Source organism: Diachasmimorpha longicaudata, chromosome 7, assembly GCF_034640455.1.
Source record: "Diachasmimorpha longicaudata isolate KC_UGA_2023 chromosome 7, iyDiaLong2, whole genome shotgun sequence".
NCBI classification, from domain to species: Eukaryota; Metazoa; Arthropoda; class Insecta; order Hymenoptera; family Braconidae; genus Diachasmimorpha; species Diachasmimorpha longicaudata.
Window position 1 is genome coordinate 22201 of NC_087231.1, and position 144179 is coordinate 166379.

Consider the following 144179-nt stretch of genomic DNA (forward strand, 5'->3'; position numbering starts at 1 on the left):
ACAAGATCATCGCAGCATGATCGACAGAGAGGGAACAGTAACTTTCCATGGGCTTTTACTGGTAAAACAGGGTGAAATAATTGACGAGGGGGTAAAACGCGACATTTCACGAGACCTTCTATCCGCGAAATATTATTATTAGGGCATATAAGCTGGCAATCACGCCCCACATGGACAGTGGGATGGCCAATCGGGAAAATCCCTGTCTTTAAAACGTATGGGTATAACGAACAAACATCAACATAGCGAATTTTCTCATTATCTTTTACGTCATAATGTGTTACGGTATTTCCTGTTCGTCCCCCGAAAAATGCATCGCGCGGATCCAGCGCTATAAACATTTGCTGATCAACGTTTTCTACAAAATTCGCCAACACATGATCTGTCTTTTTTTGACGAATAAAATCGCATTCCCACATTTCAACGACTTCATAACCCGAGTGTCGCAATTCCCGGGTAATCGCCCCTGTTCTCTCATATCGGCTCTCTAGTGTATCCTTGTGACTTAACTCTTTATCTCTATTGAATTTGAAACACCGTGGGCATCCGTGCCAATAACATCCGTGGAACTGATATGCATATTTCTTATTATTATTCGCGGTATCCTCCCAAAAACCATCTAGACGCAGGCCTGAAGTTGTTCTGTGTTCACGAGTTCGTCCGGCATGTATTATTCGATGATTCTCGCAATGTTCGCGCCACAAGAGCCATTCAATTGCGATTTTCGACTGCGTTTTCCCTAACCGATATCCTCCCTGAGGTATAATGCCTATCTGCTTGTCTTTTAAGAAATTTGTTTGAAAAATACGCATGCATGTAGAAGCAATCGTTACACATTCTGTAAAAGGACAGACATTTCCAGCATTCATAATCAGTTTTCGAAATTCAACACAGGCTCGTCTCAAAATTGTAACATCAAGTCTGCAATAATGAAGAATTTCTTTACGAAAATCAAATTCATAATCTTCTTCGACACGATCATTATACCAGGATAAGAATTTTTCACGATCTTGGACACCCATAGTGTCAGCACCATAATATTTTCTATCAGGTATAGGCCCTACGTAGTTTTGATTGTCTTTTGTATTGAAAAAATGTGGAAAATAGCCTTTCGCTATATTCCCCAATCCAAAAGCTTTCGGTAAACTTGCAAGAGCCATGTGAAAATAATTTAAACTGTCTATAAATTTATTATCCCCAAAATCCATCAAGATAATGTTTGTTCCGTTAATTATCGCTTTAATTTGACTGTTAATGCGTTTCATGACGTCTCCCAAAACGAATTGTGAATCATAGCCTTTCGCGTTATGTGCAATACAAACTACTTTTTTATACGTCTTACCCATCGACGTGATGTAATCAACAAATCCTCGCACAGGATCCTCACCATCGAAAACATTTTCCCGATGTTTACAAACGCCACATGGATTTCCGTGATTATCGTTGGCGTTCACAATGTCATCGTCGTTCATATCTGCACAGCGGTCACACACAGTTTGTGCAACGCAAAGATTAGGAATGTGTACGTTGACATCTGTAGTTCCTTGCAGAAGCTCATCCTGTCTGGTTTCAAAGTCGTAGAAAACAAACGCCACGCGTTTCAAAGTCAATTTTTTCTTGCTTTTTAAGGTGGGCATATAGCAGAGATGAGAAATATCTTCGTCCTTTTGACATACGTTGCAATAATATTTATGGCACACATGATTCTGAGCTTTGCGATGATCAATTTTCGTATTACATTGACCACACAATTTTATATAGTCACAGACGGTGGGGTTATTTCCGCTGAACGATCCTGGTTTCTTATGTTGATCGAAGCACAATTGCCCGTGAAACTCTCGATTACAATCGTCACACACTATTTTATCAACAATCGTAGAGTCACACGGAGGATTCTTCAAACACCTATCACAAGTCCTATCACAAACATGTCCTTGCGTAGTGTAAGGTTTGTTACAATGCTCGCAATAATACTTCACGCCAAAGAATGAAGGTAAATTTTGGATTGGCTCATAGTGGTTCTCTTCAGGATAATACACAATCGGTAAGGTATATCGGACGGTCATCTTTCTGCTAATCAATTCAGGTGTACCATCGTAGAGCACAGGGTGATCTTTTCCGTTTCTCATGAGGGAATAGACCTTGATAAGGCATCCTTCTTCAGCCAAGTATCGCTGATATTGAGCAACTTCCTGTAGACCACAGCCTTCGTCAGGAGCAATGACTCCTGCCCTTCGAGTTAGTCTTTCGGCCTCCTTACGTTGCATTTTTCCCTTGCATTGCCGGATTGCCTGCCATACCTCGTGGATCTTGCCCTTATCAGCTCTGGTTTTTAATTTTTCTGCATGTGCTTTGGCCACAACAAGTGATCGGGCTAGACACAAGCCATCTTCATTCGAAATCTGAAGGATACATTTTCTACTAAACCCTCTTTTCATGCCGTTTTCAAGGAAACCTTGACCTACCGGGGCTTCAGCCACGTGAAGTTTGATCCAAAACTTATCGGCACATCCGAAACCGTTTGCGCTCTGCGCGATAGAGCTAACAAGATTCCATAGATCTTGAAACTCATATCCTTTGATCGCACGTGGACTTATCCAGGCATTGTCTCTTTGCATATTTGCAAAATTGAATGTAAGGCACATTCGATTCATACCACGCCCTCCAGCCTCAATAATTTTATTATAGACATCACGAAAAGCTTCTTCAACCCAGTCGGCAGGGTCACGACTTTCAGGTAAAGGGTTGATTGCAAACTCCATCACATGTGTGTCGAGTTTGAAACGTGGAAGTCTCTGGCGTGATCGTCGTATTGTCCTTAAGGCCGGCAATCGATTTTCAATCTCTTCTTCGCGGCCATTTTGTTGATCTGAAATTGGGTTTAGTATTTTTCAATAAAAAAATATGCCTAAAATTTTTTCTCGGTATTATAAAAAGGTATGAAGCTAGATACTTACCATTCTGCTGATCTAGTAAATCTAGATTAAACTCTTCAACAGCTTCCAAAACCTTAGGGTCACTCACAACATTTTCACCACCACCACATTGAATATCAAAGAGCGCAGAATTAAAATTTTCGAATAAATCTCCATCAAAATTATTTTCAATGGCAAAATCACCGAATAACTCAAGATCAAAATTATTTATCCAATCAAAATCTCCCTGTGGAGGTATAGTATTTTCTTCGGACGGGTCACTGGGCCCCGCTAAATCGTTTGGGTCCGACATTGTGAATGTCCCTTGGACGACTGCAGTTAGTGCGAGAAAATTCGGGCTATATTGGGAAAAGTCAGGGGTTTTACTGTTGGCGCCACAGGGGGCTACTGCACTTCTTCGCCTTTTTTACCTGCCCCCCGCCTACGCGCATTGTCCTTGTCCTAGTCATAGGCAAGCCCACTTGACCCCAATACAGGTGCATTACGTCACGCCCCTCTCTCTAGCATTTTCAAATCCATATTTTCGGATATCGTAAAATTGTATAAAATGATGAGATTTTAGGCATGATTAATCAGAAGGCAATATGGACACGAGGTGGAAACATCCCTTTACTGCAATGATTTGTGGTCCCACGGGTTGTGGAAAAACATTTTTTGTTAAAAGGTTTTTGAAGGAAATTAAGCAAATGTGCGATACACAAATTGAAAAAGTGATCTTTTATTACGCTGAGTGGCAGAATGGATATTCGGATTATGATAATAATTTTGTCGAATTTCGTGAAGGCCTACCAAGATCTGGAGATTTTGATGATAATAAGCCAAAATTGGTTGTCGTGGACGATTTGATGCGGGAATCTTCGAATGGTGCAATAGTTGATTTATTTACAAAAGGAAGCCATCATAAAAATCTCAGTGTAATGTTTCTATCTCAAAATTTATTCCATCAAGGAAAAGGACAGAGAGACATTTCATTGAATACAAATTACATCGTCGTATTTAAAAATCCCAGAGATCGTGCACAAATTGCCCATTTGGCTCGTCAAATATATCCAGAAGATCCAAAATTTCTGCAAGAAGCCTATTTTGATGCAACGTCGGCAGCTCATGGCTATTTGTTGTTAGATTTGAAACAATCGACTCCTGAAAACTGTAGGTTTCGAACCAATGTATTCCCCAGTGATCCCCATCATTATGTTTATATTCCGCGCAAGGATCGCAATATAAAAGGAGGAGGGGCATCACGGAGTGTACCAGTCGTTCATGTGTGATGGCAACGAGAAGTCGTTCTGAAAGCGGCTCTGTTCGCAAGTCGCTTGGAGAAAAGAATACAGCCTTATTACACGCTCTCATCTACGCACCACCCAGGCTACGTCGGGTAATAATACAACACGCTAATAAAGATTTAATTCGCTGCATTTGCGAGTGTGCTTTAAATTTGTTACACGGAAATATTCCTTTGAAAAATTGTGAGAAATCAAAACTGTGCAAACATAAAAAACTATTGAGAAAACTTGCCGATAAAAAACAAAGTTTAAGCAGCAAGAAAAAAATCATTAATCAGAAAGGTGGTTCAATTTTGCCGATGCTACTGGGTCCTCTGATAAGCGCACTTATCTCAGCCATTGTATAAGGATGGAACATGCACGTAAAATGATTCTTGTACCAGAGGAGAGTGTGGAGCGTCTAAAAAAAAAAAATTCTTCACATGTTGATGCTCACCATGTTTTAACGGAATTGGCTAAAGAAATTCAGCCATCAGCGCAAACTCCAGGCACTGTTACAAGCAGATTAGATACCCAGCTATTGGAAATTTTAAATTCGAAAAGCCCTAGAGATGACCATGAAAAATGGAAGTTGTATAACGACGTTCTGAGGCGATATTTGTTTTATACAGAACAAACTAAAACGCCGGTGTTAGAAACGGAGGCCCACGTCGAAACTGAAACCGCTGAACGATACGACCCAAAAGCTATTGTTGCTACTGTACCTAAAGTATATCAGCGAAAAGCCGCTGGTATACTAGAATACATTGACGCCATTGATACTGCTAACAGACTCAAATGGAATTCAAAAGGACAAGTGACTTTGGATGGACAGACATTTCCTGGTGTCAATATTGTGGATCTCATACAAGATGTTGTCAGAGCACGGAAAACATATTCAGCTAAAGGATGGGAGCATTTTGCCGTTTATCTCCAAAGCCTGAACACCCCTCGGGAGTTTCTGGGTAATCCCAAGTTTCATCAGCCTCCACCAGCATTGCCAGACATTAGGAATCGAAGAGAACCTGAAATTTCAGAGGACGAGAGTTCCGCAGACGAAGATAGAAGAAGGAAAAGCTATAGATCACGCACTCCTCCTGTTCATCGCCCCCGTAAAAACTCGAAAAAACCCCGGCTTAGTTCTCCCTACACTGCGAAAACCGACAAAGTTACATCATGGCTTCCGTTTTGAACAATGAAAAACTCTCGAGGACATATTTTGACCTTCCAGAGCCTGAGGCATACACAGGGGCTCGAAATATTTTGTCAAAATATAAGAAAGAAATACCTGAAAGTGAAATAAAAAATTGGCTTAATGCTCAGAACACTTATACCCTTCATAGACCCATTAAGCGTAAATTTCCGCGTCTTCATTATACAGTAACCAACATTGATGATGTGTGGGAGGCTGACTTAGTTGAATTGAGATCATTAAAAACATATAATGATGGGGTTTCATATTTACTTGTAGTTATTGATGTCTTGAGTAAATTTGCCTGGGTAGAGCCATTGAAAGACAAATCAGCATCACAGGTTCTTGAAGCTTTCAAACGTATAATGGATACAAATGGAGGGCGCATTCCTGTTTCGATACAAACGGACAAGGGAAAAGAATTTATGGCCAACAGTGTCCAAAAATTTTTTTCTGATAAGAAAATAAAATTTCGTGTTGCACGTAATCCCGACATAAAAGCTGCAGTTGTGGAGCGCTTCAATCGGACATTGAAGGAACGTATGTGGCGTTACTTTACACATAGTCGAACATATAAGTATACAGATGTTTTGAAACAAATTGTCGAGTCTTATAACAACTCGCGACATTCTTCAATAAAGATGGCGCCTGCGGCTGTGACTATGGATAATGCACCATACGTATGGCGTAATATACAAAGTCGATTCAAGACGGAGAAACCACCTAAAGAATCCTTTAAATATAAAGTTGGTGACTATGTACGCATCAGTCGAACGAAAGGCATCTTTGAGAAAGGATATGAAACTAATTGGAGTAAAGAAATATTCAAAATAACGAAAGCCGTTTTCAAACAATCATTGCCGATATACGAGTTGATGGATTTTGCTGACGAACCAATTGAGGGATTTTTCTACGAACCAGAATTGGTGCTTGTCAATAAACCAACGGACAAGGACGAGTTCATAGTGGAACGTGTCATACGCTCCAAGGGAAAAGGAAAAAATAAGCAGGTTCTTGTTCATTGGGAAGGATATCCTGATAAGTTTGATTCTTGGATACCTGCTGCAGAACTGCATGCAATTGGGAAAAAATGAAGAGAAACGAATTTTATATGGTGCTCCCCAGCAACAGCAGCATGAGCTATCATCCTGATAATACAGCATCGAAATTCACGACCTTGCTTCCAAAACAAGTTGAACTGGAAGGAGAATGGGTAGTGGGTCTGAGTGAAATACAGTTTCCTTGCAATTTTTTACATATACGTAATGGAAAAGATTCTCCAATCAATTTCGTTAGTAATTCAACCGACAAAAAGACCAAGACAAACTCGGTACAAACATTTTTTCTACCTACTGCAGTTTTCAAAGATATAACAGATTTAGTGGGGTTCATGAATACTTTTCCGTCTTTGAGTACTCATATCCGATTTGAATATTTAGCGCAACAAGGTTTTGTGAAAATTGTAAAACACTGCAACTCCAGGAACTGCACTAGCACAGTTCATGCAATAGACTTTTCCGATAAAGTATCCGATATGTTGGGATTTGAGAGACGTATACACAGCCTCACACACGCCAGGCCGTATTGTCAAGGATCTTCACCAGCAAGTTTGGCCAGAGGTTTACCTGCGAATTTGTTCATCTACAGCGATCTTTGTGTACCCTCCGTAACAGGTGACGTGCAGTCATCTCTGTTACGAGTGGTACCATTCAGCGCTTCTACGTATACCTATGGGGCCATGCACTGTACTACGTTTTCCACTCCTCATTATATTCCGTTGATGAGGTATTCATTTCGCACAATTGAAATAGATATAAGATGCAATCAGGGTGATATGATTCCATTCGAGTATGGTCCTTTGAACGTGACACTTCATTTCAAGAGGATTGATTGACTAAAAAATGAGCCCGTACATTGCATATTACGCAAACCAAGCTGGTGGAGGAACAGTGGACCGATATAATGATTTTGGAAGGATATTCGTTGGAAGTCCTTATCAACGAGGTCATGGAATTGGTGCTTTCCTTGGAGGTCTGTTTCGACGCATTCTGCCCTATCTGGGAAGCGCAGCCCGAGCTGTCGGTAAAGAAGCTCTCAATGCGGGTATTAACGTTGTTGGGGATGTAGTGACAAATGGCAAGCCTTTAAAGGTGGCGCTGGAAGACCGATTAGCCGAGTCTGGATTGAAATTGAAAAGGAGGGCCCAGGACAAAATTGGGACCATGATGCGTGGTTCAGGATAGAAGAGGAAGCGTAAACGCCTCGCCTCTCATAAGCTCACTGGCCGCCGATCTGCCAAGACATCCAAAACTCGGAAGAATAAAAAGAAAAGACCCGTTGCAAACAAAAGAAGCAAGAAAGTGAAAAAAGTACCGAGACATAAATCAAAGCGGAAGACTCGTGATTTGTACGATATTTTCAACTAATCATCATGTCGTTTCTACATTCGCACTCTTCTGAGTGTGTGAAGTCGGAGCTGGACCTATTTACCATACCACCTACCCAAACAAGTATTGAAAATTCTCAATTTGTTTATTATAATCCTGTATCTACGCTGTCGGACGATGCCCCAATTGAATTCATCGTACCAGGCCATGGAGAAGAATATATTGATTTGGCACATACCATGATCAAAGTTCGCGCCAGAATCCTGATACCCGATGGCTCTGCTGGTATAGACGACTCTGTTGGGCCTGTGAATAACTTTTTACATTCAATGTTTAACCAAGTGGATGTATATTTCAACCAAAAAGTTGTTACGCCTCCAAATAACCTGTACGCTTATAGAGCATACATTGAAACATTACTAAACTATGGAACCGATGCAAAGTCCTCACATCTTGGAATGTCTCTTTGGGCTACGGATAGCTATGGTGCAATGGATTCTATTGCTGTAACGGCGGCTGATGCAAGAAACAACGATGGACTAGCCGTACGTCAGGCAATTACTAAAGGTGGAAAAGCATTTGATCTACTGGGACATTTACATTGTGACGTGTTCAATCAAGACAAGTTTTTGATGAATGGCGTAGAGCTACGCGTTCGTCTTATCCGTGCAAAGGACGACTTTTGCCTTATGGACTCCACTCCCCTGCATTATAAGATGCATATAGAAGAAGCCTCCTTGATAGTTCGCCGTGTGAAACTCAGCCCTGGAATTTTGATAGCTCACGCTAAAACGCTTGCAAAGACAACTGCGAAATATCCTTTGACACGGGTGGAGGTCAAATCTTTTGTTCTCCATCGGGGGATTATGGGGGAGACAATAGACAATGCCATTTTGGGTCAACTACCTAAAAGAATCATACTGGGATTTGTTGACAATGTCAGTTTCAACGGATCGAGAAAGAAGAACCCCTTCAACTTTCAAAATTTTGGGATAAACTTTTTATGCCTGAATGTCGATGGACGCCAAGTACCTACAAAACCTTTGCAGCCAAGTTTCACCTCTGGTGCCTGCCTAGATGTGGAGGCATTCAACACCCTATTTGCTGGTACTGGAACACATTTCAGCGACCATGGAAATAGCATCTCTCGTCCGGCCTATTCCGATGGATTTTGCTTGTTCGCGTTCGATCTGACTCCTGATTTATCTGCAAGTTCCGCTGGCCATTGGAATCTGGTGAAAAGTGGAAGTATTCGCATTGAAGTTCGCTTCAATAGAGCAACAGAGCAGAATGTAAATTGTCTATTGCACGCCGAATATGACAATTTGCTAGAAATTGATTCCACAAGGCAGGTTATTGTCGACTACAGTGGATGAAAATGGAGGGCTACTTAATGGGAGCGCAGCATAAGATTGCATTAGTTGCATTCAACCTGCTGAACGAGACCAACGCTCATTTCCCGGATTACCGACGTTCTATGAATACCCTTGAGCTCCTGGAGATATTACCGCATACAGATGCATGCATTGGAGGTGTCTACCCTGCCGACCGTGTCCCCTGGACATGGCCCCGGCCCTGTGCTATCATCATCAACACCGACAACCACAATCAGGCAGGAAGTCACTGGGTTGCCGTTTACCTCGGTTCAAATAGGCGAGGAATCTATTTCGACAGCTTCGGAATGCCACCCTTCGATACAAGAATCTCTCAGCGCCTTAAGCGAAATTGCAATGTTTATGAATGGAGCCAGAAGAGACTCCAAGATATATCGTCTGATGTTTGTGGGCAGTACTGCATTGTTGTGCTTCACTGGTTGTTCAATGATCGGTCTTTACAGTCCTTTCATAAACTATTTACTTCAGACACAAAACGTAACGATCGCATTGTTATGAAAATGTTCAACAAAATTATTCAAAAACGCAATTGTAATCGTAGAAATTTAAGTAAGCCTTTTCAGAACTTGTCTGGTAAAGGTAGTTTGCATTGTAACCAGCGGTCTTTAAAAAATATATCCCATTTGCATTAATTTAATAATAATAATAATAACAATAATTTTGATTACTACTATTTTTGAAAACCCTAATATTATGTACCACCCCTCATACAAGTATAATTTCTGAATAAATGATTTATATACTCAATAAATTATGTATTACATATTTATTTCATTTTCCCCATATATACCCACATTTCCCACGCCATCCACTTTCCCCCCACTCCCGCCCTTTTGAATCACGTGACCCTTACCACCCATTTCCCACCCACTCTCCCGTTTGGATCACGTGACCCTTACCACCCATTTTCCACCCACCCTCCCGTTTGGATCACGTGACCCTCGTGACCCCCCACCCACCACCCACTTCCTGTCGAACAAAGACATTCTTTTGGGGACCCTCACCCCAGGGGGCCCTAGAGCGGCGACGTCCTCCTCAAAGGACAATGGGGAAAACGTGTTCGGACACGTCTGGAAAAAGGGGGGGAAGGGGGGCGATTCCTGGAAGAAAATTCGCCAATCGTGCCCACTTACTACTACTGATGCATCATTATTCGCCATTGGAGCCACCCTTTCCCAAATTCAGAATGACGAAGAAAAAGTCATTGCTTATTTCAGTAAATGTTTAAACAAATCTGAGAGAAATTATTGCGTCACTCGTAGGGAACTATTAGCTGTAGTTGTATCTGTCGAGCATTTCAGTCATTATCTTCTCGGAAGAAAATTCTTAATTAGAACAGACCACGCAGCTTTGAAATGGCTTCTTTCTTTTAAAAATCCACAAGACCAAGTGGCTCGTTGGATCGAAATTCTATTCACTTACGATTTTGAAATTACTCACAGACCAGGCCATCTTCATGGAAATGCTGATGGTTTGTCGAGACGTCCTTGCTCTTGTAAAAAATGTGAAAGACTCAATACAAGAAACGAGGAAGAAGAGAAACACGTTTTTCGAACAACTTGCATCACTACTGATGACGGCAATTGGTCCACTCTGCAGGCTCAAGATCCAATCCTCCGTATGTTGATCGATTCAAAAAAACGGAATCAACGTCCTGATTGGCATGAAATCTCTCACCTTGGCGCAGATGTCAAGCTTTACCTCCTATATTGGGATTCTCTCGAATTGATAGGTGATACTCTCTACCGTCGATGGGAATCCAACGACAAATCCAAAATTACCCTTCAAATTATTGTTCCTAATTCTTCGAGAAAAGAAATACTCAAGACAGCACACTCTTCTCCCCTCGGTGGCCATTTCAAAGTCAACAAAACGCTAGATAATATTCGGAAACGTTTCTATTGGGCTTCTTGTAAAATTGATGTTGAGAATTGGTGCCGCAGATGTTCTGTTTGTTTCAGTCGAGATGGCCCAGCACAACGAGCCAGAGGGGAATTACAGCTTTATAATGTCGGCTTTCCTTTTGAGAGAATAGCAGTTGACATTTTAGGTCCTTTACCAAGAACTATTAGTAACAATCGGTTCGTCCTTGTAGTCACTGACTATTTTTCTCGTTGGCCTGAAGCAATCCCGCTTCCAAATCATCGGGCAGCTACTATCGCTGAAGCTTTGGTAGTCCATGTTGTTTCACGTTTTGGAATACCTCTAGAAATCCACTCCGATCAAGGAAGAGATTTTGAATCCGGAATTTTCACCTCACTTATGAAGCTATTAGGCATTCATAAAACGCGTACCACCCCATTGCATCCACAATCCAATGGTATGGTTGAGCGTTTAAACAGAACTATCCTTAACTACCTCGCTAAATTTATCAATGACAATCAGAATTCATGGGACAAGTGGCTTCCATTATTCCTTCTCGCATATCGTTCCTCCAAGCATCAAACCACCCAATTCACTCCAGCAAAGTTAATATTCGGTAGAGAATTGCGACTTCCTCTAGATTTGCTTCATGGTAACCCATCATTCAATAACTCTAACAATCTCGGAAATTTACCTGATTACATAGATCAGTTGCAAGAGCAATTGGTGAACACCCATAATCAAGTCAGAGAAAATTGGAAAATCAAAAGCGACAAAATGAAATCTAAATTCGATTTAAAAGCTCACATGATATACTTTACACCTGGTCAGAGAGTTTGGCTCTTTGCCCCCAAGAGAGTCAAAGGTCGATGTCCAAAAATTCAAAAAAGTTGGGAGAAAACATATGTGATCCGATCCAAACTAAATGATGTTGTGTATCAAATTCAGAAATTCCCTAAAGGAAAATTCAAAATAGTACATGTCAACCGTCTGTGGCCAGTAGAACATGATGATCTAGAATGATTATTATCCTTCAGTGCCCCATCACTTATGTCTGTTGTAGCAGACGGGCCCCATCACTTATGTCTGTTGTAGCAGACGGGCCCCATCACAGATTCATAATCTTCTTCGACACGATCATTATACCAGGATAAGAATTTGATTTTCGTAAAGAAATTCTTCATTATTGCAGACTTGATGTTACAATTTTGAGACGAGCCTGTGTTGAATTTCGAAAACTGATTATGAATGCTGGAAATGTCTGTCCTTTTACAGAATGTGTAACGATTGCTTCTACATGCATGCGTATTTTTCAAACAAATTTCTTAAAAGACAAGCAGATAGGCATTATACCTCAGGGAGGATATCGGTTAGGGAAAACGCAGTCGAAAATCGCAATTGAATGGCTCTTGTGGCGCGAACATTGCGAGAATCATCGAATAATACATGCCGGACGAACTCGTGAACACAGAACAACTTCAGGCCTGCGTCTAGATGGTTTTTGGGAGGATACTGCGAATAATAATAAGAAATATGCATATCAGTTCCACGGGTGTTATTGGCACGGATGCCCACGGTGTTTCAAATTCAATAGAGATAAAGAGTTGAGTCACAAGGATACACTAGAGAGTCGATATGAGAGAACAGGGGCGATTACACGGGAATTGCGACACTCGGGTTATGAAGTCGTTGAAATGTGGGAATGCGATTTTATTCGTCAAAAAAAGACAGATCATGTGTTGGCGAATTTTGTAGAAAACGTTGATCAGCAAATGTTTATAGCGCTGGATCCGCGCGATGCATTTTTCGGGGGACGAACAGGAAATACCGTAACACATTATGACGTAAAAGATAATGAGAAAATTCGCTATGTTGATGTTTGTTCGTTATACCCATACGTTTTAAAGACAGGGATTTTCCCGATTGGCCATCCCACTGTCCATGTGGGGCGTGATTGCCAGCTTATATGTCCTAATAATAATATTTCGCGGATAGAAGGTCTCGTGAAATGTCGCGTTTTACCCCCTCGTCAATTATTTCACCCTGTTTTACCAGTAAAAGCCCATGGAAAGTTACTGTTCCCTCTCTGTCGATCATGCTGCGATGATCTTGTACAAGACAATTGCCCTCATGATGATCCCGCTGATCGCGAATTTTTGGGAACTTGGGTCGCTCCAGAACTTCGTAAAGCCGTAGAAATGGGGTATAAAATATTAGAAATCAGTGAGCTTTGGGAGTATAAGAGTACTACGCGTTATAATCCTGTGACGCGAACAGGTGGATTATTTGCCGAATACATTAACACTTTTTTGAAAATAAAACAAGAGGCTTCGGATTGGCCTGCTGAGTGTGTAGATGATGAATCAAAGAATAGATATATTGCTGAATATGAGACGCGAGAAGGTATAAAACTTGACAAAGATAAAATTCAAAAGAATGCCGGATTAAGAGCCGTAGCAAAACTTTGTTTAAACTGTCTCTGGGGTAAATTTGGGGAGAGGGAGAACTTGACAAAAAAAGCTATTATTCGAACACATGAGGAATTTGCAAATATAATGTTTAATCCTGAAATTGAAGTAACAGGACTTGTTCCTGTCGATAACGACACTCTCTTCATGTCCTGGAAACATTTAAACGAAGCCGCGGAAATGTCCACCAAGGCTAATGTTGTTATTGCGGCTTATACAACCGCTCACGCGCGCCTAAAGTTATATTCTTATCTAGAAAAACAACAAGAACGTGTTTTATATTATGATACAGATTCGGTAATTTACGTCAGCGATGGATCAAATGAATTACCGCTAGGGAATTTTCTAGGGGATTTGACCGACGAAGTAGAGGGCTACGGAGAAGGAAGTTTCATTACTTCTTTTGTCTCTGGGGGGCCTAAATTTTACACTTATCGCGTAAAAAAACCGGACGGCAGTATCGCGGAAGTTAGTAAAATAAAAGGGGTTAGACTGAATTATGAATCGCGTAAACAAATTCATTACGACTCGATTCGCGCGCTCGTTGTCGATAAAGCAGATCCCTACCAGATCGACTATCATGGTATTCGGCGGACCGTGTATCATGACGTCATCACGAAGCCTGAGAGTAAGATCGTACGTGCGACAGGCCCAAAACGGCGGCTTGATGGTTTTGCGACTCTGCCCTATGGTTTCAAAAAACCGCGATTTAACCGCTGCTAGTTGGCGCGCACTGTTTTTTTTTAAATTAAGTATTTTATGCATTTAGATTAATTGTTGTAGTTTTGTATAATATTGTTATGCACGAAAAACGTTTGTAGGCCTGCATTATTTAATAATTAATTAAACAATTTAATGAGTAGGGGATATTCCTCCACTCGCTTAATATTTTATTGTAGCCTCGAATAGTTATTATTAATGGATAGGGAATCGTTTGTTGATAATTAATATCCAAATTACATATTTTTAAGTTTATTTGTTCATTAGATATTAATTTTTTAAAAAATGGGCCCTACAGTGTTTACATTTGAGCAGAGCCTCCTGGTGTCAGGAGGCGGCCCTACGGTTTTACCGACACTGTGGAATTCTGGGAATGTACGTTTCTAGGGTTCTGGGAGGGGTTACCGACTGTCAGGGGGGCGCCACCGTCAACTTTGACGGGGCGGGTTTTCAGCCGTTCGTATTTCGAATTGAAATACGAAGTTTCAAAAACCCGCGGCCCGCGAAAATGAAAATGAGCTGTTAGAAAAATGTATGTTATACAAAGAAATAAATAAATAAATAAATAAAAACTAGAAAAGATTCTTTCTAAATTTTTCCCCACCCGATTCCTATTTAATAATAATTAAAAAATAAAAGAAGTAAATATTTAAAAAGAAGGACACAAATATTTATTTTTTGAAAAAAAATTTTTTTTTTATTAAATAACTTAAAACTAAATACAATTTTTTAAAAATAATAATCTTAAATCTAAAATATTTTTTAATATTTAAACTTAGAACTACGGGAAGGGATAATGCAAAAAGAAGAAATAATACAAAAATTTATTTTAAACATTTTTTTTATTAAACAAACTTAAAGCTGAAATACATTTTTTTTCTTCTAATAATAATCATCTTAAATCTAAAATAATTTCCTAACTCAATATTGTAACTTAAACTAAGGGTAGTAAATAAAGGTTATAAACAAAAAAAAAATACAGAGAAATATTTATTTTCGAAATTTTTTTTTATTAAATCAACTTAAAACTAAAATACAGGTTTTTTTTTTTTATTTATTTTTTTTTATATTATAATTTATTTGTTTTTTTTCTTATAAAATGTGAAAACTAAGGGAAATAAATTGAGGGGGGAATGAATAAAAGTAGAAACAAGAAAATATTTATTGTAAAAATTTTATTTTAAAAAACCTTAATCGATATTACATTTTTTAAAATTTTTTTTTTTAATTTATTATTAGGGGGGGGGGGGCAGTGGCCTCAGTCCCACTGTTCAAGGGACCAGTCCTCCTGGGTCAGGTCGGGCTGGGCGGGCTCGTCCCCGAAGAGGACCCTGCGCGCACAGGCATCCTCCACGTCGTACAGGGTGAGCACCTGCTCACCCTCGGCCTCCAACTCCCGCGCCTCGCGCCTCAGAGCGCGGATCCAGTGGGCTCTTGGGGTGTCCGGTCCGACACCTCCCTCCCAGCGAGCTCCACACTGAAATAGAAAAAAACACATTAATATTAATAGGAAAAAATATTTATAGGAAAATGAGGAAGGAAGGGGGTATTTTAGGAGAGGAATAGACCGATGGGAATGAGAGGAATAGGATAGAGGGGATAAAGGGAATAGAGAGAGAGAGAGAGGGAGAGAGAGAGAGAGAGAGAGAGAGAGAGAGAGAGAGAGAGAGAGAGAGAGAGAGAGAGGGAGAGAGAGAGAGAGAGAGAGAGAGAGAGACAGAGAGAGAGAGACAGAGAGACCAAACTCACCAGGTAAGCCTCATCCTCCGAATCCGCCAACCATTTGGCGGCCCTGTCATGGAGATCCTGGATGGCGAAAATATTTTCCCCATCCAGGGTTTCGCCCTCCGTATCCTCCCAGCGCAGCCACTCGTTGGCTGCCCTGAGGTATCCCCTCTCCCTCCGTATGGCCTGCATCTGTAAAATAAAAAAAAACACGATTAATTAAAAAATTAGATCAACAAAAACACGAAAAAATCAAAAAAAACTAAAACAAACAAAAAAGAATTTAAAAACTGAAAACTAAAACAAGCGAAAAAATCAAAAACTAATACAAAAACGAACGAAAAAAATACGCGGATTTGAAAGAAAAAAAAACGCGAAACTTATACCCCGCACCAAGAAGATATTCAAAAATATTAAAAAACACACGAGAAAACATAGAAAATGAAGCACGGACGCGAAAAACTGAAAATTAAAAACGCGAAACACATATCAAAAACCGCGAGAAAAACGACATAAACCAAAAACCGCGAAACCCAACGAAAAACATGCAAAAAATAAATATTCAAAAACTTACCTCGCGGGCCAAGTGCTCCTGGCACGTTCCTTGACAGGTGACTTTCACCATTTTTTTTTTTTTTTTTATTAAAAAAACACAAAAAAACACAAAAACGGAACGAGACTCTAGTCCTCGGGGATGGTGATGGTGAAAGAGGGCGAGTAGTGGAACCTCACGGTTTATATAACTTCTGCCCCACTATTCGCCCTCAACCCTCTAAACCGTAAGTTAGAGGGAGATGGGGGTAAGGATTTATGTAGGAAAGACGAGGAAAAAGTCAAAATTGTTCTCTAAACCCTCTAAACAACGAGATGGAAAGAGACAATAAACGAAAGACTGCAGGACGCCGACGAAGAAGAAGCGAGAGAGAAATTTCTCCTAGCTTCTACGAGAAAAAAAAGGGCTGGGGACAGGAGAGGGAATATTGGGTCTTGCCTAGCAATAAAAAAAAGTCAAGACTCACAGGTAATGCAATAAAATGTATGACTTTTATTTCAGCTATCCAAAAAAAATACAAAAATGTTTAATAAATTTTTAAGCCGAACGGTTACTGGGTGATAACGGGGTGAAATCAAGACTCTGGATGACCAATCCTTCATCATCATCATCCCCGCTTTGATCCAATTGCATCGCAATTTGATCAAGCTCTTTTTGGCGCTGCGTTGGAGCCCATCGCCCTTCGTAATCGTCCTCGCGATTCCTTTGTTCTAGATTCGCGCCCAACGCGACTAGAACGGCCTCGATTTCCTCGATAGTTTTTCGCGGTTCTGAAACAAAAAAAAACAATACAAGATTAGCTTAAGTCAATCTAATCTAAAAATTCGTATGATTGATTGATTAAGTACTTACTTGTAGGGGTTGAGGCCGCGAAATTCAATGATCCATGCTGAGCATCTTCACCCTCGCGTTCCAGGATTAAATTAATTACCGATGGAGTGCTGGGAATGATCTCGATCGATGAATCCAATTCCATCATGGGCTCAGGGATGATATCCTTCGATGTGTTGTCCTTGGATCGATTGTTTTCTGATTCGCGAGCTCTAAATTGTCTTTGTTTTTCCTTAGCTAGTTCGCGACGTTTTTCGCGAGCGATAAAGTCAGCCTTCTTTTTTTCCGCGAGTTTTGAACGTTTTTCGCGAGCCTGTATTTTTTTCAGATCCTTTTTCTTTTCAATATAGTTCACTTGATTGAATAAATCAAGATCTTGTTCTAGCATATTAATCCACAACTTTTTTTCCTCTGGGCTCACTTGCACGATTTCACTTGTTTTTTTATTATTGACTTTCAGGATTTTAGAGCCACTTTGAGTGCTACCGGCTGATTTATGGCCCAATCGTCTGGTTGAGTTTTTTTTCTTCATCTTTTCAACCGTTTGGAGGTCAAAGTCAATATTTATGACAGGGGCTGTCTTGGAAATTTCACGTCGTTGGAGTTTCACTTTTTTCACTATTTTTTCAATTGATCTTTTCTCATCACTGTTATATTGCACTACACGATCACTAATTATCTTAATTCCGTTTTGATTGGCCTTGTTTCCACCATATTTAGATTTTTTAGGTTTAAAAGTTCCAGGCTGATAACCTGATTGATAACTGGATTTTGGAGATGAGTTCATTTGACTTGATGTCATTTTGACGTAAAAAACGTAAATGCAGTAAAATGATCTCACTGGGGTCCTTGATGCATCCCTAGTTTAGAGGAGGAGGGGCTAAGTTTTCCACACTTTTTTGAAGATTTGCCCTTGGTGGGGGGTCCTTTGCATACCTGATGGGGGCGGATGCTCGAGTTTTCCTTTTTTTTCGCCCCCCCCCCCACTTGTTTTGCATTTGTTGGCTATTGAAAGGAAAGGTCAATGATTGGCCCATTTCCTTTCTTGTAGACCAATGTCTCCTCCCCCGCAGGGAGATAATATTCTTCCTCACACGCCCTAAAAAAGTAGTACCAATAGAGTTTTTCCCCCACTCCTGCTTTGCATAATCTTGTGTGTTCTATGCAGTCGAAAAAACCATTTGACTTCGACATTTTATATAATAATACATCACTATTATGCACAATTGCTTTAGTAACCACAGCCAAAGTTTTTGCATTTTTCGCATATTTCTTTTCATTTAATAAATTCGCGATTGCAATGCTTCTCAGTGATGGAGGATTATATCTCATTTGAAAATTCGATTCGATTTCTTTATTAGATTCTGCAGGTTCTTCATTCTAACATACTTTAAAAGTCGTACACATGTCTATGCCCTCATCTTGAGAGTGTAATTTATCCCTGCGATATCTGATATGGATTTTATTCCATATTTCACCGAGAAATTTATATTTGCATACACAAGAAGGATCAACAAGGAAATCTTCCACTTCGCATTCCAATCCTGACCCTATCGCGATTTTCCGCGCTTTTGTTGGACTGCACATGTCATCACTATCTAGGTAATCATCATCGGTATATTTATCAACACATACGCGTACTCTTTTCTGGCGAAATTGAGGCTTTTGTCGCCCCTCATACGATTCGCGACCCGCGAGATATTTTTTAAGGGACTCTAAATCGTAACTTTCAAAGTTTTTAGACATTTTTACTATTGCAATGCCTTTTAACGAATGACAACAAACGCGTCACTCGATTTAACAAAAAAAATCGGTATAGGAAGGTTCCATGGTAAGAGTGGGGGTACCGCGCAACATACAAAAACCGCGAAAGTGGGGCGCATGTGTGACGTCGCCGCCGCAGAACTCCCTGCGGTGGGGGATAATGTGTGACGGTTATAGGTCTGTCATGCCTATAGTGGGCGATTCTGCCCCCTCCACTCTCATACGTAGCGCTATAAAACGCGGGTGCTCGCGGTGGATTTGATTCAGTCGTCCTGATTTCATCCATTCATTTTTTCAACATGGAGAGCAACAAACAAAAGGGATTCAGTGATGCTGAACAGCATGTGGTCTTGTCTCAAGTTATATCTTTGAATAGATCAGAGACAAAACAAATTCGTGTCGGCTTAAAAGTTACGTGTTTCGGTCAATTCGTCCCGGTTGTGCAATTTATGGGCGTACGCCCGAAACGCGCCATATTGTCAATGACACGAGAAGAATGGACCCTTTTTTTCAACGATTTGAATGCTGTAACCGATTACTTTGACCCTCAGAAGTTCCACCCAAAGATCAACCACAATCTACCTGCAAAGGAATTTGGGGCCATAAACGTGAAATTCCACCGCAGTTTTGAAAATCCCTGCGTGACCTTTGTTCGCAATGATGATGCAAATCAGACTCCCATAATGATGATGGGACAGAGCATCATTACATTGAAAAACAAGGCTGCATGGATTAATCAGTGGCTGGATTTCTTGGAGACATTGCCTCTCAAGGAATATAAGGAATCGCTTGTACAATCAATTAAAGGAATTGCTATGAATTATATGGATTATAATAGAATGCCTGCCACGGAGGATCTTCATCATCGCATACGCGTAAATTTCGAGGAAATTTATCTCTTGGCTCGCGATGATCTTCGACGTACAATACCCCACGAAAATCTTGGTTATTTGTATCAATTATTTGGAGAATTATTCCATAATTGTTACAATTATTTGGATAAATTCGCGGGAGGGGCTTACAGAATGCCCTCATATTGAAAAACCATACACATATGATTTTATGTACCTCATTTGTAAAATGGAACCTACGATTTTATGAAATATAAAAAAAGATAAAATTTAAACCCTATGTTTAATTATTTATTACAAAAACCCTCAACATCTTTTCAGGTATAAAAAAGACGGAAGGCAAAAAACATTTTTGATCTTTAAATAAAAAAAAAACCTTTTAAAAGGAAACAAGATGCACTAAAAGAGAGAGAAAAACATAGTCAAAAAAAAAAGGAGACATCGTTGAGAATTTTTCCAACGGTCTTCCATAGAAAGGGAAAATTTATTGCCCTAAAAACCTGTAAAAAAAATCATCCATTTACTGCGCCATTCATGCCAGGGCATTGCGCAATCCTCCATCTAAAAAAAAAAAAAATAATGGGCCCAGTTTCCCTTAACACGTGAACGACATTCCATTGCATAACAATGGAATGCTTTCAGGCGTTTTGGGACCTGCCCGCATTCCTTCGTCACCCACCCACCACCCACTTCCTGTCGAACAATGAGGGGGCCCTAGAGCGGCGACGTCCTCCTCAAAGGACAATGGGGAAAACGTGTTCGGACACGTCTGGAAAAAGGGGGAAGGGGGGCGATTCCTGGAAGAAAATTCGCCAATCGTGCCCACTTACTACTCACAATGCATTGAAACGTGGACTTGGCCATCTGTTTCAAAAATTATTTTTGATTTTGATGAGATCATTTCTACTTCGTATGACTTGGAATATTTGACGTTAATCAATATATTTGTGTTTTAGTTTTTACCATACGTAGGATAACTTGAGGCAGCAGTCGATCACCACTGGAAGATCGGTTTACCGTGCGCTGTGAATATCTTATTGTTGGTAACCTGCCGATAACTCGGGCAGTCGGTACCTGTCGATAACTCGCGCAGTAAGTAACCAGCTACTGATTTATTCATGACCCTCTGCTATGGTAACTCTTTTCCTTGAATTTTCCCACTGTTTTACTTAAAATAATAATTCTACAATATAAATTAGTAGATAATATTTATTTTAGCATCATCGCCAATGGGAATTCTTTAATTATTTAATATTTAGTACTTTATATGATTTGTGACCTTGGCCGGGGAATTAAATGTATTAATTCCCGGTGAAGACACGATGTTGAGGGGATAAATGGGTAATTTACGAATTCAATAATCTTATTCAAGAATTTACTGGGGGAGTGACCTCAAATGATAATGGGGGGGAGGTGAATAATTACTGGGGTCGGATATGATAGAGAAATACCGTATTGTAACGTGGTGGATTTTTACTCATATAATAATGGACCAGTTAACCCGCCCTTTTCCTTTGATCGTCCAAAAACGGAACAAATGCTCTGAAGGGCGCCAGTTGTTCGTTGTCTCAACGGGAACAACAAACCGAAAAACGTACTCGAAGCGGATAACTCACGGCAACGAACTAAAATTCCAACTAAAACGTAAACTCAATAACTTAAAGCTAAAAGATCAAAGGAAAGGTGGTATTTGCTCACGCTGCTCAGGATGTAGGTTGTGGAGAGAGGGGTGGTTCGGGGTGTGCTGGTCACTGGGCTATTAATCCTATAAATTCAAAACTCAACACATATCCCACATTTCTTTACAGAATTATATTCTTTAACTTTCGATAATAATAACTCAAAATACAAATTTCTACAATATTCCAAATACTAATAATGACACAGATATAAACCCAATAATTTTTGTGAGAGAGAGAGAGAGGTCTTATAAATTACTCAAGATTCCATTTATTTTAAGGAACGTAATCGTATCGTCGCAGAGAGAAATTCAACTATGTTGATCCATCTAATCCATTACAATAAATTTTATCAAAACCAAATAAAATAGAAGAAAATATACGATCCCAATATCGGGCTAAATATTATCAATTTACCCGAAAACCTAACAGTCCATAATTTCGAACTCATTACTAATACTCGATACATTCAATAAATCCGAATTATAATATTCAAGGCGTCATAAACGCAATTAATAACAAAAATTCCTAACGTAACATAATCTATAAAACAAACGGACTCCGAGAGCATAACACATAGCAGCTAAAACGACGGACGCGGGATATACATTATACGGAGGCGCGACCTTGGCAAGAGAAAACACGCGGGAGATTCTCGCGGAGGCGCGTAACGTAAACAAACGTAAACTCGTACTCGAAACGACGAATCGTTAGACACTTTTTATTAGCGAAGTGTAATCGCAATGGCCTAAGGCACAATAATAGAAAAGAGAACAAATCCCTAGGTGATAAACGCAAACACAACTTTCCAGAAAAATAGCTGTAAAGGCAATAATCTACAAATAATCCACACGACTATCACGTATCCAATTTCAGATTTTGGATTATAAAATAAACTAAAAGGGCCAAAGGCACAAAAATGGAATAAATCCATAGGCGATAAACGCAGACACAATATTTCATATAAGTATCGGTAAAAGGCAAAACTTGCAAATTCTTCCAAATTAATTTGGAATATATGGATAATCCATCACGAAGCGTAATTTTGGAATATATAAAATAAACCAAAAGGCACAAATGTGCAAAAGAACTCGAGATTTCGAGAAGGCAGTAACGTAAAATCAAATATTTTGGCGACTAGCGCAAAGTATTTCCTCAATACGAGAACATTCTCCCAAATTCCACAACAGGTGTGACCTCCTCAAGGTCATGAGTATTGCGTCATCCTGGCATGGCTTCCAATTGCTAGGCAATTGTTAAGCAATATAAAAGACGTTAAACGTAAAAGATGTAACTGCATGGTTTTGGCGTTATTTAGGCTCTACCGCACAGAGCAATAATCTCAATGAATTAACCAGAACAATGACTATTACCCTGAGATGAGAATCAGGATAAATTGATTTACTCTCTAATAAGCATTATTCGCAATAAATCAAAAACTCACGGTTGCGACGTGTACGCGCTGGGAGACAATGATCGACTATATCTCGGACAACGGGTCGATTCGACTTCAATGGTCCTCGAATAATTGTCCTGATGATTTGGTGTTCTCCTGGCGATGGTTCGAGCACAACTAACTAACTAATTATCACTAAATTCACTAGTCATTCGATTGATGCTAATACAACACGTGGTGATGCCGGCGACGTCTGCGTAGCAACTGTTGCTACGCGACAGGTTGGCGCACGGCGACCGACGGGAGCGTAGCGCTCCAGGCGTTATGGCAACGCAGGGTTGGCTTGACAGGTCTCGGCGCGAAAGTTCAAATGTTCGCGTAGCTCAAATTCTATCTCCGCGGTCGTATTCTCGGGATCTCCGGGGTTAGGAGAAACGTCACTAAATAACTAAAACAAAATAATATTTTCGCGACTTATTTTTATTTTCTATCGCTCTAAATTTTAACGTAAACGTAACCTAAATCGACCTTTTGGCAATCCACGCCATGGTAATGGTCGTGATTACTCGCGTGGCCTTCCACCCTAAAACTAAACTCAAAACCCATCCTACCCCGTAAATCCACTTATCTGAGCGGCAGCATTTCATCTGCACCTACACGTTTCCGAGAAAACAATAGAGAGGTTTCAATTCGAATAAATTACGTGGCTCGGTGATATCTTGGCCTAAAAGCGTAATAATTCTCCTTGAACCAATAACCAAAATTGCCAAACCGCGAGACGCGTCAATTATCCGCAAAACCCGTAAACTCTAATTCTCAAAACGTAACGAAAAGTTTCTATAGCAACTAATTCTGTTATCCCGAAATGTAGTTAACTAACACGCAAAAATATATATTTTAGATCTCTTAAAAATAATTAAATTAATCCCTCATTCTAAATTCTTACTGATTTATTTTCCCTCTCTCTCTTTTACTGACGAAATCCAGGTTGGTATAGACCTTCAAGGGATTCCTTTGGAATTCCTTACAGTATATTCTAATAAATGGTTGGACGTTTAAATGTAACAATTCTCACAGTATAATTCCAGGCCTTTTCTTAACAATTAATCAAGGGTGGGGGGTAAGGCCAGCCAGCTTGCGACACACCGGTAAATAATAATAATCAGGACAAGAATATAAAGAAAAAGAACAAAAGAAAGAGGGAAAGCTGAATAATTGAAAAGAGGGGAGAAGTTAGGGGAACGATTGCAAGATCACTGAAAAATAGGGGGGTTATTATTGTTAAATAAGTAAATTTAACTCAATGCGAGGGAATGAGATTAAGGCGCCATCGGTAGAATAATACCGGGCGAACTGACAAAAATACAAGTTAGTGTGGACAGAGTACGAGTAGGGAAGACATCTAACCGTAGTCAAGCCACAAAGTGTAATGTAAAGTGGATTACGAAATATACTCTTTTTCCTTTAAATACGAAACCCATAACATCTCATAAATAATTTCGACCCTGATGCTGAATCCACTTCCTTTTCCAACAATTATTGCACTAACAATATTCTATTATTGCACTCAAGACATTATCCTATTTCGTAGATTTTCTAGTTCCTCGGTGTTGTACATCCCTGCCGTACTCAGATGCTCGGGTGTTCGGTATTCTCAGGTTGGGATTGTTTCCGGCTTCAGCATTTGAGGTTAGGGAGCCAAGGTAGCTTTAGGATTTAGATGATACCAATTATTGTCGATTTTATAACCGACTGGAAGGAGGGGATTACAAAAGAATGAGGAGCTATATTTCATGAGGATTTTTTAATTCTTTCTTAGGTAATACGTGTGATTATTGTAGAGGACTGGGGCTTTCTTGTAATATTCCATGCCCGCTCTATTGACTAGGGCATTCTGGACTGGAGTGCGTTTTACCAAGTGGACCAGTTCCCCGACTACAGTTGCGTGGTAACCTGGGCCCATCATGATAACCTTGTAGGCAAACTCATCAGGTGCAACTCTAGCAAGACTCAAGGTATTTTGGAGGACTTTTCTGTCAAACTCACATCAATGGCGTAATGTATTCCTATATAACCCTTCCATTTGTAGTCGTAGGTGTTTCTCTATATACACAAATTTCGAATTAATATAAGTGAATAAATCCAATTCATCAGTCGATATTTTAGTTTCGACCGCTATCTCCATTCCTTTCTGGTATTACAGGATGTCTAATTTCGGGACTTTTGTTTGTTTAACAGTGTAACCACAGGTGTATCCCTCCCGGATGAAACTTAGAGTGAAGGTCACGTCTGTAGTGGATACGGAGTGTTACTCGTCTGAAAGAATTTCGTAGCTACCCCTGTGAAAATGGCGGTGTATTGATCAAACTCACAGGTGTCTGTGAGGAAGGACTTCCAGGAGGTATAAAATCCATTGTCGTCACAAAATTCATTTTGGAATTCGCAACTGGTTGTTGTTAGTATAATTTTATTCGTATTTAGATCCACTGGTGCATCGTATTGTAGATAATTAACCCGGACGAGTGCTTCAACTTCGACGTTGGACCAAAACCCATCTTGAGCATTATCATCCACCCCCATGCACGTTCCATCAACTGTCAAGGTTTCTGAGAGTCTTACGCTGCGGTGATTGGTGACATTGGGTTAAAGGTTATCTACGCTAACTGCACTAACGCGACACGCGGAAGCGTATCGGCCAAGTATATCTTTCGAAACCTCGAACAAACAGGCCGAGTGCTCCCAAGTATCTATACACGACTACCCCTTCCACTACCTCCAATACTAATTTCCGTAACTGAGTGAAAATGCGGCGATTTGAAGCAAAAATACACTCAGTTACATTACCTAAACCGCCTCTGCTATATTCATTTATGTTAATTTTCTCCTGATTAAACGCCCAATTAGAAAGATCCGCAAATAGCAACGGATTTTTTTATATATTTTCCGTGCTGAGACCCCTATATATATGGATATATATATATATATATATATGCTATATATATATATATATAGCGGATATATATATATATGCTACTAGCGGTTGCTAGTAGCTGGTGTATATATATATCCCCTCTTGGGACTGATGGTGATGGGACACTCCTGTGCCTTGTCCCCTTCTGCTGGGCCGTCGTGCCCCGTCCGGCTAGATCTCGGTGAGCCCTTTTGGGTTCACTCTTCTAGGAGGGGTGTCTTGGTGACGGATTGGGAACAACACAAAATAACCTCACTCGCGGAATGTATTAAATGTATATATATATATATATTTGCTCTTAATTGTATACACTCCTTGCGCGAGTGGGTCGGTATCGCGTTATTAGATGTTTATGAGTTGGACTTGGAGCGCGGTTACGAGCAGTGGAAGACCCTGTCTGGTCTGCTGCTGGAAGGTATCTGTTCTCTCTGCGAGTCTCTCAATCTCCTCCAAGTCCAAATCGCTGATCTAAGCAGTTCCACGGCTCCCTGCACCAATATTGTCATGTGTCATCATTGACGCAAGACTCATACAGTCACACAGTATACTGGACGTGCCAAAAGCCCTGAAACTGCTTTATTCGATTCCTGCTGTGACGTCATTTGGGTGCTGACAATGGTCTAAACATCCGTTGGATTGTTCAGTCCCTTGTCCAAATGGCGTTGCAGGGAGTAAACCGATCCTCCAAATACTGGGGCAGCTGACCACAGCGTCTCCAAGACACCGTGGGACTGCTGACCAATGTCTGGGCATCGATTTTCAAAAACGACGCATTGGCTGAGGCCAATACGTCACATAGGCAACATGCAAAATTTCCAGTGAAATTTTCAAGAATTTCCGCTGAAATACCGTGTTGACTATACAAAAAAACGTCGAATGGTGCAATCCTATTGGCGAAGATTTCGATGGGAAAAATAATCGCTGAAATTCGAGGTAGCCTATACAAAATGTCAACAAATGGTGCAATTCTATTGGCTGAAATTTGGGTGGGAAAAATAATCATTAGAAAATGTCTTGGGTTTGCAGAAGAGGCCACAGCTCAAATACGATAGCTCGTATCTTACAGCGATACAACTATTGAATTCTCGTAATCAAATGGAATAAAGAGAAGAAAAATGCTCAAGATTCAATGCTAATCGGTAAATTATCAGTGTTGTAACGTGACATTTTCTATGGGGGTCGGAAAATGCCCATTACCTTCGCCCTACTTCCCCTTTATCTAATTCAACTCAAAAATTTAAATCAATGGGCGCCAGATACTTTTTAAGCCGGGAGTATCAAACCGGAAGTTGGGCTCAGCCCCAATCATTATATTCTAATATATGCAGAAACGGAAACGTAACTAAAACCTATATCTAAAAGAAAAAGAGAGGGAATTAGATTTCGGGGAAAGGTAACGGTCCTCGGGTCGCTCAGTGTGCTAGGTTATGGAGAGAGGGGTGGGTTTCAGGTGGAACCAGAGGTATTGGCCACAAAATAAGGGATCTAGGAGGAAAACAAAAAAAAAGTCACGAGAATAGTTAAATCACGTATATTCTTCCAATTTTTCCACCCTCTTAATGATCTACAAATAATAGGCAAAACTTCACTAACATTAATTCCCTTCAGCAATTCCTTTAATTTCTTTCCATTTTGGCCAGAGATAATGACCCTGGATAATCTTTAATAATTTCCTATTTACTATCTAAAATTCGGGATACTTTACTAAATACTTCGTCTAATTCCCTAATTATGCGTCAGTTAAAAATTCTCCTCCGAATAAGGTACAATTAATCAATAAATTTTAGAGATTTTGCAACGCATCTAACCTACGCGTGCGAGAGAGAGAGAGAGAGAGAGAGAGAGATAGAGAGCGAGAGAGACGGATGCGAAACCCACCACGCATGGGGGAGATTTTCAGAGGCCGGAAATCACACCTCTGGAAATTCGCGGAAGCGCCTAATCCGTAGAGGCGAAAATCGAAAACTCTAGCCCATCAAATCGCGATATTCCAGTGGAAGCTCCCAGCAAAATTTGAACAATTTCTAATCATTTCTAACCGTACAGGATTACCGTAATCCGGTCGGAAACGCGAACACTCTTCAATGGGCCTACCCAAGGCGTGATACCAAGGGGGAAATTGACCGGTGAACCGGCGATTTCACATATCTCGAAAACGGCTGAGTGGATTTCCCAAATCCAATAGCCTATTTTGAGAGAATACTTTCCCGAACAACCTCACAAAATGTGAGAACTTTTGAAACATTAGTGGCCGACCGGGGACTAGCATAAATTCCGGCGGAATTTCGATCGAGATATCGAACGGGTGGATGATGCAATCGCCACCCCGCTCTATCCTTTACACTACTACGCAATACCGCACACATTATTTCACCCTTTCGGTTATTCACTGAATACGGCTTGGAATTTTCCAAAAGAAACACTAATTAAAGTCTCTAAAAGGATTTTTGGGGCCAGGCAAAACCTGGAGAGCACTCGTACCCTATTGACGGGTAAATCGGTATAATTTGGGGAACTGATTATTAACCCTGATCGTAAACCACCCGAAAGTGGAGAAAGGGCGCTTTGGGCTTAACCCAAAGCAAATAAATAAAACAATTAACTCACCATTAAATCTAGGCGCCGACGCCTACCTTTTCCCTTCATTCTCGATTTAAACAATTTTTTCACAGATAACGGTAAGTCTCACTTCTTATACCTTTGATTCGCAGATCGCGACTGATCGATCACGTCGATGTGATCTGATGGGGACGGACCGGGAGGCTCCGCCCTATTTCCCGAGGTCCTCGCGAATTTTTCCGAGGGGCACCGCGTAGTGTCACCCTCTCTATTCTAATTCCAACCGTAGTCCTGATTCTCCCTTTTACCGACCGGGCTCTAGGGACGTGATTGCTCACTAGTGTTTCTGGGGTTTTGGCGCTTCCTGCGGGTTTGACTCTCCGGGATCCAGGGGGGTTAAACAAATATATTCAAAAACCGAAAACTAATGACGTAAATCCTAAACAGCCTGGCAATTCGTCGAAGACAGGGGCTGTACCTGCTTCGAGCGATCTTCCACCAAAGAAACTAAAACGTAAACCATTAATCCCCCTAAAATCCACTTTTTGGAGCGCCGGTATTTCAGCCGGGCTTATTCAAATGTCCGAACGATTAACTAACGGTGAACCCCACCAAAATTACCGGATGACTCGTATTTTGGCCCTTCTTCTTGATAATTTTAATGGGCCCACAAAACTCTTACATGGGTCGGTAAAAGGCGAACAATTTCTCAATTGACCACCCGAGGGTGGAGGGGAAAATCTAAAATCCCTATTTTCCGGGTTTAGCTACACCGGGGTGGAATAGTACGAAAATAAATAAATAATTCTCTCTCTCTTTTCCTTCTCACTCACGCTTTTATTTTACTCGTCGTTTCGGGATTTGGTGTTCTCCCTCCCGTCTTTGGGTTCTCAACAGACATCCCCAAATGTCTGCTACAGTGTAAATTTTAATTTTTAAAATTTTAACAAGTTCAGATGGCCAAATTTGCAGGTGCAATAGTTACCAGAACAATTGATCCACCAAAAACACCCTGAGAACGATAAATAATACTCTCAAAGTCCTAAAAAAAAAAATGAGCCTCAAATATCTCCGCAATCACCAAAGTGAATTAGTATTCGATCGTTGCTATCTCTAATTCTAAAATTTTCCCTAACATCCCACGCACATAATTCACCCCATCTCTTTATTCTCTCTAATTTCCAGAATTATAAATTTACAATGAACGAGGGATGTCTCGAGGGAATTATTCTTCTCCTATAAAATTTAAATAATCGTCTTTGGTGCGCCAGCGAAATGGAGATTAGCGATTTTTCTTGGTATCGCTATCGGTCGCTGCCCGACGTCTTTCCTGGTGCCCGCAGAGTATGCCCTTCCGGCGGGGCGGGGGGGCTGCTTACCGGGTCGCGATTGTGGGGCGTGTGTGTCACCAGTCGTTTGGTGACACTTGGTGAATGGTGGAGTTTTTTTTTGTGTTAGTGCTCTTAATATTTTTTGTGAGGATTATTCTAATTTGTGGAGGATGTCTCGTCGTGGGATACAGTGCAGGGCGTCCCGCTCTCCTCCTGGGGATGAGGTGATTCCCACCGGCGGTGTCTCCTTTGGTAAGTCATTCCATTTTAATTTTTGCTTGTCCTGAAGTCACTCATTGCGGAAGTAATTACAGAATTTAAATTCTTGGTTAATGAATTTAACCAAGAAATTTACATGTTTTAATCCGTGCGACAATTTTGATGAATTCTCTTTTTACCTCTAACGATTGTCCCGAGATAGTCTTTTATTAACAGATAATCTGCTTAATATTCTCTATAAATTTTCAAACTCTAGGTTAATGAAATTCGACCAAAAACATTGAGATTTTCAAATCTATATCTCAGTTACATTCTTTTCCATTATTTTCAATAAATATAATTTGTGAGAGAATATGAGAATTTTTACGATGAAATTGGCTCGCCCATTTATGGCACAATAATTTAAATATCTTGGGTTTTACATATACAAGCCTGGAGACACTTCCCTCGTAATTTAAATTCACGATTATTTTTTTTTTTTGAGTAATTAACCCGTGCTTCATTGAAACCCAATCATCTGGGAATTCTTATTCTGAGGTGACATTAATTTAAAATTTTTTTTTATCAACTTTTAGTCTTTTTTTATTGTTTACACAGAATTTAGATGTTATCTTAATTTTTATTGCGATTGATTAATGCAGCGGAAAGACGAAGGACATATCAACCTCTTCATGAATATTCATCTCCATTTAATTAATTTGTTAATCTAACAAATGTTCATTTCACAAGTTGCTACAGATCAATTACTAAAAATACCAGCTTCTTAAATTTTTATAACTCTTTGGCTCCCCTTTATTCTCATTCAATCGAATAATTAAATTGTTACGTTGAGAATACTTTAGAGAGCAATAATATCTTGCAGTCACTCAATGACGATTTTGATTTCGTCGGTTTATTGGTTTCAATTTATTTGCCTCTTTTGGAAAAATATCAGATCACTGATGAATACCCTCGGCTCACAATTAGATGTGAGATAACAATGAAAACGCTCGAGTTTCTCGAAGATATTCTATTAGGGGGACCGGAAAGTAATGTCGTTTTCTTACGCTAAATACAAACACATACATTTTTAACGAGTCTTTATTTTTAATCAATGATGTATTCCCCATCATTGTCAATAACCTTTTGCCATCTAGTGAGTAAATTTTCAATCCCTGATCGATAAAAATTAATTGGTTTTTCGGCAAAATATCTAGAGATGGCATTTTGGATATCCTCCAAATTTGCAAATGTTTTGCCACTTAAAAAGTGTTGCAGCGCTCGGAATAAGTGGAAATCCGATGGTGCAACATCGGGCGAATATGGTGGATGAGGCAGCACCTCCCACCCCAATTCATTAATTTTTTCTAGAGTTCGCCTTGCGCAGTGCGGTCTTGCATTGTCATGTTGGAGAATGACGCCTTTTCGGTTGACAATCGCTGGCCACTTTTCAATTAAAGATTGATTGACTCGCTGCAATTGTTCGCTGTAGAGGTCTGCAGTAACAGTTTGTCCAGGTTTCAGTAATTCAAAATGAACAATGCCGCGAATACTCCACCAAACACACAAAAGCGCTTTTTTGGGGTGTAAACCTGGCTTAGCAGTACTCCGAGGGATTTCATTTGGAGAGAGCCACTGCCTTTTGCGTTTTGGGTTATCATACAGGACCCATTTCTCATCTCCGGTTTAATTTCTCATGGACTTTTACACGTGACGGACAGACCAAATGCAATAATAATTTTTTTTAAACACAAGGACTCGACCTATCATTATGAACTCTCGTATACTTTCCGGCAGAAAGGCTAAGAGTAAGATAAGATTTTTCTCCCAACAAAAAAACGATTTGTTATTAAAATAAAAATCGTAATTTCTGTTCAATTTAGGGATTTTCGGTGGTGTCTACGACGCTTCGGGAGTTTTCGATATTCTTCTCGATTCGGTTAGATGATCATTGAACTATCTGACTATCATTTAGAGGAAAGAAATTTTTTTTTTGCAAACGCAAAGCGGTGAAAAACAGGAAAGAAAATTGTCCAATTTTCGTATAGAGACAGGTGTCCGACTTATCCGGTGCTTTGATGACGGTCGTATACAGTGAAATGGAACCCCGGCACAAAAATTTGGCCTGCCGGACTGACCTTTCCTGGAAAGGAACTGAACCCTTAGTACGTTAAGCTGGTTATGGCATATAATTTCATTTCGAATATGAAGATCTCTCAATCATTTATATTTTTATTACAAAATAGACATTGTTAATTTAATCAATTTACAGAAATTTCAACAAAATTTGAATCGTAAAAATAGCTTAATTCTAAGTATAATAAATTACATAATACTGACAATTCTCGAATGTCACTGACGCTCAAATAGTTCATTGTACGTTTATTACTCTAAGTTTAATGTGAAACATGATTTCATATGAAAATTCAACACTGAACTCAATTCGGAACGCTTTCAATGTGTTTTCTGAAGGGCTATTTTGTATCACTGACAATATCCACCGATGAATTATTCAAATAGTCTTCTAATGAAAACTTCAAAGTTTCTTTTGTGCAACCAGCTGTGAATTCCCGCAATTTTTTCACTACGAGCAAAACATCTTGTTTACTGTTTTCACTCTTCGTGAGCAAATCATTGTACTCGCTCACGAGAGCGACGCGTCTCTCAGCTACATCGTTTGTCACGAGAAGTGATCTCACAATTTTGGAAGCCTTCATATAATCTTCTCTTTGCGCCCACGTTGTTGGATCGACATCCCAACAATGAGAGTCTAGATTCAAAATTTTGAAAAATTCGATTGTGTTCTGTGTCACAAATCCATCTAAATCCGATTCTTGGATAAATTTTCGATCCTTCATTCTTGACTTTCTCTTTCTTCGATCATTCTTAAGCGCAGGACGACATTTTATAGCCTCACACATTTTCCTCTTGCAGTCTACATCTAAATTTTCATCAAAAAAAGCGAGAGCTATCAGTTCTTCCGATAAGTACCATAGATGATTCCCAAATTTTTCAAATACCGCATTGCAGACTTTCGATGATGGAATGCTCGGATCAGCTGTTAATCGCTTCAACAGCTCCAAGTCATTCTTGGGAGCTTCAACAGTATTTGAGGCTGTGAACCAACTCTTTTGGTACAGAGAAACCACAAAAATATAAACATTTCTCAAGCCTGATATCTCATGGGAGGTCATGTAGAATTGTTCTGTAAATACAAAAATTTTAAGCGAATAAATTGCTTTAGCCATCCACCTAGCATGATGAATAGGGCCCAGGGCTCGAAATCTATTGCCATTCTGAAGATTTCCTCCTAGGAACATGATCACCAACTCCAGAAACTCTCTGTAGTCCTTTCGGATATTGTTAATCTGTGAAGTGATGAATGAAAAAGAGGTTAGGTTTCTCATTGCCAATTGATTAACGAAAAAGGGAAGCATTTACTCATAATGAGCACTATTAGTAATTATTGATAACTGACCTTTAAGCATGAATAAGCAAAAGCAAGGGCCTCTTGTATATCATCCTTAACTGCTGCTTCTGCATCAGCATCTTGCACTCCGGGTGAAAATGATCCCTTCTCAATGTTCTTCCACTGCCCTTGAAATCTTTTAAAAATAGAAATATCTGGCCCTGAAGTTGGCCCCATGAAAGTTTCAAAGGCAGATTTCAGTAGCAGCTCAAGAACATGGTGACGGCAAACAAGATGTAGAAGATTCCTTCCTAATAATCTCTCCAGTTGGAAACAGGCGCCATTTGTACTGCCTGTGTTGCTAGCAGTAGTATCAAAAACCATGGCACATATATCGTCGACAGATTCCCATTCCTTCAGGCACTCGAAAATAGCATTGGCCTGTTCTTCACCGGTTCCTCGTTTAATCTGTGGAACTCCGAGTAACTGATCGCCTCCGCTGCCCGATATAAGAATGGAGAGCCGATCAATTTTTTCAAATATGTTCTCTATCGCTGGTACTAGCTTTGAATCCCAATGAACAGTGATGAAACTGGAACATCCGTTCTTGATATTATTTTTAATTGTACCACTCAAAGATTTCCGCTGTATCTGTCTTTTACGGCGGATCGTTTCTCGGCTTACATGGACGTCTTCTAGAGTGACTCCAACTGTGATCAGCGCAGCTGCTAACACACGCACTGCCATACGATCGCTGACTTTGGCACGATCCAAAATGGCAGTAAGGTCCGGAGTCATAATGTTGAGTTTTCTCAACTTGCTGGGCCGCAGACTGCACTGAAAATCGCTGTCGGTTGCATCATTGTCTTCGAACTGATTAAATAATTCAGCAAGAACTTCATCATCATCCCATTGATAATTACTGGAATTTGCAAGAATCCTGCGCGGCTTAACTGCAAAATAAGTCAAATGCTCTTTGAGTAAAAATTCACGATGGAAAATATATCGTCAGTAAAAAAATATTGGCATGTTTGATAAAAAAATATTGATATATTTTAGAATCTATTTTATTTTGTTTCCAATTCAAGGATTAGATGCTCAATTTAAGTATAATATTCTGGATTTGCGAGTCGAAAAAAATGGCGAAGTGTGGTTAAGGGGAGACTCCTGTGAGTTTTGAAAATGACGGGTATTGGTTTTATGGGGTAGAAGAAGAATCAACACTGTTTGATTTTGTCTAATTCAATTTATTATTATAGAATATTAATATTGATTTCACTCAAGAGGCACTTCATATGACAAATGTTCACTATGAACTCAACTAGCTAACTCACCCTCGTAAGGCCCGGAGTTCAGACTCAGAGGGCAATAGAGCTCCCTCTCCCTGCACCCATCCTGGTCACTAGACGTAAATGGGGAAAACTATACGGGATAATCCTCATGGGATTTCCCCTTAAATTATAGAAGGAGGGCTCCATAAACATATACCAAAGAATATTTTATAGGATGAATGGCTTTATAGCATGTTGAATTTTGCAGTGGAGAAAACTCCAAAATCCAACACACCCCCTCAAAATTCAATCCCCGTCATTCTAGACAATGATACTCAAGCATATACGTATAGTTCCAATTTCTATTCATTATTTTATAATTTAATCATATGAAAAAAATCATCTGTAGAAAATTGTAAACCTATGTGCCTCTTGAATGTTTCCTGGGGGGAAATACATATGGTTCAGCATTCACTGCATTGGATTGGGGAAACCCAGAAAAACCCAATCAAACCATTTAAATGACAATACATGTACATAAACATTTTATTTTAAATTCAATTTTTCTCTCAATTCTAGGAACTTCGGCCCCGGCAATGGCTTTGTGAAGATATCTGCCAGTTGTTCCCCTGTAGAAATATATTCCAATTTAATTAAATTATTATTTATCTGCTCCCTAGAAAAATGATATTTAATATCTATGTGCTTAGTTCTCTTATGATTTGTAGGGTTATTGGCTATACTGATACAACCGTGGTTATCTTCATAGATCACTATAGGATCATCTATTATCAACTGAATGCTTTCTACCAGTGATTTTAACCACAGGGCTTCTCTCACCCCCTCAAAAAGGGCCATATACTCAGCCTCAGTGGAAGATGCTGCAACTGACAATTGCCTCTTCGTATTCCAACATATAGTGCAATTTTCAAATAATTTGAATAGATAGCCTGTCGTACTTTTTCTTCCATTTTCATCACTACCCCAGTCTGCATCAACATAGCCAATCAACACATTCTTGAAATTATTTCTTTGATAAACTAATTTCAGATCTATTGTGCCCTTTAAATATCTAAGGACCCTTTTTAAGCATTTCCACAATTCATTATTATTTTTGTTAGTATATCTACTCAAGATATTTACAGATGCACTCAAATCAGGTCTTGTGCATACCATCACATACATTAGGCATCCTATCAGATTTCTACATGGCATGTCATTAATTTTGTTTGAATTTAATTCGCAGTAATTTAATCGACTCTCCAGAGGAGCCGCTATGGCATTACAATCCGTCATTTTAAACTTATCCAAAACTGTTCTAATATAGCAACTTTGATCCAATGTTATTTTATCTTCTTTTCTTTCAATTCTAATTCCTAAATACAATTTCACTTCTTTCAAATCAACCATTGCGAATTGTTTCATTAAGTAATCTTTAAAATTATTCATGTTATTTAAATGTGCTGTCGCTATCACTAAATCATCGACATGCAATACTACATGGATGTTACTATTGATATCTCCGTTGTTTAAAATGTATATACAGGGATCTACAGGTGAATTGATGAAACCCCTGCTTTTAAGAGCCTGTTCAAAGACTTCGAACCAACAACGAGCTGCTTGTTTCAAACCATAGAGAGCTTTATTCAATCGGCAAACCTGATTATCGCTACACTCTATGCCTTCTGGTACCCTCATATAAATTTCTTCTTTGAGATTCCCGTTTAAGAAGGCGGTTTTAACATCCATATGATGGATCAATAAGTTAAACTGATTCGCAAACGCTAATATCAACCTAAAACTCGCGATTCGAGCTACCGGTGCAAAAGTTTCATTATAATCAGCAAGGTATTCCTGAGAAAATCCTCGTGCAACTAAACGGGCTTTATATTTAGCTAAATTTCCATACTCATCTGTTTTAATCGAAAAAATCCATTTGCAATCAACTATGTTTTTATTTACTGGCCTGGAAACTAATGTCCAAGTATTGTTATATAACAAAGAATCTAATTCGGTCTTAATTGCTATTTCCCATTCGAGCCTATCCCCGCGAGATTTAATCTCATTAAAAGTTTTTGGAATTTGATGTATTGCATGAACCGATAAGATGCAATCATCTGGTATGTCAATATAGTCATATGAAACCGGAGGTAAATTTTTAATTCTATCACTTCTTCTAGGGGTTAGTTGAGAATGGGTTATTTCTTTATCGGATGTTAGAGGACACACGTCTGTACAGTCACCTGCATTATTTTCGTTCAACAGCTCCACTTGGCTGTGAATTTCTTGCAGTCTTTCACCACTTGCATACTTTTCAGGTACTTCTCCCATCAGATGGGTATTTTCTTTTTCACAATCCCTCGTAGAGGGTCTAGATTTAACAAAATCAACTTCATCAACAATGACGTCCCTTACAATAGCAAACTTTGCCTTTTCATTGTCCCATACTTTATACCCATTTGGTTCGTATCCAACTAGGATACCTTTCCATGATTTCTGATCAAATTTATTCTTTGCAATTTTATTATGTACATAAACAGTTGAACCAAATACTTTTAAATATTTTAATTCTGGCTTTTTATCATGCCACATCGCAAATGGTGTTTTATTGCACTTTAGTGCCTTAGTTGGTGATATATTTATTAGATAAGTGGCTGTGAGAACTGCTTCTCCCCAAAATACTTTATCTAAATTCGCCCCAACCACCATTGCTCTCGCTTTTTCCGTAATGGTTCTCACCATACGTTCAGCCATACCATTTAATTGTGGGGTTCTAGGGACCGTCAAGTGATAACTTATGCCTCTCTCTGTACAGTAATCCTTCATATCATTCGATAAGTACTCTCGCCCATTATCACAATACAAATTAGCAATTTTTAAGTTAAATTTAGCTTCGCTTTTAGCGACGAAATCTTTAAAGACATGAAAAACATCTGATTTATATTTAATCAAATATGAGATGCAATAATGCGTATACTCATCTATGAACAAAACAAAATAGTTTTCCTCATTTACCGTAGGAGGAGTGATAGGACCGGCGACATCCGAGTGAACTCTAAATAACGGCCTTTTGACATTTTCTTTATTCTTTGTTTTATTAAATGGTAGTCGCGATTGTTTTCCCATTATGCATGGCTCACAAAGCTTCTCATCTGGTATTACGGAATCTAGACACGTAATGTCTTGAAACATGCTTTTAGACTTGATTTCTAGAAATTTTTGCTTTCCGATATGCCCTAATCTCTCATGCCATAATTGATACGTTGTTTTCCTACTCGCGATGTTGATTGCATTCGAATCTATCCGAAAATTGATAATAATTAAGTTTCCGTTTGACTCACCACAGATGACCATCTTACCCTCCTTCATGATCCTGACTCCATTGTTGTCGAATACGATAGAATATCCCATTGACTGCATTTTGGGCACAGACAACAAGTTGCTGGGTATTTCTGGGCAGTAGAGAACATTCTCCAATGTTCCGCTAATGCCCTGGTCGCTGATCACCTCGAGGTTCCCCTGTTTGGTCGCCGTGATGAACTCATTCTTCTTAGCTATCGCTATTTTTATTGGTGTATCCAATTGTTGAAACTCGCTTGCCAGATCAGCTCTGTTGATAATATGGTCAGTCGCTCCCGAGTCCAAAATGAAGGAAACAGTACCGAAATTTATTTGCGACAAATGTTTTCCTGCCATAAATGCAAAGCTCGAGGTGGTGTTCGCTTCTTTTGGTTCTTCTGTATTCGTAGTATGCGCGGTTGGTCTTCTATTGTCACTAGGTTTGAACTTATTTTGGCTTTTTCTAAAGAAACAGTTTGCCATTACGTGTCCGCGTTTTCCACAGTGGTGGCACGTCACAAATCTTTTATTATTTTTTATTTTATTTTTTGTATTATGGAACGGTCTAGAATTATATGGTCTGCTGCTATGTGCTTCCACATTCAACATTTTGGCACTCATATCGTGAAGCTCTTGACGTCTTTGGGTTTCGAAATCCAACAGTTTGGATTTCATATGCGCGAGGGTCACGATGTCTGGTGACAATTGTTCAATAGCAGTCACTATGTTATCGTATGAACGAGGTAGAGTTAATAGCATATGAGCTACTTTATCCTTCTCGGTTAAAGTACCACCAGCAGCCAGGAAATCGTCGAACAGCTCATCCAGTTCAGAAAAATGATTTTTCAGATTGGTGTCCCCTTTCAATTTAAATGAAAACAATCTCTTCCTTATTGCCATCTCAGATGCCAGACTCTTCCGGGCGTATACAGCGTCGAGTCTCTCCATCATTTCCTTAGCAGTATCTTCCTTTTTAGCAAAATGTAAAAAGGAGTCTGCAAGATTTGCGACTATTATACTTTTGGCTATATTATCAGCTTTTTGCCATTCATCCTTCCCGGTCTTTGGAGGTTCCATTTCAAGGACTCTCATTATTCCCAATTCCCCTAGCAAATATTCGATCCTTGTTCTCCACGTGTTGTAGCGTTCTCCATCGAACGGTTTTATGTTCCGGTTGGCTTTATCCATTTTGTTTATTACAGTTCGGCACTATTTAATTACTAACACTTTATCACTTTTTCACCTTGTTTTTTTTTTTTTTTAATTTTATTTATTATTTTTAATTTAATTTTATAAAAAAAAAAATTTTAAATTTTTGTTTAGTTTTTTTTTTTTTTTTTTTAATTTTTAATTTTTAATTTTTTTAATCTAAAAAAAAAAAAACTCAGAGTAGCACTGGGCCCATAACCTATTGGTTTTATGGGGTAGAAGAAGAATCAACACTGTTTGATTTTGTCTAATTCAATTTATTATTATAGAATATTAATATTGATTTCACTCAAGAGGCACTTCATATGACAAATGTTCACTATGAACTCAACTAGCTAACTCACCCTCGTAAGGCCCGGAGTTCAGACTCAGAGGGCAATAGAGCTCCCTCTCCCTGCACCCATCCTGGTCTTTGGACGTAAATGGGGAAAACTATACGGGATAATCCTCATGGGATTTCCCCTTAAATTATAGAAGGAGGGCTCCATAAACATATACCAAAGAATATTTTATAGGATGAATGGCTTTATAGCATGTTGAATTTTGCAGTGGAGAAAACTCCAAAATCCAACAACGGGCTATTGAAGCGAGATTGAATCGCCGAGAAACCTGTGGGTTTAAGACTGCGCGTTATTAATTTTTTTTTCAGCGAAATTTTGCTCAAAAAAACTATAAATTCAATGGTTTCTTTCCGTCACCAATTGGGAGAGGAAAGAATCTTTTTTTTCACTCTCCCATCCCCTCCAAAAACAATTGTTAACGAGCGAGAGAGTGAATATCGTTCCTGTGGACATAAAGATGTTTTTCAAGCATATTTTTTCCGTTTCGTGAACACTGGGAGCACTAATGCAAAAGGGTAGGGAAAAATAGATTAAACACATCCCATACCTTTTTCCAGGGAGTGCGCTCCTTCTTCTTCACTCGGAAAACCCCAATTCGCTGTATCGATGATTTGGTTCAAGTACCCCTTTCTCCCCATTTGGCGCTGGAGACCCAAAAAAATTCTCGCTGTTCCATTCTTCATCACTTCCACTTGTTTCTGGTGTGCAATATCAAATAAGTCATCGAGCATGCACTTAAAATCAATCACCTTGATTTGTGCATTTATAGATTTCTCCCTTCGCACCGGACCCTTCTTGCAGACATTTCTGTATTCACGCACTAATTTCTCTAATTTGTCACTAGCATTACACTGTTTTATAATTTGGATTTCCGCATATTCCCAAAATATTGCACATTTGCGAACGACACATCTAGCAGCTTCACGAGCTGTTAATTTTGGCGTGGCGTGCCTCGTATAATGAAAAAAAAACTCTAAAATTTGCTTCTTCGAGGGGAATTGATTACCTCGAATTTCTGGTGTTTCATTCCCAATTAATGAGATTTCGGTATCTAGCCGCGTTTGTCGCATTTTGTCACACACTGTTGCGTAAATTGGAAATTTGCACGTCAATTTTCACTTTCAAAATTTCTTTAATGCTTTAAAGTCGTACTCAGACTGATCCTCGACTGTCCGATCGGACTGACCATTAGTACAGACAAGACAATGTCAAAATTCCATTGCCAGAAGGTCAAAATAGTGGGAGGCAAGTAAGGGACGCGGATTGAAGACTTCGCCTGCTCAGATCATAAACTTCGCCACAGTCATTAAGGTTCCTCGAAGGACATTAGTCATTTAGGTATACCATCCGACCGGAAAGAATTCAACGAAATTACCGAGGTTTACAGTTGTATGAAATACATCATTCTCGAAATTTTCTACGAAAAATTAGAGTACCCTATGCGAAATATTATACTTTGAAAATTCAATGATAATTAGAATGTAATTTCCGACTTCGTTGAATTGAATTGCATAAATTCTAAATCTTCATTCTTCAATCCTCACAGTTAGAGTCATTCCCAACAAAATGACAGCTTAAATATCCACAATGGAGATCATACATTTTTTATGTATTTATGAAATTTTTCTCTCGACGCGTTCTATGGGTCATAAAAAAACATGCCACGAAAACAATTTTCAAGTGGATAATTAACTGCCGTGATGTCACAGCACGCCTAACCGCCTAAAATTCTGTTGCTGTCCTCCTCTATCTTGACCAGTTTGCTGTCCTCCTCTATTTTGACCTCGATAATGTCGGAAAACCGATCCTCTTCGTGAGTTTCGCGCCCCTCTGGCGAACATAACATCCTGCGTTTCCTCCTCTCCTGTGATGTATTTTCTCGACTCGTAGTCCTCATGAATTTTAATTTTTACCACCTCCGGCGACGGTATTTCATCCCTCGTTGTCATTGCCCGACGAAAAGAATCAAATGACATCGGTAAACTCCATAGCATAAAAAATACTAAATCGTTATCTACTTGCATCCCAATTTCGCTTAATTTATCTACAGTAGTAGTGAGTGGGCACGATTGGCGAATTTTCTTCCAGGAATCGCCCCCCTTCCCCCCTTTTTCCAGACGTGTCCGAACACGTTTTCCCCATTGTCCTTTGAGGAGGACGTCGCCGCTCTAGGGCCCCCTGGGGTGAGGGTCCCCAAAGGAATGTCTTTGTTCGACAGGAAGTGGGTGGTGGGTGGGTGGCAAGGGCCACGCGCTTCAAAGGGGGGGGGGTGGTAACGGTCACGTGATCCAAACGGGAGGGTGGGTGGAAAATGGGTGGTAAGGGTCACGTGATCCAAACGGGCGGGAGTGGGGGGAAAGTGGATGGCGTGGGAAATGTGGGTATATATGGGGAAATGAAATAAATATGTAATACATAATTTATTGAGTATATAAATCATTTATTCAGAAATTATACTTGTATGAGGGGTGGTACATAATATTAGGGATTTAAAAATAGTAGTAATCAAAATTATTATTATTAGTATTATTAAATTAACGCAAATGGAATATATTTTTTAAAGACCGCTGGTTACAATGCAAACTACCTTTACCAGACAAGTTCTGAAAAGGTTTACTTAAATTTCGACGATTACAATTGTGTTTATGAATAATTTTGTTGAACATTTTCATAACAATGCGATCGTTACGTTTTGAGTCTGAAGTAAATAGTTTATGAAAGGACTGTAAAGACCGATCATTGAACAACCAGTGAAGCACAACAATGCAGTACTGCCCACAAACATCAGACGATATATCTTGGAGTCTCTTCTGGCTCCATTCATAAACATTGCAATTTCGCTTAAGGCGCTGAGAGATTCTTGTATCGAAGGGTGGCATTCCGAAGCTGTCGAAATAGATTCCTCGCCTATTTGAACCGAGGTAAACGGCAACCCAGTGACTTCCGGCCTGATTGTGGTTGTCGGTGTTGATGATGATAGCACAGGGTCGGGACCATGTCCAGGGGACACGGTCGGCAGGGTAGACACCTCCAATGCATGCATCTGTATGCGGTAATATCTCCAGGAGCTCAAGTGTATTCATAGAACGTCGGTAATCCGGGAAATGAGCGTTGGTCTCGTTCAGCAGGTTGAATGCAACTAATGCAATCTTATGCTGCGCATCCATTAAGTAGTCTTCCATTTTCAACCGCTGTAGTCGACAATAACCTGCCTTGTGGAATCAATTTCTAGCAAATTGTCATATTCGGCGTACAACAAACAATTTACATTCTGCTCTGTTGCTCTATTGAAGCGAACTTCAATGCGAATACTTCCACTTTTCACCAGATTCCAATGGCCAGCGGAACTTGCAGATAAATCAGGAGTCAGATCGAACGCGAACAAGCAAAATCCATCGGAATAGGCCGGACGAGAGATGCTATTTCCATGGTCGCTGAAATGTGTTCCAGTACCAGCAAATAGGGTGTTGAATGCCTCCACATCTAGGCAGACACCAGAGGTGAAACTTGGCTGCAGAGGTTTTGTAGGTACTTGGCGTCCATCGACATTCAGGCATAAAAAGTTTATCCCAAAATTTTGAAAGTTGAAGGGATTCTTCTTTCTCGATCCGTTGAAACTGACATTGTCAACAAATCCCAGTATGATTCTTTTAGGTAGTTGACCCAAAATGGCATTGTCTATTGTCTCCCCCATAATCCCCCGATGGAGAACAAAAGATTTGACCTCCACCCGTGTCAAAGGATATTTCGCAGTTGTCTTTGCAAGCGTTTTAGCGTGAGCTATCAAAATTCCAGGGCTGAGTTTCACACGGCGAACTATCAAGGAGGCTTCTTCTATATGCACCTTATAATGCAGGGGAGTGAAGTCCATAAGGCAAAAGTCGTCCTTTGCACGGATAAGACGAACGCGTAGCTCTACGCCATTCATCAAAAACTTGTCTTGATTGAACACGTCACAATGTAAATGTCCCAGTAGATCAAATGCTTTTCCACCTTTAGTAATTGCCTGACGTACGGCTAGTCCATCGTTGTTTCTTGCATCACCCGCCGCTACAGCAATAGAATCCATTGCACCATAGCTATCCGTAGCCCAAAGAGACATTCCAAGATGTGAGGACTTTGCATCTGTTCCATAGTTTAGCAATGTTTCAATGTATGCTCTATAAGCGTACAGGTTATTTGGAGGCGTAACAACTTTTTGGTTGAAATATACATCCACTTGGTTAAACATTGAATGTAAAAAGTTATTCACAGGCCCAACAGAGTCGTCTACACCAGCAGAGCCATCGGGTATCAGGATTCTGGCGCGAACTTTGATCATGGTATGTGCCAAATCAATATATTCTTCTCCATGGCCTGGTACGATGAATTCAATTGGGGCATCGTCCGACAGCGTAGATACAGGATTATAATAAACAAATTGAGAATTTTCAATACTTGTTTGGGTAGGTGGTATGGTAAATAGGTCCAGCTCCGACTTCACACACTCAGAAGAGTGCGAATGTAGAAACGACATGATGATTAGTTGAAAATATCGTACAAATCACGAGTCTTCCGCTTTGATTTATGTCTCGGTACTTTTTTCACTTTCTTGCTTCTTTTGTTTGCAACGGGTCTTTTCTTTTTATTCTTCCGAGTTTTGGATGTCTTGGCAGTTCCACGGCCAGTGAGCTTATGAGAGGCGAGGCGTTTACGCTTCCTCTTATATCCTGAGCCACGCATCATGGTCCCAATTTTGTCCTGGGCCCTCCTTTTCAATTTCAGCCCAGACTCGGCTAATCGGTTTTCCAGCGCCACCTTTAAGGGCTTGCCATTTGTCACTACATCCCCAACAACGTTAATACCCGCATTGAGAGCTTCTTTACCGACAGCTCGGGCTGCGCTTCCCAGATAGGGCAGAATGCGTCGAAACAGACCTCCAAGGAAAGCACCAATTCCATGACCTCGTTGATAAGGACTTCCAACGAATATCCTTCCAAAATCATTATATCGGTCCACTGTTCCTCCACCAGCTTGGTTTGCGTAATATGCAATGTACGGGCTCATTTTTTAGTCAATCAATCCTCTTGAAATGAAGTGTCACGTTCAAAGGACCATACTCGAATGGAATCATATCACCCTGATTGCATCTTATATCTATTTCAATTGTGCGAAATGAATACCTCATCAGCGGAATATAATGAGGAGTGGAAAACGTAGTACAGTGCATGGCCCCATAGGTATACGTAGAAGCGCTGAATGGTACCACTCGTAACAGAGATGACTGCACGTCACCTGTTACGGAGGGTACACAAAGATCGCTGTAGATGAACAAATTCGCAGGTAAACCTCTGGCCAAACTTGCTGGTGAAGATCCTTGACAATACGGCCTGGCGTTTGTGAGGCTGTGTATACGTCTCTCAAATCCCAACATATCGGATACTTTATTGGAAAAGTCTATTGCATGAACTGTGCTAGTGCAGTTCCTGGAGTTGCAGTGTTTTACAATTTTCACAAAACCTTGTTGCGCTAAATATTCAAATCGGATATGAGTACTCAAAGACGGAAAAGTATTCATGAAGCCCACTAAATCTGTTATATCTTTGAAAACTGCAGTAGGTAGAAAAAATGTTTGTACCGAGTTTGTCTTGGTCTTTTTGTCGATTGAATTACTAACGAAATTGATTGGAGAATCTTTTCCATCACGTATATGTAAAAAATTGCAAGGAAACTGTATTTCACTCAGACCCACTACCCATTCTCCTTCCAGTTCAACTTGTTTTGGAAGCAAGGTCGTGAATTTCGATGCTGTATTATCAGGATGATAGCTCATGCTGCTGTTGCTGGGGAGCACCATATAAAATTCGTTTCTCTTCATTTTTTCCCAATTGCATGCAGTTCTGCAGCAGGTATCCAAGAATCAAACTTATCAGGATATCCTTCCCAATGAACAAGAACCTGCTTATTTTTTCCTTTTCCCTTGGAGCGTATGACACGTTCCACTATGAACTCGTCCTTGTCCGTTGGTTTATTGACAAGCACCAATTCTGGTTCGTAGAAAAATCCCTCAATTGGTTCGTCAGCAAAATCCATCAACTCGTATATCGGCAATGATTGTTTGAAAACGGCTTTCGTTATTTTGAATATTTCTTTACTCCAATTAGTTTCATATCCTTTCTCAAAGATGCCTTTCGTTCGACTGATGCGTACATAGTCACCAACTTTATATTTAAAGGATTCTTTACGTGGTTTCTCCGTCTTGAATCGACTTTGTATATTACGCCATACGTATGGTGCATTATCCATAGTCACAGCCGCAGGCGCCATCTTTATTGAAGAATGTCGCGAGTTGTTATAAGACTCGACAATTTGTTTCAAAACATCTGTATACTTATATGTTCGACTATGTGTAAAGTAACGCCACATACGTTCCTTCAATGTCCGATTGAAGCGCTCCACAACTGCAGCTTTTATGTCGGGATTACGTGCAACACGAAATTTTATTTTCTTATCAGAAAAAAATTTTTGGACACTGTTGGCCATAAATTCTTTTCCCTTGTCCGTTTGTATCGAAACAGGAATGCGCCCTCCATTTGTATCCATTATACGTTTGAAAGCTTCAAGAACCTGTGATGCTGATTTGTCTTTCAATGGCTCTACCCAGGCAAATTTACTCAAGACATCAATAACTACAAGTAAATATGAAACCCCATCATTATATGTTTTTAATGATCTCAATTCAACTAAGTCAGCCTCCCACACATCATCAATGTTGGTTACTGTATAATGAAGACGCGGAAATTTACGCTTAATGGGTCTATGAAGGGTATAAGTGTTCTGAGCATTAAGCCAATTTTTTATTTCACTTTCAGGTATTTCTTTTTTATATTTTGACAAAATATTTCGAGCCCCTGTGTATGCCTCAGGCTCTGGAAGGTTAAAATATGTCCTCGAGAGTTTTTCATTGTTCAAAACGGAAGCCATGATGTAACTTTGTCGGTTTTCGCAGTGTAGGGAGAACTAAGCCGGGGTTTTTTCGAGTTTTTACGGGGGCGATGAACAGGAGGAGTGCGTGATCTATAGCTTTTCCTTCTTCTATCTTCGTCTACGGAACTCTCGTCCTCTGAAATTTCAGGTTCTCTTCGATTCCTAATGTCTGGCAATGCTGGTGGAGGCTGATGAAACTTGGGATTACCCAGAAACTCCCGAGGGGTGTTCAGGCTTTGGAGATAAACGGCAAAATGCTCCCATCCTTTAGCTGAATATGTTTTCCGTGCTCTGACAACATCTTGTATGAGATCCACAATATTGACACCAGGAAATGTCTGTCCATCCAAAGTCACTTGTCCTTTTGAATTCCATTTGAGTCTGTTAGCAGTATCAATGGCGTCAATGTATTCTAGTATACCAGCGGCTTTTCGCTGATATACTTTAGGTACAGTAGCAACAATAGCTTTTGGGTCGTATCGTTCAGCGGTTTCAGTTTCGACGTGGGCCTCCGTTTCTAACACCGGCGTTTTAGTTTGTTCTGTATAAAACAAATATCGCCTCAGAACGTCGTTATACAACTTCCATTTTTCATGGTCATCTCTAGGGCTTTTCGAATTTAAAATTTCCAATAGCTGGGTATCTCATCTGCTTGTAACAGTGCCTGGAGTTTGCGCTGATGGCTGAATTTCTTTAGCCAATTCCGTTAAAACATGGTGAGCATCAGCATGTGAAGAATTTTTTTTTTTTAGACGCTCCACACTCTCCTCTGGTACAAGAATCATTTTACGTGCATGTTCCATCCTTATACAATGGCTGAGATAAGTGCGCTTATCAGAGGACCCAATACCATCGGCAAAATTGAACCACCTTTCTGATTAATGATTTTTTTCTTGCTGCTTAAACTTTGTTTTTTATCGGCAAGTTTTCTCAATAGTTTTTTATGTTTGCACAGTTTTGATTTCTCACAATTTTTCAAAGGAATATTTCCGTGTAACAAATTTAAAGCACACTCGCAAATGCAGCGAATTAAATCTTTATTAGCGTGTCGTATTATTACCCGGCGTAGCCTGGGTGGTGCGTAGATGAGAGCGTGTAATAAGGCTGTATTTTTTTCTCCCAGCGACTTGCGAACAGAGCCGCTTTCAGAACGACTTCTCGTTGCCATCACACATGAACGACTGGTACACTCCGTGATGCCCCTCCTCCTTTTATATTGCGATCCTTGCGCGGAATATAAACATAATGATGGGGATCACTGGGGAATACATTGGTTCGAAACCTACAGTTTTCAGGAGTCGATTGTTTCAAATCTAACAACAAATAGCCATGAGCTGCCGACGTTGCATCAAAATAGGCTTCTTGCAGAAATTTTGGATCTTCTGGATATATTTGACGAGCCAAATGGGCAATTTGTGCACGATCTCTGGGATTTTTAAATACGACGATGTAATTTGTATTCAATGAAATGTCTCTCTGTCCTTTTCCTTGGTGGAATAAATTTTGAGATAGAAACATTACACTGAGATTTTTATGATGGCTTCCTTTTGTAAATAAATCAACTATTGCACCATTCGAAGATTCCCGCATCAAATCGTCCATGACAACCAATTTTGGCTTATTATCATCAAAATCTCCAGATCTTGGTAGGCCTTCACGAAATTCGACAAAATTATTATCATAATCCGAATATCCATTCTGCCACTCAGCGTAATAAAAGATCACTTTTTCAATTTGTGTATCGCACATTTGCTTAATTTCCTTCAAAAACCTTTTAACAAAAAATGTTTTTCCACAACCCGTGGGACCACAAATCATTGCAGTAAAGGGATGTTTCCACCTCGTGTCCATATTGCCTTCTGATTAATCATGCCTAAAATCTCATCATTTTATACAATTTTACGATATCCGAAAATATGGATTTGAAAATGCTAGAGAGGGGCGTGACGTAATGCACCTGTATTGGGGTCAAGTGGGCTTGCCTATGACTAGGACAAGGACAATGCGCGTAGGCGGGGGCAGGTAAAAAAGGCGAAGAAGTGCAGTAGCCCCCCTGTGGCGCCAACAGTAAAACCCCTGACTTTTCCCAATATAGCCCGAATTTTCTCGCACTAACTGCAGTCGTCCAAGGGACATTCACAATGTCGGACCCAAACGATTTAGCGGGGCCCAGTGACCCGTCCGAAGAAAATACTACACCTCCACAAGGAGATTTTGATTGGATAAATAATTTTGATCTTGAGTTATTCGGTGATTTTGCCATTGAAAATAATTTTGATGGAGATTTATTCGAAAAGTTTAATTCTGCGCTCTTTGATATTCAATGTGGTGGTGGTGAAAATGTTGTGAGTGACCCTAAGGCTTTGGAAGCTGTTGAAGAGTTTAATCTAGATTTACTAGATCAGCAGAATGGTAAGTATCTAGCTTCATACCTTTTTATAATACCGAGAAAAAAATTTTAGGCATATTTTTTATTGAAAAATACTAAACCCAATTTCAGATCAACAAAATGGCCGCGAAGAAGAGATTGAAAATCGATTGCCGGCCTTAAGGACAATACGACGATCACGCCAGAGGCTTCCACGTTTCAAACTCGACACACATGTGATGGAGTTTGCAATCAACCCTTTACCTGAAAGTCGTGACCCTGCCGACTGGGTTGAAGAAGCTTTTCGTGATGTCTATAATAAAATTATTGAGGCTGGAGGGCGTGGTATGAATCGAATGTGTCTTACATTCAATTTTGCAAATATGCAAAGAGACAATGCCTGGATAAGTCCACGTGCGATCAAAGGATATGAGTTTCAAGATCTATGGAATCTTGTTAGCTCTATCGCGCAGAGCGCAAACGGTTTCGGATGTGCCGATAAGTTTTGGATCAAACTTCACGTGGCTGAAGCCCCGGTGGGTCAAGGTTTCCTTGAAAACGGCATGAAAAGAGGGTTTAGTAGAAAATGTATCCTTCAGATTTCGAATGAAGATGGCTTGTGTCTAGCCCGATCACTTGTTGTGGCCAAAGCACATGCAGAAAAATTAAAAACCAGAGCTGATAAGGGCAAGATCCACGAGGTATGGCAGGCAATCCGGCAATGCAAGGGAAAAATGCAACGTAAGGAGGCCGAAAGACTAACTCGAAGGGCAGGAGTCATTGCTCCTGATGAAGGCTGTGGTCTACAGGAAGTTGCTCAATATCAGCGATACTTGGCTGAAGAAGGATGCCTTATCAAGGTCTATTCCCTCATGAGAAACGGAAAAGATCACCCTGTGCTCTACGATGGTACACCTGAATTGATTAGCAGAAAGATGGCCGTCCGATATACCTTACCGATTGTGTATTATCCTGAAGAGAACCACTATGAGCCAATCCAAAATTTACCTTCATTCTTTGGCGTGAAGTATTATTGCGAGCATTGTAACAAACCTTACACTACGCAAGGACATGTTTGTGATAGGACTTGTGATAGGTGTTTGAAGAATCCTCCGTGTGACTCTACGATTGTTGATAAAATAGTGTGTGACGATTGTAATCGAGAGTTTCACGGCCAATTGTGCTTCGATCAACATAAGAAACCAGGATCTTTCAGTGGAAATAACCCCACCGTCTGTGACTATATAAAATTGTGTGGCCAATGTAATACGAAAATTGATCATCGCAAAGCTCAGAATCATGTGTGTCATAAATATTATTGCAACGTATGTCAAAAGGACGAAGATATTTCTCATCTCTGCTATATGCCCACCTTAAAGAGCAAGAAAAAATTGACTTTGAAACGTGTGGCGTTTGTTTTCTACGACTTTGAAACCAGACAGGATGAGCTTCTGCAAGGAACTACAGATGTCAACGTACACATTCCTAATCTTTGCGTTGCCCAAACTGTGTGTGATCGTTGTGCAGATATGACCGACGATGACATTGTGAACGCCAACGATAATCACGGAAATCCGTGTAGCGTGTGTAAACATCGGGAAAATGTTTTCGATGGTGAGGATCCTGTGCGAGGATTTGTTGATTACATCACGTCGATGGGTAAGACGTATAAAAAAGTAGTTTGTATTGCACATAACGCGAAAGGCTATGATTCACAATTCGTTTTGAGAGACGTCATGAAACGCATTAACAGTCAAATTAAAGCGATAATTAACGGAACAAACATTATCTTGATGGATTTTGGGGATAATAAATTTATAGACAGTTTAAATTATTTTCACATGGCTCTTGCAAGTTTACCGAAAGCTTTTGGATTGGGGAATATAGCGAAAGGCTATTTTCCACATTTTTTCAATACAAAAGACAATCAAAACTACGTAGGGCCTATACCTGATAGAAAATATTATGGTGCTGACACTATGGGAGTACAAGATCGTGAAAAATTCTTATCCTGGTATAATGATCGTGTCGAAGAAGATTATGAATTTGATTTTCGTAAAGAAATTCTTCATTATTGCAGACTTGATGTTACAATTTTGAGACGAGCCTGTGTTGAATTTCGAAAACTGATTATGAATGCTGGAAATGTCTGTCCTTTTACAGAATGTGTAACGATTGCTTCTACATGCATGCGTATTTTTCAAACAAATTTCTTAAAAGACAAGCAGATAGGCATTATACCTCAGGGAGGATATCGGTTAGGGAAAACGCAGTCGAAAATCGCAATTGAATGGCTGTTGTGGCGCGAACATTGTGAGAATCATCGAATAATACATGCCGGACGAACTCGTGAACACAGAACAACTTCAGGCCTGCGTCTAGATGGTTTTTGGGAGGATACCGCGAATAATAATAAGAAATATGCATATCAGTTCCACGGATGTTATTGGCACGGATGCCCACGGTGTTTCAAATTCAATAGAGATAAAGAGTTAAGTCACAAGGATACACTAGAGAGCCGATATGAGAGAACAGGGGCGATTACACGGGAATTGCGACACTCGGGTTATGAAGTCGTTGAAATGTGGGAATGCGATTTTATTCGTCAAAAAAAGACAGATCATGTGTTGGCGAATTTTGTAGAAAACGTTGATCAGCAAATGTTTATAGCGCTGGATCCGCGCGATGCATTTTTCGGGGGACGAACAGGAAATACCGTAACACATTATGATGTAAAAGATAATGAGAAAATTCGCTATGTTGACGTTTGTTCGTTATACCCATACGTTTTAAAGACAGGGGTTTTCCCGATTGGCCATCCCACTGTCCATGTGGGGCGTGATTGTCAGCTTATATGCCCTAATAATAATATTTCGCGGATAGAAGGTCTCGTGAAATGTCGCGTTTTACCCCCCTCGTCAATTATTTCACCCTGTTTTACCAGTAAAAGCCCATGGAAAGTTACTTTTCCCTCTCTGTCGATCATGCTGCGATGATCTTGTACAAGACAATTGCCCTCATGATGATCCCGCTGATCGCGAATTTTTGGGAACTTGGGTCGCTCCAGAACTTCGTAAAGCCGTAGAAATGGGGTATAAAATATTAGAAATCAGTGAGCTTTGGGAGTATAAGAGTACTACGCGTTATAATCCTGTGACGCGAACAGGTGGATTATTTGCCGAATACATTAACACTTTTTTGAAAATAAAACAAGAGGCTTCGGATTGGCCTGCTGAGTGTGTAGATGATGAATCAAAGAATAGATATATTGCTGAATATGAGACGCGAGAAGGTATAAAACTTGACAAAGATAAAATTCAAAAGAATGCCGGATTAAGAGCCGTAGCAAAACTTTGTTTAAACTGTCTCTGGGGTAGATTTGGGGAGAGGGAGAACTTGACAAAAAAAGCTATTATTCGAACACATGAGGAATTTGCAAATATAATGTTTAATCCTGAAATTGAAGTAACAGGACTTGTTCCTGTCGATAACGACACTCTCTTCATGTCCTGGAAACATTTAAACGAAGCCGCGGAAATGTCCACTAAGGCTAATGTCGTTATTGCGGCTTATACAACCGCTCACGCGCGTCTAAAGTTATATTCTTATCTAGAAAAACAGCAAGAACGTGTTTTATATTATGATACAGATTCGGTAATTTACGTTAGCGATGGATCAAATGAATTGTTATGTCCTATCAAGTCACTAGTAGGACGGTGGCGCCATTCACGAATATTTGCGCCAAGGTTTAAATTCGTGGAATCCGTTAGCCGCTAAACCTCTAATGAGGACTCCGTCGATGTCAACTCGTTGAAAGGAAATAATTGGATTCAGGTTTTTCCAAATAAAATCAATGCAAACACCAGTCCTTAGGAGAGCACGTAACACACACTTTATTTAATAAGTTTAAATCTTATTTTAAGTCTCGAATTATTAATAATGTTTCAGAGAAACTAACAATTCAAATTAGACTGAAATTTGGCGATTAATGATTTGAAGAGAGAAGCGGCAATGAAACAAGTTAGAATCGTACTAAACTAAACTTAACTAATTTTCCAAGGGTTGGGTCCTACAACCCCCACTAGTCTATATGTTGCGCACGCAACTTGGTCGAGAAAAAGGGAAGAGGGGTAGAATAAGGAAAGCGGGGAAAAGGAAAACGCGTGACATCGCGTTTTCTCTGTCAAGGGACTCAGGCCCTCAGCTTTCGATACAATGGACAAAGACCTCACACGTGTTGGATCTAAACATGAGCAAAAACAGAACTGGTACTTTACGACCTAGACTGTATGGACTCGAAGATTTATGATTTCCTTCTCAAGTTTCAAGTTTGGAAAAAATGTTTATCCAACGAATTTTACGGGTAAATAAATGAGAAAGCTAAACTCAAGATGTTTAAGAATTATGTGTAACGGTTTTTCCCACACTGGTGGTGTTGTTTTCATTGTTCATTGTCCATTGTCCATTGTATCTATTTATTTTGTGCGTATTTTCGACACTGATAAAAAATATAAAAATTAAGATTAATTTAAATTTCGCGGACTAAGATTAATGATGTTTAGTGACATCTACTGGCTATCGAGCTCAAGACATCACACCTTCCCCCTATATTTTAAAAATTAGACTCGGAATGAGTCTGATTTTTAATAGAATGTTATTTTAACTTAAAGAAAAATACATTTTCTAAAATTAAACGATATCTCGAACTAAATGTTCGTCTTAAGTCTAAAAACTTCACCTTTTTGCGGAGTCCTTTGGTAAAAACGCTGGTTTTAACTTATTTATATGTACAGTCTTCGTGCGATATTCCGATAACTTAATTACTGCATTTTCCTTATTTGTTACCTTAACTATCTCATATGGACCGAGGTAATTAGGATCGAGTTTACTTGTCTTGGCATCATTAATTAAAAATACCCAATCACCTGATTCAAAGTGTCGCTGATTGACAGATCGATCGTAATACAATTTAGATTTAAATTTTGCTAAGTCTACATTATCAGCTGCACTTAATTGGGTTTTCCGTAATTTATGCACTAAGTCTCCTAAATAATCTGTATATACAGGTGCTGAGCCCTCTTTCACAAAACTAGAAGGAATTCGCGCTAGTCTCCCAAAAATTAATTCATGGGGTGTAAAGCCCGTGGATTCATGAACGGATGTGTTATATGAAAACATTGCATACTTTAACCAAGTGTCCCAGTCTCTATTGGTATTAATAAAATGTTTTAGGTACTCTACTAAAACCAAATGGCTTCTTTCGAGAGACCCATTAGTTTGAGGGTGAAAGGCTGTTGTTTTTAATTGTTGAATTTTGAAAAGTTTAGCCAAATGTTTCATAACTTCACCAGTAAAGTTTGAACCTTGATCAGTTAAAATTCCTTCAGGACAACCAAAAATGCAAATGAAATTTTCAGTAAATGCTTTCGCAATATCAATGGCTTTCGTTTCTTTTAATGCAATAGCTAATGAGTATTTTGTCAAATTATCTTGAATTGTTAAAATGTATCTATTGCCTGTGCTGGTAATAGGTAAAGGACCTACAATGTCAAGGGCTATTTTCTCGAATGCTGTCTGTGGCGTATCAGTTACAATCATGGGTTGTCTCGTCTTGATTCTAACTAGCTTGTTCTTTTGACATGTAACGCAGTGTTTTACAAAATTTTGGATTTGTGTTTTCATATTATCCCAAAAATATAAACGACGAATCCGGTCATAAGTCTTTACAACACCCTTGTGACCGCCTACTACAGACTCATGCATTTCCTTAATAATTCCTTCTCGTTTATCAATTTCGGGGATCTCAGTCTGATTCAAACAGAGGGTGACATGGTAACCTAAAGGGAATGTTTTCTCTAAATACATCTTAATACTACCCCAGGGTAATTTATCGAGCCCGCCTCCCATGGTGGCTATTCTCACTGTTTTTGTATCAAAATAGTCCATTACCTCTTTGAGTTTCGAGATACTTATTCTTATATTACTTAAAATCGTTTTATCTTCGGCACAATCTTTGATAATAACAAGAAAAACATGAAAATTACCGTGTTTAAAAATCACAACATCACCTATCTCAGGTTTATCTTGGGGAAATTCGTTTTCACGAATGAATTGTCTTGCTAGAAGCTCTTGAAAAACTGGGGTTCTCATTTTAAAATCTGCGGAGATGAAAGTGGCAATATTGTCTTTTCTCATGAAAACTCCATCCCTGGTCTCACTAAAAACATTCAGAGGGATGCGCTTGGTAACTCTTTTTCCATGTTTAACAATTTTATCATTTTGGGGAGCTTCTTCATCTGAAGAGCTTATGCGATCATCATAATCACTGATGACGTCTGGGAACTCTTCATCTTGAAATGTCACATCATGGGGTAAATTTTCGGACTCGGAGTGGAAAACACGACTGGTGATTTCCATGTGAAAAATTGGACACTCCTGGCATACACGACCACTGACGTTAGAATGCGTTTCCTTATTGCCGGTGAAAATTCTACTTAAAAAACTCTGATTACTAGGACTTCCTTTAAATGACTCGAGTGTTAGTATACTATTTTGTTTTTCAATCACCTTTTGTAACTCAGACAGATCTAGCATGCTAGTCTGTTTCTCACTCATACTATTTTTACTATTTTTACTATTTTTACTATTTTCACTATTTTTACTAGGCATGTCGTCTTTGCGCCATGCTTCCGGGCCCGGATATACTAAGAACTCACTAGGAAAAGGGGAAAACTCCAGTGGGTCAACATCCTCGACGGATAGTAATGTGTCCGTTCGGCATTCATTCTGATCCATAGAAATATCCTGACCCCCGGTAATTGCTTTTCCCTTTTGATTACTCTGGAATGGAGTGCCTCCAATTCCACTCGTTTGTTTATTTACTATTTCAGAATTTTCTGAACTCACTGGTCTACTCGGTAATCGTTCATTCACTGACATTCTATCTAATGAGCACATCCTCAGGAAGTCTACTAAGTTTTCTTGAAATATTAAACTTTTGGTGAACTTTACATTTGCAATAGTTAGTTTCGACAAATCGACAGGATTCCGTGATAATGCATCTGCATTACCATTTAATCGTCCTGGTTTATAGATAACTTCATACTCGTATTCTCTCAATAATAAAACCCAACGGAGTAGTCGTGATGCAGGATCTTTAATTTTGTGTGCCCATACTAAAGGTCTGTGATCGGTATATAATTGAAACTTCGTGCCATATAGATAAGGCCGAAAGTGCTTTACAGCAAATACAATGGCATATAACTCTTTTTCGATAACAGAGTAGTTGAGCTCAGCTCCTCGTAATAATTTCGACGCATAAGAAATGGGTAAATCGCGACCTATTTCGCCTTGACTAAGAACAGCCCCAAGAGCATAATGAGAAGCATCAGTGGTCACAATGAAAATCTTTTTAAAATCAGGAAATTGGAGAATCGGTTCTTTGCATAAAAGATCTCGCAAGTGTTCAAAGGCATTCTGACATTCGATAGTCCACATAAAACTTTTATTCTTTTTCAATAGTTGGGTTAATGGACGAGAAATCTTAGCTAAATTGGGGATGAAGCGTCGGTAATAACCAATAAGTCCAAGAAATTCTTTGATATTCTTAGCACTTTTCGGGACCGGGAACTGCTGCACTGATTTTACTTTCCCTGGGTCAGGAGAAATTCCTTTATCACTTACAATGTGACCCAAATAAGTGACACTAGTTTGTAGAAATCGACATTTGTCAATCTGCAAAGTCAATCGACTTGTGCGCAGTCTACCCATCAATCTCGCGAGTTTTCTCTCGTGATCTTCTAAGGAGGAAGCATAAACTACTATGTCATCTAAGTATACAAAAAGATCTGCACCTTGGAGCCCAGTGAGTACCTGGTCCATAAGACGTTGGAACGTCGCTGGTGCGTTTTTTAGGCCAAAGGGCATTCTGGTATAATGGTAATGACCATTCGGGGTGGAGAATGCTGTTTTGATTTTATCCGCCTCATTCATGGGAATCTGGTGAAACCCAGAGGCCAGATCGAGAACTGAGAAATATTTTGCACCTCCTAACTGGTCCAAAATGTCAATAATGTTGGGAAGTGGATATGCATCTGAAATTGTTTTCTCATTAAGATGACGAAAATCTATGACCATTCTCCATTTCTTATTACCGGCTGAATCTAACTTCTTGGGTACAATCCAGATCGGGGAGTTATATGGGGACGATGAGGGTTCAATTATATCAGATGCAAGTAAGTCTTTAATTTGTTTCTGAATCTCCTCTTTATGAATTTGGGGGAACCGATATTGTTTAGTAGAAATAGGAATTTCATCTATAGTTGGAATTTTATGGGTCATAACATTTGTTCCTTGTAATCGATCACCTGGGAGCTGAACCTGATAAGGGAATTTTGAAAATACTTTAAGAATACTAGCTTTTTCTTCGGAATTGAGATTTTCTAAGTGAAGACTCTTCTCAAGTCTCTTCATTCGCTCTTCCACGGATTCAGATTCAATGCTGTAGCATGTCCTAATTGGTTTTTCAGAAAATTGCTCAATTTCTTCAATGTATTGAGCTGGAATACTGAGTTCCTTTTCCCCCTCGTTGCAATTAATCAAGAAAATCCACATTAATCCTTTATTATTTGTTACTAAACATTCTCCTCCAAATATTTGCTCTCCCAAATTTAATCTTGGCAAATATCCTTGTTTAATTTCATTATTTAATACTTTAATTCCAACTCTTTTCTTGCAACGAGCTGGAATAGTTACTCTGGTTTGCATCAATGGAATAGTAATTCCCCTAGTATCTAAGTGCAAACTACTATCATTAAAACAGAGGGTTGCTTTCTCATCATTTAAAAATTGGGCCCCTAATATGCCATCGTATTTAATGGGAAAACTCGTGCAAACAATTTGAAAATTGCAAGGGATGGAGTCAAACGTGATTCGAGCCTCGCCGATTGTGTATTCAGACCCTGAAGTGATACCCCTCAACTCAAATCTTACATTTCGATTAATATTAATATGCGGTTTCAATGAACTTTCCTTTAAGAGATTGATATCCGCCCCAGAGTCTACAAGGAGTCAGTTTCTCATATCCTTCAAGTCATCACTCGTGACTGCAACACACGGGAGTGTCATTTGGTTTGCTTGATTGATATTGACTGATGCCTTTTTCCTAGGATTTTCAATATTTGATTGAGAGGTTTGTTGACGTGTATTGTTGCTGAAGGCTTGACAATTCCGAGTTGAGTGCCCTACAGTTTTACAATTAACACAATAGCCTGGTTTGTATTTGCTATAACATTCATTTTTCATATGTCCGGCCTTTCCACATCCATAACAAATTCTGCTATTCTTGCGCGATTCACCGAAATTTTGTGAATTACTTTGTGCAGTATTAACTCGAACTGAGGGAGATTTATGGGATCTGTTGTGTAGATTATACGGTACACGATTTCCGAAATGATTAGATTGATTGTTACGCTGTGTTTTTAAATTCTCAAAATTTCCACTCTGTTCACCCCTGAAAAGGTTAGCACGCTGTTCAATTTCTTTTTGTTTTTCTATCGCGACTTTAATTGCCATTTTGAAATCTACGGGTTTTTCTACTGATACGCGTGAACTCAATTCACCCCTGAGACCACGGATGAAGCTGTCACGAGCCCCCTCATGAGTAGTTACCAAAAGTCCGGTTGAAATTTCAACTGGGTATTTTCCTTTAATTAATTCAGTAATTCCCTGTACCACAACATTGATTCGAGCGACATAATCCATAATTTTCTCGTTTTGTTTTTGATGAATATTTGCTAATAATCCCTGCCACTGGGAAAGAGTCTGACAAGGCGCGTAAGCCTGTTTGAGATTTTCAAAGATATCTGCAAGACTTGTAGAAGCCTCATTACTCACATACTGACTTGCTGACCCGGAAATTCTGGATTTGATCAATTGTGTAAAATACATGATATGTGACGAAGATGCCATAGCAACTGCTTGCTTGCACAAATCAATGAAATTATTTACTGTCATATTTTCCCCATTGAAATTTGGAATTAAATTGCTGATATCTTTGATAGACATGATTGGCTGTGACTGATTAATTGATTGAACGTTTATGCTTGATCGTGATCCTTGACTACTCGAACCCGCCTGACTCTCTGATTGTGAAATATCGCTCACATTCAGTTCGATTCCTGATTCTTCAGGTTCTTTTCTCGTAGGTTGTCTAGTTTTCCTGGTGGATGCCATTTTGTTTACTAATCTATTTTAATTTTCCTACAGTTAACAAATAATTTTGATAGTATAAAATCTAAAGCTTCTCTCTTCGAAAATAACTAATTTTAAATTTAAAATGTGCTCTTCTAAAGGTATGGACAAGACTGCGGCCTATAACCAGTGCATTTCTCTACTACTCAGTAAAACCGCAGAAAACCTGAGCAATACACCGGAATGTCCACCCTGAATCAATAATCTTATATCTAGACTTACAAATTTTACAATCTCCAATAATCCAACAGGTTCTCTCCATTCAGTTTTTCTCACTCAGATTTCACTGGATTTTCACAAACTGTCCATAATTCCACTTAAGCACTTCACAATCCTTGCGATGAAACTGCGTTGTTTCCTCTCTCTGCAAATCCTTGATGAATCCTTTGGCTCCAAACAGCTCGAAAATCTCCCGGCTGCAACCACTGGAACTTCCAATTTGAATTTTCGACGAATGCGGCTATCCCACCGCTGTCACCAATTGTTATGTCCTATCAAGTCACTAGTAGGACGGTGGCGCCATTCACGAATATTTGCGCCAAGGTTTAAATTCGTGGAATCCGTTAGCCGCTAAACCTCTAATGAGGACTCCGTCGATGTCAACTCGTTGAAAGGAAATAATTGGATTCAGGTTTTTCCAAATAAAATCAATGCAAACACCAGTCCTTAGGAGAGCACGTAACACACACTTTATTTAATAAGTTTAAATCTTATTTTAAGTCTCGAATTATTAATAATGTTTCAGAGAAACTAACAATTCAAATTAGACTGAAATTTGGCGATTAATGATTTGAAGAGAGAAGCGGCAATGAAACAAGTTAGAATCGTACTAAACTAAACTTAACTAATTTTCCAAGGGTTGGGTCCTACAACCCCCACTAGTCTATATGTTGCGCACGCAACTTGGTCGAGAAAAAGGGAAGAGGGGTAGAATAAGGAAAGCGGGGAAAAGGAAAACGCGTGACATCGCGTTTTCTCTGTCAAGGGACTCAGGCCCTCAGCTTTCGATACAATGGACAAAGACCTCACACGTGTTGGATCTAAACATGAGCAAAAACAGAACTGGTACTTTACGACCTAGACTGTATGGACTCGAAGATTTATGATTTCCTTCTCAAGTTTCAAGTTTGGAAAAAATGTTGATCCAACGAATTTTACGGGTAAATAAATGAGAAAGCTAAACTCAAGATGTTTAAGAATTATGTGTAACGGTTTTTCCCACACTGGTGGTGTTGTTTTCATTGTTCATTGTCCATTGTCCATTGTATCTATTTATTTTGTGCGTATTTTCGACACTGATAAAAAATATAAAAATTAAGATTAATTTAAATTTCGCGGACTAAGATTAATGATGTTTAGTGACATCTACTGGCTATCGAGCTCAAGACATCACAGAATTACCGCTAGGGAATTTTCTAGGGGATTTGACCGACGTGGTAGAGGGCTACGGAGAAGGAAGTTTCATTACTTCTTTTGTCTCTGGGGGACCTAAATTTTACACTTATCGCGTAAAAAAACCGGACGGCAGTATCGCGGAAGTTAGCAAAATAAAAGGGGTTAGACTGAATTATGAATCGCGTAAACAAATTCATTACGACTCGATTCGCGCGCTCGTTGTCGATAAAGCAGATCCCTACCAGATCGACTATCATGGTATTCGTCGGACAGTGTATCATGACGTCATCACGAAACCTGAGAGTAAGATCGTACGTGCGACAGGCCCAAAACGGCGGCTTGATGGTTTCGCGACACTGCCCTATGGTTTCAAAAAACCGCGATTTAACCGCTGCTAGTTGGCGCGCACTGTTTATTTGAAAATTAAGTATTTTATGCATTTAGATTGATTGTAGTAGTTTTGTATAATATTGTTATGCACGAAAAACGTTTGTAGGCCTACATTATTTAATAATTAATTAAACAAATTAATGAGTAGGGGCTATTCCTCCACTCGCTTAATATTTTATTGTAGCGTCGAATAGTTATTATCAATAGATAGGGAATCGTTAGTAGATGATAAATAACCAAATTCCATATTTTTAAGTTTATTTGTTCACTAGATATTCATTATTTAAAAAATGGGGCCCTACAGTGTTTACATTTGCGCAGAGCCGCCTGGTGGCAGGAGGCGGCCCTACGTTTTTACCGACACTGTGGAATTCTGGGAATCTACGTTTGTGGGAGGGGTTACCGATTCTCAGGGGCGCCACCGTCAGCTTTGGCTGGCGGGTTTTTAGCCGTTCGTATTTCGAATTGAAATACGAAGTTTCAAAAACCCGCGGCCCACGAAAATGAAAATTATCTGTAAGAAAAATGTATGTTATAGAATGAAAAATAAATAAATGAATGAATAAAAATTAAAAAAGACTCCCTTTACACTTATTCCCACCCAATTCCTATTTAATAATAATTTCAAATTAAAAGGAGGAAATGTCTAAAAAAGAAGGATGACAAATATTTATCTTAAAATTTTTTTATTAAAAACTTAAAACTAAACTACAAGTTTTTAAATAATAATAATAAAAATAATCATAATAATAATAATTTAATAACAATTTAAAAATAAAAGAAGTGAACATTTAAGAAAAAAAAAAAAGGAAAACAAATATTTATTTTTGAGAAAATATTTTATTCAAAAAAAAAACTTAAACTAAAATACAAATTTTTGTTTATATATTAAAAAAAATTTTTTTTTTTTTTTTGCTTTCTAATTTAAAGCTAAGGGAAATAAATAAATAAATAAATAAACAAGAAAATATTCATTTAAAAAATTTTTCTTTATTCAAAAAAAAACTTAATCCTAGAATACATTTTTTTTTTTCTTATTTTTTTTTTAATTTTAATGTAAGAGTTAGGGGGGGGGGGCAGCGGCTTCAGTCCCACTGCTCCAGGTCCCAATTCTCCTGGGTCAGGTCGGGCTGGGCGGGCTCGTCCCCGAAGAGGACCCTGAGCGCCCAGGCATCCTCCACGTCGTACAGGGTGAGCACCTGCTCACCCTCGGCCTCCAACTCCCGCGCCTCGCGCCTCAGAGCGCGGACCCACCGTGCTCTCGGGGTGTCTGGGCCGACACCTCCCTCCCAGCGAGCTCCGCGCTGTAACAAAAAAAAGAAAAAAACACATTAATATTAAATATATCTATGATTATAAGAAAATGAGGAAAAAAGGGGGTATTTCAGGAAAGGAATGACAGGAAGGGGTTAGAGGGGATAAAGGGAATAGAGAGAGAGAGAGAGAGAGAGAGAGAGAGAGAGAGAGAGAGAGAGAGAGAGAGAGAGAGACCCAACTCACCAGATATTCCTCGTCATCGGCATCCGCCAACCATTTGGCGGCCCTGTCATGGAGATCCTGGATGGCGAAAATATTTTCGCCATCCAGGGTTTCACCCTCGGCGTCCTCCCACCGCAGCCACGCGTTGGCCGCTCTGAGGTATTCCCTCTCCCTCCTGGTAGCCTGCATCTGAAAAATGAAAAAAAAAAAGCACAATGAATTAAAAATTTAAAAAAAAAAAAAAAGCCGAACAAAATGGATTTAAAAACTAAAACAAACGAAAATCAAAAACTAAAACAAAAATATGAAAACGAAAAAATCCAAAAACTAAAATAAGCCGGATGAATTTAAAACTAAAACAAACGAAAACCGAAAAATCTAAAAAACGAAAACAAACGAAAAAATCAAAACTATAGCACCAAAAATTTAAATGAAAAAAAAACGCGGATTTGAAATTTAAAAAACGCGAAACGTATAGGCATACCGACATTTAAACAATATAAAAATACGCGAAATGAAAACCAAAAACAAAAAACCCAAGAATATAAAAATACGCGAAATGAACCCACAGACGCGAAAAGATGAAAATTTAAAAACAAAATTTAAAAACAAACCGCGAAACACATATAAAAAATCGCGAGAAAAACCGCGAAACCCACGAAAAACATGCAAAAGATATGGAAAAAACTTACCTCGCGGGCTAAGTGCTCTTGGCACGCTCCTGCACATGTCACTTTCACCATTTTTTTCAATTTTTTTAAAAAAAAACACACAAAAAAACACTAAAACTTGAAGATCACTGTGGTCTTCGGGATGTCGGTGGTGAAAGAGGGCGAATAGTGGGACCTCACGGTTTATATAACTTTTGCCCCACTATTTCGCCCTCAACCCTCTAAGCTGTAAGTTAGAAGGAGATGAGGGTAAGGATATATGCGGGAAAGACGAGGAAAAAGTCAAAATTGTTCTCTAAAACCCTCTAAACAACGAGAAGGAAAGAGACAATAAACGAAAGCCTACAGGATGCCGACGAAGAAGAAGCGAGAGAAATTTCTCCTAGCTTCTACGAGCAAAAAAAAAGGGCTGGGGACAGGAGAGGGAATATTGGGTCTTGCCTAGCAATAAAAAAAAAAGTCAAGACTCACAGGTAATGCAATAAAATGTATGACTTTTATTTCAGCTATTCAAAAAATACAAACATGTTTAATGAATTTTTAGCCCGAACGGTTACTGGGTGATAACGGGGTGAAATCAAGACTCTGGATGACCAATCCTTCATCATCATCATCCCCGCTTTGATCCAATTGCATCGCAATTTGATCAAGCTCTTTTTGGCGCTGCGTTGGAGCCCATCGCCCTTCGTAATCGTCCTCGCGATTCCTTTGTTCTAGATTCGCGCCCAACGCGACTAGAACGGCCTCGATTTCCTCGCTAGATTTTCGCGGTTCTGAAACAAAAAAACAATACAAGATTAGCTTAAGTCAATCTAATCTAAAAATTCGTATGATTGATTGATTAAGTACTTACTTGTAGGGGTTGAGGCCGCGAAATTCATTGATCCATGCTGAGCATCTTCACCCTCGCGTTCCAGGATTAAATTAATTACCGATGGAGTGCTGGGAATGATCTCGATCGATGAATCCAATTCCATCATGGGCTCAGGGATGATATCCTTCGATGTGTTGTCCTTGGATCGATTTTTTTCTGATTCGCGAGCTCTAAATTGTCTTTGTTTTTCCTTAGCTAGTTCGCGACGTTTTTCGCGAGCGATAAAGTCGGCCTTCTTTTTTTCCGCGAGTTTTAAACGTTTTTCGCGAGCCTGTATTTTTTTCAGATCCTTTTTCTTATCAATGTAGTTCACTTGATTGAATAAATCAAGATCTTTTTCTAACATATTAATCCATAACTTTTTTTCTTCTGTACTCACTTGCATGATTACACTTGTTTTTTTATTATTGACTTTCAGGATTTTAGAGCCACTTTGAGTGCTACCGGCTGATTTATGGCCCAATCGTCTGGTTGAGTTTTTTTTCTTCATCTTTTCAACCGTTTGGAGGTCAAAGTCAATATTTATGACAGGGGCTGTCTTGGAAATTTCACGTCGTTGGAGTTTCACTTTTTTCACTATTTTTTCAATTGATCTTTTCTCATCACTGTTATATTGCACTACACGATCACTAATTATCTTAATTCCGTTTTGATTGGCCTTGTTTCCACCATATTTAGATTTTTTAGGTTTAAAAGTTCCAGGCTGATAACCTGATTGATAACTGGATTTTGGAGATGAGTTCATTTGACTTGATGTCATTTTGACGTAAAAAACGTAAATGCAGTAAAATGATCTCACTGGGGTCCTTGATGCATCCCTAGTTTAGAGGAGGAGGGGCTAAGTTTTCCACACTTTTTGAAGATTTGCCCTTGGTGGGGGGTCCTTTGCATACCTGATGGGGGCGGATGCTCGAGTTTTCCTTTTTTTTCGCCCCCCCACTTGTTTTGCATTTGTTGGCTATTGAAAGGAAAGGTCAATGATTGGCCCATTTCCTTTCTTGTAGACCAATGTCTCCTCCCCCGCAGGGAGATAATATTCTTCCTCACACGCCCTAAAAAAGTAGTACCAATAGAGTTTTTCCCCCACTCCTGCTTTGCATAATCTTGTGTGTTCTATGCAGTCGAAAAAACCATTTGACTTCGACATTTTATATAATAATACATCACTATTATGCACAATTGCTTTAGTAACCACAGCCAAAGTTTTTGCATTTTTCGCATATTTCTTTTCATTTAATAAATTCGCGATTGCAATGCTTCTCAAGGATGGAGGATTATATCTCATTTGAAAATTCGATTCGATTTCTTTATTAGATTCTGCAGGTTCTTCATTGTAACATACTTTAAAAGTCGTACACATGTCTATGCCCTCATCTTGAGAGTGTAATTTATCCCTGCGATATCTGATATGGATTTTATTCCATATTTCACCGAGAAATTTATATTTGCATACGCAAGAAGGATCAACAAGGAAATCTTCCACTTCGCATTCCAATCCTGACCCTATCGCGATTTTCCGCGCTTTTGTTGGACTGCACATGTCATCACTATCTAGGTAATCATCATCGGTATATTTATCAACACATACGCGTACTCTTTTCTGGCGAAATTGAGGCTTTTGTCGTCCCTCATACGATTCGCGACCCGCGAGATATTTTTTAAGGGACTCTAAATCGTAACTTGCAAAGTTTTTAGACATTTTTACTATTGCAATGCCTTTTAACGAATGACAACAAACGCGTCACTCGATTTAACAAAAAAAATCGGTATAGGAAGGTTCCATGGTAAGAGTGGGGGGTGCCGCGCAACATACAAAAACCGCGAAAGTGGGGCGCATGTGTGACGCCGCCGCCACAGAACTCCCTGCGGTGGGGGATAATGTGTGACGGTTATAGGTCTGTCATGCGTATAGTGGGGGATTCTGTCCCCCTCCACTCTCATACGTAGCGCTATAAAACGCGGGTGCTCGCGGTGGATTTGATTCAGTCGTCCTGATTTCACCCATTCATTTTTTCAACATGGAGAGCAACAAACAAAAGGGATTCAGTGATGCTGAACAGCATGTGGTCTTGTCTCAAGTTATATCTTTGAATAGATCAGAGACAAAACAAATTCGTGTCGGCTTAAAAGTTACGTGTTTCGGTCAATTCGTCCCGGTTGTGCAATTTATGGGCGTACGCCCGAAACGCGCCATATTGTCAATGACACGAGAAGAATGGACCCTTTTTTTCAACGATTTGGATGCTGTAACCGATTACTTTGACCCTGAGAAGTTCCACCCAAAGATCAACCACAATCTACCTGCAAAGGAATTTGGGGCCATAAACGTGAAATTCCACCGCAGTTTTGAAAATCCCTGCGTGACCTTTGTTCGCAATGATGATGCAAATCAGACTCCCATAATGATGATGGGACAGAGCATCAATACATTGAAAAACAAGGCTGCATGGATTAATCAGTGGCTGGATTTCTTGGAGACATTGCCTCTCAAGGAATATAAGGAATCGCTTGTACAATCAATTAAAGGAATTGCTATGAATTATATGGATTATAATAGAATGCCTGCCACGGAGGATCTTCATCATCGCATACGCGTAAATTTCGAGGAAATTTATCTCTTGGCTCGCGATGATCTTCGACGTACAATACCCCACGAAAATCTTGGTTATTTGTATCAATTATTTGGAGAATTATTCCATAATTGTTACAATTATTTGGATAAATTCGCGGGAGGGGCTTACAGAATGCCCTCATATTGAAAAACCATACACATATGATTTTATGTAACTCATTTGTAAAATGGAACCTACGATTTTATGAAATATAAAAAAAGATAAAATTTAAACCCTATGTTTAATTATTTATTACAAAAACCCTCAACATCTTTTCAGGTATAAAAAAGACGGAAGGCAAAAAACATTTTTGAACTTTAAATAAAAAAAAAACCTTTTAAAAGGAAACAACATGCAATAAAAGAGAGAGAGAGAGAGAAAAACATAGTCAAAAAAAAAGGAGACATCGTTGAGAACTTTTCCAACGGTCTTCCATAGAAAGGGAAAATTTATTATCCTAAAAAAACCTGTAAAAAAAAAAGCATTCATTTACTGCGCCATTCATGCCAGGGCATTGCGCAATCCTCCATCTAAAAAAAAAATAATGGGCCAGTTTCCCTTAACACGTGAACGACATTCCATTGCATAACAATGGAATGCTTTCAGGCGTTTTGGGACCTGCCCGCATTCCTTGCCACCCACCCACCACCCACTTCCTGTCGAACAAAGACATTCTTTTGGGGACCCTCACCCCAGGGGGCCCTAGAGCGGCGACGTCCTCCTCAAAGGACAATGGGGAAAACGTGTTCGGACACGTCTGGAAAAAGGGGGGAAGGGGGGCGATTCCTGGAAGAAAATTCGCCAATCGTGCCCACTTACTACTTACAGTGTCTATGAAATCGTCCAGATGCTTTCTCAGGTCTTCACCTTCTTTCATTTTTTGTGACACTAACTGCATTAACAACAACCCTTTTGGGGCCGGTCTGCTCGATTGAAACTCGTCCTTGAGTTTTAGCCACGCTTCTCTGGCCGTTACACACTTTTTCACATGTTTTAATATCGCTTTGTCTATACTTCGAATAATTTCCGAAAATGCCTTTTCATCTGCTATAGTCCAGGTGGCGAATGATGGTTCAGTCTCTGCTGGTCGACCTCTGGATCCATTTACATAACTCCATAATTCACACTTAATTAGTGTTGCCTTCATTTGCAACTCCCATGTATCGTAATGGTCTTTCGTTAATTTTTCAAATTTTATCGTTGTGCTCGACATCTTAATTGGAATGATTTCCCTCTTCGGTACTTTCACAAGAACTCGGTATAAAGCACGTTGGTCACAACGGTCTTCCCGTTTCGCCTGAATACGACAATCACCAATCGTTAATTTCCTCGATATCTAAATATCTTAATACACTGGTTTCCCTCTTCGGTACGCCAAAAACTTACATTGGTCGCCAACGGTTTTTCTCGTGACGCCAAAAAAACAAAAAAAAAGAAAAATGTATCGTTAACGGTATTCCCGTAATACGAAATCACACCACGCTGCTCACTTTTACAAGTCGTCTTTTAAACACTAACAACTCGTTTTTCTGGGCCCATAACCTGTTGGATGTTTAGGAAATAATGTGAGCAGAAACAATCACTCCAATAATTGATAAATATATTTCAGATTACCACAGTATTCATATACTAGAATCCGGCAGTGTTAATTTTATTGGAAGATTTTGTGAGTGGGGGTTTGAGCGGAACTGTCGATAATTTTTCTTCTGAGGAATCCCGGGAAATTAAGAATTTTCTTGTTATAAGTTTGTATAAAATTAAGGCTGATCCAGGGCACTGGGTCGATCGGACACCATCGGAATATTTCGGGAGTGGGCTCGGGTGCCATGAGGGGTTACTCTGACCACATACCTCACTTCGTGTTCATCCATCATCAGTATCACAACGCAAATATCGGATATTATCAGGTTTTTGTATCGTGGCTTTTATCGGATTGAATCATCTTTCATACTATCAGTTTTGGTTAATTATCATTGAATATTGTGCAATTATCATCATCATAATTATTGGAAAACTATCAAGTGTGAATAGTGTATATTTTTGGTTAAATTATATTGGATCGCCATAAGGCAAAATCAACGTGTTTTTCGTCACCATCCCGAGTTGGAAAATCATCTCTCCACTTCCGCTTCCAATCCACCCTACCCGGTTAAAAACATCAAATCTCTAACAAATTGGTCCTTCGAGCCGGATTTGGAAGTGTTTAAGTGAAGTGGCGATTAATTTAAACATTAACATTGGGACTCGGAGACGTGGTGACGTCATCGATCGGGAGTGAGGGAAAGCAATCGCAACAGAGGAATGTTGTTTTGATTTCGACGTGAGCTCGAGTTTCGACCAACTGGACAGTTTTCATCTCGTAAACACGAATATCACAGTAAGTCGAAAATTATTATCAGGGGTTCTCATCAACAGAAGGTCAAATTGGGTTTCTCATCGGCGTGTTTTCATATCTGTGGAAAGCGGTTCTCATCAACAGGGTTTTCCCTCATCACAAGGCGGTTAGGATCATCGGGAGGTAAACAACGGGGCTCCCTATCAACGAATTTAGTTAATTCCAAATTAAATCGGGATTATCATGTCTGACGTGGAGCATAGTCAGAGTGAGGATGATCAGGAGAGCAATGGGGGAAAGACGCCAACCCCTTCAGTCCATCAATCAGATCATGGAGCGGATATGGAGCAGACACAATTTGAGCTGCTCTTAACACTACAATTTCAATTAAAGGATCGTCTAAGGGATACTCTCACCACTATCCAAGGGTACACGGTAGATATAGTCACACCGGAACGGCTGAAGGGGAGGGAGAGAATCATCGAGACACACTATGGGGAGTTCCGATCCAACCATGTGAACATCATCAAGGCATACCCATCACACATGGCTAAATCGGATTACCTCACGCTCGACACCTACGGAGAAGTCATGGAGATTTATGAGCTAGCGATAGGGGCAATCGCATCGTTACACGCTCAGATCAGGAAGATCAAGGTCGAGCAAGAGGAAAGCGACAAGGATTATCTATCCAAACTGGATATCAAGGTCTTCGATGGGAAGTTTGAGGAGTGGAAGACGTTCGAAGATGTCTTCACTTCAATCGTCAAATCCAGAGCAAAGGTGGGAGCTGTTCAGAAGATGATCAGACTCCAGAACGCACTCAAAGGGGAACCATACAATATGATCTCGAATCTACAGGTCTCAGCGGAGAACTTCGAGATCGCCTGGAAAAAACTCAAGAGTCATTACGACAATCCTAGGTTAATCATCTCGGCTCACATCGATCACATCTTGGATCTCAAGCCAATCAATGAGAAATCAGCGAAAGGCTTATCAAACTTGGTTCATCAGGTTAATCAAGCTCTGGATGCATTGAAAACTCTTGGTGCTCCGGTGGAACACTGGGACATGATTGTATCAAGAATAATCAGAAGGGTCATCGATCTGGACACCAAGAAGGCTTGGGAAGTACATCTGGGATCGGAAAGGAATCCCCGTCCTCTCAAGGATTTCCTCGAGTTTTTGGAGGCCAGAGCTCGAGCCTTGGAGAACGTAGAGAGGGAAGACCCGGTGAGGACATCCAAGGTCAACATCTCGGCTAAGAACTCTATCTCGCAGAAGGCCATGGGGAAATCATCAATCTACACCTATCAGGCATCAGGGAACTCATCAAACACCGACAAATCATCATCAGGGCCTTCTTGTCGACACTGTGACGGTTCACACTGGCTAGGGTTCAAGTGTGACAAGTTCATGGCTAAGACTCCACTGGTACGCAGGGAATTCATCACCAACAGCAAATTGTGTTATAATTGCTTTGGTCCTCATCGGGCGGATCTCTGCAAAGACACACGTCATTGCCAGAAATGCAAGGGCCCACATCACACATTGATTGATGATGGGTCCTTCGAACATCGACAGGAATTGGAAAGACAGAAGAGTCGACCATCAGCTTCAGCAATCGAGGAAAACCAGGGAGATCACGGAGCATCCGGATCGAGAGGTTAAGTATCATTTTTATTACTTTATTTTGGCAAATGATACGCCCCTCATCTGGTTGTCTCCATCCCTAGGTTCATCATCAACATCATTATCACTGAGTTCAACGGAGACAGAGAGAATTTACGACTCTCTCAACTCTTCAGAGATCTCACAGGGGAGTGAATCAACATCAAAGGCATCGGGATCAATTGAGAGCTCAATTGGTCATCTTCAAATATCAGCAACATCATTGGCGAAATCAGAGACATCAGGGTCGTCCTCTGACATCAAGGTCACACATCAATCATCATCGAATTCAGCGAGTCAACGGGTTGTGCTGTTGGCAACAGCTAAAGCACTTGCATCAACATCAACTGGTTCTCATCATACGGTCAGGCTTCTGATTGATCAGGGATCAGAGGTCACATTCATCACTGATCAAATGGTACAACTTCTTCGTCTTCGTCGATCATCATCACATCTCAGGGTCTATGGAATAGGAGGCCTGGAGTCAGGGTTGACTCGTGGAGCAGTAAAGGTCAAACTTCAATCTCGGTTCAACAATCAACATCAGATCGAAATCACTGCCCACATCCTGGCCAAGCTCACATCAACATTACCATCAATTCACTGTGCAAAGGAAGAGGCAAATCATCTTCAACATCTTCAATTGGCGGATAACAACTATCTTAAACCTGGTCCTATCGACATTATCATCGGGGCTGATCATTATGGTCAAATCATTGGGCATGAGGTTATCAAATCTCCGGATAATCAACTTGTTGCGCAACAAACCATCTTTGGCTGGATAGTTTCTGGGACGGTCTGCTGTACAGACTGCAAGCCGAAGTCTTCTCTAACTGCAGTACGAGAGTCTCCGACTGAGCAGCTGTTGGATCTTCTTAAGAAATTCTGGGTCCAGGAGGAACTTTCATCATCTAAGGAAATTCTTCTCAATCAAGACGATCAGGAGTGTGAATTACACTTCAGGAAAACACATTCAAGAGACAGTGAGGGACGGTACGTAGTACGCCTCCCACTCAAAACATCACTATCAGCATTGGGAGAGTCTAGGAGACATGCTCTACAATTGTTAAACCGAACGGCGAAGAACCTGGAATCAAATCAAGAGTATGGGAAACTCTACAAGGACTTCATCAGGGAATATGAGGATCTGGGACACATGAGACGTGTCTCAGAGGAATCAGAACCATCAGTGAGCTACTATCTGCCTCATCACGGTGTCTTAAGGGAAGACAGCATCACCACAAAACTCAGGGTGGTCTTCAACGGTTCCAGCAAGACAACATCAGGAGTGTCACTCAATGACATAGTTCATGCAGGAGGAAAACTGCAAACGGAAGGCTCAGACGTTCTCATCTGGTTGAGAACTTTTCGGTTAATCGTCGGAACGGACATTGTGAAGATGTTCCGTCAAATCAAGGTTCATCAAGAAGACTGGGATCTTCAAAGAATCCTATGGAAGGATGAGGAGGGGAAAATCATCACATATCAATTGACAACGGTGACGTATGGGCAAACGTGTGCACCATGGTTGGCTCTACGAGTTCTTCAACAACTCGTGGAGGACGAGGGACATCAATATCCACTGGCGGCTGTCTCTCTATCCAAAGGGAGATATGTCGATGACATCTATGGGGGAGCTGATTCTGAGGAACAACTCAAGGAACTCATCAATCAGCTCATCAATATTTGCATGGCTGGCGGCATGCCACTGCAAAAATGGATCTCGAATCATCAAGGAATCCTACAGGATCTTCAATTATCAACAAAATCCACATCGGCGGTAGAATTCGAGGACAAAACGGTCAAAGTATTGGGACTGTGCTGGAACCCTCATTCAGACAGCTTCATCTATAAATCAAGGAAGCCATCAACGGAAAAAATCAACAAAAGGACAATCCTCTCAGAGATCGCCCAGATTTACGATCCTCTGGGACTCATCGGACCGGTCATCATCAGGGCTAAAATCTTCATCCAAGAGCTGTGGCTTCTCAAAATTGATTGGGATGATCCACTGCCCTTGAGTCACATCAAACGTTGGAAAGAATTCAGGGAGGAATTCTCAAATCTGGATCAAATATCAATCCCACGGTGGCTTCAAACATCATCGACTTCAAGGAACATCCAACTTCATGGGTTTGCTGACGCATCGAATCAGGCAATGGGTGCCGCAGTATACATCAGAGTGGACAATCATCAATCTGAGCCATCAGTCATCTTGGTGAGTGCAAAAACCAAGGTCGCACCACTTAAGAAAATGACAATTCCTCGCTTGGAATTGACAGCTGCTGTCATCTTAACCAATCTGGTAATCTACATCAGGAAGATGCTGGAGAAAGAGAATCTACAACTCTTTCTTTGGTCTGACTCCACGGTGGCGCTCACATGGATCAATGGACACCCATCAAGGTGGAAGGATTTTGTTCAGAATCGAGTGATCAAAATCCAGAACTCATTACCAGCAGCTGAATGGAAACATATCAGGGGAGTCGAGAACCCAGCAGACTGTGCATCACGGGGACTATCACCAGATCAACTTGTAAATCATCAGCTGTGGTGGAATGGTCCATCATGGCTGAAATTATCAATGGAAAACTGGCCATCATCATCATCAACATCAATCGAATCTACGGCAGAAGCAGCACTGGAGGAAAGGCCAGTCTCTGCACATCCGGTGGCACTAAATCTGGAGAGACCTCAAGATTTCTTGGAGAGGTACTCTACACTCGACAGGTTGCTCAGGATCTCGGCGAGAGTCCTGAGAGTCATCAACAACATGAGAGGGGAGCCAGTCCCAAGAGAATTAGATCTCTTGCCAGAAGAACTGGAGGAGACCAGAATCTTTTGGATCAACTATACACAACAGGAGAGTTTTGGACAAATCATCAATCGCCTCATCAATGGACAAGACATCGCAAATAATCATCCAATGGCACGGTTGATTCCTTATCTGGATGAGAATCAGACCATTCGCCTAGGCGGGCGGCTGAAACGATCAAATCTTCAGCCAGAAGCCAGGAACCCATCAATTCTACCAAGACAATCAAGACTTACATCACTGGTCATCGAGGAGGCTCATCGGAAAACTCTTCATGGAGGAGTACAGGCGACGTTGGCACACATCAGACACAAATATTGGATCATCGGGGGTCGTCATCCTGTAAAATCGCATATTCGCAAGTGCGTCATCTGCGCACGACATCGAGCCATCAGGGGACAGCAGCTTATGGGACAGCTGCCTCCAAGAAGAATCACATCAGCACGGCCATTCAATCACGCAGGGGTGGACTACGCAGGTCCTATCAAAATCAGCATGTGGAGAGGATCAGGAGCTCGACAATATCATGGGTACATTGCAGTTTTTGTGTGTCTTGCCACATCAGCAATTCACCTTGAACTACTCACAGATTTAACATCACAGGCATTCATCGAGACCTACAAACGATTTACTGGAAGGAGAGGTATCTGTGCTACACTTAGCAGTGATAATGCTAAGACCTTCATGGGAGCAAACAATGAGCTGGGCAAGCTTTTAGACGAATCAAGGAAGGAAATTCATCACATCATCAACGAACTGGCATCAAACGGCACAAAATGGATCTTCATCCCACCGCAATCACCCCACATGGGTGGGAAATGGGAAGCTGCGGTGAAATCTGTGAAATTTCATCTAAAAAGGCTCACAGGGAATTTAGTACTCACGTACGAGGAACTCAATACACTCATCATCCAAATCGAGGCACAACTTAACTCGAGGCCTCTCTGCGCTCTATCAGACGATCCTGATGACTGCAGAGCCCTCACACCTGGACACTTCATCATTGGGGAGCCCATCAACGCAGTTCCAGAGCCATCACTCATCAATCACAAAATGGAAGGTCTCACAAGGTGGAAAATGATCGCAAGGATTGCTCAGCAATTCTGGGACAGGTGGTCAAGGGAGTGTATGCATCATTATCAAACTATCTACAAATGGAAAAGATCAACGGATGATATCAAGGTCGGAACACTAGTCCTCATCATTGACGAGAGGTATCCACCAACAAAGTGGCCTCTAGGACGAGTATCAAGGGTTCATCCAAGTGATGACAATCTCACAAGGGTGGTAGACATCACAACTGGGGCAGGAGGTGCAAATACCTACACCAGACACATCAACAAGGTGGTTCCGTTACCAATCAGCACCGAGGAGGAAAACCAACAAGAGTATCATTCATCATCATCCGACGATGAAGGCGGGCGGAATGTATAAAATTAAGGCTGATCCAGGGCACTGGGTCGATCGGACACCATCGGAATATTTCGGGAGTGGGCTCGGGTTCCATGAGGGGTTACTCTGACCACATACCTCACTTCGTGTTCATCCATCATCAGTATCACAACGCAAATATCGGATATTATCAGGTTTTTGTATCGTGGCTTTAATCGGATTGAATCATCTTTCATACTATCAGTTTTGGTTAATTATCATTGAATATTGTGCAATTATCATCATCATGATTATTGGAAAACTATCAAGTGTAAATAGTGTATATTTTTGGTTAAATTATATTGGATCGCCATAAGGCAAAATCAACGTGTTTTTCGTCACCATCCCGAGTTGGAAAATCATCTCTCCACTTCCGCTTCCAATCCACCCTACCCGGTTAAAAACATCAAATCTCTAACAAAGTTGAAGTGATTATTTCCCTTTTATTTATTTTTCTTATTGATTTATTTATTTATTTTTAATATTTTTATACTCTTTTTTTTTCAGTGATTCGCCCAGTATCGGTGAATGGATTGGGTCGACAGACAGCTCGGCGATCCCGTGTTTCGATTCATGTGGGTCGTCAGTCGACTCGTCGATCTCGTCGCTTTACGCCCGGGGATTGGAGTGACAGGCTCTCCATTTCCCCTCCTGTGGCCCTTTGGTATCGACGTAGGTTGGGGCTATCGGCGTCCGTTACCGCCGCCTTGTTGGTGGGACGGGCTAGACGGATTTTGGAAGGATCGGGTGAGTCCCCTTTTCGTTATGTGGACGTTCCGACTGCCCATTGTCCTTTTGCGGAGCGTCAGGCCTGGACTCTCTTCGACCGCGTCGGTCTCGTGAACCCGCGGGCTGGTGGCCGTTCTGTGCGCTGTTCTGCTGGCCATTGTCCAGCTGCTGAGCGTGAGGTTCGGGCCATCGGTGATGACAACTCCCAGGATGGTGGCCATTCTAAACGACCTTTGCCCGTGGTGCCTGGACCGTCTTCCCTCAGCTGGGGTGGTTCTCGCCCAAGTGCTGGGCATCCTCGAGGTTCCGGCCGTCGACGAGGATCCAGGTGTCGTTTCCCAGAACCCCGACAGTCGTCGGTGGTTCCGTCTGGTTCAGCTGTTGCTCCTTAGCTGGTAAGCTGATACCCTTTTTGTGTTATCATTATCTTCTATGCTGTGTGTGGTGTTCCTAATCTCTTTCTAGGAATCCTTCCTTTTCTCCTTTCTTTTTGTTCTTCGTTGACGGGTGATCGTTCAGTCATCGTCCGTCTGTCACGTCGTTCGTTTGTGATTTTTATTGTCGTATAATGGTCTTATCCGCTGGCGATCCGATTGTGCGGGTGTTGGAGGAACTCATTGAGACAGTTCCTTTCGTTGGGTCCTTGATTCGTGGTGGTTCACGGTTCTACGATATCCCCGGATTGTTGTTGGAACCTCTTCCCTCTTGGGTTCCATAGGAAGTTTTGGAGTATCGTATAGCTCTCACTCTTCCCGCCATTCGGTCTGGCCAGTATTTTGGGTTGGGATTGAGCGATGTTCTCGATAGCCAGCGGTACTCCTGTGAGATGACGGGTCATCATTTCTGGGTTCCGGGTTACGAGGTTGGGGATTATGACGTTATTCTCCCGGTTCCTTTGGTAAGGTTTTCCCCCTCTTTTTTTTTATATTTAATATGTATTCTCTTTTGTCGTTCCGCAGTCCTTTCCCTGGGGAACTGTTCAAGAGGTCACTGACCTCTGGCTTACTTTGACGGTGGAGGGTTATTATCGTGTCCCTGTTTTCCCATTCTGCCCCGTGTCTTTTCTTTGATCTCCTTTACGATGCTTGTTGCAATCGTGTTGAGAGTATCCTCAAGATGGCTATTAATGGTGAGGCTCGGCGACAGGAGAATTTGCGCCTATGGTTGTCGGGTGATTTTTGTCTCCCTCGTCTTTTTATTGAGGGTCCCTACCCGGTGGTGAGTTATCCTCTTTTTGAAGTGAAAACTTCTTATGGCGCGTCGGGCACTTTTGTGAGTGAGCATTTTCTCGTGAACTCGCGACAGATGAGATTTTACAGCGATGCCAGATGCGGGACCCACACGTCTCCCACTGCCCCACTCCGCAGCAGTAGTTGCGCGAGGGAGTTGCGCATGAAACCCCCACGCGTGGGATTTTTGCCCCCGTCTGGCATCACTGCTATTAGTATACGCATAGGTATATATGAGCTGTTTCCTTCTCCAGCTAGGGAAACAACTTCCTGTTTCACAACAACAGTTACATTAAAAGAATACAAGTTTGGCGCTAGCGTTTAAAACGGCGCTGCATTTAAAGTTTGAAGTTGATAAATTTGTACAAAATTACAGAAAATCTCGATATTTTGGAGAATTAGGAAAATTATCAGTATGCTCATTTCAGCTAAGAATTAAAAATTATGCGAAAGCCGGAAAAGTAGGAAAACCCGAAAAATCAAAAATATACTCAATTTAGTAGAGAATTTCACTAGGGACGTGAATCGACGATCGGAAAAAATATATATGCTACGATTATAGCTTTAAAAAAATCTCCATTTTTATTTTTGATTATACATTTGTCTTGAAAATGGATGCGATTTTATATGAAGAATTTGATTTAACGATTGTGACCTTTTCCCTAATTATTAGTTAATAAATTAGAGGGCGGGTCAAATGTTAATTAAAAAGGGGCAGAGGCTGTTATCAAATATATTTATTCAAAGTAATAATTATGGAAATTACAATATTGTGGGTCAAAGTACAATTAATTGAAATTATAATAATCATATAAAGAATGCCTGTTTCTGGAAATTCTCAGGGGCGGGGGGCAGGCAGGTCGCTTGTCGGACCACTTTTGAGATTATACAAAGAAAAAAGGGGGTGGCTCTACATTTGAAACAAAAGGGGGAGAATTGAGGGATCCAACAATAATAATAATACGAATAATACAATGATTTATTTATTTATAACTAGAAAAGAACAAAGTTAATTATCACCGTTGGAGGGGTTCCGGGAAACGCAATTGGGGGAGATGATGCCGCTGGGCGATGAGGGGAAAAGAAAGGGTACTCACTCGGGTGATGCCAATTTTCCTTATTTCTGGGGGTTCTGTCCTCCTTATTTGGGGTCCTCCGGGTCTTTAGCCTCTTCCTGAGGGGCAACAGGTTGATCCTGGTGCAGGGTGAGCCTTTCTTCCAGCTCTGAAGTCCTGGGCCACTTCACCGATTCTCCGCGATTTATTTTAATAATATGATTGATGGGCGCACTCAATCGAGATACGCGGTAGCGTATCGGCCAAGTACACGTTTCATACGCGAAAGATCGCCGAACGCTACCAAGTATCTATACACCTCACAACTTCCCCTTCCACTACCTCCAATCCTTTTTTCTCACTTAATAACATTATGCGATAATTTAGGTGAAAACTGCCCTTAGTTACGTAATATAAATCGCGTATCAGCTTTCCAGTGAACCAATTATCGGTTTTATTTATGGAATATTAAGGAAAATATGCGCTAGTAATTTCCGAAAAATAAAAATAAAACAGCTGTATTTTTAATTGATGAAGTAAAACAAATAATTGTTAATGAATTTCGTACCTCAGGAATATTGTGATAGATAATATAAAGAAAAGTCTGTTAATTATTATTAAATATAAAATCATCTATGTCCATGTTAAATATGAGTCTAGTTAAAATATAATATGGCGTAACATTATTAATGTTAAAATATAATTATAAGAAAAACTTAAACGTACGAAGGTATTTGAAAATGTGAAATATTAAGTAGACAATAGAGAAAAAGACTGTTTATGTAAAATAAGAAAAGTAGGTGATCACCGGAGACAAGAAGTTTGTGATGAATTTGACAATAAAAAAAAATAATGGACCTTATAAAATGTCTAAACTAATTTTTTTGCGTTCCTTTTTCACATTGTTTTTTTCTTCTATACTTTTCTATTTTTCGTTTTTATTTATTCAAAGGTTATCTTGTTAATATACCTAACTTAAAGAAACCCCAAGGAATACCAATATCTGCGGTCAAAATTAGAATAAGCTACCGGGGTAAGGAATAGGGAATAAAAAGTTAGAAGTAAAAATATTCAAAATATATATATATTTCTCATAAAAACATAAAAAACAATACAATTCACTAGAGACTTTTTAACATTAGTATAAAAGTTTCTTTACGTGAAAAAACTTGAAAATTATATTTGATATAGTATTAAACAAAGCCGATACATGCCACCTATCCATGAACACATCAGTACACCTAACCAACAGGGGCATGTACCGGCACCAACGATTAGCCTATGAAAACAATTGAAAAATGAAAAAATACTTCACGTGTGAACAGCTGAACAAGGAAAGGTGCTTAGATTTCGAGATTGAAACCCCGTTTGGACAGACCTAAATCCTTCAATTCCACCCCCAACATCCACTCACTCATCATCACTCTAGCTCTCGTATAGTCTACAGAAAAAATTAAAAATAGTTGATACATGCTAACTGTTCAGGAAGACATCGGTACAGCTAACCAAGAGGGGCATGTACCGGCGGCAACAATTAGACTACGAAAACAATCGAAAAATGAAAAAATACTCTACGTGTGGACAGCTTAAGAAGGAAAGGTGCTTAGGTTTCGAGATGGAAATCCGGTTTGGACAACCCTTTATCCTTCAATCCTACCCCCAACACCCACTCACTCATCATAACTCCAGCTCTCGTATGGCCTCAAAAAAATACAATTAGCTGACAACTTCTTAACATTAATATGAAAATTCATCTAGGTAAAAAAACTTGAAAAATATATTTGGAAAAATAGTAAAAATCTCATAAAAATCAAAAATAATTTTTGAAAAAAATGGCCAAGTCCACGTTTCAATGCATTATGTTATGCACGGTTTCGTTAATTTCACTGTTGTCAAAAAATTCTAAAAATAAAAAAAAAGCCAAGCTTGTATAAATACACTGCCTTATTTACAAAGCCACCACTCTGAACACAAGATTTATGCCAAAAACGCCTGATATTTGGTCGAAAAAAAAAATTCAAAAAAAACGCCGCGACCAACGTACTTGGCGCGGTTTTTTCTACTAACGAGGAGTTAGCTTAGGAGGTTCTTTACCCTGAAGCATACTTCAGGATCAGGAACTATATTGCCACCGGAGGTGCTTGCAGATTATGAGATGATATGTGTTTTATTCAAATCAGTTAGAATCCCTCCATGGTGTAAGCCCAGAGCTGCTCAATAGTGCAACCCTGGAATTAGGGGAATTTTTAACTTATACCATTGGATAATCTGGCATCCACAGATCAATAAGTCTTGCACCGTAAGGCAGCAATGACGTTTTTGTCCAGGGACACTCCCTGCACCCAATCTTATGATGTAGGTCCTATATCTACCGTTTATAGCAGTTCTCACCTGATGGGGTTTTTTAGAAACCGCGTCAAGTACGTTGGTCGCGGCGTTTTTTTTGAATTTTTTTTTTCGACCAAATATCAGGCGTTTTTGGCATAAATCTTGTGTTCAGAGTGGTGGCTTTGTAAATAAGGCAGTGTATTTATACAAGCTTGGCTTTTATTTTATTTTTAGCATTTTTTGACAACAGTGAAATTAACGAAACCGTGCATAACATAATGCATTGAAACGTGGACTTGGCCATTTTTTTCAATTGTCTTAATCGGCAGCCGAACGACGAGTGACGAGTAATTGGCCACTTGAGGAACTCCTCGAAGTATTCGGGGGTCCTCGGCCCAATTTCGTCTATTTCCGGGGTGGGTTATTTGTCTTCCCCTGATCCACCGATCGATGCTTGTGGGCATCTTCGAGGGTCGAGGGGCGGCGGGGTGACGCACTACGCAACGTGCGTGTGCGCCCATTGTCCTGGAGCGCGTGGCGAACAGGGGACTGCGGCGGGGGGGACGCGCTACGTCATCGTCTTCTTTTTTCGAGTGTGAGCGTGGCGAGTAGGGGACCGCGGGAAGGAGGGGGACGGCCTACGTCATTCTATCCTTCAGTGGTGCTTCTTTTGGTGTTTCTCGCGCTGTCCGAGCGTGGTGAGTAGGGGATCGGGGGAAGGGGAAGGATTTAGGGGAAGGGGTTCTCCAACGGTGAATAAATAAGTATGCGAATAATGGTAAAAATAGGGGGCGTGCGGAGGGGAAAATCAACATAACCTCTAAGGTTATGTTGCCTCGTCACACCACATTGCCTTGATAAACTTGATTTTTTATATACAATTTCTCATGTCGCGAGCGCACCTAAAAATGTTCACCCAAAAAAGGCCCCAACGCGCCATAAGTTCAAGTTTTCACTTCTGGCTGCACTCCCGGAGTGCAACGAGTTTTTTTTTCTGGATGACTACTAAATTTATGGATTTTTTTTAGGCTCCTCGTATGTAGCAATACGGGGACGATCCTCTGGAATATCGTCGATATTTGTCCGGGGATGCTACTCTCAGGGAGGAGATTGTAGATGAGTACGACTGGTTTGCCTACTTTGAGTATGTTCGTGGGGATGCTTTTGTATTTGTTTTTTTTTCTTTTTTCTATTTATTTTTCCTAACAAGTGATCCTTATTTTTACCAATCTTTTTTATACTTGTTTTCTTTTCAGGATCGTCTTCGCGGTGTTTGAGGCTGAGGAAATCCTCGCGGTTCTTCTGTTGCGGCCATCGTATTGACCTACCCTGGTTTACTCCGTCCAGGACTTATATTTTTTTTTCTTCTTCTTTGATAAATATTTTTTTTTTTGAAAATTTCATTGTTGTTTTTGTTTTCCACATCCAGCTCGCCTCCAGTTCGGTTTCCGGAGTCAACTGCTGCCAAATTAGGTGATGCCTCTTCTTTATTTATGGTGAGTTATGATTTTTTTTTTAATTCAGAAATTTTCTTTCGGTTTTATTTCGTCGTTTCGTTTTTTTCTAATTTCAGTTTTCGGGGCGGTTTTCGGTTTCCCTCAGTCGCGCTTTCTTTAGTTTGTCGCAGTGTACGATTTTCGATCTCCTTTCCATTTGGAGATTCACGTTGTTGTGATTCAAAATTTCTAGGATACGGTATGGTCCTTTCCAATCATCGTCCCTTTTTCCCGTTCTGGGCTCATTTAGGAGCCAAACATATTCTCCTACTTGGAGCGGTATTTCCCTCACTTTTCGATCATAATATTTTTTTGATCTTTGTCTCGATTTTGTGAGGTTTATCCAAGCTTGTTCGCGTACTCTTTTTAGTCCTTCGGTTAGTTCTTGGAATAATACGCGATAGGGCTTGCCTCCGATTCCCTCGATCGATCTTGCTGAGGGTACGCGTGGTTTTACTCCGAAAACTAGCTCGTGAGGGGTGAATCCCGTACTTTCGTGTACGCTCGTATTATACGCAAACATCGCCATATCTATCTATTTGTCCAAGTCTCCGCTATCTCCGATTTGGGTTTTCAGAAATTCGGTTAGGACATGGTGACTGCGTTCGAGGGATCCGTTTGATTGGGGGTGGTACGGGGTAGTCAGACAGGGGCGAATTCTGAATAGTTTACAGAATTCCGCGGTGATTTGACTTGCGAAGTTTGTGCCTCTGTCCGACAAGAGTGCCTGTGGCGCGCCGAACGTGCAAATTAATTTGCGTGCGAGAGCCCGTGCTACGTCTTCCGCTCGTTCCGTTCTCAATGGCACGGCCAAGGCGTATTGCGTTAGACAATCCTGCATTGTCAATAGGTATGCGTATCCCCTGTAGCTCCTGCCGGAGGGCTCATAGATATCCATAGACACCTTCTCGAACGCGTCGATTGGTGTGTCGGTAATGATCATGGGCTGGCGGGCGTTCCCTTCTCCCTCGTTAGCTTCTTGCGTTGGCAGGTTTGGCAGAGGTTCACGTATTCTCGGACCGTTTGGGACATGTTCTTCCAATAGTATTGGAGCTTCACTCCGTACAGGGTTTTGGTGATGCCTTTATGTCCTCCTATCGTTGGTGTCTGTTTTTCTTCAACGATGGAAATGCGTTCTTCCATAGTCGGCACCTCGAGTAATCTTGGGCATAATATTCCTTGTATGTTGGTTCCGCGTAATTTTTCCTTCAGGGTCGTTCTGATTGTTCTCCGTGATCGTCCCGGTAGACATTCATAGTCGTGTGCCATTCTTATTATTTGTATATTTTCGGCTGTTACTAGCTCGAGAAATATTTCTAGGGCTCGTTTGATGTTATCCTCGAGGACTTCTGCCTCTGAGTCATCTTTAATGACCAGGCCAAATCCCCATTTGTCGGATTTCTTTTGTAACGTGGTTAATTTTTACTAACATAAAAAAGGACCAGTTAACCCGCCCTTTTCTTTTGACAGTCCGTAAACGGAACAAATGCTCTGAAGGGCGCCAGTTGTTCTTTGTCTCGACGGGAACAACAAACCGAAAAACATAATCGAAACGGATAACTCACGACAACGAACTAAAAATCCTAACTAAAACGTAAACTTAATAACTAAAACTAAAAGGTCAAAGGAAAGGTGGTATTTGCTCACGCTGCTCAGGATGTAGGTTGTGGAGAAAGGGGTGGTTCGGGGTGTGCTGGTCACTGGGCTATCAATTCCATAACTTCAAAACTCAACACATATTTAATATTTCTTTACGGAACTATATTCTTTAACTTCCGATAATAATAACTCAAAATACAAATTTTTACAATATTCCAAATTTTTATAATAACGCAGACATAAACCCAATAATTTTCGTGAGAGAGAGAGAAATCTAACTTTAAGCTATATAATATAATACAATAAATTCATCAAAAACCAAATAAACAAAAGAATGTATACGGACCTTAATGTCGGCTAAATACCATTAATGTCACCGAAAATTCGTCTTACAGTTCATGGTTCTCGACCTAATATTAATTAATAATTTCTAACAAATTCTCAAGCGTCATGAACGCAACCGACAACGCGACATAACTCATACACATACGAACTCCGAGAGCATCATACGTAACTGCTAAAACAACGGACGCGGGATATGCTCTATACGGAGGCGCGACCTTGGCGAGAGGAATACGCGGGAAACTCTCGCAGAGGCGCGCAGCATAACGAAATTAAATTCATACGAAACAACAACAGCTTATTTGATGCTCATAGCAGCGGAGTGTAACCGCAATAGCCTAAGGCGCACAAAAAAATATAAAAGAACCCCTAAGCGATAACGCAAATTGACATCCCATGAGAATACACGTAATTGCAACGATTCGCAAGAATAATTCCAATTTATTTGAATTATACGGATAATCCCTAATTAGTTTCAATTTCGTAATATAAATAAACCAAAAAGACCAAAGGTGCAATAATGGAATAAATCCATCGGCGGTAGACAATTTCGTAGAAATATCAGTAAGAGGCAAAACTTGCAAATTCTTCCAAATTAATTTGGAATATATGGACAATCCATAATAAAACGTAATTTTGGAATATATAATATAAACCAAAAGGCACAAACGTACAAAAAAAAACTCGAAGTATCAAGAAGCAGTAACGTAAATTAAATATATAGGCGACTAGCGCAAAAGTATTTCCTTAATCCGTAAATATTCTCCCAGATTCCAAAAACATACGTGACATCATCAAGGTCACGAGTATTGCGTCATTCAGGCATGGCTTGCAATTGCTAAGCAATAGAAGAATGTAAAACATCAAAAGACGTACTGCAGGATTTTGGCGTTATTTAAGCTCTACCGCACAGAGCAATATCTAATCAACTAAATAAATCGCAAAATACTACCCTGAGATGAGAATCCAGGATAAATTGATTTAATCTCTAATAAGCATTATTAGCAATAAATCAAAAACTCACGGTTGCGACGTGTACACGCTGGGAGACAATGATTGACTATCTCTCCGACAACGGGTCAATTCGACTTCAATTGTCCTCGGATAGTTTCCCTGATGGTTTAGTGTTCTCCTGGCGATGGTTCGAGCACGATTAATTAACTATTTAACACTGAAATGCACTATTCATTCGCTTGACGCTGATACCACACGTGGTGATGCCGGCGACGTCTGCGTAGCAACTGTTGCTACGCGACAGGTTGGCGCATGGCGATCGACGGGAGCGTAGCGCTCCGGGCGTTATGGCAACGCAGAGTTGGCCTGGCAGGTCTCGGCGCGAAAGTTCAAATGTTCGCGTAACTTGGTTTTTATTTTTGCGGTTGCATTCTCGGGATCTCCGGGGTTAGGAGAAACGTAATTAATTTTCTAAAAACAAAACGATATTTTCGCGATCTCATTCTAGTTATCCATCGCTCTAATTCTTAAACATAAACGTAATTCGACCTTTTGGCAATCCACGCGATGGTAATGGTCGTGATTCCTCGCGTGGCCTTCCACCCTGAAACTAAACTCAAAACCCATCCTACCCCGTAAATCCACTATTTGAGCGGCAGCATTCCAACTGCTCTTACACGTTTCCGCGAAAACAATAGAAGGGTTTCAATTCGAATAAATTACGTGGCTCGGTAATGTCTTGGCCTTAAAGCGTAATAATTCTCCTTGAACCAAAATTGTAAATTGTAAAACTGCCGGGCGCGTCAAACATCCGCAAAATCTAATAAACATAATTCCTAATTCTGACTCGTAACTTAATTTACGTAACTTAATTTTTATTTAACCGATAATTCCATTATTTCCAAGACTAATTAACCCAAAGCGCAAAAATATATATATCGTCTCAGCCCCGGACCTCTCTATAAACGAGACGAAGGGGAGGGTTTGAGTCACCTACTGAGCGCGTCTCCAGGTGGCGGATAGGAGGGGGCCGGAGTATGAGTGGCACCTTGAGACCGGAGACAGGAGGCTGGAAAGAGCACCTGAATCTGGATTTCCGGGGTACACTTCGGATACCGGTCTGCGATGACTATAACGTCGACCTACGGAAGTAAAAACCCGTTAGGAAGACCCAAAGCATCGCCGCGGACCAGACTTCCCAAGCTAAGGTGGAAGTTATCGTGCCGAGGGCTGAATGACACTGGGGAACAGTGTCTCAAACGATACCCTTGGGGAACCAGGCAGCACCCCATTGTATGCATGCCTTACCTCCGCATCCAGGCTCTGCGGGGGTGGACCTTCTTTTCCTGGTTACTCGTGGGATTAACATGGACCCATTAAATAATAATAAAAATTTTAACGCCGATGACGGTGCCCTCTCTGGGGGAACGGCAGAGGCTTACAGGTCGGAGGAGAGTACGATCTGCGCTAGGGCTCCGGAAGGGGAACAAGCGCAGATACAAATGGAAGTGGAAGGGGAGCCAGCCTCAGAGGGGCCTACCAGTGGTGGGCCCGCTGTCGCTGACCCTACCCTAGCGAAGAGGAGGAAGGGTAGGACGGGCGCGGAGAAGCGCCGGGCCCGCCAGGCTAGGCTGAAAGCCGAGGCCTCGAGGGATCAGCAATCTCCGCAGAAAGGGACCGCGACGGAGGAGAAGGAGGAACAGGGGACAGGGCCCAAGAGGCCCAGGTCCTCAGGATCCACTCCCCCCGAAGTGGCCATGCCCAAGAAGAAGGCACGGGCAATGGAAGGACTGGGGGCAACCTCTTTCAGAGAGGCGGCGAAGGGTGGAGGCAGGGTGGCCGTAGTGCCAACTGGCCATCCGGAGCTGTCCCTGACAAGGGAACAGGCCAACCTAGTCCAGGAGGCGCTAGTGGCGGCGTTGTTCGGGACTGACCAAGATGGTCAGCTCCCGAGCTTCGATGGCCACTGGTATGACGATGGCGTGCTGTGGGTGGCATGCGCGGACAGTCGATCAAGAGAGTGGTTGACTACCGTGGTGCCCACCCTGGCACCCTGGGAAGGGGCCTCCCTTATCCTGGTGGATAAGGAAGCGCTCCAGAAGCTGATCAGGGTTACGGCCTTTCTCCCGGGAAAACCCGTGGGAGCGGCTATGGCTCTTGAGAGGCTGAGGATGCAGAACCGGGCCCTCACCACAGGCAAGTGGAGGGTGTGGGACTGCCGGAGCGGGGAGGAGGGGCTCAACATGGTGTTGGGAGTAGACCCCAAGTCCCTAGAGGCCCTGAAGGGTTTGGGGATGGCCCCATTCTACTGCCTCGGCCGGGCTCGTTTCTACGAGACCCAGCGGAGAGCGGCGGGGGGAAAGGCGCCCCAGACGCAGCCAGGCCCAGGGAAAGTGGTCGCTGACCAAGGGGGGTCAGTGACCGCAGGGGAGGGGAGAGGGCAGGAGGGTGCGCCAAAGGGTCCGGGTGGACAGGAGAGTGCCCCAGTAGCTGCCAGGGAAGGCGCCCGCGAGGGAGGAGGAAAGGAGTGCGAGGAAGGCTCTCTCTTACAGAGGGACCCCCTTGCCCCTGCAAGGCCTCCGCTGAGCGGACGGACCAAGGGCCGAAGAGGTAGGCCGCCTCTGGTGAGAGGGGGCGCGGCGGGAACTGGGAGAGGGTCTCAAGGGACCCTCAACTGGGCCCTGCCGGGCTCATCCCACTCAGGGCAGGTTAGGGCGCCACCAGGCGACCCTGCCTAACGGCCAAACAATGGCCAGGGGGATAAGGGGGGAAGGAGCAGAGGGCAATAGGCAGGGAGACGGCATAGGCTCTCTGCTAGTCCACTGCTCCCAGATTAACTTGCAGCACTGCAAGGCTGCGACTGCCCTGCTGAGTCGCAGCCTAGCAGTAGAGCATACAGACATATGCCTTATACAAGAGCCCTGGCAACACGGAGGCTCGGTAAAAGGCCTATCTGGAGGCGAGGTGGAGCTATTCTATGCTCAGGGCGACCTGGGCCCCAGGGCCTGCATTGCTGTCAAAAGAGCGTGCGGAGCCAGGGGAATGGCCAACTTCTGCCACAGAGACTTGGTGGCGGTTGTCGTGAGACTTCGGGGGGAGGCCGGTGCGGAGGACATAGTTTTCTGCTCGGCTTACTTCCCACATGACTCGCCGACACCACCACCTACCAATGAGCTGCGTGATCTGGTGAATCACTGCAGAGCTAGAAAGTTGCCACTCATCATAGGTTGTGACGCAAACGCGCAGAACGTGGTGTGGGGCAGCGAAAGATGTAATGACAGGGGCACTGCTCTCCTGGAATTTATGGCAGACGTTGACCTAGAGATCCTAAACAGGGGCTCGAGGCCCACGTTCGTCACTTCTCGCTGTCAATGTATCATTGACGTAACCATGTGCACCCGCCGGCTGGCGAGGCGATGCAGGGACTGGAGGGTGGACCGGGAGGACACACTCTCTGACCATCGACGCATCAGATTTAGCATAGAGGGCTGTGCCCAACCGCAGCAGGACCGCCTGCGCAGAAACCCAAGGGCCACCGACTGGGACTCCTTCGAGAGGAACCTGGAGGAAAGGCTCGGGGTTGGACGCGTTAGGCCCTGCAGGGAGGACCGGTTAGAGGACGAGGTGGAGAGAATCCACGTTGCCCTAACTGAGTCTTTTGAGACGGCATGCCCGGCTAGACGTTGCAGGAAGGGTAATAAAGTGCCTTGGTGGAGCCGTGAGTTGGACAGGCTGAGAAGCCAGTCCAGGAGGCTCGGAAACCGAGCGCACAAATCGAAGAGGGCCGAAGACTGGACTCTGTACAGAAATGTGCAGAGAGAGTACAAGAGGCTCATAAAACGATCAAAGGAGCTCACCTGGAGGACATACTGTGAGGAACTGGAGGCGCTTTCAGGCATCTCCAGGCTTCGCAGGGTCTTCTCGGGGGGCCCTTCACAACGGCTGGGTGGAATCACGCTGGAAAGCGGAGAGACCATCACAGAACCGCGAGAGGTCCTTGAGCATCTGGTTCGCGCGCATTTCCCGGACTCTATTATAGAGCTTCCAGGAGAGTGCCTGGAAGTGGACTGGAAGCGAACAGGAAGCGGCGATCCCGACTGGGAGCTAGCCGCACGAATAGTAACGCTGGACAGGCTGCAATGGGCGGTGGACTCCTTCGAAATGTACAAGAGTCCAGGTCCGGATGGGATACATCCGGCCCTCTTGCGAAGAGGGGGGCCATTGCTCCTGCGCACACTGATACCGGCATTCAGGGCCTGCCTAGCATTGGGCTATGTGCCAGGCAGGTGGCGGGAAGTCAGGGTTGTCTTTATCCCCAAACCGGGTAAATGCAGCTACGACAACGCGAAAGCCTACAGACCGATCAGCCTGAGCTCCTTCTTACTGAAGACGCTGGAAAGGCTGGTCGATAGGCACATTAAGGAGGGGGCACTGAGGATTAATCAGATATGCCCCTCACAACATGCTTACCAAGCTGGCAGATCGACTGAGACTGCGCTACACCACTTGGTAGGCACAATAGAAAATGCGAAGGAAAGGGGGGAGGACACCCTTGGCGTCTTTATCGACATCGAAGGGGCCTTCGACAATACCGCCTTTGATACAATGGAGAAAGCTGCGGCAGCGTTTGGGATCGAGAATTCGATCATCAAATGGATAGCCGTCATGCTCCGAACAAGAGTTGTCCACTCCACCCTTGGGGACAGTGAGGTAAGGGCTGCGGTAGGGAGGGGCTGCCCGCAGGGGGGGGTTATCTCTCCTCTGCTATGGCTCCTCGTAGTTGACGGCCTCCTCACTGGACTCGAGGAACTGGGGGTAAGGACAGTCGCATATGCGGATGATGTGGCACTGCTGGTAACTAGCAGGAACACGAGCATGCTGCACAGCAAGATGCAAAAGGCGCTGGACTATGTTCAGCAGTGGTGCACATCGAAGGGCCTAAGGGTAAACCCAGGCAAAACGGAGATGGTGCACTTCACACGTAGAAGGAGGGGTGCTGTTAAGGCTCCCTCCATTTACAACACAATGCTGAAATTCTCGAGTGAGGTCAAATACTTAGGTATTTGGCTCGACGAGAAGCTCAGCTGGAAAAAGCACATCGCCATGCAGACTAGCAAGGTCACCATGACTTACTGGGCATGTAGGCGAATGTTTGGAAGCACATGGGGTCTAAGGCCGAAGATGGTCAAATGGATCTACACGGCCATTATGACTCCACAGCTAACATACGCAGCCGCAGTGTGGTGGACAGCCTTGAACAAGGCCTGCCACAGGAAAGCGGTGGACAAAATAGGCAGGCTTGCGATGCTGGGCATAACAGGGGCCCTCAGAACGACCCCCAGCTCAGCGTTGGAGGCTCTGCTCTTTATGCAACCTCCACACCTAATTATAAGGGAAGAGGCAACAAGAGCGGCCGCAAGACTGCGGCTACAGGGAACATGGAAGGGAGCTAGGAATGGGCATGCTAGTGTCCTCCGCGCGGACAGAGAGCTGGAAGGGCTACTGTCGCGCGGTGCTGACGCCTGCAGACCCCGATGGCACTTTCGCAGAAAGTTCTCGGTCAATCTTGGATGGGGGGAAACCCCGTCAGGAAAGGATGCGGACTGGGTGCCGCCCCGTGGACTAGTCTGGTATACGGACGGATCACGGGTGAGCGGACGGGCAGGTGCGGGGGTCTGGTCAGAGGGGCCCGCAATAGCGAGGACCATTGGGCTGGACTCACACGCAACCGTGCTCCAGACCGAGCTAGCTGCCCTAAGGGCCTGCGCCAGGATGATCCTGGAGAGGGGGGACAAGGGCAAAAAGATCTTCATCTACTCAGATAGCAAGCGCGCGCTGAGAGCAATACTCAGGTATGAGTGTTGTTCTAAGCTGGTGAGTGAATGCGTCGAGCTGATGGAGGAAATTGCCGTAAATAATCGGCTCGAGGTGGCCTGGATTCCGGGACACGCTGGCATCAAAGGCAACGAAAAAGCCGATGAGCTAGCAAAGAACGGTAGTTGCAGGGGCTTTCAGGGAGAGGTGGAGCACGTAGGCGTGCACACCGATTTTGTGAAGGACCTGGTCAAGGAACGTGCGGATAGGAGGATCGTGGAGAGATGGGACTCGGAGACGGGTGCCAAGCACACGAAATCCCTCCTAGGAGAACCCACTAGGAAGCTGGCAGAGACCCTGTTGGGCCTAAACAGGGTTAAGCTCCGTACTATGGTGGGGCTTATCACTGGACACTGGCCCCTGGCTCTGTACTTATCAAGGATAGGCAAGGGGACTGACCCCCTATGCAAAAGATGCGGGCTGACAGAGGAGGATCCTCTTCACCTATGCACAAGATGCAGCGGACTCGATGAAGCCAGATGGAATGTCTTCGGGTCTACTTGCATAGATATACATGTCGACAGGGACGGGATCAAGGGGCTCTATGAGTTAGCTCGTAGGGCACAAATACTCGATACCAGCGACTAGACGGCTGCCTGAGGGCAGGGTGTAAAATGGCCGAGAGGCTGATTGCACCTCCGGACAGGACCGTCTAAATATGATAAGTGATAAGTGATAAGTGATATATATCGTATTCCCTAAACAATAGTAAACAATTAAATTTCTTATGCCTAGTTTTTAAGGGTTAAGCTCTCTCTCTCTTTTGTCTTACTCACGAAAATTTTTCTTGACGCTAGATTCCGAAGGGATCCCTTCAGGATTCCTTACACTTTATTTTAATTACCTCTCCCGTTTGACACCGTTGTGACGTCAGTTGATTCACCTGTATCCATTCTTTTTCGATTAATACCCTAAGGCATGCGTTATCCGGTTCTCCGGATGCTGGGAGAAAAAATGCGAAGTTTTGTTTTTCTTCCCTCACGTGCATTCGAGAGTGTCCGACATTCTCGTTGTCTTCTTCTTCTGAAAATTAATACTCTGGTGGCTCTTCCTTGTCGACGAAAGGGGGGTCTTCTCCCTCGCTGTTATCAGCGTCCGTCGGCGGCTCCCATGCATCGTAATTTGCGTCCTCCAGTGGTTCTCTGTGTTGACTATTGTTGCTGTTTTCTCCGTTTTTCTCTCGCACATCGATCTCGTTTTGGTTGTCGAGTGTCGTTTCGTTTCCCTCGTCAGCTGTTGCGTTAGCTTCTTGGTAGTTTTGTCGACCCATATCTTCGTCTGATGTTGGTACTGGCACTTGTGTGGGGTCGAATATACTTCCGAATTCGCTTCCGGGGTTAGAGCTCTCTCTCTCTGTTTCCGGTTCTTCATTTGGCTGAGGAGGTTGCGTGTTTCTTTTTGGGCGTTTTGCAATATTTTCCTCTTCTGTAGATATTTGTTCTAGTGGGATTTTCCGCGGTCGTCCTCTTTTTCCTTTAGCTGCTGGTAATTTCCAGAGCCGTTTTCGTATCCCTGGTGGTCCAGAAATTTTTCGTGGGCGTCCTCGCTTCCTTTTTGTCAGGCGGTTTTCTGGGATTTCTATTGGTTGGCCAGGGTCATCCTGGGGTGGCTGTTGTTGTGCGGCGTCTTCGCTTCCGTGCGAAGTCGTTCTAGGACCCTTATTCGGCTCTTCGTTCACCGAGACGACTCGGCATTTTGCCACGTGTGTATCGCCATTCCCTGTTCTGACTTTAATTACGTCGGGCGAAAGGAGTGTGATAACTTCGTGTGGTACCACCGTGTGATATGGTGAGAATTTCTTGTGGCATACCATATCAACGACCTTTATATCGACGTAAGCTGAGACCGCTTCGATCCCGGTCTCGCTTGTGTTCCAAACTGACGGGGGGGTATTCAATGCAACAATGTTTTCCCCAGGAACGATATCTAGTCTATCGCCGCGCATGACCAGTACTTTGTTATCTGTCCATAGTTCTTCGATCACACATGGCCCTATTCGTTGGCCACTCGGTCTGATAGTGTACCATATCGCGTCCCCGACCTCTACGTCACAAATTTGCGCGTTTATTCCGGTTATGACTGCGACGGTTTTCTCCTGAGTGACTTCATCTGTCTCCTTAGGTATCGGATTTCGCGATAGCGCGTCCGCGTTTAGATTTAATTTTCCCGGTTTATATTTCATCTCATAATCGTATTCTTCTAATTCATGCCGTAGTATGGGGTATGAGGTTATTTCTCGTGCTATTCCTGTGAATGCTTTTTCTTGTTTTTCTCCCCATTCAAAGAGGATCTCTTCTTTTAAGAGGTCAGGGAGGGGACGTGCTTTTGTGGCGAAATTCTCCATGAATTTCCGATAGTACCCCGCCAGTCCGATAAATTGTCTAATTCCCTTCCTATCCTTAGGTTTTCGATATTTTAAAATGGGTTCTATTGTTTTGGGGTTAGGTTTTATTCTCTCGTGGCTGACGCAATGCCCCAAAACGGCTACCTCTTCCCTCAAAAATTCACATTTAGAGGGCTGCAGGCTCATTTGTGCATCATGGAGTCTGTCCACGAACGATTTATATTTTTCTCTGTGATCTTCTAAAGTTTTTCCATAGACGACTATATCATCCATGTAGACAATAAGCGTGCCCCCTGTAGGCCGGATAATACTACGTCCATTGACTTCTGGAAGGCTGGTGGACCGTTCGCAATGCCCATTGGTATTCGGGTATAATGATAGTGTCCTCCCGTGGTTGAGAAGGCTATTTTGGGGCGAGTCTCCGAGGCTAGAGGGATTTGGTGGAATCCGGATACCAAATCGAATGTTGAGAAGTATCTCATGCCCCCTAATTGGTCGAGTATATCCGTGATATTGGGTAGTGGGTAAGCGTCCGCGACCATTTTTTCGTTTAGTCTACGAAAATCGACTACCATACGCGACCGTTTCTCTCCGTCGGGGCCTGGTTTTTTCGCAACCATCCACGCTGGCGAGTTATATGGTGAGTTAGAGGGTTCGATGATACCTGCTTTCAGCATGGTATCTATTTCTTCTTCAGATTTGTCTCTGGTGGGGAAGGGCAGGCGGAATTGTCGGACTACGACGGGTTCGTCGTCTTTTACTTTAAATTGATATCCCGGTATTTTGGCTTCTTTTAGTTTCTCGTGATCAAGCTTATATACCCATGGGTCATATTGTATCAAATTTTCTGCCTCTTCCTGCTCTTCCTCATCCAGACCCTCCAGCCGGAGCATTTCCATTATTTTGTTGGTTCTGTCCGACCGGTTTTCCGAACCATCTGATTCGCTGAATGCTTTAATTTCTGCTTCCGTTGCAATTGACTCTATTTCTTCTAAGTCGAAAAACGGAATTTTAAATCGTTCTGCGATTTCCCGGGTATTGTACGCGTATGAAAAAGCTACACCTACCCTAGGTTTCACTATCGCGTCCCCGAAGTACACGCCTGATTTGATGTCCCTTCGCGGGAGGTAACCGACTTCTGCGTCGAATTTACCCACTCTGACGTAGACTAATTTTATTGTCCTAGGCGGAAGGGAAATTGATTCCATGTTTAAAAACGTGTGTATCCCCTCCCCTATTGTAAGGGTGTCTTCCCCGTAGTCAATTTTGACTGCCCTCCTTTTCAGAAATGGCCTGCCCAGCATTCCATCTTCTGAAAGTGGAAAACTCCAATCGACGACATGGAATTTGTCTTCGATTCCTTCTACGTTCAGAGTTACGTGCCCGATCGTTCTCGATTTCCCCGGTGTAACCCCTTGGATAATTATTATTTCTTCACGATTTATCCTTAATTCCGGGCTGAGTTTGTCTGATCGTACTAGATTGACATCAGCTCATTGGCGCTGAGATCAGTCATTTGGCGCTGAGTTGTCTCCGGTACCGCTGTTGGCGAGTTGTCCTGTCCGAAATTTTTCCTGCTGCTCCTGGCTTGGCGTTGGGTTGTTCCTGGTGTTGGTGTTGAAGCGTTATCACTGCTATACTTCCCGTCTCGGCTACCGGTCTGTGTTGTCGGTTCGATTTCCTCTGGTGTTGGTTGGGGGTCTGTCTTTTTATTTTTAATCTCCTTCCTTCGTCGACCGTCGGCTCCGTACGCGTAATTCAGTTTGTTCCCACTTCTTGTGTCACATAATTCCACTGCACTCCTCCCCTTCCTCTTGCCCTCCGCCGCCAGTCATCTCTTTCTGCCGCCGCAAGGGAGTAGTACGGTATGGTGGGGACACCACTACACTCGCATGTTTTTCTCACCGACGTGCGACTGGGTATTCCACGCCCCTGATTCGTCCAACTTCAACCCTCAATAACTTGAAGAGGGTGCATCTGATCAAAAAGTCGATCCAGAATTTCACCCCCAACTTAAGATTAAAGTTTGGACGTGCAATTCTGGGACACCCTGTATACAGAATAATTGTCAATTAACAATTATTCCCTATTATTTCATACGTTCATTGAATAATGGTTTTTTTTTTCATGGAAATATCGTGGGCAGAAAATTTTTTCTTTGTCTGGCGAATCTTCAGAAGAATCATCGTACGATCTTCGGTGATCTATCGTCGTTCTTCTAGAGACAATTTATCGTTCGAAAATATAAAATAAATATATATATATCTCCCAGGGATCTTGAAGATCGTTTTGGGTCGCCAAAAAGTTCTCCGGATTAATCTTTGGAAAATTTTTCCAACGTTTTCCAACGCTAATGGGTTTAAGAAAAATTTGCGCAATTGCAATTCTTCCAATTATTGCAATAATTAATTTATCCGTGAAATATATGTTAATCCTTTTTCAACCAAGAGGGTTCGAGTTCCCTTTTATTTGGATGTTAACACAGTTTCATAAAATTTTTTCACGAAAACCCCAACTTTTGGAGAAATAGTAGATCATTCGTTTAATTAAATTTCCACCAGAGGAATTTGTGAAATTGAATTGAAGATCTCGCATGTTCACTATCCCTGTCAGGGTTAGGTTTAAGTAATTATTCGATAGACCATTAATTAATTTAATTCAACTCTGGGACTTAAGAACATCAAGTCCATTATATTTTAATGTCTTCACATTTTCAATCGTCTGTTTTCCTCTTTCTCAAACTTTCAGAGTTTTCTATTAGACTGTGCCTTCACTTGCTAACCTAGAATTGCACAAAAAAAAAACTCGTTGCACTCCGGGAGTGCAGGCAGAAGTGAAAACTTGAACTTTTGGCGCGTTGGGCACTTTTTTGGGTGAGCATTTTTAGGTGCGCTCGCGCCATGAGAAATTGTAAATAAAAAAATTAAGTTGATCAAAGCAATGTGGGCACTTTTTGAATAGCCATGAACTATAATAATATATAAACAATATTGGAAGGAAGTGGTTTTCTTTAATGAGTAAATATTAGTAAGTAGTAACCGACGGCAGTGGTCGTGGGGTTAGACTGCTAGACTGGCAAGCCAACGACCCGGGTTCGATCCCGCGCTCCGGCGGTCAAAATTTTAAAAAATTTATAGCGCTTTAATCTCACGGTTTCACTGTCGAGCGGTAGTCCTGTCAAAAGGACGACTGTACCAGGGCGCAGGTTTTCCCTCGAGTGAGGTTTTTCCCTCCCTTTCGGCAAATGCGGCACAGGGGCCGGGGGGAAAAGAAGAAGAGAGGCTGGAAAGGAAAGTTTAAGAGAGGCTGGAGATGATGTAAAACAAAGTGAAACGATTGTAACATCAAAGAAATGAACAATTTAAAAAAAAAAAAATTTATTAGTTAATATAAGGTGTGTGAATAAGTCTTTCCCGTTTTTATTCAAATTTTGAGCCTTTATTGTGAAAAAATGGTTACAAATGAATTATTGAAAGTATTGGCCATGGCTAGCTACAACTTTTTCCCATCTTTCTGGCAACATACGAATCCCGTTGCGAAAAAATTCGACCTGTTTGGCCTCTATCCAGTCATCCACCGATTTTTTGGCTTCCTCGTAGGAATGGAAGTGCTGGTCAGCCAGGCCATGCGTCATCGACTTGAAGAGATGGTAATCAGACGGAGCAATATCTGGACTATACGGCGGGTGGGATAGGACTTCCCATTTGAGCGTTTCTAAGTATGTTTTCACCGGCTGTGCAACATGTGGGCGAGCATTGTCATGTTGCAAAATAATTTTGTCGTGCCTGTCGGAGTATTGTGGCCGTTTTTCTCGCTGTGCGCGGCTCAAACGCATCAATTGTCGTCGATAGACCTCGCCTGTGATCCTTTCATTCGGTTTCAGAAGCTCATAGTAAACCACACCTAGCTGGTCCCACCATATACAGAGCATGAGCTTGGCGTCATGAATATTTGGCTTGGCCGTCGATGATGATGCATGGCCGGGTAGTCCCCATGATTTTCTTCGGTTCGGATTATCGTAACGGATCCACTTTTCATCGCCAGTCACGATACGATGCAGAAAACCCTTTCTATTATGTCGCTGAAGCAGCTGTTCGCAAATGAAAAAACGCCGTTCGACGTCTCTCAGCTTCAGTTCGTACGGCACCCAATTTCCTTGCTTTTGGATCATTCCCATGGCTTTCAAACGCTTGGAAATGGTTGTTCGGTCAAATCTCAATGCTTCAGCAAGTTCTTCTTGCGTTTGACACGAATCTTCATCAAGCAAAGTCGCCAATTCTTGATCTTCAAAGATTTGCGGCCGCCCGGAACGCTCCTTGTCTTCCACGTCGAAATCACCACTTTTGAAGCGGCGACACCATCCGCGAACACTTGAATTATCGACACAACCTTCTCCATAAGCTTCCTGAAGCAATCGATGCGCCTCGGCAGCAGATTTCTTCAAATTGAACCAATAAAGTGAGACTTCCCGCAAATGACGTCGACTCGGCTCAAATTTCGACATTTTCACGATATCAAAAATTTATGATGCGAAAAAATTTCAACTAATGTGTTAGTGTAGAATTGTTGACAGACGAATAAGCTTTGATTATGACATATGTAACCATTGAATACTCGCACAGTATTGGTGGCGGCATCTCTTACAAAAAACGGGAAAGACTTATTCACACACCTTATATTTTGAGTAGAATGTTTTCTCCTTAGAGAATACGAGGGATTTTTACGACTTGGAAATACCGGACCACTGAATTACTCATATTGCATTTCGCCCGAAAAATATTCTTATTTCTGACTGATGAACTGTAGAGTACAATCAGCCAGGAATAAGAAGGGGAGTGAAGGACGAAACGTAGAACAACAAAAAAATAGCCGTGTGTATACTTGGATGTTTCAGGCTCGCAGCGAGCCCGGAAACTCCAGGCGTGGAAATCAAACGATTAGAGGGAGGAAACGGAATCCTAGCAACTAAATATGCGAATCTGCGAATCTATCACACGGTGTGGAACATGATCACACATATCGATGTAACAAAATTCCTAGAAAAAAACAAATCCTCACACGACACTGGTTGGGAATGAAAGGGATCTGTACTCAACTACGAGGCGATTGTAATTTCGAAGACCAATTAGACTAGGTAATTAACCGCCTCGACATATTAGACGGTACTCATCGACACATGAGAGAATTGTTAGCAGAAACACCGGAGAGATCGAAACGAGCGGTCCTCGGATTTGTCGGGAAACTAAGTAAGCTTCTTTTCGGGACAATGGACGAAGGTGACGCGGACTACTACGACCAATATATAGAATCCCTACAGAACATAACTAGGGAAACCCTAGCCCTTCTGGCGAACCAAACAATCCTCATTCGATCTGAATTCGAATCAATTTACCAAACTCTTCAAGGTCTGACTAGAGAAATTAAAACCTTGAACGCGACGGTCTACGTCGCCATCGAAAACATCCTCGAGCGAATCGATACTATAGGGATTAATGGGAAAATGGCGAGCTTTATATCAGCTTTCGACGCGGAACTGAGCGAATATGAACTCGACACCCAAATGCTGATCAACGCAATCCTAATCGCGAAAAGAGGACAATTGCACCCGTCAATTATGTCGCCAGAAAATATCCTGGACGCAGCTAACGAAGTAATTCGCCATAATCGGGGGGTGGAGTTCCCGGCCCCCCTAGAAATCCCATATATCAGCGAACTATTAAAACTCGCAGACCTGACGACCTATTTTCATAAGGAAAAGGTCGTATTCGTCATCACGATACCAATACTTGAGCTAACAAAATACACCGTGTATAGACACTCGACGTTGCCGACAAAAATTAACAATACCTCAACGTCTCTAGTGGCCTTTATAACGCCAAGTTATAGGAGCTAATAGGAAATTCCAACACATGGGTTTTTTCCGTCGTCACGGAAGACCAAATACGAGTAAAATGCACGAGACGCGAACCCGCCACGATCATCATTGCGGGAACCAGAACAGTCACTCTAGCGCCGGACTGCGAGATCCGATCGCGATCCGTCAACCTCACCCCATTCTCAGAACTGACGTCGGACTTCGACCTAAAATTCATGAACAGAGCCGTCTTCGACATCCCGACCCTCCTAAATAAGAGAATACGCGGACGCGGACCGAACAACTTGACGGAAATCATAGGCGATATAGGCCTACTACAAACGGTACAGGTTGGACAGAACGACGAGGACAGCGTCACAAGGGACAATCTCGGGCTGCAAGTCATTATCGATAAAGCCCGAGCGCTCTCCAAAAAAGGGGACGCAAACAGAAGACTGAGGAGGGTTGAACACGGGTTAGCATACGCCGGGATTTCGCTAGGAATTCTTGGGGGGATTACCGCGGCATGTTGGAAATTCTCCCTATGGTCGAAGGTCGCGACGCTATGTGGGGGAGTTGGGGTTTGTTCAGGTGTTCGAAGCAGGGAGAATGAGCCCCACCGACCGAGAACCAGGACCCCATCGCCGCTGGCGCCACCACGACGACCACGCGCGATAAAACCGAACCAAGAAGTACACCTCCCGATGAGGACGCTCGCTCGGGGAGTACGACCGGGGCCTACAGCCACCATCACGGAGATTGTGGAGCTGGACGAACACTTGGAGCCCGTCGAACCAGGTTGCCCAGTCGAGACAGCCGCCCCCTCACCCCCCAGCGTGCGCTGATCCCACAAAATCGAGTCACACACACCCAACAATATCAGGCCCTTCCGATGATCAGTGGCCCGCCGGAACGAACAGGAGCCTAGGGTTGGCAGATCGTCAGGCCATACTGGAACGGGGAGATGTCTTACTCCAGACCACCCCTCCAACACGACCTGAGAGGATGGTAACCAGCAGAACTAACCCCTAAAGCACCTATCAACGACCTCACTAACTTGCTCTTACGCTAATCCGAAAAAAGATAAATACTGTGCTTGATAGGGATTTCAGCAATAAGAAAAACTGTAAGGGTCCGGTCGATAGGGATAGCTTTAAATTCGCTCATAAAGCATAAAAGGATCTAACATGTTTACCTAATTAGCCCATAAAGCATTATACATTTAGCTCATGTAGCAGGGATTTTGGCCCTTATGGCAGGGAAGTTGATAGCCCTTTTGGCATAAGCCGAGGCCCATAAGGCACAGACTATATTAAAATTCCTTTCTCTTAGTTTAGTACTATTGAGCTCCGAGAAGTTATCAACTTATTATTTTAATCAATTATCCCGCTCATGCCCAATCGTTTGAAGGTCCTTTGCAGGTCTATGATAGATAAGAATTATTGTTTGAAAATGAAATATTTCTACGTCTCTTTTGAAGTGAAACTTCTTATGGGAGGGTTTTGAAATCTCGATCAGCAACCTTTTTGGTGACGCTCGCTCTAACGTAGTAAGTAAGAGTGAGAGGCCTCCGGGCATCGAGCGAGAGTGAGACGGACTACCTTACGTCTCGTCTATCGGGCGAGAGTGAGAGGCCTTCGTGTATCGTGCGAGAATGAGACGGAAGACTTTCTGTCTTTCATGTCATTCTCTGCGTTCAGGCGGCGTCGCGATCGCGGAAAACAGCTATTGGTTTCTAACACAGTGATCATAAGCAACGTATTTTGTTTTTGTGCGTGTCTTCATTACTTAAATCGAGAGTTTTGTGCAAATATGTCGAAGTCGGGTGCAGAAAGGACAAAAACGTGGCGGGAGAAAAAACGGGCGAGTGAAGGAATTGATCAGAATAGAAAACGGAAAAAAAGTAGAACTGAAATTGAACGAGATAGCAGGGAACGGAGGCAAACACGTGCTAACCTCTTACGTGACAGTGTGGACGATAGTGTAAATAATCCAGAGAATGAACTATTAGCAACGACTTCGACTCATCCTCCTCCTGATTGTGATGTATATAGTGGTGATCGATTACAATATTCAGACTTTAATAAGTTTAAAACTGCACATAAGAACTTTCACCGTGATTTTATAAATAATCCATTCGGTTTTACGTGTTGTGTATGTGATAGATTATTGTTTAAAAATGACTTGAAGACTCTATCCGTTGAAAATGAAATTCGTATTCAACAAAAATTTCCAGAATTCAGAAGTAATAATGAGCTGGCATGCACCAGCTGTCGCCAGGCTTTGAGGAGAGACAAAATTCCACCATTGTCGAAATTGAATGGCTTTGTATATCCCCCGATCCCTGCACATCTTCCGAAGTTAGATTTAGTGTCCGAGAGACTCATTTCTCCTAGAATTCCATTTATGCAAATTCGCAGATTGCGTCATGTGCATGGACAATTCCCGAAAATAATAGAGTTTATTCACCTTCACTTGCTGCCGTATACCCGCTCAAACAATTATATTAAAGTTACAAAGTACCGCTCATTATTTAATTATTAATTGCTGACATTATCAAAAGTGATAAAATTGTAATAGTGAATAAATAAGTGACATGCAGTGTAATTTATCGAACTAAATTTTTTTTGGACCGCTCAATTCCCCTCACACCGATCCCCTCCGATCCAGAACTTTCTTCCAACATTTTCTGGTCCTTCGAGCCGGATCGGAGGAACATTTTTTGATCAATTTTGGTGAAATTGTGTGAGTGTGCACGTGGGGAAAATCGGCTCAGCGCGGGAAGCGTAGTGGCATTGGCAGTGCCGCCCCACCATCAACGAGGGCCCCTCTCTGCCGTTCGACAGTGTCCCCCAATCCCGCCGAGCGCCACCGGCACTTGATAGTGCCGCCTCACCACATCGAGGGCCCGCTCCTACTATTCAACAGTGCCGACCCTCCATCATCGAGGGCCCGCTCCTGCCGTTCGCTCATAGGGATCCGCTCATCTGGAGTACTTTTCCGAATCGTCGTCATCAAAACCACGCTCTGGTAATTTTTTTGGGAATTATTCCCATTGGCACCGCGCAGTCAACAGGTATTTTCAACCTTTTTCTTTTTGACCCGTCCGGCATTAATCACGTCCGAGGTGTTATTATCATTTTTTACCAGTTCATTTCCTTTTAACTGGTTTTTTCATGGGTTTGTTTTTGGATTTCGGAACCGCTCTATACTCATCAGCTGTCACCCATGGCCTCCTTTGAGGTTACCATGGGGCTGAATGCATCGAGGGGTGCATTCATCGAAAGGGTACATAAGGAACTGCTCGGTGATGAGGTGGACCAGCTCACCATAACATCCTTGCATGCCAAGCTGGATATCCTCGAAACTTATTGGGATAAGTTCGAGGCTACTCATGAGAAGCTCGTCGGAGGGAGCTCAAAGGTGGAAAATGTACTGGAATTGGAGTACTTTCGGGAGCACCTCTTCGATCGCACCATTGTGCATTATCACGAAGCTAAGGGGATCCTAACGCAGCTCATTGACAGGAAGGGCGTGTCCACAAGCTCACGCCGCTCTGCTGCAGGAGGAACAGCTCAACCATCAAGTGCTAAAAAGTGCCTGCCAGAAATTGCTCTCCCTAAATATTCTGGTGTATTCTCGGAATGGCGGTCCTTCCGAGATTTGTTCAGCTCACTGGTCGGCTCAAACCCAGACATCCCGAATGTGGAAAAGATGCACTACTTGAGGACGAGCCTCAAGGACGAGCCAGCTCGCATCATATCCAACATCACCATCTCCGATGATTCATTTGCTTCTGCTTGGGAACTGCTCCTTACACGCTATGAAAATAAGCGTCTCCTCGTCTCAGCGCAGCTCGACCGCCTACTCAATCCACCAGGCATCACCGCTCACAGTGCTCGAGAGTTAAATACCCTGTTGACCACTGTCGCCGAAGCATTGAACGCTCTGGAGGCATTAGGGTCACCGACTGCTCATTGGGACCAGGTCCTGGTTTATGTGGTATCCAAACGGCTCAGCTCGAAGCTCCGAGAAGCATGGGAAGTGAAAGTCGGGTCGTCCACCGACTTCCCCAGTTTTTCAGCCTTCAAGGACTTCCTCAGCGGGAGGGCTCGTGCCATGGAGAGCATGGAGATCAACACGCCCGCTCGCTCCACGGATCAGGCTACGAGGCCTCCCACCGTCAGCTCAAGAAGGCCTCCCTTGTCGGTCAAGGTGCATCACGCAGCTGCTCCACAGCCACAACAGGCCAGGCCAACTCCCAGGAACACTTCATCAGGGAAAGTGACCTACCCCTGCTCGATGTGCCAGGCAGACCACTATCTGTCAACCTGCACATCATTTCGTCAGCTCACTGGTCCAGCTCGTCGGGAGATAGTGGAACGGTACTACCTTTGCTACAACTGTCTCGGTCGCCACTCAGTCAATGACTGCAGATCACAGACGAGATGCCAGCTATGTGGAGGTCTCCATCACACGATGCTGCACTCCACCTCGACCACAGCTCCACCTAAGCCCAGTCACGGGCCATCTTCTAGAACCGCTCAAGGTACTGCTCAAGACCAAGCCCCATCATCATCAGCTCGACCATCCGGGGTACCAATGGTCACGTACACCTACGGGGATGGGGTAACTACTGTGAAAACCTCTGAGCCAAGGCCTTCAACATCTGCAGAATGAAGGTCATCCGGACAGATTGCCGTTTCGTGCTCAGCTCGTCAGCTCGATTCTGGAATTCCTGGTTGCCGTCCTGGGGTACTTCTGGCCACGAGTCTAGCTTATCTCGTGTGTCCAGATGGGGCCGCTCACCGCATACGTCTGCTCATCGACCCAGGATCAGAAATATGTCTTATTGGGGACCAGATTGTGCGTCGTCTGGGACTTACCAGGTCCAAGACTTCACTACTCATTTCCGGAATCGGAAACTCGGCATCTGGGCCGGCACTAGGCAAGGTACCGCTCACCATACAGTCCACTCATTCTTCATTTCAACTGAGAGTCATGGCCTATGCTCTCAGCCAGCTCACCACATCGTTACCGATGTTTACACCCGGACAGCTCAAGTGGGATCATCTTGAAGGGTTGCAACTCGCTGATCCCAACTTCCTGGCACCAGCACCGATTGACGTCCTACTTGGTGCTGACGTCTACGGCCAGCTCATCCTGCCAGAGGTCATCACGCATGACCCAGGTTCACCGTCGGCTCAGCTCACTCGACTCGGATGGGTCATCTTCGGGCCCACTGAAAGTGTTGCGTTAGCTCACATGGCCACAGCTAACCTTGCGGTATCCAATGAGGACCTCGATGGCTTACTCACCAGGTTCTGGGTCCAGGAAGAGGTTGCTGAGACTTCAGAGGTACAGCTCACCGACGAGGAAGCTCAATGCGAAGAACACTTTCGGCGGACGCACACCAGGGACTGCTCCGGACGTTATATTGTCCGGCTACCGCTCAAGACTCCGCCCTCAGTGCTTGGGGATTCACGAGCGTCCGCGCTCGCATGCCTTCACCGACTGCTCAGGAAGTTCTCCCGTGATGAGGGATACCATCAACTCTACACAGAATTCCTCAAGGAATATGAAGCCCTTGGCCATATGCGCCGGGTCTCCGGACAGCTCACTCAGACAGCTCATCGACAGCGTATGGGGGAGTGCACAGCTCTCGGGACGACCTTGGCACATGAAGTTCCGGCTACAGGAGGGTTGAGGGTCCCGGATAGCTCGTACACCGCTCAGGCTGTCACTTCTCCGGAATATTTCTTCCCTCACCACGGTGTCGTCCGAACCAGCAGCGAGACGACGAAGCTCAGAGTTGTGTTCAACGGCTCCCATAAGACCAGCTCGGGACAGACGCTCAACGAGATTATGCATACTGGAGCCAAACTCCAGAGAGACATTGCTGATGTCCTGCTCTTCACTCGACGGTACAAGCTCATCTTCATGACGGACATCACCAAGATGTTCCGCCAAATCGGAGTACATCAGGATGATTGGCCGCTCCAACAGATACTTTGGGCCGATGCAAATGAGAACGTCACCACACATCAGCTCACCACCGTCACGTATGGAACTAGGTCCGCTCCATTCTTTTCCATACGTGTCTTGAACCAGCTCGTGGAAGACGAGGGCAGTAACTATCCTCTCGCCGTGGAGCCGCTCACGAAAGGGCGATATGTGGATGATATTTGCGGAGGAGCTGACTCGGAGGAGGAGTTACTCAAGACCGCTCATCACGTGACTCAACTTTGCCAATCAGGCAGCTTTTCGTTGGCGAAATGGCACTCCAACAGTGCAGGTCTGCTCAGCGCACTCAGGTCGGACAGCACCTCCCACGATCAAAAGGTGATCGAGGACTCGCGCACCAAGATCTTAGGGGTTTCATGGCACCCAGGAACGGACAGCTTCACGTTCTCCATCGCTCGGCCTGAAACCAACTCCATCTCAAAACGAGTCATCCTGTCGGAAACCGCTCAGCTCTTCGACCCTCTTGGCTTCCTCGCGCCAGTGGTGGTACGAGCGAAGATACTACTACAGGCGCTCTGGATTGAGAAACTGGGATGGGACGACCCAGTTTCCCCGACAACAGCTCATCGATGGCGACAGTTCAGGGATGAGCTCAACCAGTTGTCGGAGGTCACCGTGCCACGGTGGCTTGGACTGCTCAAGGGCTTCGACGTGGAAGTCCATGGATTTTCCGACGCATCTCAGGTGGCTATGGCAGCTGTCATTTACCTTAAGGTTCCGCACCTACCTGGAAATGGTATCACGCTCGTCTGCTCCAAGACTAAAGTAGCACCGCTCAAACGGCTGACCATCCCACGCCTGGAACTTACGGCAGCCCTGCTCCTAGCCAAGCTCAACGATACGTTCAGGATCAGCTCAACCTCAGAGCTGCGCCCACCTACCTCTGGACCGATTCCTCAGTAACGCTCACATGGATCAACTCTCACCCATCACGATGGAAAGAATTCGTGAGGAATCGTGTCGCTCTTATCCAAGAGCTAACTCAACCAACTCACTGGAGGCTGGTGCCTGGCAAGGAGAATCCAGCAGATTGTGCTTCTCGAGGTCTCACCGCGCAACAGTTAGTAGCACATAAGCTGTGGTGGACAGGCCCGCCATGGCTACAACAGCAACGCTCACCGATCTTGGCCAACTCACGTTCTAGAAAGGGACCTCAATGTGGACCTCGAAGAGAAGCCGGGGCAGATTTACTACGGCGCCGCAAGCAAATAGCTATCTGGGATCTCATCGATAGGTTCTCTTCGTTCAACCGGCTGCTTCGGATCACCGCGATCTGCTCAAGGTTCATCGCTCGGCTTAGGAGGGTTCCTAATACGTCACTCCATTATCCGCTCACGCTCAGCGAGCTGGAAGACGCACGGCTCCTTTGGATCAAGCTCACCCAGACAGCTCATTTCAGGGAGGAACTACGGATAATCTCTCGCGGGGAGAAATTCACCAGGTCCCATCCGCTCACCAAGCTCACCCCGTTTATCGATCGTCAAGGGATCCTGCATGTTGGTGGACAGCTCAGGTTCGCACAGCTCGACCCCGAGAGCAAAAATCAGGCCATCATCCCAAAGGAATCGCAACTGGCTCGCTTACTGATAAGCCAAGATCACCTACGGACACTTCACGGCGGGACACAGGTCACTCTTTGTCAGCTCAGGACTGCTTACTGGATCCTCGGAGGCCGAGCTCCAGTGCGCTCCCTTATTCTTAAATGCGTGAAGTGCGCTCGACAACGTGGGATACGTGCTCAACAGCTCATGAGATAGCTGCCACCAGCCCGACTCACACCCGCTCGCGCCTTTCTCAACACGGGGGTCGATTACGCCGGCCCCATATCGCTCCGGTCATGGAAGGGACGGGGTCACAAGTCATACAAGGGTTGGTTGGCTATCTTTGTCTGTATGACCACCTCAGCCGCGCATCTCGAGGTAGTATCAGACTACTCAGCTGATGGATTCCTAGCGGCATACAGACGTTTCTCCAGTTGGCGCGGGATCGCTCACACCTTATTTAGCGCCTGCGGTACCACTTTTCTCGGCACTGATAAGGAGCTCAGGAGACTATTCTCAGCAGGATCATCCGAATCTCGACAGCTCGCCCAGCTCCTCATTCAAGATGGGACCCAATGGTCCTTCAACCCTCCAAGCCCACCACACTTCGGAGGCAAATGGGAGGCGGCAGTGAAGTCGGTGAAATATCATCTCACCCGGACTATTGGGGAGGATCTGCTCACCTTCGAGGAACTCACCACCTTGCTCACCCAAGTTGAGGCAGTTCTCAACTCACGGCCGCTTGAACCGCTCACTGATGATCCTGACGACTGCTCGGCTCTGACCCCCGGGCACTTCCTCATAGGCCAGGCTCCTACGACTCTTCCAGAGCCATCATTGGAGAATCTTAACATCTCTAGACTCTCCCGATGGCAGCTCATCCAACGAAAACTCTAAGGGTTCTGGAAGAGATGGTCCACAGGGTATCTCCAACGTCTTCAGGCCATATCCAAGTGGTACCACCCGACTCACGACATCAACGTCGGCTCTTTAGTTTTACTCACGGACGAGAGGTTCCCGCCAGCCAAGTGGCCCCTCGCCCGAGTGACCGCTCTCCCCCCTGGCAAGGATGGGCTTACGCGAGTAGTCACGCTCCGGACCGCTCAGGCAAACCGTGAAGATGGAGGCACCCGGATTGGACGGGATTTACGACACCCCCAACGTCTCGGATGATTCCAAGCTTAGCCAGCACACCAAGGATCAGCTCTTCGGACAGCTACAGGGTGATCCACCCAGCGTACGCTCCGTGAATACTTTTGATTCCCAAATTTTCTGTTTTAGGTCATATTGTTCATCGACAGCTACTCTCAAGTTTCTGACGGCTGGGGAGGATGTTGGAATTCCTGGAAGCCGACAGGATTCCATCACTAATACTAACGCCTGCTCACCGTCAGGCAAAATCACAACAACCCAGTTGTTGCTATGGGCCTAGTTCGCATTTTTTGGGTGATGGGGCGCCACTTCCTGGACCGCTCCTAGCTATCCTGCATAAGGAAGATGCCCCACCACCGACCACGAGGACCCCCGAAATCGACCGATTTGATCGATCGGGCAGCCTCGCTCGTTCACTTTCTTCCGGGATTCATTAGAGTTAACACGCGTCTAATCGTTTCTCAGATACTAATTGAAATATTCTATTGACCGCTCAAACAATTATATTAAAGTTACAAAGTACCGCTCATTATTTAATTATTAATTGCTGACATTATCAAAAGTGATAAAATTGTAATAGTGAATAAATAAGTGACGTGCAGTGTAATTTATCGAACTAAATTTTTTTTGGACCGCTCAATTCCCCTCACACCGATCCCCACCGATCCAGAACTTTCTTCCAACACATACTAATATTATTGTATCTTGAAAAAAGTATAATTATTATGATGAATAAATTAATATTTACTATCAAGAAGTATTTCACACGTGATTAAAATGATTCCTCTCCCTCTAAACATAGAAAATTAAATAATCCTAGCCGATCCAATCATTCAGTTTCACTTCTATCGCGTGTCTTCATGACACACCATTTTTTTTGATTCACAAAAGACTTTTTACCCCTTTCGATTTGAGTCGAGTATTTGATTTGACTGCGATGTCCTTTGTAGGATATTATGGGACTCGTCTTAGTCAAAATATTCATAGAGAACTCAAAACGGTTTATCAACTCCTATTATCACCAGCTTTCTCCACTGGTAAATTCAATCAATGAGCTTGGCGTCTATTGTTATTTCTGTAGTTTTTCCAAATTTCCATAATTGTGGCTTCACTTTTTAAGTAATTGTTGTTTTAATTTGTTTTACAATTTTGTTTTTCAAATGAACAACATCGAAATATATGCTTGCCGCATTTTTTTACCAAAACATGTTTTGTTTTTGTTTTTTGGCGGATTATTTTTTCAGCTTCCAACCTTCTTTCACTCATCTCCCTACCAGTCAATTTTTCTGTCAAATTTTGTACATAAATTTCTGTAGAGAAATGTTGCTTTAGTGAATTTTCTTTGATGTGGATTCCACAATATTTTTTTTTTATTTTCTGGCCAATTGTCATACCAATTTTCTTTTTAGTTGTCAAAAGCTTCTTTTTATTAACTAAATATGCTCTCGATGGTTCGTTTGAATCGGATTCCTTCTTAATTGCAATCGCGATATTCTCCTCTTCTTGTGATGATCTGATATTCTGACGTTCAATTTGGTCAGACTTTTTATATCGCTTTGCAGGGTTCATTTCGTCAGAAATTGATCGTCGGAAGCTTCCTTTTACAAATGAAATACTCGTGACCTTGATGATGTCACGTATGTTTTGGGAATTTGGGAGAATATTCACGTATCAAGGAAATACTTTGCGCTAGTCGCCTATATATTTGATTTTACGTTACTGCCTTCTCGAAATTTCGAGTTCTTTTGTACATCTGTTCCTTTTGGTTTATTTATATTCCAAAAATTAGAATTTATTGCGGATAGTCCCTATATTTCAAATAAATTGGAATTATTTTGCGAATCGTTGCATCTACATGTATTCTCATGGGATATTAAGTTGCGTTTACCGCCTACGTGTTTATTTTATTTTTTTTTGTGTGCCTTAGGCCATTGGGGTTACACTCCGCTGTCCGAAGTGTCAAATAATTTGTTGTCATTTTCGTATGAATTTAAATTCGTTTATGTTACACGCCTCCCCGAGAATCTGCCGCGTATTTTCTCTCGCCAAGGTCGCGCCTCCGTAAAGAATATATCCCGCGTCCGTCTTTTAGCTGTTACGTGTTATGCTCTCGGAGCCCGTATGTTTTATGGCTTATGTTGCGTTATTAATTGCGTTTATGACGCTTTAGAATTTATTTAATACTAGCAGACCCGGCCACGCGTTGCTGTGGCTAAGTTTTTTGTTATATTACATTGTACTGAACTATTTAGTAGGAACTGTAGGAGAACTGTAGGAGAACTGTAGGAGAAAAATGTAATGGACCCGAGCGGTTGGGTTCGGGTTTCGGGGTTCACACTCGCGGATAGAGGATAGGAGCAGATATCTTCAATTGATTCACTATCTTTATTGGTTATTCCACAAGTTTATTAACAATTAAAGACTCGCTCTGAGACACAGAGTATCAGGCGAGTATAAGTACAAAAGAAGTAACCCCTTATGAATGGTATTCGGATAACTGGCCCCGAGAATACGAGTCCTCGAGTATTTATTGTCTCGTGGATTCGTATTACATCGCACGGTGACGCGCTAGAGGCCAGTTCGAGGCGTAAAGCGCTGACGCTGCGCCCCAGTTATCTACATAAGTTGAATATACGTGGATTGATCCACATATATTCATTACCTTTTATTTTCCTTTCTTCATATGTTTTGCATTCCGAATAATACGTGCCACTTTCGTGTCCTCGTATTCTCCGGATTATGAAATTGAAATGTTATGGCATTTTGGGGCATAACATCCCTCCCCGCCGGGGAAGAAAATTATTACTGATGATAATTTTCTTCTCTAACCCTATCTCATCAATAATTATAAAAACATTCCCTTTTCCTCCGTGGAGGCAAAGAGATGTTCTCTGGAAAAGTAGAAATCCTAAGAATATCCACGATCAGCACTTCTGATCACTTCAATACGTATTTACAAGTAAATCTTTCAACTTCCTTCGCTTCTCTAACTCACGCAGGCTAGGGTTTCCGGCACCAGCAGTACAGAGATACTCCTAGTACAAGGGCAAGAACCACCATGACCACTGAAAATATTGATGATGGGTGGAGTAGAAATTCCTGATAGTCGAATTTCTTTTGAAGCTTCCCTAGATCTTCCTTTCCGGTCTCTAGCTGCACATGAAGGTCCTCCAATTCCTTCAGGTTCCCTATGACGTTCGTGAGTCGAATGTCGCTCACGTTATGGTCCTGCTGCTGTAGCTGCGTAATGGTGTCATTACTTAGTGTCAAGTTCAGCCTAGGCTGAATATGATTCTCCCAGGTTGTTTCCTTTGACTTTCGGCCACGGATAGTGAAATCAGGAGCGATAACCTCACAGAAATCTTCTATCCGCATTATTCCAGAACCTTGAAGGGTGTCTCGAATTTCCCCCTCTCCGCAAGCTATGGCAATTGCTTCAGGTTCCGGTGCCACGTAGAACCATGCGTTAGTCTTCCGCATTTTGATAAGCGTGAGACCTTGTAGCCGCAGATGTCTCGGGCTACACGTTTCCGGTATCTTATCTGGGCTCAGGTACATTCGCACCTCACAAGGGCTAGTGACTCTCATTTTTTGAATCGGCAAAGAGTCGGTGCATAAGTATTGTCCCCGAACTCTCTTGCAGCAATTCAATTGCCCCTCGGTCATTGGCACGTACTGATGTGTTGCGCCATGTACGACCAGAAGCGCATTTGATGCCTCCAAGTACGAGTGATACCCGTTCGTTGTCCGCACAGGAATGCTATGCATCAGCATAACGTCAAATGCTTGGAAATCCACCAGGGGTATTCCTATTACCGTGATGATTTTCATGCCAACTGCGGATACACTAACAGTTGATACCTCCTGCAGTTCATGTACCCCTGCTACCTCCAACTCAAAGGGGAAACTTAAACCCTTCGGTAATTTGGCTTTCCTGAGAAGGTCGACCAATCCCTCTTCCGTGAACACACCTGTGTCAAATATTAGCCCCTTGGAGTCGGTCAGCAGTTTTTTTAATCTCGCAGCATCCCGCATCACCCCAGTGTAGATGACCTCGACCACCAAAAAATGCTCATCTACGAGTTGCCGGTGTGCCATCTGCGTATCCTCATCCCTTATCTGTTTGATAGACCTCAACAAGATGTTTTCGTTCTTCTGGATCATCTGTTCCGTTTGAGCGAGATGAAGAAGCGTAGAGTTAACAATCTGCAACTGCTTCCCAGAACTATCCAGTGTCCCTTGAACTCCAGCCTCCAGACGTGAAATCCTCTCGCGTATTTCCCGTTCATCTTCAGCATCCATAGTCCCGAAAAGTGACTTGGCTACCGTGCCCAGACCATTTATAAGACCTCGACGGCCCTTCCTCCTCTCATTTAACCCAAACAACGCCGTGATGACGCTTCTCGTTTCCTCGAAATCGACAATCCATTGATCCACGAGGTGATGGAAGTTGGAACCCCATGGTCCAGCCCTGAAGCACAGTTGCTTCGTATAATTCAGATGTTCCTGCAGTTGATCAGCTCTCGCCAGCCATGATGCACCATCCGTGCTTGCAGCCACCGTCCAAACGTAGCTGCTCAAATGCAACCTCCCAATTGGCTCAAAATAAATTCCCGGGGTGTGGACGAATCTCTCAATCACATGTCCCTCCCCCCGAACCTCCGCGATGCTCCCCAGCATTAGCCACATGACAATAAAAATTAGCGCGTCGCTTGATTTGTCAATCAGGAAGTGCGTTGAACTTTTCAATTTTACCTGACGTGGACGATGTCGCCAACCCGATGGCCGCCATGCTTGATGACGAAGCACCCTTGAATATAAAAGTGACTGCCGCCCCGTTTGGGCCACAGTCTTCCAAAAAGTTAACAGTGAAGAAGTTAACATTCCAAGAACCAACAACATGAACGCCGGAAAGTGTTTTAAGTGCGGTCGATTTGGGCACACTGTCTCCGACTGCTTCCAGCATCTCTCCATCCATGTGGACCGGATAAGATCTTCACCATCCTGTACTCGGGGTCGGCTGTGCTCGAATCGTTCCTCGAGGAACCATCCATACCTGCGGCACTCCATGGACGACTTCGTATTCGAATATCTGGTGAGTACGAATACCTCCTTCACTTTCTTACTACCCTGTTTCTTACTGCCATTCGAAGTCTCTATTTTCGCTAATTCCTTGCTATTTTTGGAATATTTCAGCGCCATCGATACCCCTATCATCCCGGGTACTTGAACTTGGAATTCAAGGTGAAGATGAGGGACTGGAGGGTTCGTAGTAGGAAAGATCTCAATGCCCTTTGGGATCTCCCCGTACGCTCCGACATCGAGGCTGGCGTGGAGGACGTTTTCAACCTCCGAAGACTCTTCGGCGAAACTCCAGCTCCACAACCGTGCCACGTGCCCCAGTTCCTGGACGATAGTGAAAGGACGTGCGACATCTGCGCCTCCTATCTGTGGGACTATCCAGGCTATTATTATATTAATGATACTGTGATAGAGCGTCCCTCCAACGTATCTGTAACCGCTTCTAACAATAAATGGTTTAATTAAACAAACTATATGTATCTGCAGTTCTAGTCCTTTCCTGAAAATCTCCTTATCACCCGGGCAAGAAAATTCCAGAAATTCACAGGGTAGGTTAATCCGAGGCAGGGGTCCATATAGTCATGCTTCAATAAAGGGTCGAAGCCGATTTACGTGGACTCTCTGCGTTTTTTGTTTGGTTCCCGACCTGATGGTGTAGTTAACCTCACCATTCCTCTCGATAATCTCGTATGGGCCTATCCAGGGCTGAGTTAACTTCTTTGATCTTCCACGTCGTAGGACATCATTTTTCAGTAGTACCTTATCCCCGATTTTCAAATCCATAGGTACAGCGTCCTTGTCGTATTGGACTTTGCTCCTGATTTTCCCTTCATCGAGGGCCTCCCTTGCCTCCTGGTGCGCCGCGCGCAATCGTTCACGAAGCTCCTGGGCAAAATCATCATAGCAATACGTCAAACGGGGTGGCTGTTTGACGGCCGTCGGTAACTCGGCGCGTCTCCCAAAAATCAGCTCAAATGGCGTCATTTTCGTAGCCGTGTGGGGAGTGGTGTTATACGCAAACATTGCGCATGGCAGCCACGTATCCCAATCCGTTTGATCCTCCAGGATGAAACTCCTCAGGTATTCTGCCAGAGTGCGGTGCGACCTCTCGACAATACCATTAGTCTGCGGATGATACGCCGTGGTTTGGATCTTCTTAATTCTTAGAAGCTTACAAACATTCCTAAATATCTCCCCTACAAAATTTGGTCCTTGATCCGTGAGCAATCTCTGTGGTGTTCCATATTCACAGATGATTTTTTCAGCGAACGCACGCCCGATCGTATTGGCCTCTTGGTCCGGGATGGGTATGGCCTTGCTGAATTTAGTTAATCCATCCTGAAACGTCAAGATATACTTATTCCCAGCATCCGTAATAGGTAATGGACCAACTATGTCCATTGCACATTGTTCGAATGCTGTTTCAGGGCTCTCCCCGATAATCATGGGGACCTTTGTGGCTTTTCCCAACTTGCTGAGTTGGCATTCCTCACAATTCCCCACATGGTTTTGAACATCCGACTTAATCCCCTTCCAGTAATATTTTTGCTTTAATTTGGCGTACATACGTTTTACACCCGGATGACCAGCAATCGGCGTATTATGATACTCTCGTAGTATTTCCGGAATGTCGTCGTCAGCAGGTGTAATGACCCCGCCGTCAGCGTTCGAGTCCATCGCACCTGTGTTCGCTCTTATCTGCGCTCGGGTTACCACGTTTATCCGACTTAACGCGTCAGCGTTGGTATTTAATTTACCAGGCTTGTGTACCACCTCGTATTCATACTCCTCTAATTTAATCCGCCAATGTACGAGTCTTGACCCCGGGTCCTTTACGTTAAATATCCACTTCAAGGGCCTATGGTCGGTCACTATGGTGAACTTACGCCCATATAGATAAGGACGGAAGTGACGAGCTCCCCATACAATAGCCAAGAGTTCCTTCTCTATGGTACTGTAGTTCTGCTCTGCCTTATTTAAGGTCCTGCTCGCATAGGCGATTGGTAAATCCTTGCCAATTTCCCCTTGCGATAACACAGCACCTATGGCCTTGTTTGACGCATCGGTGGTGAGCAGAAACGGATTCCCGAAATCGGGATACTGCAACACCGGAGCTGTTGTCAGAGCCCTTTTTAGGGTGTCAAAGGCGCTCTGCTCTCTCTCCCCCCAAGTCCAAGTTATGTCCTTTTTCAACAATTCAGACAAGGGTTTAGCAATTTTTGAAAAGTCTCTGATGAACTTCCGATAATACCCCGCTAATCCTAGGAAGGACATAATTTCCTTCTCGTGCTGTGGTACCGGAAATTTCACTACTGCCTCTATTTTACTAGGATCCGCTTTGATTCCATCCTTGGTAATGATGTGTCCTAGATACACCACCTCCTTCCTCAAGAAATTGCACTTATCAGGTTGAAGTCTCAGGTTCGCTTCCTTCAAGCACTGCAGTACCTCCCTCAGCCTTTTATTATGCTCCTGTAGATCCGCTCCAAAAATCACGATATCATCCAGATAGACGAAACACCGAATTCCCTGTACTCCAGCCAGGACAGAATTCATGAGCCTTTGGAAAGTTGCAGGCCCGCCCTTAACCCCGAAAGGCAATCTACAGAACTCGTAGTGCCCATACGGTGTGGAAAAGGCAGTTTTACACCTATCCTCTTCCCTTACAGGAATCTGATGAAATCCCGAGGCCAAATCCAGAGTTGAGAAATATTTGGCATTTCCCAATCGATCCAGTATATCGGATATATTGGGCAATGGAAATGAATCACCAACCGTGACCTCATTCAAGCGTCGGAAATCTACCACAACGCGGAATTTGACCTTCCCTGACGCATCCATTTTTTTAGGAACCACAAGCAAAGGCGCATTCCACTGGCTTTTGCTTGGACGCACGATTCCATTCTGCAACATCTCCTTGACCTGGTGATCCACCTCCTCCATCTGTGATTCTGGTAACCGATGAGGCCTGACATTAATAGGCACTGTCCCCGGTTTCAATGGAATCTCATGCTTCAGATGATCTGTAGCTCCAGGAGGATCTCCTGGTAGCTGTACGATGGAGTTGTATTCCTCCAAGATTTCCAGAAGGGAATATTTCTCCTCCTGATTTAGGTGCTCAATCCTCAGATTCTCTCGCAATAATTTGATGCGGTCTTTCACCTCGCCCCTCTCGGCATCCCTCAGCATCATAATTATTTCCCCCGACGGCAGCGATTCCAGTTTAACCGTCGGTGGATTGATGAACACATCGTTGTCGTTCGTATTCACCACACAAACGAGTACTTGACCCTTTACTGCCTTCGTGAGACACTCCCCCATGAAGACGCCCTTCGCCAGTTGGTTTTTCCGGACGATACCAGTTCCGCTGCTTCGTGTGGGTACTGTTAGTAATACCTCACTTCTAGCCCCGATTTTCGTGGGTGCTTGATCCTGGAACAGCTCGAACGGATGTCCATTGATCACCAACGCCTTCCCATGGACTGTTTCCACCTTCAACGTAGGTGAAGACAGAAAATCTTCGCCTAAAATCCCCCCAAGGCAAGGAAAATTCGCAGGAACGACCTGAAACGTATGTCCCAGACATCTATTACCAATTTCCAACCGAAGAATAACCTCACCCAGGATGGCGACGTCATGATTTGAAATCCCCCTCAAGATTCGGCTTCTCGGGGAAATTTCAACCCCTTCCGTCAGCTTGTCCACCCTCACTAAGGAAATCTTCGCTCCGGAATCTGCCAAGAACATGGTTGGCAGCTCCAGCTCCAGCGCAGTGAGTAAAATCTGTGATTTTATTTCCCCCTGCAGTGCTGGCTTTATCATCGTTGTTTTGTTTCCCTGGAAACTCCCCCCTTGCCGTGTAGGTTTTACCATCATAACTTGATAGGCTCCGACAGGCATAATTTTCCCCTCATAAGACTTATCAACCCTCCTTTTTGGATCTAGGTTACTGCTGTCGGTACCCGAATTATTATTTCGCTTACCTGCAAAATGAGACTTCACGAGCTCCGCAGGAATTCTCTGCGAGTCAGATATTCCCAATTTCTTCTTTAACTTACGGCAATCAGCGGCCTCATGACCCGCATACCGGCAATGTTTACATACAGCGCCGAATGCGTTGACGCTACGTCGCTCTGACGCAACCGGCAACGATTTGCGTTGACCTGCCTGCGGATGGCGACAATCTTTTGCAATATGACCTGATTGTCCGCAGTTGAAGCAATTCCCAGTGGATTGCCGGGCCATAGAAACTCTATTCCCGCCACTGGAGTTCCTTTGAGGCACCTCAAAATGCTTCCCTTTCTGAGGGCCAGAGATGGTTTTCTCCAAATCTACGGCTCCTGCACAGGACTCGTGGAGTGTCTTGAAATTATGGGCTCGCACCAAAATCTGCAACTGCCCTCGCAATCCCTGTTCGAACATAAGTTTAGCCAGAGACATTAGAATGGTTTTAGCGGCTACCTTTTCTACCTCCGTGAAACCAACGTGTAGACTCAGTAAGCCATTCAATAAATCAAGGGTGGCTTCCTCCGTGCGTGCGACATATTTAGAAACACTTTCATTCTCCTTTTGCTGTATTCTGCTAAATTCTGCTTGAAGTCCGACGAGACTTTTCGCTTTTCCGAAAAGTGATCGCAATTCCTCCTCCAGCTGTTGAAATGAGGTGATCGTTCGATACTTCAATTGTTTCAAAGCAGTACCTTCAAATTTACTTCCCAGAATACCCTTTAGGAGCGAATCCTGATATTCCGGATATATCAATTCCCTAGCGGAAGTCACTGATTTCAGAAACCCATCTAGTTTATCCGAATCTTGCCCAGCAAAACAACGTACCATTTGAAGTGCGCCCTTCAGATCAAGGTATGCACTCCCCGGTGCTCGGTTATTCTGCATGTTTTGGTCTGCCCAGGCCTCCGCCAAAAGATCTCTAACTTCATTTTTCTCCTTTTCCGCTTCCTCTCGACGCTGCCGCTCAGAATCCAGGAGGCGTTGCATTTCCCCCTGTTGTGCTTGCCTCTCTATCTCCATTTCGGCCATTCTCTCGCGCAACTCTGCTACTGAGTCCCGTAGCTCGTCAGTTCGCCGAAGTGGTCGTACCCCCTCGGGAGGTTGGTCCGCCCCATGGCGTTCGCCCCTAGGAACGAAACCCCCCGCCGCTAATGTTCCTGTACGGTAAAACACGTTACTGGGTGTGGAGTACTCGTGTCTGGGCGTCACATCCCTTGCCCCGTCTTCCTGGATCTCATCCAAATCCTCAAACGGATTTCCAGGTACATTCGGAGGATTTTGGAGAGAGGATCGCTGGTTTCCTCCTCCAACCCCCCGTGTGCTATTAGCCAGCTGCTCCCCGGGTAACTCCTCGGGTAGATCGTCCTCTTCCCGATGGACGTCAACCCTGACCTGTTGTGCATTACCACTAGCCAACAAGCTCTGATGCAAAGATCGGCTATATCTCCGTTGCACATTAACATTCCCGTTAATATTCCCATCAGAATTAAACAGATGTCTTCTTACCCCTTGCCCTGAAATGGAGTAAGACTCGAAATCCGATTCCGATCGTCGACTACCATTTGCTCCAGTAGTTGACATAATTGATTATTTATTTCTTGGCCAAAAATGAAATAATCCCACTTGCGTAGCTACTTATCACGATACTAGCCCCTCTTGACAGGGTAGTTTCCACTAGCCTCTGGTACGATAAAGTACTAAGGTAGGCTTTCCTGGTTCACCCCAATGGTAACCACTATGATTCCTGATAACAGGTTCCCAAAAAATCTTCGTCTGATTTACCTTAACGGCAATCTTCTCCGTCCTTCGATGTGAAGGTCTGCTGCAGCTGCTGGCCAGTCTACCCCTAGGTAGTCCAAACTCCAATATTCGATTCTTCTTCTATCACTGTGTGACAAGACAGTGGTTGATCAGGCCTCCGTCTTCCCCAAAAGATACGCTGCCACCAAAAATGTAATGGACCCGAGCGGTTGGGTTCGGGTTTCGGGGTTCACACTCGCGGATAGAGGATAGGAGCAGATATCTTCAATTGATTTACTATCTTTATTGGTTATTCCACAAGTTTATTAACAATTAAAGACTCGCTCTGAGACACAGAGTATCAGGCGAGTATAAGTACAAAAGAAGTAACTCCTTATGAATGGTATTCGGATAACTGGCCCCGAGAATACGAGTCCTCGAGTATTTATTGTCTCGTGGATTCGTATTACATCGCACGGTGACGCGCTAGAGGCCAGTTCGAGGCGTAAAGCGCTGACGCTGCGCCCCAGTTATCTACATAAGTTGAATATACGTGGATTGATCCACATATATTCATTACCTTTTATTTTCCTTTCTTCATATGTTTTGCATTCCGAATAATACGTGCCACTTTCGTGTCCTCGTATTCTCCGGATTATGAAATTGAAATGTTATGGCATTTTGGGGCATAACAATCAGTCAGGGTGATCACCATTTTTTTTTCCTAGATGCCATTTGTAAAAAAATATGGGGACCTCCATGACAGACTTTCTACTATCGGAGCCCCTTATTACAATGAAATTAATATTTACGGACGAAGACGGTAAAGCTGGTATAAAAATCCACAGGATTGGGATTTGAAGGGGAAGGACTTTCAACACGATTAATTAAAATTTTCTTGCAGCTGATATTAAGCCAAAATCAATACGAAAGAATTAATTTCAAAATTTATTATTATTTTTATTTAATTTTTTAACAAATGAGTATATTACAAAGTTTCTAGTAAATAACATGTAACACTTAAACTTATGAATGAGGTGGGCAGAGCAGGGAGTCTTAAATCCTTAACAATAATATTTATTATTGTGAATTATAAATTCTTCTAATTTAATTTAGCACTAATCGGTGCACAATATTTTTGGTTAACCTGTCTTTAGCTAACACACATAGATTCGACGGTTTTCCTACACGTGAACATGCAACATATAGTTGCCCATGGGAAAAACATGGATTTTCCAAATCTAAACCACAAATGGACATTGTTTGGCCTTGCGACTTATTTATAATCATGGCAAAAGCTAAACGAATTGGAAACTGTAGCCTTCTGAAGGGTATGGTAGAATCTGATGGTATCATTGGAATACGTGGCAACAGGACCACTTTTCCTTTAAACTTCCCAGTTAAAATGGTTGCTTGAAGAATATTTCCAGTGATCTTTTTGATGACCAAACGCGTACCGTTGCATAATTGAGGTGGATTCAAATTACGTAGTAGAATAATAGGGGAACCAATCTTTAATCGAAGATTATGTGGTGGCATTCCAGGTATATCTAGTGAATTTAAAAATTCAATTGGAAAATTGACACTTTCATTTTCATCAACAACAGTATCGATTGATTTAAAAGACATCAGATCGCCTGGTAACAACTGTTGTATCTGAAAGTTAATTTCGTCAACGTCAACATTGCTAGCTGCCAAAATCACTCCATGACTGAGCCAGGTGTGATTCAAGTAATTATTCTGTATATTCGGAAAAATACTTTGAATCAATTCATTTTTTTCCTGAAGAACAGTGCAGAAATTGTCTGGCAGTTTAATGCATTGCATATTTGGTTGAACTTCTATTTTGCCGTTCCCAATATGTAGTAATTGTTCGGAAAATATTTGTGCTGATGGATCATTTTGCAGTCGTTCGCGCATGTTTATCGTCAATCGAAGTGTTTCAACACTTCGCCATAAGAATGATTGTTTCAAAGATGCATTAATCTCATCCGCGAAAGTAGAGCGAGGTATAACCGGTAAAGTCTGTCGGAAATCACCCGACAAAAGTAAGATAGCACCACCGAAAAGTTTATTATTGCCGTTCAAATCTTGCATAGTTCTATGCAATGCTTCGAGTGAATATTTGTGAGCCATTGTGCACTCATCCCAAATTATTATTGAACTCTTTCGCAACACTGCAGCTATTCCACTATTCTTTTTTATGCTACATATTGCATTTGGTTTATGATGAATGTCCAATGGCAGCTTAAATGTTGAATGTGCCGTTCGCCCACCATCTAGCAAAGTAGCCGCAATGCCTGACGATGCAACTGCCAATGCGATTTTCTGTTGCGACCGTATTTTGGCAAGAAGCAACGATATTAAAAATGTCTTACCGGTTCCCCCTGGTGCGCCCAAGAAAAAAAAACCACCTTGTTCAGCAGCAACAGCCAGCATAATCCGATCATAAATTTTTTTTTGTTCTGGTGTCAGTAATGGCTCACTGTTCACAATAATTGTTGCTAAATTTCCACGGTCATATTGTTTTTCTCGTTGTAAATCGACGTTGACTAAGTCGGTAGCTGGGCGATTAGGTGGTGGCATGCCATAATAATTAAGTGGTAAATTTGAAATTACCACACATAAATCCTCGATCAACACTAACGCTTCATTATACATCTCTGCCGTATAATCTATATTTTGGCATTGATCTGTCTATTTCGGTGCAATATGTCTTCTGTCATCCAATTTTTATATTTTTCCCACAAAGTTTGTGCTTGTGATGGATAACATGTCGTCAAAATAATGGCAAACAGCTGACGAATGTTATTGGGTGTTGATGTCAACACAGCATCAGCAAGCGTTAAGTCCCAATGGTTATCGTCTTCTAGCAATTGCAGTTCACGACATGCATCTTGAAATGTATTGAATACTCGACCATTAACTGTTCGCAGAAATTTAAAAGACGTTGGTCCGGGAACATTCACCAATAACAAACGTAAATGGAAGCACTCACATTGCTTTGGATGTACCGTGTAAAGTCGCCCCAATGTCTTAGCTTTGAATATACCTGTAATGGAAGGATGTGGTTTTCCCTGTTTTCGTGGCTCCCATTTTTTCCTAGATTTGTTCCATGTAATATAACGTGGAACATCAGCATATATCAATGTCTTTGCGAATTGGCCAAAAATATCAGATTTTTGACACAATGTAAAAAATTCGGTTAGAGTTGTTTTTGGATCCTCAAGCCCTCTTTGAAAAACATTTTCTTCAGTGAAGTATACACGTTGACCGTTTTCAAGATGTATTGCTAGATGCTGGACAGAAGGATCTCTTTCGTGTATGGGAAAGCTAAGAATATGCCAAATAGCTTTGCTACTGCTAATGTATCTGCCCATTTGGTATCGTGCTATTTCGTCATTGTTATTGATATTTTGTACACCAAATATGGCCATATCACTGCCTTTGTTTACATATTTACAAATGTACTTAATTGATTTTACCGAATTGCAAAGCTCAACATTGATGTGCTGCATAAGTTTTTGAAAGTAATGGTGAGTATGGTACCACCCACTGATTATCAAGTTCTACTTGATTTGGATAATTCGGTAGTGACATTGTGAATGTGTGGCCACCATTCTCACTATTTCTGCGGTGATACATTGGATAACCGTCGATATTCGTAATGGTGTCATTCGTATACGGCTTTGGGAATTTTTTCTTACATTTTCCATTTTCCATGCATGATGACGTCATGTTGAAAGCACCGCACGGCCCATGGATCATGTGTTTGCTAACAATACCAAATAATTCCTGATCAATTAATGGGTCTGGAATTTCGGCTGAAATTATTTGTTCAATTTCTTCTGGACGGATTTTATCTTGAAGCCAAATTAAAATGTGAGCATGAGGCAATCCTCGCTTTTGCCATTCAACCGTATATAGCCATCAACGTGTGATACCAAAAACTGAATATTTAACAATAAAATCAATTAAGGATTTCAATTTTTGTTTGAACACACGTGCAGTTATATCATGACGATGAATTGCTTGTTGTCCTGGTAATAGTAAAGTTGTGAACAACACGTGAATGTAATAAACAAATCCGGTCGGCCGTAATGACGTACGTAAGTCATGGCATCTTGTATGTATTCCTGCATATTCCGTGGACTGCCGATGTAGCTTGAAGGTAAAATGAAAGACTTACCGATGTCATTGGGATTCAAATTTCCGTCGATGTTTCCAGCAACAGTATCTCGTAAGTGAATATTTTCTTCCGATCGTAATTTAGCCTGTTTGTATCGAATGCATCGCAGGCGTTCGCTTTCAACCTTAGCAAACATATCAACAATGTATTGATGAAATAGCTGACGAAATCGTAGGAAATAGTTGTCCTGATTTAGTCTAACCATTATTCGGTGTGCGTAGTAGTTCATTGAACTAACTTTTTCATTTCCATAAACACCTAAAACAATAGGAAATAAAATGCAATAAAAAATTGAAGTTCGTATATACAGTAAGAAAATAAATAGTTAATTGTCAAATTTACCTGTATTTGGATCACACTGGTTGATTTTAAGGTGGTATTCATCCTGTCCTTGCCAAAATATTAATGGATATTGCAGTGCGTCATATGAACGGTGTAGATCCGAAACGGTACTGACAGTGTTGTCTCGCCGTGTAATTTTTATAGCTCTTTTGTCAACTGGATCACCGACCATAATAATGGCAACATCATCAACAGTTGGAGCGTTGAATCTACCAGCGTGTTCACCTAATGGTACTTTGTCGGCTTTGATGACGATTTGATAGTTGTCATTTTGCAGTCGTGGCGAAACTCTTTTAATCAACGGAATTAGTTGATTCTGATCTTCTAAAAAGGTTTCCAGCAATATTACAATTGCTCTTTTCTCTGCTTGTTCAATGAAATTATACTGGGACCGAGTCGTCACGCGCTCTTCACAATTGCTCATAAAATAAATTTGAAGAAATTTCGGATTATTATCAGGCATGGGCATCAATGATCCGATTTGATGGTACACATGGTCTTGTATTTTGAATGTAGTTTCAAAATTACGTCGATCAGACGCGAAATCGCAGATTTTAGTTGCGCCAAATGACGTCATTTTGAAGCAAGAATTAAATTTGCGTATCTTACGCAAAAATAATTTTGAATCATCTGAATCGCCACCAAGAAGGGATAATAAAGGTTCCGGAGGAGTGGGAAGAGGTGATAGCACAACTTTTCCTGATGCGCAGCACATGCCGGGTGTTTCATTCCGTAATTTCAATGCCTGACAATATTGACATACTTTATCCATTCCACCGATAGCAATTTTGGAATGTGCAGAGTACTTAATATCTGGCGCATATTCAAAAGCAAGACGAACAAATGATGTACGTATTAATGAGCGGCTAATCCGCTGCCTATGTCGTTCGTGTACTCGTGCTATAGCTATGTTTCGTTCTCGTGCCGCTCTTGTTCTTGTAATATTCTGTCGCAAACGTTCGTCACGCTGGTCTTGAGGTTCTTGTGCACGACTCTCTACCGCCCTGATTCTTTGAGCTGAATTTCTTGTAGCGATTTGTTCTGCCGATTCATGCGCTCTTGCAACACGTTTACGTTGTGCCTCTCAGCTCCTCACGTTGTTTAGATTACATTTTTTCGGTGGCATAATACTGAAATAATAATGTTAACGTTTCAATATGAGAAAAAAAAACAGAAAAACATGCTATTAAAGTACAGTGAAATGAGAAGTGCAAAATATTAGTTAATAAGGGTTAAAGAAAAATGATGAAAAAAAAATTGTACAATTCTAGAAAACGTGTGGGGAGCTTTGTAGCATTTTCTCATGGATACATCAATTGACTGTTATAAATATGTGATAATACTTACATGTATATATTGTAATTGAAGAGTTTTGAGCTTTACTATTATCTTCACTATAATATAAATTTAACTTACACTTCAGTTTAAGTAACACGTGGCCGGTTAAGCTAACACCAAAAATTTTACAGTAAAAACAATTGAATTTCACGGTATTTCGTTTTCGTTCCGTTCTTACAAAATATATTTAACTTATATTTTAGCCTGAACAACACGTGGTGGTTATGTTATTGAATTGTAGGTTATAGTACACGTTTGTAGATTCCACATATCGGCGCCATCTATTGATTGCTTACTCAACCCAGTCAATAGATATCGCCATCTGTTAAAATCATTTGGAGTTGACAGATTAGAATGTGTGAATGTCAAATATTAGACGAATAATTTAAAATAAAATAATATTGCGACTATAAATTAAGGTATACGCTATTCTACTATGTAAGTTGAATCAAACTGCACACGGTGTGCACATTTCATTGAAATCGGTTGAATAGTTTAAGACTCCATCGCGGACAAACATAGTGACACGTAATTTATATACAGGGTGCTTCAAAAAAATGTCTACACACTTTGAACTTTCGTAGAAAATTTATTTACCGTTCTACAAAGTTAAATTTCAGAAAAATAGAAAGCTGAAAGTCCAATGTAAATGAAACATAAATAACAAATGTTAATACTGTTCAAATTGGTGACCTGCAGCATCAATACAATTCTGAGTACGAGTCACCACTGATTCCCCCACGTACGACCCCACCCCCTGATTCGTACGTCCGCCATGTTGATATTACAAATTTCAACTGATAATATAACATAGAGGGACGATTATGCTAGCACCTGGCGAAGAAATATAACATTAGCCTTGTAGAGTGGGAAAACTACAATAGTTTAAAGTGTGTATACATTTTTTTGAAGCACCCTGTATATATAGATAGATATCAATTAATAATGAGTTAAGAATTATAGACTGTGTATAAAATTAAGGCTGATCCAGGGCACTGGATCGATCGGACACCTTCGGAATATTTCGGGAGTGGGCTCGGGTGCCATGAGGGGTTACTCTGACCACATACCTCTCTTCGTGTTCATCCATCATCAGTATCACAACGCAAATATCGGATATTATCAGGTTTTTGTATCGTGGCTTTTATCGGATTGATTCATCTTTTCTACTATCAATTTTGGTTAATTATCATCGAATATTGTGCAATTATCATTATCATAATTATTGGAAAACTATCACGTGTAAATAGTGTACATTTTGGTTAAATTATATTGGATCGCCATAAGGCATAATCAACGTGTTTTTCGTCACCATCCCGAGTTGGAAGATCATCTCTCCACTTCCGCTTCCAATCCACCCTACCCGGTTAAAAACATCAAATCCCTAACAAATTGGTCCTTCGAGCCGGATCTGGAAGTGTTTAAGTGAAGTGGCGAGTAATTTAAACATGAACATTGGGACTCGGAGACGTGGTGACGTCATCGATCGGGAGTGAGGGAAAGCAATCGCAACAGAGGAATGTTGTTTTGATTTCGACGTGAGCTCGAGTTTCGACCAACTGGACAGTTTTCATCTCGTAAACACGAATATCACAGTAAGTCGAAAATTATTATCAGGGGTTCTCATCAACAGAAGGTCAAATTGGGTGTCTCATCGGCGTGTTTTCATATCTGTGGAAAGCGGTTCTCATCAACAGGGTTTTCCCTCATCACAAGGCGGTTAGGATCATCGGGAAGTAAACAACGGGGCTCCCTATCAACGAATTTAGTTAATTCAAAAATAAATCGGGATTATCATGTCTGACGCGGAGCATAGTCAGGGTGAGGACATCCAAGGTCAACATCTCGGCTAAGAACTCTATCTCGCAGAAGGCCATGGGGAAATCATCAATCTACACCTATCAGGCATCAGGGAATTCATCAAACACCGACAAGTCATCAGGGCAATCATCATCAGGGCCTTCTTGTCGACACTATGACGGTTCACACTGGCTAGGGTTCAAGTGTGACAAGTTCATGGCTAAGACTCCACTGGAACGCAGGGAATTCATCACCAACAGCAAGTTGTGTTACAATTGCTTTGGTCCTCATCGGGCGGATCTCTGCAAAGACACACGTCATTGCCAGAAATGCAAGGGCCCACATCACACCTTGATCCATGATGGGTCCTTCGAACATCGCCAGGAATTGGAAAGACAGAAGAGTCGACCATCAGTTTCAGCAATCGAGGAAAACCAGGGAGATCACGGAGCATCCGGATCGAGAGGTTAAGTATCATTTTTATTACATTATTTTGGCAAATGATACGCCCCTCATCTGGTTGTCTCCATCTCTAGGTTCATCATCAACATCATCATCACCGAGTTCAACGAAGACAGAGAGAATTTACGACACTCTCAACTCTTCAGAGATCTCACAGGGGAGTGAATCAACATCAAAGGCATCGGGATCAATTGAGAGCTCAATTGGTCATCTTCAAATATCAGCAACGTCATTGGCGAAATGAGAAACATCGGGGTCGTCCTCTGACATCAAGGTTCATCATCAACATCATCATCACCGAGTTCAACGGAGACAGAGAGAATTTACGACTCTCTCAACTCTTCAGAGATCTCACAGGGGAGTGAATCAACATCAAAGGCATCGGGATCAATTGAGAGCTCAATTGGTCATCTTCAAATATCAGCAACATCATTGGCGAAATCAGAAACATCGGGGTCGTCCTCTGACATCAAGGTTCATCATCAACATCATCATCACCGAGTTCAACGGAGACAGAGAGAATTTACGACTCTCTCAACTCTTCAGAGATCTCACAGGGGAGTGAATCAACATCAAAGGCATCGGGATCAATTGAGAGCTCAATTGGTCATCTTCAAATATCAGCAACATCATTGGCGAAATCAGAGACATCGGGGTCGTCCTCTGACATCAAGGTCACACATCAATCATCATCGAATTCAGCGAGTCAACGGGTTGTGCTGTTGGCAACAGCTAAAGCACTTGCATCAACATCAACAGGTTCTCATCATATGGTCAGGCTTCTGATTGATCAGGGATCAGAGGTCACATTCATCACTGATCAAATGGTACAACTTCTTCGTCTTCGTCGATCATCATCACATCTCAGGGTCTTTGGAATAGGAGGCTTGGAGTCAGGGTTGACTCGTGGAGCAGTAAAGGTAAAACTTCAATCTCGGTTCAACGATCAACATCAGATCGAAATCACTGCCCACATCCTGGCCAAGTTCACATCAACACTACCATCAATTCACTGCGCAAAGGAAGAGGCAAATCATCTTCAACATCTTCAATTGGCGGATAACAACTATCTTAAACCTGGTCCTATCGACATCATCATCGGGGCTGATCATTATGGTCAAATCATTGGGCATGAGGTTATCAAATCTCCGGATAATCAACTTGTTGCGCAACAAACCATCTTTGGCTGGATAGTTTCTGGGACGGTCTGCTGTACAGACTGCAAGCCGAAGTCTGCTCTAACTGCAGTACGAGAGTCTCCGACTGAGCAGCTGTTGGATCTTCTTAAGAAATTCTGGGTCCAGGAGGAACTTTCATCATCTAAGGAAATTCTTCTCAATCAAGACGATCAGGAGTGTGAATTACACTTCAGGAACACACATTCAAGAGACAGTGAGGGACGGTACGTAGTACGCCTCCCACTCAAAACATCACTATCAGCATTGGGAGAGTCTAGGAGACATGCTCTACAATTGTTAAACCGAACGGCGAAGAAACTGGAATCAAATCAAGAGTATGGGAAACTCTACAAGGACTTCATCAGGGAATATGAGGATCTGGGACACATGAGACGTGTCTCAGAGGAATCAGAACCATCAGTGAGCTACTATCTGCCTCATCACGGTGTCTTAAGGGAAGACAACATCACCACAAAACTCAGGGTCGTCTTCAACGGTTCCAGCAAGACAACATCAGGAGTGTCACTCAATGACATACTTCATGCAGGAGGAAAACTGCAAACGGAAGGCTCAGACGTTCTCATCTGGTTGAGAACTTTTCGGTTAATCGTCGGAACGGACATCGTGAAGATGTTCCGTCAAATCAAAGTTCATCAAGAAGACTGGGATCTTCAAAGAATCCTATGGAAGGATGAGGAGGGGAAAATCATCACATATCAATTGACAACGGTGACGTATGGGCAAACGTGTGCACCATGGTTGGCTCTACGAGTTCTTCAACAACTAGTGGAGGATGAGGGACATCAATATACACTGGCGGCTGTCTCTCTAACCAAAGGGAGATATGTCGATGATATCTATGGGGGAGCTGATTCTGAGGAACAGCTCAAGGAACTCATCAATCAGCTCATCAATCTTTGCATGGCGGGCGGCATGCCACTGCAAAAATGGATCTCGAATCAACAAGGAATCCTACAGGATCTTCAATTATCAACAAAATCAACATCGGCGGTAGAATTCGAGGACAAGACGGTCAAAGTATTGGGACTGTGCTGGAACCCTCATTCAGACAGCTTCATCTATAAATCAAGGAAGCCATCAACGGAAAAAATCAACAAAAGGACAATCCTCTCAGAGATCGCCCAGATTTACGATCCTCTGGGACTTGCATCATCGGACCGGTCATCATCAGGGCTAAAATCTTCATCCAAGAGCTGTGGCTTCTCAAAATTGGTTGGGATGATCCACTGCCCTTGAGTCACATCAAACGTTGGAAAGAATTCAGGGAGGAATTCTCAAATCTGGATCAAATATCAATCCCACGGTGGCTTCAAACATCATCGACTTCAAGCAACATCCAACTTCATGGGTTTGCTGACGCTTCGAATCAGGCAATGGGTGCCGCAGTATACATCAGAGTGGACAATCATCAATCTGAGCCATCAATCATCTTGGTGAGTGCAAAAACCAAGGTCGCACCACTTAAGAAAATGACAATTCCTCGCTTGGAATTGACAGCTGCTGTCATCTTAACCAATCTGGTAATCTACATCAGGAAGATGCTGGAGAAAGAGAATCTACAACTCTTTCTTTGGTCTGACTCCACGGTGGCGCTCACATGGATCAATGGACACCCATCAAGGTGGAAGGATTTTGTTCAGAATCGAGTGATCAAAATCCAGAACTTATTACCAGCAGCTGAATGGAAACATATCAGGGGAGTCGAGAACCCAGCAGACTGTGCATCACGGGGATTATCACCAGATCAACTTGTAAATCATCAGCTGTGGTGGAATGGTCCATCATGGCTGAAATTATCAATGGAAAACTGGCCATCATCATCATCAACATCAATCGAATCTACGGCAGAAGCAGCACTGGAGGAAAGGCCAGTCTCTGCACATCCGGTGGCACTGAATCTGGAGAGACCTCAAGATTTCTTGGAGAGGTACTCTACACTCGACAGGTTGGTCAGGATCTCAGCGAGAGTCCTGAGAGTCATCAACAACATGAGAGGGGAGCCAGTCCCAAGAGAATTAGATCTCTTGCCAGAAGAACTGGAGGAGACCAGAATCTTTTGGATCAACTATACACAACAGGAGAGTTTTGGACAAATCATCAATCGCCTCATCAATGGACAAGACATCGCAAATAATCATCCAATGGCACGGTTGATTCCTTATCTGGATGAGAATCAGACCATTCGCCTAGGCGGGCGGCTGAAACAATCAAATCTTCAGCCAGAAGCCAGGAACCCATCAATTCTACCAAGACAATCAAGGCTTACATCACTGGTCATCGAGGAGGCTCATCGGAAAACTCTTCATGGAGGAGTACAGGCGACGTTGGCACACATCAGACACAAATATTGGATCATCGGGGGTCGTCATCCTGTAAAATCGCATATTCGCAAGTGCGTCATCTGCGCACGACATCGAGCCATCAGGGGACAGCAGCTTATGGGACAGCTGCCTCCAAGAAGAATCACATCAGCACGGCCATTCAATCACGCAGGGGTGGACTACGCAGGTCCTATCAAAATCAGCAGATGGAGAGGATCAGGAGCTCGACAATATCATGGGTACATTGCAGTTTTTGTGTGTCTTGCCACATCAGCAATTCACCTTGAACTACTCACAGATTTAACATCACAGGCATTCATCGAGACCTACAAACGATTTACTGGAAGGAGAGGTATCTGTGCTACCCTTAGCAGTGATAATGCTAAGACCTTCATGGGAGCAAACAATGAGCTGGGCAAGCTTTTAGACGAATCGAGGAAGGAAATTCATCACATCATCAACGAACTGGCATCAAATGGCACAAAATGGATCTTCATCCCACCGCAATCACCCCACATGGGTGGGGAATGGGAAGCTGCGGTGAAATCTGTGAAATTTCATCTAAAAAGGCTCACAGGGAATTTGGTACTCACGTACGAGGAACTCAATACACTCATCATCCAAATCGAGGCGCAACTTAACTCGAGGCCTCTCTGCGCTCTATCAGACGATCCTGATGACTGCAGAGCCCTCACACCTGGACACTTCATCATTGGGGAACCCATCAACGCAGTTCCAGAGCCATCACTCATCAATCACAAAATGGAAGGTCTCACAAGGTGGAAAATGATCGCAAGGATCGCTCAACAATTCTGGGACAGGTGGTCAAGGGAGTGTATGCATCATTATCAAACTATCTACAAATGGAAAAGATCAACGGATGATATCAAAGTCGGAACACTAGTCCTCATCATTGACGAGAGGTATCCACCAACAAAGTGGCCTCTAGGACGAGTATCAAGGGTTCATCCAAGTGATGACAATCTCACAAGGGTGGTAGACATCACAATTGGGGCAGGAGGTGCAAATACCTACACCAGACACATCAACAAGGTGGTTCCGTTACCAATCAGCACCGAGGAGGAAAACCAACAAGAGTATCATTCATCATCATCCGACGATGAAGGCGGGCGGAATGTATAAAATTAAGGCTGATCCAGGGCACTGGATCGATCGGACACCATCGGAATATTTCGGGAGTGGGCTCGGGTGCCATGAGGGGTTACTCTGACCACATACCTCTCTTCGTGTTCATCCATCATCAGTATCACAACGCAAATATCGGATATTATCAGGTTTTTGTATCGTGGCTTTTATCGGATTGATTCATCTTTTCTGCTATCAATTTTGGTTAATTATCATCGAATATTGTGCAATTATCATCATCATAATTATTGGAAAACTATCACGTGTAAATAGTGTACATTTTGGTTAAATTATATTGGATCGCCATAAGGCATAATCAACGTGTTTTTTGTCACCATCCCGAGTTGGAAAATCATCTCTCCACTTCCGCTTCCAATCCACCCTACCCGGTTAAAAACATCAAATCCCTAACAGACTGTAAGGTGAATTTTCGGGAATATTAATATTATTTAGCCCGACATTAAGACTCGTATATTTTCTTTTGTTTTATTTTGGTTTTTGATGAATTTATTGGATTAGATTAGGTAGATTAAAGTTTGGGCCTCTCTCTCTCACGCAAAAATATAGGGATTATATTTACATTATAATTAAGATTTGCAATATTAGGGAAAATTGTATTTTTGTCATTAGGATCGGAAACTGAAAAATATAGTTCCGTAATGAAATATTGAGTATGTGTTGAGTTTTGAATTTATAGAATTAATAGCCCAGTGACCAGCATACCCCGAACCACCCCTCTCTCCGCAACCTACATCCTGAGTAGCGTGAGCAAATACCACCTTTCCCTTGACCCTTTAGTTTAAGTTATTACGTTTAAGTCATTAACTTACGTTTTAGATAGAGTTGTTGTCCGTTGTCGTGAGCTATCCGCTTCGGTTAGGTCTTCGGTTTGTTATTTTCCGTCGAGACAAAAAATAACTGGCGCCCTTTTGAGCATCAAGGGAAAAGGGCGGGTAAACTGGTAAGTTTTTATGTTAGTAAAAATCTACCACGTCACAGTAGACAAATGATCACGCATTATTGAATGATTGCACTTAACCAGGTTGGGTTTTTGACGAAATATGAGAGTAATTGCGAACGCAATCGCGTAGACTCCACAGTCTACCAAGTTCGGTTGACGTTGATTTTTGCAAAAAGTAACAGTACTATTTTCTACATTATAAAATGGAAACAATTTCTGCAAAAATACTTGATGATCCCGATGCAAAGTTCTCATATTTAACGAATCATAAATGTAAATCTTTCTGCAATCATAATAACAGCAAATGCAGTGGTCAATGGAGGAAAAAGTATCTGAATGTGTTTTTCATTCAAGGACACAGGGTGTATTCTCGTTGGACGTTGTATGAAAAGAGTATCTCTCAGTTCATAATCGGTATATTTTTTAACAATTCTGCTGAACTGTAACGTGTGCTGATTAGTTAGTTTCAGTCCTTCTTGAATTTGATTCAGCAACAGCTGTGAGTCATTCCCTCTATCCCGTTCTTGTGATTGGTCGTATTTAAAACTCACGCTCAAAATAGGAGAATGATTATTGTAGGGTGGGCATTCCGGTTGTGGACATCTGCATTTTTTCATTCGATTGTGATTCGGAGTTTTTCGCACTGTAGCTAACGCGGTTACAGTTTTCATCAACAATTTTTGTTGTATTCAAAACTCCAATACATCTTCCCCGATGAATTAAGAAAAGGAGTAATTTCTCCATTTTTGAAGATTCTAACAACATGTGGGCGCATTTGTTTTGAATCAAATGAAATTTCCGCTAGATCTGGCCATTGACCGTTCAGAATGCAAATGGCGAAAGCTATTGCGAATACACCACAATCATAGGCATTTGTTTGTTTGGGAACGGGTACAAAGGAAATTCCTTTGGTTTCAAAAGGATAGAAGGGATAAAGGTTCTTCAAAAAAATCAACCATTTGGGATGAACTTGTTTATGTTCCGTCCAGGTAGAATCCAAAATATAAATATTATCCGTATCGTAATAACTACAAACCCAATGATCTGAAGGATCGTTCATGTTATCCATATCATAATTACCATCTCGAGAATGCAGTAATTGAATGTGACTTTTGTCAGCTGGAAGTGATTGAATTAAATCTGGAATTTGTATCTTCCAACTTTTCTGAAAAGGAAAATCATATTGCAAATTCATCAAATATCCAAAATAATCCATGTGATCATCTTTCAATCTATTAGTTTCTCCCAAAATCCACTGGTAATCAGTTTGTTCCAATGGATTCATGTTTTGTCTCAGAATAAATGAAGTAGCGGAATATTAAGCTCTCGAGACGACTGAGGAACTGCTAGGATAAGCAGAGCGATTTCTTTTATGCAGGGAAATTCAATTTTTAAAAAATTCGTGACGGAAAACACTGCTAAAAGAAATCGAATAACTGTTGATGTTAATGCAATAACAACGTTTGTTGGAATCGTGAAAGTGTTGGAAGTAAAATAATGCAATTCGTGAAAAGAAACACTACCCAAACGAGCAGGATGACAGTTGAATTTTAAAACTGAAGTTTGTAGAATAACTGTTGTTGAAACTAAAATATTAATTGAAAGAAGCACAATGACACCAATGAAACTGCTGGAAGAAGCAGAATGACTACTAGTGGAAGAAGAACGTTTGTTCAAGCAGAAAATGCAGTGATTATTTGCACTTGTGCGATTATGAAATCGATGATTGAAACTGTTATGGACCCGAGCGGTTGGGTTCGAATTTTGGGATTAACACACGCGGATAGAGGATAGGAGCAGATATCTTCAATTGATCCACTAATTTTATTTTGACAATAAAGTCACGCTCTGAGACAGAAGGTATCAGGCGAGTGTAGATACAAAAGAGGTAACTCTTAATGAAAAGAGCTTGGATCACTGGCCCAGAGAATACGAGTCCTCGAGTATTTATTGTCTTGTTGATTCGTATTACATCGCACGGTGACGCGCTGGAGGCCAGTTCGAGGCGTGAAGCGCTGACGCTGCACCCCAGTTATCTACATAAGTCGAATATACGTGGATTTATCAACATATATTCATCGTCTTTTATTTTTCTTCCTTCATATGTTTTGCATTCCGAACAATACGTGCCACTTTCGTGTCCTCGTATTCTCCGAATTACAAAACTCTAACGTTATGGAATTTCAGGGCATAACAAGACCACTGGTTAAAGAAACAGGATGACAGTTCGATCGATTTTCAAAACTGCTGCGGCTAGCAGAGAAAGTTTATCAACCACTGAGAAAAATTTCCACTATTTAAAGGGAAAAAAACTTTCACTATTGAAATCTACAAAAAAATAACTGCAGAAATTTGCAGAAGAAAATTTCCACTATTCACAATCTAAAAGAGATGACTGCAAGAATTTGCAGGAATGAAAACACTGCTGGATCGTCACTCAAGCAGTGACGAAATAAAACGAAGATTTGTTTTAAACGATCCGTTTGAACGAATCAAGCGAAGAAAAGAAGTGAATAAAAGAGGTTATGAAAGAGAAAAATGAGAGAAGAATGATTAAAGATGAAACAAAAGAATGAAAGTAGATAGTAAATAGATAACAAATGAAACGAGAAATGAAAGAAATGGAGGAAATCAAGAGAAAACACCACGGTAACACTAAAAACACCGGAACACATTAACAGCACTGGAGAAACAATACGCTGCGCAAAGAGGATCGACCAAAGTAGCGCTCAGATCTCGGGTTCCGGTAACCCCACGTCTCGAATAGTGTGACCCCAGTAGAGGGATGGCGCTACGGTCGAAAAATTGAATTCCCCACCAATCGATTTCCATTTCACCGTAGATGAAATGGTTAAGGGCAGCGAGAAAATTTAAAGGTGTGGCGGATGTGTTTATATTCAATGATGACTCCAATCCATTTAGCAATACACTAACCTTTGTTTATCTTTTTTTATTTTTTTTTTCACATGAGAAACGAATTTCCAATGAGTTTCCCAAACGTTTTTGAGTACATTTCGATATTTTTTGTAATGTTCGTTTAATTTTATGAATTAAAAGTAAACACAATTTTTTTAAACAGTAAAAATTCGTTCCCAAATATTCCCGAACGATTTCCTAACGATAACCATGGATTGTGTGACGTTTGGATCTTGGCTATCCACTGCGATGATCCTTTGGATAGCTAAGTGGTAGTGAATATATATATACAGGGTGCTCCGATTAAGTATGTCGATTCTGACCAGGCATGTTTTGGGGATGTTTCTGAGCAGAAAAGTCCTTTTCCACTTTTCGCTCGGACGCACCCCTGCAGAGATATGGGGGTGAAAAGAACGGCCAATGGGGCGCGAGCATTGTGCGGCTCTCCGTCCGTGTGCCGCGGGTAAGCAGTGTGCGTGCTTCCCCTTCTCCTCGGGCGGACGTTCCATTCCGCTAGTGAGTGAGAGTGAGAGAGGGGGGGAAAGATATTTCAAGACAATCCTTTCGCGGGGGGGGGGGCTGGGGTGATTAAAAACCGATTGTTATTTATATTAGTATTATTTATTAAAATACAAGATTCTGAAAACCACGGGCATCCCCCTGGCATTCCGCAGCTAATTGTTTAAATATTAATTATCTCATGATGCAGGAGGCCTACAGTATTTTGTCAAGAGACCTTTCTTGTTGTAAATTTAATTTGCAATAAAAAAGATCTCTTAACAAAATACTGTTAAGAGATCGAAGAATGGCGAAGAGAAGAATGGCGTTGCAGGGAGTAAACCGATCCTCCAAACACTGGGGCAGCTGACCACAGCGTCTCCAAGACACCGTGGGTCAAGGCGGCGAAATGAAGGGCATGACCTGTCCCATCCGAACAGCCGATGAACGACCAGTGCATGTCAAACAGTACCGATTCCCAGGGAACCTACAAGAAGAGGTCACAAAGCAAGTAAATAAGCTCCTCGACACGGGCAAAATCAAACCATCCGTCTCACCCTACAATTCTCCATTATGGATGGTTCCAAAGAAACCCGATGCGAGAGGAAACAAGCAATGGAGGATGGTCGTGGATTACCGTCACCTGAACAAGAAAACAATAGCTGATAAATTCCCTTTGCCCCACATTCGTTCAATAATGTCCAGATTCGGAGGTTCTTGTTTGTTCTCGACCTTGGACCTCGCCAGCGGATTTCATCAAATACCGATGCTGCTAAAGGATCAAGAAAAGACTGCATTTTCAACTCACGATGGTCACTACGAGTACACTCACATGCCATTCGGGTTAAAGAATGCTGGTCCTATATTCCAACGTTGCATGAACGAGATGCTAGGGGACTTAATAGGAAATGGGGTCCAAGTCTATCTGGATGACATCATAGTACATACTTCGGACCTTGAAACACATCTTGAATTGCTGAGTAAAGTGTTCCAACGAGTGTCGGAGTATGGAGCCACTCTGCAAGTAGAAAAATGCCATCTGTTGAGAGACGAGGTTGTCTTCCTAGGCTATGTCATCGACAAGGACGGAATGAGACCAGACCCTGCCAAAGTTCGATCCATTACTCACATTACTCCGCCAAAATCGAAACAGGATCTGCGAAGCTTCTTGGGCATGTGTAATTACTTCCATCAATTCAAAGAATGGTATGCGCCGAGAGCAAAGCCTCTATTCAACTTAGTAAAACAAAAGACAGAATGGAAATGGGGCAAAAAGGAACAACTCGCCTTTGAAGAACTGCAGTGGTTCCTCTCACAAGCACCTTTCCTCAGACACCCGGACAATAGTCGTCCGTTCCTCGTCACAATTAATGCTACTAGTGGAGGCATAGGAGCAATCCTAACACAGGTGGATGACGAAGGAATTGAAGGTCCGATTGCCTATGTTTCCAGACAACTAAACGACACGGAAACAAGATACACCAAAGATGAAAGAGAGTGCCTGGCAGTAGTCTACGCCTTGAACAAATTCAGGCCACTCCTTTACGGACAACAGTTTCACCTGTATGCAGAATCTGCCGCAGTGGTGTGGTTACAGGATACTCAAGATCAAACCACACGCAAGGCACTATTCAAAACCAAAATATCCGGCTTTGACTTCATTCCTCACCATCGCACAGCAAAAACGAAGCAGATCGCTAAGGTCTTGGCTTCATCCCCTGTAGACCCACCGGAAAACGATGACGAAACAAAATTCTCGGAGAATTATCCAACAACGATGTTTAAGAAGGTAACGCCACTGATGCAGCCAGGAGTATCGAAACATCAAACAGAGCCTCCCAAAAAGAGAGGACGTCCGCTTGGGTCAAAGAATAAAAACCCCACTAAGAATGTAGAAGCAGCCAGATCAAGTCAGTCAATAACGGGTATGGTAAGTAGATCACGAAATGCATCAACTCCGGTTGAAAGGAGAACATTACCGACACCATCAACTCAAGAAGCAGCCAGCGAGAAGGCTAAAGAAAAGAAAAGACCCGAATCAGTAAATATCCTTAGAGTACCTGTCATCAGTGAAGCGGGAAGCTCAGAACAACCCGAAGAGATCGAAGATGATGTTTTCGAGCAGTCAGAGGAGCCACCGGAGAACCCTGCAATAATCCCCTTAGAAACAAATCCGAGAAAGGATTCTGATGACTCTGACAACGATCAGGATGACGACCCTCCACTAGGAGATTATTCCGAAACAGCTGGACCTCAAGAAGAGGCTGGCTTACAGGAAGAGGAAAGAGGCAACAGAAACTGTTTTTCCCCGAATTTCATAGAGAGTCTTCACCAATCATTCGGAAAATTTGAAGAAATTCACCAGTCTCACTCCCAAGACTCAGCTACAGCGAGCAATCCGATCGAAGAGTCGAACGATGAATTCAGTGATGAACGAGCTGAACAATTATTCAGAGAGTTTCTTCATGAACGTGAAAAACAAAGAGAGAGCACATGCAATAAGTTCCCTATACAATATCCTACTGATCAACTCGAAATTCCCTTATCTCACAGCGATGACAAAACACCAAAAAGACCAACCGCAAAGAAAAGGGTTTCCTTCGCTCCCATATCTCCCAATCAACTCGAACCAATAGCGAAATCCACCCCTCACCCAACCAGTCAACATCGTCTTGATGGTTTTCCGTCAAATAGCAAGATCCTAGAATTTCCGATACCAGCTGAGCCGGAAAATAATATAACTCTTTCCAAAGATGCCCCATCGATGAATAGTACCGAACCTTCATCATTTATTCCTCTTCCAGGAGTTAAAATTCCTCGTTCAAGCAATGGAAATATCAATGGAGTCGAAATCCCGCAATCATTATCGTTGAACGACGTGCTCGATGACAAACGCCAAGTTTTTGAGCATTCAAGAGATGCCGTTACCTTTAAGCGCGGAAACATAGTGCACTTCCTCTCAGCGGATTTGAAAGTTACAACCCCCATTGCAAAATTGCTCCTGACGACGAAATTAATCGATATAGATAACTTGAAAAAGCATCAATCAGAAATTGGAGACGTGTTCGTGACTCCAATCGGAAAATACCGGACGTTCACAGTAATTGTAAAGCAATTCCATTTTCAAAAAGCGCGACTAAGCGATATCATGTTAGGCTTGGAACATCTACGTGAAGCTTTGATACACTATAAGCAAAATACCTTCCGACTATCAAGAACGGGAGACGGATTAGATGCTGTAAGTTTAGGTGCACTATTTGAAGAAGTATTCGATGGAGATTCAGTCAGTATAACCATGTGCGAAGGTAGAGTTCAAATTCCCGACGAAAAATCTAGAATGGGCATAATAAAGGAGGCGCATGATAGTTTAATGGGAGGCCACAAAGGCATAGTTAAAACCTGTTGCCGAATCAAAGAGCGTTTCTATTGGCCTGGGATAACGCAGGATGTCACTGAATACGTTAGGAGGTGTAGGATTTGCCGGGAAATGAAACTCAATCTCAACATTGGTCCCATTCGAGCGAGTTGCAATAGACACAGTGGGCGCGCTCACCCCAACGGACCGAGGGAATCTGCATATTCTAACTATTCAGGACAACCTAACTAAATATTGTTTAGCAGCCGCAATACCCGATTTGAGAACAAAATCTATAGCCTGGGCTCTAGCGACGACACTATATGCAGTTCACGGTTCACCGAAAATCTTATTGTCGGACAGGGGGACGAGTTTCCTTAGCAAATTATTTAGGCAAGTTTCCGAGATTTTTAAGGTCAAACAAATAACGACGTCAGGGTACAGACCTCAAACGAATGGGTCCCTCGAGCGTAGCCACCAAGCCCTGGCAGATTATTTGCGTACATTGATGGAAAAGAAGGAGGACTGGGACCTCTATCTACCATTTGCCATGTTTAACCATAACACCAGCAAGCACATGGCAACAGGCTTCACCCCATATGAACTGATCTTTGGTTCGAAAGCACGAATGCCTAGCTAATTTCCGGAGGAAAAAGAACTCGAGACATATGATGAGTACATCGCGGAACTGGTAACTAACTTGGACAAGATTCGGTTAATTGGGGCGGATAATCTGCTTAACGCCAAGCTTAAGTCTAAAGATTATTACGACCAACATGCACGACCCGTAGTTTTTAAGGTAGGGCAATTTGTGGATATAATCAAAGAACCTCATAAAGGAAAGTTTGATAGTTACAACAAACTCTCATATGAAATAGTAGGCATTTCCGAAAATGGCACGCTATATCTAGAAGATGAAAATGGTGAGATAATTATGAGGCACCTCAATAAAGCCAGATTAGCCCCTGATTAACGGTGCTCACTATATTGACTGTATTTGTTCTCTTTGTGATAGAGAAAAAGACAAGGGGGGCAGTGAAAAAAAAAAAACAAACACGAACAAGTGCAAGGAACGTGAGGTTGCTTTATCAACAAACAAAAGAAGAAATGTGGTCAAAGACAAAAATCTGGGGATTGTGGTTATCCTTGCTATCACTAACTCTGGGTAGTCATCCAGAAGTTGAAGATCAATTCAATGTCAAATACATCCACGATCATCCAGGACTTTTCTACGAGGACATCGGTCGAATGAAACTGATCGAGAAGGAATGGCAGATTATCACCACCGTTGACTATACCTCATTACGTGGAAAACTCAGCAATGGCATTAAACCCCAATATACCGCTGTCTGGGACCAATGTCTCATTTCATTTACCCTTAGAGATTGTGAACAATTTTTGAAGCACGATCACTATCAAACACTACAGCAGGAAGGAAGAACAATGAACCAACACCTGACCGAGATACTAGATGCGGCAAGGGAAGAGGAAGAGAGCAGAACCGTGAAAAGAGCTCCATTCCTCGGATTCATCGGATCAATATCACGATCGCTGTTCGGTACCATGGATTACAACGATTTCGAACATATCAACAAGGAAATTGACAAGCTCTACAGTGGCCAAAACCAAATCACACACCTGGTAAACAATGCAACGCACATGTAATGGACCCGAGCGGTTGGGTTCGGGTTTCGGGGTTCACACTCGCGGGTAGAGGATAGGAGCAGATATCTTCAATTGATTAACCGTCTTTATTGGTTATTCCGCAAGTTTATTAACAATTAAAGACTCGCTCTGAGACACAGAGTATCAGGCGAGTATAAGTACAAAGAAGTAACTCCTTATGAATGGTATTTGGATAACTGGCCCCGAGAATACGAGTCCTCGAGTATTTATTGTCTCGTGGATTCGTATTACATCGCACGGTGACGCGCTAGAGGCCAGTTCGAGGCGTAAAGCGCTGACGCTGCGCCCCAGTTATCTACATAAGTTGAATATACGTGGATTGATCCACATATATTCATTACCTTTTATTTTCCTTTCTTCATATGTTTTGCATTCCGAATAATACGTGCCACTTTCGTGTCCTCGTATTCTCCGGATTATGAAATTGAAATGTTATGGCATTTTGGGGCATAACATCCCTCCCCGCCGGGGAAGAAAATTATTACTGATGATAATTTTCTTCTCTAACCCTATCTCATCAATAATTATAAAAACATTCCCTTTTCCTCCGTGGAGGCAAAGAGATGTTCTCTGGAAAAGTAGAAATCCTAAGAATATCCACGATCAGCACTTCTGATCACTTCAATACGTATTTACAAGTAAATCTTTCAACTTCCTTCGCTTCTCTAACACACGCAGGCTAGGGTTTCCGGCACCAGCAGTACAGAGATACTCCTAGTACAAGGGCAAGAACCACCATGACCACTGAAAATATTGATGATGGGTGGAGTAGAAATTCCTGATAGTCGAATTTCTTTTGAAGCTTCCCTAGATCTTCCTTTCCGGTCTCTAGCTGCACATGAAGGTCCTCCAATTCCTTCAGGTTCCCTATGACGTTCGTGAGTCGAATGTCGCTCACGTTATGGTCCTGCTGCTGTAGCTGCGTAATGGTGTCATTACTTAGTGTCAAGTTCAGCCTAGGCTGAATATGATTCTCCCAGGTTGTTTCCTTTGACTTTCGGCCACGGATAGTGAAATCAGGAGCGATAACCTCACAGAAATCTTCTATCCGCATTATTCCAGAACCTTGAAGGGTGTCTCGAATTTCCCCCTCTCCGCAAGCTATGGCAATTGCTTCAGGTTCCGGTGCCACGTAGAACCATGCGTTAGTCTTCCGCATTTTGATAAGCGTGAGACCTTGTAGCCGCAGATGTCTCGGGCTACACGTTTCCGGTATCTTATCTGGGCTCAGGTACATTCGCACCTCACAAGGGCTAGTGACTCTCATTTTTTGAATCGGCAAAGAGTCGGTGCATAAGTATTGTCCCCGAACTCTCTTGCAGCAATTCAATTGCCCCTCGGTCATTGGCACGTACTGATGTGTTGCGCCATGTACGACCAGAAGCGCATTTGATGCCTCCAAGTACGAGTGATACCCGTTCGTTGTCCGCACAGGAATGCTATGCATCAGCATAACGTCAAATGCTTGGAAATCCACCAGGGGTATTCCTATTACCGTGATGATTTTCATGCCAACTGCGGATACACTAACAGTTGATACCTCCTGCAGTTCATGTACCCCTGCTACCTCCAACTCAAAGGGGAAACTTAAACCCTTCGGTAATTTGGCTTTCCTGAGAAGGTCGACCAATCCCTCTTCCGTGAACACACCTGTGTCAAATATTAGCCCCTTGGAGTCGGTCAGCAGTTTTTTTAATCTCGCAGCATCCCGCATCACCCCAGTGTAGATGACCTCGACCACCAAAAAATGCTCATCTACGAGTTGCCGGTGTGCCATCTGCGTATCCTCATCCCTTATCTGTTTGATAGACCTCAACAAGATGTTTTCGTTCTTCTGGATCATCTGTTCCGTTTGAGCGAGATGAAGAAGCGTAGAGTTAACAATCTGCAACTGCTTCCCAGAACTATCCAGTGTCCCTTGAACTCCAGCCTCCAGACGTGAAATCCTCTCGCGTATTTCCCGTTCATCTTCAGCATCCATAGTCCCGAAAAGTGACTTGGCTACCGTGCCCAGACCATTTATAAGACCTCGACGGCCCTTCCTCCTCTCATTTAACCCAAACAACGCCGTGATGACGCTTCTCGTTTCCTCGAAATCGACAATCCATTGATCCACGAGGTGATGGAAGTTGGAACCCCATGGTCCAGCCCTGAAGCACAGTTGCTTCGTATAATTCAGATGTTCCTGCAGTTGATCAGCTCTCGCCAGCCATGATGCACCATCCGTGCTTGCAGCCACCGTCCAAACGTAGCTGCTCAAATGCAACCTCCCAATTGGCTCAAAATAAATTCCCGGGGTGTGGACGAATCTCTCAATCACATGTCCCTCCCCCCGAACCTCCGCGATGCTCCCCAGCATTAGCCACATGACAATAAAAATTAGCGCGTCGCTTGATTTGTCAATCAGGAAGTGCGTTGAACTTTTCAATTTTACCTGACGTGGACGATGTCGCCAACCCGATGGCCGCCATGCTTGATGACGAAGCACCCTTGAATATAAAAGTGACTGCCGCCCCGTTTGGGCCACAGTCTTCCAAAAAGATAACAGTGAAGAAGTTAACATTCCAAGAACCAACAACATGAACGCCGGAAAGTGTTTTAAGTGCGGTCGATTTGGGCACACTGTCTCCGACTGCTTCCAGCATCTCTCCATCCATGTGGACCGGATAAGATCTTCACCATCCTGTACTCGGGGTCGGCTGTGCTCGAATCGTTCCTCGAGGAACCATCCATACCTGCGGCACTCCATGGACGACTTCGTATTCGAATATCTGGTGAGTACGAATACCTCCTTCACTTTCTTACTACCCTGTTTCTTACTGCCATTCGAAGTCTCTATTTTCGCTAATTCCTTGCTATTTTTGGAATATTTCAGCGCCATCGATACCCCTATCATCCCGGGTACTTGAACTTGGAATTCAAGGTGAAGATGAGGGACTGGAGGGTTCGTAGTAGGAAAGATCTCAATGCCCTTTGGGATCTCCCCGTACGCTCCGACATCGAGGCTGGCGTAGAGGACGTTTTCAACCTCCGAAGACTCTTCGGAGAAACTCCAGCTCCACAACCGTGCCACGTGCCCCAGTTCCTGGACGATAGCGAAAGGACGTGCGACACCTGTGCCTCCTATCTGTGGGATTATCCAGGCTATTATTATATTAACGATACTGTGATAGAGCGTCCCTCCAACGTATCTGTAACCGCTTTTAACAATAAATGGTTTAATTAAACAAACTATATGTATCTGCAGTTCTAGTCCTTTCCTGAAAATCTCCTTATCACCCGGGCAAGAAAATTCCAGGAATTCACAGGGTAGATTAATCCGAGGCAGGGGTCCATATAGTCATGCTTCTATAAAGGGTCGAAGCCGATTTACGTGGACTCTCTGCGTTTTTTGTTTGGTTCCCGACCTGATGGTGTAGTTAACCTCACCATTCCTCTCGATAATCTCGTATGGGCCTATCCAGGGCTGAGTTAACTTCTTTGACCTTCCACGTCGTAGGACATCATTTCTCAGTAGTACCTTATCTCCGATTTTTAAATCTATAGGTACGGCGTCCTTGTCGTATTGGACCTTGCTCCTGACTTTCCCTTCATCGAGGGCCTCCCTTGCCTCCTGGTGCGCCGCGCGCAATCGTTCACGAAGCTCCTGGGCAAAATCATCATAGCAATACGTCAAACGGGGTGGCTGTTTGACGGCCGTCGGTAACT

General features: G+C 42.4%; 10 protein-coding genes across 11 annotated transcripts; 4 read left to right on the forward strand and 6 right to left on the reverse strand.

Annotated features, from left to right (window-relative positions):
- Positions 1–15325: 15325 nt before the first annotated feature.
- Positions 15326–28695, reverse strand: LOC135164390 (uncharacterized). 2 transcript variants are annotated; one of them, XM_064124670.1, is made up of 3 exons: positions 28600–28695; positions 15972–16139; positions 15326–15699 (listed from the first exon to the last, which is right to left on the reverse strand). In XM_064124670.1, exons 1-3 carry the CDS (start codon positions 28636–28638, stop codon positions 15481–15483), a joined length of 426 nt encoding a protein of 141 aa, XP_063980740.1. In that variant the 5' UTR covers positions 28639–28695; the 3' UTR covers positions 15326–15480. The 2 variants fall into 2 exon arrangements, with proteins under 2 accessions (XP_063980740.1, XP_063980741.1); XM_064124671.1 differs by lacking the exon at positions 28600–28695 and adding an exon at positions 23070–23885 and having other exon boundaries at positions 15329–15699.
- On the reverse strand, positions 16772–18619 carry LOC135164389 (uncharacterized). The gene is made up of 2 exons (XM_064124669.1): positions 17353–18619; positions 16772–17270 (listed from the first exon to the last, which is right to left on the reverse strand). Exons 1-2 carry the CDS (start codon positions 18131–18133, stop codon positions 17038–17040), a joined length of 1014 nt encoding a protein of 337 aa, XP_063980739.1. The 5' UTR covers positions 18134–18619; the 3' UTR covers positions 16772–17037.
- A 1300-nt stretch (positions 28696–29995) lies between the features above and the next one.
- LOC135164719 (uncharacterized) lies at positions 29996–81630 on the forward strand. Its single transcript, XM_064125338.1, has 3 exons — positions 29996–30134; positions 75415–76031; positions 81505–81630. The coding sequence occupies exons 1-2, from the start codon at positions 30053–30055 to the stop codon at positions 76026–76028; spliced, it is 696 nt and encodes a 231-aa protein (XP_063981408.1). The 5' UTR covers positions 29996–30052; the 3' UTR covers positions 76029–76031; positions 81505–81630.
- On the reverse strand, positions 32339–68432 carry LOC135164717 (uncharacterized). Its single transcript, XM_064125337.1, has 4 exons — positions 67478–68432; positions 40197–41693; positions 33559–34442; positions 32339–33448 (listed from the first exon to the last, which is right to left on the reverse strand). Exons 2-4 carry the CDS (start codon positions 40717–40719, stop codon positions 32555–32557), a joined length of 2301 nt encoding a protein of 766 aa, XP_063981407.1. The 5' UTR covers positions 40720–41693; positions 67478–68432; the 3' UTR covers positions 32339–32554.
- LOC135164545 (uncharacterized) lies at positions 62092–62833 on the reverse strand. The gene is made up of 2 exons (XM_064125001.1): positions 62520–62833; positions 62092–62323 (listed from the first exon to the last, which is right to left on the reverse strand). Exons 1-2 carry the CDS (start codon positions 62685–62687, stop codon positions 62105–62107), a joined length of 387 nt encoding a protein of 128 aa, XP_063981071.1. The 5' UTR covers positions 62688–62833; the 3' UTR covers positions 62092–62104.
- Positions 81631–100103: 18473 nt separating the features above from the next.
- LOC135164478 (uncharacterized) lies at positions 100104–107173 on the forward strand. The gene is made up of 9 exons (XM_064124871.1): positions 100104–100132; positions 100230–100298; positions 100412–101230; positions 101382–101456; positions 101558–101741; positions 101931–103340; positions 103407–105634; positions 105736–106460; positions 106503–107173. Exons 1-9 carry the CDS (start codon positions 100104–100106, stop codon positions 107171–107173), a joined length of 6210 nt encoding a protein of 2069 aa, XP_063980941.1.
- Positions 107174–119365: 12192 nt separating this feature from the next.
- Positions 119366–120919, reverse strand: LOC135164481 (uncharacterized). Its single transcript, XM_064124872.1, has one exon. The coding sequence runs from the start codon at positions 120917–120919 to the stop codon at positions 119366–119368; it is 1554 nt and encodes a 517-aa protein (XP_063980942.1).
- Positions 120920–120933: 14 nt separating this feature from the next.
- Positions 120934–124094, reverse strand: LOC135164482 (uncharacterized). Its single transcript, XM_064124873.1, has 7 exons — positions 124053–124094; positions 123900–123919; positions 122790–123814; positions 122368–122705; positions 122169–122208; positions 121832–122121; positions 120934–121770 (listed from the first exon to the last, which is right to left on the reverse strand). The coding sequence occupies exons 1-7, from the start codon at positions 124092–124094 to the stop codon at positions 120934–120936; spliced, it is 2592 nt and encodes an 863-aa protein (XP_063980943.1).
- A 1908-nt stretch (positions 124095–126002) lies between these two features.
- Positions 126003–132277, forward strand: LOC135164483 (uncharacterized). Its single transcript, XM_064124875.1, has 11 exons — positions 126003–126393; positions 126464–126595; positions 126664–126890; positions 126947–128605; positions 128659–130930; positions 130983–131118; positions 131366–131477; positions 131575–131579; positions 131753–131819; positions 131874–132008; positions 132098–132277. The coding sequence occupies exons 1-11, from the start codon at positions 126003–126005 to the stop codon at positions 132275–132277; spliced, it is 5316 nt and encodes a 1771-aa protein (XP_063980945.1).
- A 10506-nt stretch (positions 132278–142783) lies between these two features.
- LOC135164321 (uncharacterized) lies at positions 142784–143797 on the forward strand. The gene is made up of 2 exons (XM_064124560.1): positions 142784–143245; positions 143347–143797. Exons 1-2 carry the CDS (start codon positions 143051–143053, stop codon positions 143695–143697), a joined length of 546 nt encoding a protein of 181 aa, XP_063980630.1. The 5' UTR covers positions 142784–143050; the 3' UTR covers positions 143698–143797.
- The last annotated feature ends 382 nt before the right edge of the window (positions 143798–144179 follow it).

What these genes read in the sequence shown, in the direction of transcription:
- LOC135164389 (XM_064124669.1), bottom strand. Translation starts at nt 18,133, where the DNA reads ATGACATCAAGTCAAATGAACTCATCTCCAAAATCCAGTTATCAATCA. An exon ending in CGCGGCCTCAACCCCTACAA is followed by an intron (nt 17,271 to 17,352) that starts GTAAGTACTTAA and finishes TTTTTGTTTCAG; the next exon opens with AACCGCGAAAAACTATCGAG.
- LOC135164390 (XM_064124670.1), bottom strand. Translation starts at nt 28,638, where the DNA reads ATGAAGGGAAAAGGTAGGCGTCGGCGCCTAGATTTAATG. An exon ending in GTCGGCGCCTAGATTTAATG is followed by an intron (nt 16,140 to 28,599) that starts GTGAGTTAATTG and finishes TTTATTTTACAG; the next exon opens with ATGCAGGCCATACGGAGGGA. An exon ending in CGGAGGATGAGGCTTACCTG is followed by an intron (nt 15,700 to 15,971) that starts GTGAGTTTGGTC and finishes TTTCTATTTCAG; the next exon opens with TGTGGAGCTCGCTGGGAGGG.
- LOC135164719 (XM_064125338.1), top strand. Translation starts at nt 30,053, where the DNA reads ATGTCTCGTCGTGGGATACAGTGCAGGGCGTCCCGCTCTCCTCCTGGG. An exon ending in CACCGGCGGTGTCTCCTTTG is followed by an intron (nt 30,135 to 75,414) that starts GTAAGTCATTCC and finishes TTTTTTTTTCAG; the next exon opens with TGATTCGCCCAGTATCGGTG.
- LOC135164717 (XM_064125337.1), bottom strand. Translation starts at nt 40,719, where the DNA reads ATGCGACAAACGCGGCTAGATACCGAAATCTCATTAATTGGGAATGAA. An exon ending in AGCGCACTCCCTGGAAAAAG is followed by an intron (nt 34,443 to 40,196) that starts GTATGGGATGTG and finishes CTTATTTTGCAG; the next exon opens with TTAAGCCGCGCAGGATTCTT. An exon ending in TTGCTTATTCATGCTTAAAG is followed by an intron (nt 33,449 to 33,558) that starts GTCAGTTATCAA and finishes ATCACTTCACAG; the next exon opens with ATTAACAATATCCGAAAGGA.
- LOC135164545 (XM_064125001.1), bottom strand. Translation starts at nt 62,687, where the DNA reads ATGCAGGCTACCAGGAGGGAGAGGGAATACCTCAGAGCGGCCAACGCG. An exon ending in CCGATGACGAGGAATATCTG is followed by an intron (nt 62,324 to 62,519) that starts GTGAGTTGGGTC and finishes TTTTTGTTACAG; the next exon opens with CGCGGAGCTCGCTGGGAGGG.
- LOC135164478 (XM_064124871.1), top strand. Translation starts at nt 100,104, where the DNA reads ATGCCCAATCGTTTGAAGGTCCTTTGCAG. An exon ending in AATTATATTAAAGTTACAAA is followed by an intron (nt 101,231 to 101,381) that starts GTACCGCTCATT and finishes CCTCCGATCCAG; the next exon opens with AACTTTCTTCCAACATTTTC. An exon ending in ATCAATTTTGGTGAAATTGT is followed by an intron (nt 101,457 to 101,557) that starts GTGAGTGTGCAC and finishes GCCGTTCGACAG; the next exon opens with TGTCCCCCAATCCCGCCGAG.
- LOC135164481 (XM_064124872.1), bottom strand. Translation starts at nt 120,919, where the DNA reads ATGTATAATGAAGCGTTAGTGTTGATCGAGGATTTATGTGTGGTAATT.
- LOC135164482 (XM_064124873.1), bottom strand. Translation starts at nt 124,094, where the DNA reads ATGAGAAAATGCTACAAAGCTCCCCACACGTTTTCTAGAATT. An exon ending in CCCACACGTTTTCTAGAATT is followed by an intron (nt 123,920 to 124,052) that starts GTACAATTTTTT and finishes TTATTATTTCAG; the next exon opens with TATTATGCCACCGAAAAAAT. An exon ending in CCAGTGTGATCCAAATACAG is followed by an intron (nt 122,706 to 122,789) that starts GTAAATTTGACA and finishes CTATTGTTTTAG; the next exon opens with GTGTTTATGGAAATGAAAAA.
- LOC135164483 (XM_064124875.1), top strand. Translation starts at nt 126,003, where the DNA reads ATGGGGAAATCATCAATCTACACCTATCAGGCATCAGGGAATTCATCA. An exon ending in ATCAACATCATCATCACCGA is followed by an intron (nt 126,891 to 126,946) that starts GTTCAACGGAGA and finishes GAGATCTCACAG; the next exon opens with GGGAGTGAATCAACATCAAA. An exon ending in TATTTCGGGAGTGGGCTCGG is followed by an intron (nt 131,119 to 131,365) that starts GTGCCATGAGGG and finishes GATCGCCATAAG; the next exon opens with GCATAATCAACGTGTTTTTT.
- LOC135164321 (XM_064124560.1), top strand. Translation starts at nt 143,051, where the DNA reads ATGAACGCCGGAAAGTGTTTTAAGTGCGGTCGATTTGGGCACACTGTC. An exon ending in ACTTCGTATTCGAATATCTG is followed by an intron (nt 143,246 to 143,346) that starts GTGAGTACGAAT and finishes GGAATATTTCAG; the next exon opens with CGCCATCGATACCCCTATCA.